Source organism: Balaenoptera musculus, chromosome 5 (assembly GCF_009873245.2).
Source record: "Balaenoptera musculus isolate JJ_BM4_2016_0621 chromosome 5, mBalMus1.pri.v3, whole genome shotgun sequence".
NCBI lineage: Eukaryota > Metazoa > Chordata > Mammalia > Artiodactyla > Balaenopteridae > Balaenoptera > Balaenoptera musculus.
The window spans coordinates 22,822,390-22,944,285 of NC_045789.1; the positions used below are offsets into that span (position 1 = coordinate 22,822,390).

The 121,896-nt window shown below is 43.6% G+C and overlaps 1 protein-coding gene, 3 long non-coding RNA genes and 2 pseudogenes across 7 annotated transcripts; 3 read left to right on the forward strand and 3 right to left on the reverse strand.

The window, feature by feature from the left end:
* Positions 1-3,794: 3,794 nt before the first annotated feature.
* Positions 3,795-52,597, reverse strand: SETD7 (SET domain containing 7, histone lysine methyltransferase). Its single transcript, XM_036852359.1, has 9 exons — positions 52,538-52,597; positions 51,717-51,849; positions 43,253-43,382; positions 31,735-31,936; positions 27,838-28,027; positions 21,389-21,470; positions 19,001-19,118; positions 14,153-14,310; positions 3,795-9,503 (listed from the first exon to the last, which is right to left on the reverse strand). Exons 1-9 carry the CDS (start codon positions 52,565-52,567, stop codon positions 9,323-9,325), a joined length of 1,224 nt encoding a protein of 407 aa, XP_036708254.1. The 5' UTR covers positions 52,568-52,597; the 3' UTR covers positions 3,795-9,322.
* LOC118895834 lies at positions 40,559-42,684 on the forward strand (annotated as a pseudogene).
* A 17,941-nt stretch (positions 52,598-70,538) lies between the features above and the next one.
* LOC118895400 lies at positions 70,539-71,773 on the reverse strand (annotated as a pseudogene).
* Positions 71,774-73,103: 1,330 nt separating this feature from the next.
* On the forward strand, positions 73,104-74,253 carry LOC118895402. The gene is made up of 3 exons (XR_005019935.1): positions 73,104-73,418; positions 74,004-74,123; positions 74,164-74,253. It is a non-coding gene; the product is annotated as an uncharacterized LOC118895402 (long non-coding RNA).
* Positions 74,254-81,449: 7,196 nt separating this feature from the next.
* Positions 81,450-93,943, reverse strand: LOC118895403. Its single transcript, XR_005019936.1, has 3 exons — positions 93,720-93,943; positions 82,283-82,306; positions 81,450-81,633 (listed from the first exon to the last, which is right to left on the reverse strand). It is a non-coding gene; the product is annotated as an uncharacterized LOC118895403 (long non-coding RNA).
* An 80-nt stretch (positions 93,944-94,023) lies between these two features.
* Positions 94,024-121,363, forward strand: LOC118895687. 4 transcript variants are annotated; one of them, XR_005019997.1, is made up of 7 exons: positions 94,024-94,098; positions 94,742-94,801; positions 102,363-102,497; positions 102,931-103,015; positions 114,243-114,636; positions 117,386-117,549; positions 119,519-119,683. It is a non-coding gene; the product is annotated as an uncharacterized LOC118895687 (long non-coding RNA). The 4 variants fall into 4 exon arrangements; XR_005019998.1 differs by lacking the exons at positions 117,386-117,549; positions 119,519-119,683 and adding an exon at positions 121,245-121,363; XR_005019999.1 differs by lacking the exon at positions 117,386-117,549.
* Positions 121,364-121,896: the final 533 nt, after the last annotated feature.

Genomic DNA, 121,896 nt, shown 5'->3' on the forward strand with positions numbered 1-121,896 from the left:
GTGAAACCTCATCACTGAGGGAGCTGCACGAGGCGGGGGTGAGGAATGAGAGATACGACGGGATGGAGAAGCTACGACTGGAATCAAGGCAGAGGGGGTGGAAGTTCTGGATCAGGGCAGAGGGTGATGAGAGCAAAACCGTAGGAAGTTGGTCTGGATATTGACGCCGAAGGCTCAGCTTCTCTGTATACCGGTGCCGAATCAAACCTCAGAAACAGAGTTTTGGGTGAAGCAGAAAAGGATAGCTTTATTGCTTTGCCAGGCAAAGCGGGACACAGCAGGCTGCTGCCTCAGAAAACCGTCTGTCCCAACCTGGGAGGATGTGATGGGGAGTTTTATGGTGGTAGTTCAGGGGCGGGGTTGCTGACAAGATGAGGGTGTGTGCAGGGTCTCAGGTGGTCCATCTCCTAATCTTGATGGGCTTCTCTGGTCCCTGTAATCTGGCCTCAGGTGGTTTCACGGCTGCTCCTCCCTTGATTAGCAACTGTTCAAATCTGCCCTTTGGAACTCAGGGAAGGTCATGGAGGCTGGAGCCTTGCGTACAAGAAACGGGGGACAAAAAGGCCTCCAGGCCCGGGAGCCCCACAGGGCCCCGCTCGGTTTCAGTATCGCATGGATTGGACCGGGGAGGGATGGGGCCTGGGAGATCAGTTGATTAGCTGGCTAAGCAAATGATCAAGGGAAAGGAAGACTCAGACTAAGGATATTAAGAGTTGGTTTTACCCTGTGGAGAGCATGAAGAAGTGAAGGGCTGGAGGAGAGAGGAGCTCCCGTAAGTGTGGTTAGGAGAGCGGCCTGGAGCCCAGCTTCCTGGCTTCATGCTTTGCCTCTGCCACTTCCTTGTTGAGTTCTGTGACCGGGTTACCTAACTGCAAGTCAAGTTACTTAACATGGGTATGCCTCAGTTCTTCCCTCTCTAAAATGGGGTGATAGCAGTACCTATATCACATGGCTGTTTTTGAGATAAATGAATAACCTAAACATTTAAAACTGCCTTTAAACCTGACCTAAATGTACCTTTGTAGAACCTCTCCCACACCAGCCACTGGAGAATTCTCTGAGTTGATTTGATTAATTAGAAAATCCATTTATGTATCTGAAGAGACTATTTCCTTTCTTCTCTGAAGAAAATAAGACAAAACCTGTGATGTAGAAGAGGCAGACACTGTGAGTGGTCAACCTAACTCTCTTTTCTCCTTTCTTCCTTGCTGGGAGAATCCCAGCTTCGTTCAGGCCCTCCACCCTTCCCCACACAGCAGTAACCTTCCCTCAGGTAATCGTGGTGCCCCCATGGCCCTGCAAGGGATTGGTCTAGGTTTCCTCCATGGTAGAGACCATACAAGAGATTTTCCTTTTCACCCACTAGATGTTGCCAAATCTGGCTGTGATGTCTGCAACTGTGACACCCATGTTGTGACTGTGAGGTCACCTGGCCCCTAAGGGCAAACCGGACCTGCTAAGAATTGCAAAGCAGAAAGATAGAAAGTTGGTTAGAATTAACCAACTCCAGGGTCACTCAACACTTCTTGTTATGTGAGATAGTCAATCTTTATTGCTTCAGCTATATTGAGGCAGGTTTTCAGGCTTCTTGAAGCTGGAAGCATTCTGATACTTGCAATATCAGAATGATACTGATACTTGCAAAATCTGATACTTGCCAATAAAAATTTGGTAGCAATCTAGATGGAGCCATTCACATTTTTCTATGTACATTATAAGAAGTGAAGCTCTACATGCAAAACCATGGCTTTTGGTTTTCACAAAGAAACAAAACTTTAAGAGAAACACACACCAGTGTGTTGCATCATCTTTTTATATAAAAGGCAACAGCCGTTTTCTAAAATACTTTTGGGGCAAAACTTTCTAGTGGAACAACCCCAAACCAGTCAGATGCAGAAAATCCTTCTGAATGATTGTTATCTAATTCTAATTCTAGAAATGAATAATTTCTGAAATAATTTTAAGGCTAGTGTGAATTAGCAGGCTAAATGGTCTGGAACATTAAAACCCAAAGGCAGATATTTAGTAAGAAGTATATGTGGGACAAGTATTGAGACTAAAACAATTTGGTTTCAGTCTTCCTCACAATCCCTTAATGCTACAACGCTTGAGCCTACATCCATCTTAATCCACAAAAAGTTTCCTGTTCGAGAACAAACGTATGGACACCAAGAGGGGAAAGGGAGGGTAGGATGAACTGGGAGATTGGGATTGACATATATACAATCTTGATACTATGTATAAAATAGATAATTAATGCGAACCTACTGTATAGCACAGGGAACTCTACTCAGTGCTCTGTGGTGACCTAAATGGGAAGGAAACCCAAAAAAGAGGGGATATATGTATACATATAGCTGATTCACTTCTCTGTACAGCAGAAACTAACACAACATTGTAAAGCAACTGTACTCCAGTAAAAACAAACAAAAAATGTTGCCTGATCTTTCACTTTTGAGAGTTGAGCTTCTTAGACCTGCCCCAGTTTTATTCAATTTTTAGTCTCACACCCCTCTCCCACACAAGGAGGAAGAATATTAATATTGTGGGTTAGTGGGTGAAACGCTGCCTTAAAGCTCCAGTGTATGGATGTGTCTTCATCCAAGTGGGGAAACTGATCTAGCCCGGTTTGGATTGAGTCATCTCACTTGCTTCAATGGAAGGAAGTGTGATTAAGATCAAAGAATGGGCAACAGAGGGAGGTAAGCTAAAGCAGGCGGGCTCATGGGCTGCTTCAGTTTGACACCCAGCTTACTGGAATTCACTTCTTTGGGACCATGGGTAGATGGCCCAGCTGATAGCAAAGTACTATTTTTTTACCCCCTTTGTCACTGGCCTCTGTGCTTTGGGAATGTTGTAGGGGAGAGTTTGGGAACATTGACAATGATTGGGCAGAAATAAGGGGTTTCTGGCTTCCTTGGCTCTAAGCTGTCCTAAGATCACCAAGATCTACCACAACATCTAACAACGTTCCTGTATCTTCAACCACAAGTTGAAGTTTCCCATTCTTCAGATATTTTCCCTGATCTTCTGATGTACAGTCAATATCCTTAACATTTATGGAGTCCATCAGATACGTTTGGCTGATGTTGCTAATTTTTCTGGATTCATGGGTGTACAGGGTGCCATGCCAAATACACAACAGGGTCCTCACCTTTCCATACCCCTCCCTCAGGTCTTACTATGATGCTTTGAAAATGGCAAAAGGTTAATACAGTAAGTCCCCCACATACGAACCTTCAAGTTGCGAACTTTCAAAGATGCGAACGTGCGTTTCATCAGCGTCAGGCATGAGTGAAATTGCAGCTTGCCTTCCATCTCCTATTGCTGACGATCCTTCAGCTCTACCATCTCTCACCTCCTCTCCCTCCTCCAGTCAGTAACTCTTCTTGCCTGTTCACTCGATGCCAGCCCCTGTATGCCAGCTGTTGTACTGTACTACTGTTCTTTTCAAGGTACTGTAAGATTAAAAATGTTTTCTTTGTTGTTTGCATTTGTTTTTTATGTATTATTTGTGTGAAAGTATTATAAACCTATTACCCTATTACAGTAAAGTACTATGTAGCCGATTGTGTTAGCTGGGTACCTAGGCTAACTTTGTTGGACTTACGAACAAAGTGGACTTACGAACGCACTCTCAGAATGGAACTCGTTCGTATGTAGGGGACTTACTGTAACATTTTTAAACAACTTCAGATGTAAAGTTTTCTTAGTAATTTAAATATACAGGAAGACATGGCAGAGAAATACGTTACTGCCTTCCTGCCCCAGGCAACCAAAGGAAGACAAAGACAGGCGATTGTATATTTTGTTTAATACTTGCATTGTTTCTATAGCGCGATTATAGCAATCTTTAAATTTACTTTTCATTACAAATATTTGTCAAGTTTTGTTTCAGAAACATTTTTCCTACTCTCTTGCACATGCACCCAGACACACTACAAAAAACTCATTCATAACACAGTAAGGGCAAACATTATTCATGTAAACATCTTTCATTAATTTCCCATAATTTAAAAAAATCATAGAATTATAGATATTGAATAAGGCTCATAGATTTAGTTCAAATTCCACAAAAGACCAATCAAAGATGCTCGTTAACTGTGATGAGGTTAACTTTTGGTTGCAATAAATGCCGAAAGCATTCCCCTGGCTTCCAATCCTTAAACATACCTCACAACCTAATCAATGCATTTCAGGATAAAAAGAGAACACAGAAAACCCAGGAGGAAAAACTTTTGAAGTAGGGAGCTCAGAACCATGAACCCGACTTTCCTCTATGATAAGCAGACATCACATAGTCCCTGTAGTTTCCCAGTACATGACTTGAGATGAATGACAGTCATCCAAAATGTAACCAAGTTGTATGTTAAGATACATTGGTGTGTGTGTACATATTGCTAGTATACACAGTGAAAATTTGTCATCATATTTATCATTTCATTATATCCAGGACTAAAGCGGAAAAAAAAAACCCCACTCAAGTTGAATATCATTATAAAGGAGTGTTCTAGTAAGAGTCAGGGGAGTTGGGAGGTATGTCCTATAGGGAGGTGATTGGTCTTGATGTTAACACGACTTCTAACAACGGTGTGTAAAGTCACAGACAGAGGAAGCAAGGATCTGCGTTATCCGAGGATGTCTCTCTCTGGTTGGAAGTTTGGTGCTTGGGTGCATAGTTTCCCAGAGCTGAGACGGGAAGTGTACTGTGCTAAGAAATGGGCCCCTTGCCAGCAGGACCCTCCTCTGTCCTCTCTCGAGGTGGAGGCCCAGAGGCAGGGACTGCTGGCAAAACCGTGAGGTCCCACCCGGGGGTCTGAACCCCAGCTCCACTGAGGGCAGCCTCCCTGACGTGTGTGACTAGGCAGTAAGGGAAGCGGTGGATGGCGGCCAGAAAACCTGGTTCCGAGGTTCCCATGGCCACGTCTGGCTTCTGATTCTGCTGCCCTGCAAAGAAATTGTGCTCCGGATAACTGCACCGGTGTCTCTAATGCCTCTGAGTCACTCACGGGCCCCCAAAGGCCCGGAGTGATGTCACTAAGGGTGGACATACCTCCACGAGCACCTAACTTCCACCAGGAAGCGGCTGAGGCACTGGGGAAGCCTACGAGCTCTCTCCACATCAGGTGCAACAACGCGGGGAAGTTGCCATGAGTCAGAGTTTTTTGTAGGCTTTTTGATTTTGTAAAAATCAAAACTGATCTGCATTATATCTCAATAGACTCAGAGAATTCTCACCAAAAATGTTTGCAATTTGTTTAAATAGCACTGGAATAATTCAACTTCACTTAAATATATTCATTCTACCATGAAAATAGTTCATACAAACATCTATTTACATACAAACACGTTAAAATTTGTGAAAAGGGTTTCCATCCCTGTGGTTGTATGGCTTGAAATAGTTTTCATTGCTTTGAGTATGTCTGCACCCATTTGGCAAAATAAAACGATTACAATTTAGTATTTCAAAAATCAAAATGGATACTGAGGCTCCAAATTCCTGAAGGGAAAGATCAAAGACAAAAAAAAACAGTCTATCAAGGTACCTCAAGTAGATGTAAATTCAATATATTTTGTGAACCTTTGATCTGCGGCAAATAAACATTACGACTATCAGTCTTGCAACATGGTTTTGCTTGTTTTTCTAAAACGAAAGATGTCTGGATTCTAAATCACTACTCTTAAGACAGAAACTTGAGGCAACTGTTTTAAAACAAAGCACAACAGAAAACAATACCTTCCTGGAAGATCTTAAATGCATTTTGCAGTGAGTGATTTAAAATTTCATATAGTAAAGGAAATTTACTAAAGTGCCACATACGACTCACTGAGAAGACAACCCTTGAACTCACTGTTCACAGTTACTGCAATTTTACCGTTACAATTAAATGTTGTCAATGGTTACACTTGGCCTTTGCTTTGGCCTTTTCAGGTTGTTGGTGATAAGGAAATTGTTTTTCAAGTGTGAAGAACCCCCAGAAGGCAAATAAGTTTAATGACAGCCCCAGACAGGTTCAAAGGGGTCTTGAACAACAAATTTCCTTCTCAGTTTCTCAGGCAGACCAGGGATGAAGCAGGTTAAAATAAGAATAGGTACTGCAAAACTCAAGTCTTCCTTGCCGGTAGCTTTTAAATCTCATCATTCCTTTGTGTCAGAAATTCAGTCCTTACGGTGGTTTTTTGTGAGTCCATTCAAATGCCCATTTGGGGACATACTCCTACAGATTAGTTCCTATTCCTAACTCTAACACAAGATAATATTTTGTCATAGAAAAGCTGCTAAGGAAAGATCTAGTCATGCAGGAGGTGGACTGAGACGGCTCTGAGTGAATCTGATGGGGACCATGGCATCAGGCACCCTCCTCGGCACTGACCCTTTTGGAGGAGAGCAGAAAGTTACTCCTTTATCCCCACCACCTGGACTCTTCCACATTTCTGTTACGATGCTGATGAAACTACCTGCTTCCTGACGTATTTCCTTCCACAGCGGACGTCAAGATTCAGTAGAAAAATACATCCCAAGGCTTCCCCCTCAGCTTTGGCTCAAACAGGGAACAAACCCTATTCCCTCACCAGTTAATTCCTCATGGGACCCCAACCCCCTTGACTATTTTATCTACCTACAGAACACAGTGAATCTCAAGGCCCCCTCTGACCCCACCCTGTGACAAAGCCTTACATTTGGCGGGGGGTGGGTGGGGCGGGGGTGTGTGTCAGGGGGACAACAGGAGTAGCAGAAGCAGATGTGGACACAGAGTGATGGAGAGAGGTACTCGCAGAGGGAAAGACAGACAGACAGGGTCCAATGGGCCAGAGAGACTGGCGGGAGAGGAGGGAGAGAGGGAGCGGCCGGAGGGATAAGCTGGCACGTTGTTACGTACAAACACCAGCCATTCTCACAGACAACAGAGAGAGAGAGAGGGGAAAGGGTAGGGCAGGAGAAAGAAGAGACAGAGAACAAGGGAGACAGGAGAGAGGACGTGGAGAGGCTCAGCTTGGATGTACTGCTTCCTCTGATTTGTCTGAACGTCACAGACAGACACACTGCCGGGCTCGAAACTCAGAGAGTTATTCACTATTTTATTTGAAAAATGGATTTGCTGGTTAGTCACTATTTCCAACTCTTCAGCCACTTTCGTCAAAAGAAAAGAAAAATTCCATTTGAATGGGGTAGCCCATTGGGACAGACATTACACCCCATGGCAGCTGGCAGCCTGAAGTCCTTGCTTTGGAGTCCTGGCGCCATCCTCCCCCCCGACCGCACTCCCTGATCTGGCTCCACAACCCAACTCACTGGGGTTGATTAAAGCCATCTTTCTCCTGAAGACAGTCACTTACTTTGGGACGCGTTTGAATGAAAGCACCTATCAGAATACAAGTCCCAAGACTCTGCGCATCTGCCAGTTTATGGAACGGTCTGGTCTCTTTCTACAGAATAGAAGCGATCCTATCCTGGTGCCTTTTAATCTAAAAACTCTATTCAGTTCACTTCGTGGAAGATCTTCCTGGCAGCCTCAGAACTTCTCACGAGTGAACCAGCAGCTGAGCTCCCTGAAACCGTGGCCACCTAGCTGCACTGCTGGGGACAGGGGAGCTCTGGGAAGCCTGGACTTACCAAGGGAAAGGGCCACTTCTGTCACTGTCTTGAAGGCTGAATCCTGTGCCCAGGAGCTGCCAGAACTGAAAGCTGTGAGCAGCCCTGATGAAGCACTTTTGTTAAATTCTTCCCAAGAGCAATGTGTAACTGACATGAAATAGCAAACTTCCTCCTGCCTGTTTCTTTTCTCTTTTCCTGCTCCCAGCAAGCCTTCCCTACTAGCCAGAGCTACAGTGTGGAAGGCTTCAGCTTTCAAGACCAAACTGACTTGGCGACAGGTGCCCCAGCTGACAGTTGCAACTTGTAGCAACTGCTGCTTTCCAGACCTCCCAGCTCCTCAGCTGGGCATCTGAAGAGGACACAGCTATGGCATGTGGTGAGGGCACTTACAAAAACCCCAAACTCCCAGAATTCCCCCAGAGTAATCCCAGTCAGGTTACATACCTAATTAGCTAAACTAAAAAACAGGGGCTTTTCTCCTTATTTCTGCAGTTGTGATTACACATGGCTAGCAAAAATGGCTGAAATGCTATTGATACCGTTGCTTCTAAGCTATACAGGTGTTAGTCTTAATTCACAAGGCTGTGAAGCAGGTAAGTGCTTTGAAATTACAATGATGAAGAGTTTTAGCATTAAGGTTTGATTTGTACCTAGTGATCAGTACGTCTCTCTTAACAGTAGCGATTTAAAAAAAAAAAACAAACCAAAAAAACCTTTTGAATTCTGTGTTATAATTCAAGTTTGCTATTTGACTTTTGAATTCAATGCACTGTGCCACAAGCCAGACTGCTCTGTTATGTACATTTAATGTGTACCCAAGGAGAAAAAAAATTACTAGCACTATTGAAGATATTGCAAAATTGCCACGTCTACTGCTTAGAAATACTAATTTCCCCCTCTTCTTTCTTAAAGTATATGTTACAACTCTTCCATAACTTAATGCAAACAAAGTAAATTCATTTCTTCTCACATCTTAAAGCAAAGATATCTTTGTTTACATGCGAGAATAATAATTCTATAATAATAGCCCGGCCCTAGGAGCCAGGTCTTTATATTAGGACATAGTAATGAAACAGTGATATAGAGAGAGCCAGAGAGACCTACACACTGGCACTGAAACGAAATCCATTTGGAAGTTTTCTCTTGTGAAAGATACCTAAGATAGAGAAGAGGACTAAGGGGTGAAGTGACTCAAAAAGTAGGGTTCTGTTCGCTAGGGGAAAAACAAAGCCATTCTATTGCAAGAACAGATCAAAGGTTAAAAGGCAAATGATACTACATTTAGAGAATAAAAATGTAGTAATTCTCTGTCCTCCATATGGCGCATATGCAAGTGTGATAACGCAATTTGCACCGGCCATAGAAATAAACCTCATGGAAAAGCCACTGACTAAAAATGACTGAAAAACCCCCTTTTTTCAGTCTAATCGTTTGGCATCTCTGAATGTGGTACAGATTTAGTCTTGAACCACCCAAGAACATCACGCTGTCTTCTGTCAAGTGCTCAACAGTACCTCTCAGGAGGGCGTTGTTGCTAGCTAATTTTAAACCTGGTATGAGTAATACAGTCAGACCTAGTTAGTATTCGAGAAAGTTGTAGCGAACGCAGAGTGAGAGGATGTGATGTCACAGCATGAGCAGTCCCTGGTTGTCCCGTTGTCGGATAAACGTAGTGCATAGATCCAAGTTTCTATTCCAGGTCTCTGAAGCCCGGAGCCAGGCCTTTCACTTCTGCTGGGTGGCCTGGAAGGCCTTCAGCTCCACCTGGTACCACTCGGGGGCTTCAGGCCCACTCTTCCCCGGGGGGCTGTGGTCGTAGCCATAGGCAACAGTGAGTTCCTCGTCGGCCTCCACGGCTCGGAGCGTGCGAATGCATTTGATGGGTCCAAAACGGGGGTGGACAAACCTAGACATCAAGATGCACATGGTCATTCCCGGGCCGGACCGGGAGGTCAGATGCAAAGGCTAGAAGGGCTGAGGCAGGAATCACCCGTGTGCTTGCTGTGCCCTGGACACCACCGGCAGGTCCTCAGTGTGTGGGCCACAGAGGAGCCGGCATGAGCTTCCCCTGGGAGGCTGGTGCTCACGGGGATACTCCGGGCTTCCCCACCCAGACCTGGTGGTGGGATCTGCGTTCTAACACCCCGCCCCCCTCCCCCTCCCCGGTGATCCCTATGTACATTAAGGTTTAAAAAGCACGGCCCTATCTTCCTTTCTGAGCCTATTTGCCACTCTGTATTTGTAAATCAACAATCAGGATCTTCAACAAAAATCTGTCTTTAATGAGAAATCAGATCCAATGCGGCCTGTCAGCATTTCAGCTCCTCTGGCCCGTCGCCTCACATTACCTGCCTGTACCTCGGGGAAAGGCTTTGCCAGGGCGCTTCTGGAGTTGTAAGAAAGAGCCCTGTGGATTTGCAAAAGCATAAAAACTCTGTTTTCCATCCTGTACCTATAGAGGAAGAGTTATTTTCTAGCATAAAAGTAAATGAAGATATTTTTCCCAAGAGGGAAGCCCAGACCGCTCTGCCATCCTGCTTCTTTCAGATTTCCCTCTGATGCCCCCTGTGATGGGAGAGGCCGGGCTAAAGCTAGGATTATGCTCCTCTGCCAGAGGCTCCCGGCCTGGCTCACCTGCACGGCTCCCTTCAGGGGAACGGGAGCTAAATAAGTATTAAGAGACTCATCTCCTCTAACAGCTGCTGAAACCCAACAGGGACACCTAGGAGGCAGGCCAGAAAGAAAGTAACTTTGTTTTCCTATGCATCTGGTCAAATCCATTCATTTATAGTTACATTTTGAACAAAGGGCTTTGAAACACCAAAGGCGGAGGTTCCAGGCCTGAAGTCAGAGGTACAGGGCGCACGATGGCAAGCGCTTGGTGGGAGACGAGCGTGTCTGCAGTGTATGGACATATTGTGTGGGGGGTAAAAAGGAACCACCACACTCTCACTCCAAGGGGGCCTCTATGCCCACCCCCTTTGGCTGTCCTGTTTCTTGGAAAGCACACTTGATTTGGGCCCGAAGACTTTGGTGTGAGTCCTGGCGCCACACATTATGACTGCCTCCTTCTGGAAAGCTCACCTCTGTGTCTCTGAATCTCACTTTCCTCACCTACCAAATCATGATAACACCAGTAATCCTTATCCTCCAAGAGTCATTGTGGTGACAAAATAGGGTCACGTAAATAAAGCACCACACACAGTGCCTGGCACAGCTGAAGACTCGTATCAGTTGTGACGTGTAAGCAAGCATGTGGGTGTATGAGAGCACGCACGTGCACAGAAGTGTCAGACTGTGCTCCAGCACAGAGGACATCCCTGGATCAGGGATTTGGGAATTCCTTATTAAAATCACTCTTTGTCTCTAAATTAAAATATTTCATTAAAAAATAATACTCCTTACAATGGAATATTACTTGGCCATAAAAAAGAATGAAATAATGCCATTTGCAGCAACATGGATGGACCTAGAGATTGTCATACTGAGAGAAGTCAGTCAGACAAAGACAAATATCATATGATATCACTTACATGTGGAATCTTAAAAAAATGATACAAATGAATTTATTTACAAAACAGAAACAGACTCGCAGACATAGAAAACAAACTTATGGTTACCAAAGGGGAAAGGCGGGGAGAGGGGGAGGGATAAATTAGGAGTATGGGGTTAACAGATACACAATACTATATATAAAATAGATAAACAACAAGGACCTACTGCATAGCACAGGGAACTATATTCAATATCTTGTAATAACCTATAACGGAAAAGCATCTGAAAATGAATATATGTATATCCAAATCACTTTGCTGTACACCTGAAACTAACACAGTATTGTAAATCAGTGATACTTCAATAAAAAAAATACTCCTGAAATGGAGCTCTAGTTAACCTTCTGGTACACTGAAAAAAATCGCACAAGAAGCCTAAGATTTCTCTTATCGTCCTCTTGTATTTTCATTTTCTTGCTCATTATCGTTATTCTCAGGGAGTAGAAAATGGACAGACTGAAAAGACAGAACTCAATCTCAGGTGCTGATTCTTCAAAGCAGCCCTAAGGCACAATGGTTAAGAGCACTTCTCCACTTTGACAAGAGCCCTGCGTTTCTTGTCGCTGATCTGGAATCAGCAGTAATACTAGGGGCCCCACGAAGTTACTGGGAGGATTGAATGACAATGTGCACAGAAGGCTTTAGCACAGCACTGACCTAGAGGAAGTGCTCAGGAAACACTGGCTGCACGATTAGCCCTCAGACCAAACCTCTGGGCCACACTCTTCGGTCCCTTGTCGACAAGTAACCTATATTTACAATGAGAAAAGTAGTTCCTGCCTATCTGTCCATTTGGCACGCTGTACCAGACTACAGTTAAAACAGCTTATAGAAGTGCTGTTCTGTTTAAGTTACAGTGTGCATAACAGTACCAATGATTTTAGAAACAAATGAATGCCATGGATTGGTATCTGAATGTTCTATTTGATGATTATTCAGCTAGTCTCCCCATGACCCCAAATAACTAATCGTTCACATTGGGCTTGGGGAAAAAAAAAAACTCTGAGGAGGGACTTGATTTTGCACAAATGGTTCCTTCTCTTGTCTCCTGTGCTGTCTCCTTTTTGATGAGAAAAATCATGTTCTTGCCATGAAATCACAGGACTCATTTGTTTTAAGGGGCAGCCTCAGTAGCATTTGTTATCCTTAGGTACCACTGCTTTAAAGGGTTGTTGTTCCGCTGTGTGCAGCCTGCAACGATGCTTTGGCCTAATTCACACTGGCCGTGAAAGCCTTGGAGTTAATAACAGTGTCAGTTTCATTTCACATGACACATGTCCTTTGCCATTTCTACCCGCCCTTTAAACAGAAGTTGTAGCTTCAGTACTTGGTACTGGCTGCCAAAGAGAGCAAGTCAGTGCCAGAACAATTTTAAAGCCATCTCAGGGATGCAAGAAGGGACATTCCAATCCTGGCAATTTTCCTACAGATTAAATGCATATGATCAGATCCTGCTTATGTTAACAAGCTAGAGGACTAAGTGACAGCAAACTACAGCTGAGCAGAAAAGGCTGCACACAGCTGCCTAACTCCTAGACTCCTAGCCTGTCCTCAGGCTGAGTTAAGAACAGCAACAACATGGAATCTCAGCTGTATCCCTTAAGGCAGAGTCGGATATGCTTGCCTTTTGGAAGAGAGGGTTCAGGGGGCACATGAAGACTACTAAGATATTTTGTAGGACTACTATGTGGAAGAGAGATTGACACTGTACACAAGAAAAAAAGGGAGGTAATTAGGGCCAAGGGCTGGATATTACAGGGAAACCCATCTGGGCTCAACAGAAGGAACTTTCTAATTCTCAGAGCCCAACAGCTAATTCCATGATATGTATTTGTCCAGACAGCCGCCTGTGTGGATAATGGTAAGGTTCTCATCAATGGAGGTTTCCAAGAGGTTCAATGCAGCGCTGGAAGGGGAGGTAGGATTATTTGATTTTTTTAAATAATGGTTTTGTTGAGATATAATTCACGTCTCATAAAATTCATCCATTTAAAGTGTACAATTCAGTGGTTTTCAGTTGTGCAACCATCGCCACTAATTTTGGAAGCTTTCATCAGCCTCAAAAGGAACCTCCACGCTCATTCGCCATCAACTTCTACTCCGCCCACCCCCGCCCCCAGCTCTAGGCAACCACTGATCTGCATTCTGTCTCTGCGGCTACAGTGGACTGTTCATATACATGGAAATCATACACTACATGCTCTTGTGACTGGCTTCTTTTTTAATATTTATTTATTTATTTTGGCTACACTGGGTCTTCGTTGCAGCACGCGGGATCTTCGTGGCGGCATGTGGGATCTTTAGTTGCGGCATGTGGGATCTTTAGTTGTGGCATGTGGGATCTTTAGTTGCGCCATGCAGGCTCTTAGTTGCGACATGCATGCGGGATCTAGTTCCCCCACCAGGGATCGAACCCAGGCCCCCTGCATTGGGAGCGTGGAGTCTTACCCACTGGACCACCAGGGAAGTCCCCATGACTGGCTTCTTGCACTTAGCATGTCTTCAAGGCTCATCCATGTTGTAGCATGTGTTCAGTATTTCATTCCTCTTGATTGTTAAATGATAGGGACTCTGATTTTACACATTTTTTTCCAATACTGAGAGCTCACGTCCTAGGCTTAGGATCTTTTGGTTCTCCTTCCTCTCACATAATAAAAGGATTCCCTAATCTCCACTGTGCAGAGTCATTTCAATTTGTACTATTACTTCAAGTGACACTACCCTTAATTTGCCAGAATGAGACAACTAAAGGACAAAAAAGCCACAAATAAAACAGCAACCACTAAGTACAGCCTTTCCACAGCATTTCTACTCTTTGAAGCACTTTTCCATTTCTGAGTTTCAAGTTATAACCATGAGGCCCCTGGCCAGAGGACCCTCGAATATTCTGAGGAAGCCACCTTCCTCGAGGCAGGATGACACCTTTGAGGTGCCCTCCTCATTCTCGGGGCCCCGAGGCACAGAGCTGCCCCAGCCACTGGCCGCGTGGTCTCCTACTCACATGTCGTAGATGCAGTTCGGAGTGAAGGAGTGATTTGCCTTGTGTCCCAAGGAGGCACAGTACTTGGATACACGGTTGTAGGGCTCAGGCACATCAATGACCGTCTCTTCATCGAGGGAGAGGGTGTTCCCATTAAGAGCCCAGTCCCTGCTGTCGACCTGCAGAAAACAAGAAAGCGAACATCAGAAAGGCCCTTCCTCCCAGGAGCTCAGAGGACGCCGGAGATATTAACTCATTTATCCTTAAACTTCACGGTTTGAGTGCCACATACAGGGAAAGAGCCTAAGGCATCCCTTGCACCGCGATGGTGCAAACCCCGCACACTGACGGTGCAAAAGGCGTATGTGGGCAGCGCCGGCAGCTCAACTTAGCATTTATTGATTTTCCCCTATCTTATATGAAAAAAAGGATTTAAAGTCCCTTTACAGAAACACAAAAAAATAACCTGATGTCTTTTTTTTTTTTTAACATCTTTATTGGAGTATAATTGCTTTACAATGGTGTGTTAGTTTCTGCTGTATAACAAAGTGAATCAGCTATACGTATACATATATCCCCATATCTCTTCCCTCTTGCATCTCCCTCCCACCCTCCCTATCCCACCCCTCTAGGTGGTGACAAAGCACCGAGCTGATCTCCCTATCCTATGAGGCTGTTTCCCACTAGCTATCTATTTTACATTTAGTAGTGTATATATGTCAATGTCACTCTCTCACTTCGTCCCGGCTTACCCTTCCCCATCCCCGTGTCCTCAAGTCCATTCTCTGCGTCTGCATCTTTACTCCTGTCCTGCCCCTAGGTTCTTCAGAACCTTTTTTTTTTTTTTTTTTTAGATTCCATATATATGTGTTAGCATACGGTATTTGTTTTTCTCTTTTTGACTTACTTCACTCTGTATGACAGACTCTAGGTCCATCCACCTCACTGCAAATAACTCAATTTCGTTTCTTTTCATGGCTGAGTAATATCCCATTGTATATATGTGCCACATCTTCTTTATCCATTCATCTGTCGATGGACACTTAGGTTGCCTCCATGTCCTGGCTATTGTAAATAGAGCTCCAATGAACGTTGTGGTACATGACCCTTTCTGAATTATGGTTTTCTCAGGGTATATGCCCAGTAGTGGGATTGCTGGTCATATGGTAGTTCTATGTTTAGTTTTTTAAGGAACTTCCATACTGTTCTCCATAGTGGCTGTATCAATTTACCTTCGCACCAAGAGTGCAAGAGGGTTCCCTTTTCTCCACACCCTCTCCAGCATTTATTGTTTGTAGATTTTTTGATGATGGCCATTCTGACCAGTGTGAAGTGATACCTCATTGTAGTTTTGATTTGCATTTCTCTAATGATTAGTGATGTTGCATCCTTTCACGTGTTTGTTGGTGATCTGTATATCTTCTTTGGAGAAATGTCTATTTAGGTCTTCTGCCCACTTTTGGATTGGGTTGTTTGTTTGTTTTTTGAATAAATTTATTTATTTATTTATTCATTTATTTATTTTTGGCTGTGTTGGGTCTTCGTTGCTGCACGCAGGCTTTCTCTAGTTGCGGCGTGAGTGGGGGCTACTCCTCATTGCGGTGTGCAGGTTTCTCGTTGCGGTGGCTTCTCTTGTTGCAGAGCATGAGCTCTAGGCACGGAGGCTTCAGTAGTTGTGGCGCATGGGCTTAGTTGCTCCGCGGCATGTGGGATCCTCCCAGACCAGGGCTCGAACTCGTGTCCCCTGCATTGGCAGCGGATTCTCAACCACTGTGCCACCAGGTAAGTCCCGGGTTGTTTGTTTTTTTGATATTGAGTTGCATGAGCTGCTTGTAAACTTTGGAGATTAATTCTTTGTCAGCTGCTTCATTTGCAAATATTTTCTCCCATTCTAAGGGTTGTCTTTTCGTCTTGTTTATGGTTTCCTTTGCTGTGCAAAAGCTTTTAAGTTTCATTAGGTCCCATTTGTTTATTTTTGTTTTTATTTCCATTTCTCTAGGAGGTGGGTCAAAAAGGATCTTGCTGTGATTGACGTCATAAGGTGTTCTGCCTATGTTTTCCTCTAAGAGTTTGATAGTGTCGGGCCTTACATTTATAAACAGATGTCTTGAATTAAAAGCAGGTGAGTGTTATGTCAACGAGTCAAAGACGGCCTCTGTGTATGGGCCCCTAGGTTGTTTATTTCTTCACTGCTGGCTGAGACCTGTTACCTTAAAAGCCCATCACCACCAACCTTAAATTTTTACATACCCCACCGTTCTTTTAAATAGCCCAAACAGAGCAGAGTTTTAACCATTCAGAGTTTGCTTCATCCACAAAACCTCACCCCACATCTGCTAGGAGCAGATAGATAAACCCAGGACCATAAAGACGCCAGACTGTAGCTGTCCTTTGGAGTTCTTTGGCCCAGAGACCCCTCCCAGGCTACACATCACCTAGACATGTCAACCCCCTCTCCGGTCCCTCTCTTTCCCAGGAGTTCCCTTGCCCTGCTCCCCTCTGGACCTTGGCCCCTGCGCCATAAGCCTCTGAATGGCCTCATGCTGGGAGGACACCCCCCTCTCATGCAGCCCCGCCCAATCACCACCCAATATCTATAAAGCATGTGTGCTGCTGCCTCTTATGGTCTTTTTCTTTAATCAGCCCTCAAATCCCTTGAACCTCTACAGAGAAAAGGATGAAGCCAAAGAAAAATGAAAGTAAGAACATCAAACGGAACCAGAAACCTAAGGAATGCAAAACTGAGCGCCAGGAAAGTCCTACACCTTTGCTGCAGGTGGGCAATCGGTGTGACCAGCAGAGTCACGGACAACCAGCGCGCTCTCTCACCCACAGCAGGACTCACTATCCTCTGTGCAAGCAGCAGGCATCCCTTCTCCCAACCAGTCCTGACCAGCATGCCCCAGCATCTGTGCATGCCAGCAAGGACAGCGTTTTGGAACCAAAAAGGATCACACTTTCATTCAAAAACTGTTGACACTCAGAGATATACCATCTCTCCCGTCTGGAAGCTACAATTATGCTTTTATTTGTATCTGATATTCATTCAGCAGATATCGACTGAGCACCTACCATATGCTAGGCACTGTTCTAGGTGCAGGGGATACAGCAGTGATGAAAGTGAGAAAATCTTCATCGATCTGAATAGTCCAGACCTGTTATGTGATTTGATATATGACACTCAGTACCATCTTCCTTATGTTGCCACTAGCTGTGTATTTTTCTCATCTAAACTTCATGAAGGCAAGGAGGCACCCTCATTCATTTATATAGTGAGTTTCAGCACAGAGACAGATTCTGCTGTTAGAAACCTTGCTTGAATTCTGCCAGTTACTATAGTTGTGACCTTAGGCAAATTGCTTAACCTCTCTTGGCTTCAGTTTCCTTAGATGTAAAACGTTTGAATAAATTATGGATCAATATCCCGAGCCACCATCCATAGGCTGAATTTCTTGGACTTTCTGGATTGACCATCACAAGGGGACACTGCGAGGCATATCACAGCTCGGTTTGTGCACTGACATCTTTGTCTGGGCAGCTGCTTTGAATGTACAGTGACTTGATTATTTCTCGGCCTTTCGCTTTTTATCATTCCATAGGAACAAATGAAAAATGAAGACGTGAAGGTGGGATGTGAGTGATCGGCTTAAGTCCCACCCAACTTCACACAAGTGAGACCGGGATGGACAGAGCCCTACCTGTGCTCAAAGCATCAAGCTTTCGCCCTTAAGCAGACACTTAAGGAAGCGAGTTGTGCAGTGAAGAAACAAAAACAAAAAAACATATATGAAATCTGAGAAGTGTATCAAAGATTGTGTCTTAAAGGCAAGAGGTGACTCAACTCTTTAACTTTTAATTTAAAATTTTTTTTGGCAATAGAACCCTTCCAGGTAAGATGTAGGCTATTGTATGGCTTTTGCACAAACAGAAGTAGGGGCCCTTCCTGTAAAGCACCCCACCCAAGGTCATAAATTAATTATTGACAGAGTCCGATTGGATCTCAGTTTTTCAGATACTGGGTGTAGTCCAATACAAAGCAATTACTGTCTCCCTGATGGCACCAGCCCACTTTCTATAAAATAGCTGTGGAACGTAAAAAAAACAAAACAAAACAAAACATACTAAGGCTCAAAATAAAGAGGAAAATTGGGACTTCCCTGGCGGTCCAGTGGTTAAGACTCCACATTTCCACTGCAGGGGGCGCGGGTTCAATCCCTGGTCGGGGAACTAAGATCCCACATGCCGTGCAGTGTGGCCAAATAAATAAATAAAAATAAATTTAAAAAAAAAAGGCGAATAGACTTGATTTCACAACAATTAAAAAAAACAAAGAGGAAAATATCTGCTATAGACTGAATGTTAATGTCCCCCCTCCAAACATATGTTGAAATCTCATCCCCAATGTCAGGGTATCCGGAGTTGGGGTCTTTGGGAGGTGTTTAGGTCATGACAGCAGGCAGAGCCCTCATGAATGGGATTAGTGTCTTATAAAAGAGGCCCCAGAGAGCTCCCTCATCCCTCCTGCCATGTGAAGTTACAGCAAAAAGAGTGACATCTATGAACCAAGAAGCAGGCTCTCACCAGACACTGAATCTGCTGGCACCTTGATCTTGGACTTCCCAGCCTCCAGAACTGTGAGAAATCAAATTCTGTTGTTCATAAGCTACATAATCTACAGTGTCTTCGCTAAAGCAGTCTGAGGCTGGCTATAAGACAATATCCAAGCATTTTACAAAAAACCCTAGCTTTTTGTTCCTTTATATTCCTAGTGAATATTAAAGTAAAAGGACTAATGAGAAAATTAATAAGCGTGTTTGAAACAAAACACTTTAACCAATCACGCTGATTTTCCACTTCTACCCCGCTCACCTCTTGGTGTGTAATTCGGACTCCATTATAAAAAGACATAACAGTATTGGGTCCCACTGCTACCTTTGAAAACAGTCCTTCTCCAGCACTGGAAATGAGAGATTCCGCAACATAAACCCTAAACAGAAAAAAGGGGCAAATAATGATTTTTTTTTTAGTTTGATATGTCGTCCCTTACATCAACCACCAAAATATCCTTAGAGCTACGGAATCCAAAATGTCAGTTCATAATAATCCAATGAGGAAGCAAGAAACAGTGAAACCACATATTTTGGCATTAGAAACTGGAGAACTGTTACGTATTTCTCTCACTGCTCTCTAATAAAGGGATTATTAGTATATATTCACAAGGTAACTCAGTGCTTGATATAAGGTTTTTAAAAATTTGTCTGTTTTAATTAATGACAATTTCCACTGTCTTCCTTGACAAGGCAAACATTTCCCAAAGCTAATTAAAGCTATACCTAAGTTTCTCAGTGCCATATAGGAGGGAAAGACTGTTTTAATGGAGCCCCAAGATGAATCTTTTACATGAAAGAGTGATAAATAGTTCATAAAATATATCCAATAATCACTTCCCAACAAAGGAGTTTATAGCAGATCAGCTCAAGGACCAAATCTGGCTGTGTCCATTTTTGTAAATAAAGTTTTATTGGGACACAGCCACAGCTATTTGTTCAATATTATCTATGACTGCTTTTGCGTTACAAAGGCAGACGTAATAAGTAGTTGCCGTAGAGACCCACAAAGCCTAAAATACTGACCACATGGCCCTTTATAGGACAAGTTTGCCAACCACTGGTTTATAAGAAAACAGCACTCATGATTACGGAACTGGATTTAGTAAGTAAGTACATGCCCCATCCACAGGACTTCAGTTCTTCTGGCCCCTGTGATGTAATGACTCTGGTGGAACTGGTCATCTGGGATTTTTGTTACGTAGATCTTCTGCTTATTTGATGGGCTGGAAGGCTGAATTATTGCTTTCACCTCTTGACTCTCTCCCTGGGACAGAATTATACGTCCTGCTGCTTGGCCGCGTGACTGCCCTTCAGCTTGGGCTGAGGATACATCCCTGCCTGACTGACTTTGGTCTTGGCCATGTGATCTGCTTTGCGACTAGGCAGAAGTGACTGCAAAGCTAGGTCTTGGGTATTAAGAAGCATGGCAAGTTTCTGCCAGCTTCCTTGAGTTTCCATTCATCTCCACAAGAAGAAGGTGCCCCGGGGGGCTGTTGCTCCCTTAGCCTGAGTCTTGGAATGAAGGCACGTGAGACAGACTGGAACCCAACTTGAAACCTGGAGTGTAGCCTAGGCCCGTTGAGCCGAGTTGAGCCCAGTCAGAAGCGGCTGAACGTCAGCCGATCTACACAAGCAGGAGCGTAAAAGAAAATGTTTGCTTTCATAAATCACTGATAGTCTGAGGGTATTGTGATGTGGCATCATCACAATGACAGTAACAAAAAAATGACTGATGCGTACGGTTACGGTACTGTTGTGTTCTGGGGGCTACCAAGAGACCAAACCTTTCTCCCTGCAAACAGGCCAGAGCCTCGCGTCAAGAAAGAGGCCATTCATTCATGGTGACATGGTGGTGTCAGCCCCGTCAGTTAAACCAGGGAAGAGGCCTTTTCTCAGATGGGGACGGAACAGAAGCTGAATAGAAGCCACGCTTACAGAGTGAGGCCAAGAGAAAGCCAACTGCAGATGGCACTCTTACCCACAGACAGGCCAGTCGCTGGGGAATAAGAACCCCAGGCAGGGGACCAGGGAAAACCATACCGGGAATCAAGAGCTTAGAGTTTAGATAGGGTATGAAATGGAACAGGGCTTGACACTCTGGGAGGGAGCTTATAGAATCAGCAACTTGTAATTTATAAGCTGGAATGTTTTTATGCTTCTTGTGTTTTCTTTGTTTCACTCCTGTCTTCCCTTAGTGAATGAAGAAATTATCTCACATTCCAGACCCCCTCAGCTGGGCTAAGTAGAAAAGGAGGCATTAGGTCCCTGCCTCGGCTAGAGCTTTCAAGAGTGTGAAATGCTCCCTAGGGGCCAGCAGGGGCTAAGGCACAAACTGTGGCACCAGAGCCCCAAGAAAGGGGACACTTGAGCAGGGCATAGCTGGCTGCCAGGCCCAACTGCTGTCTTTGTAGAAGCTTCATTCTGGGACTGACACACAAGCTGTTCTGTGCTTTATGGGTGGAAAAACTTCCTTACAGGGACAGATTCTATATGACAATAAAAACACTCTTCCTCAGAATATATGAATATCTTTTTCTGCTCAAGAACTTGGCCTGAGCAGAGGGTCACCGAGGAGCAATAATTCCTACCACGAGGGTTATTTAATCTCACATAAACGGTGCTGTTTAAACCACATGGAAAAAATTACCTCTCTGATTCATATGGATCTGGAAGAAGAGCACTGGTAGAAATGCAAGATGAAGTTGACTTATCAAAGTGGTACACCGAACCTAAAAAGCAAACAAAAATCTCAGTACAAGGCCCAGAGTTAGGGAAGAGCATTCTCTCTATCCACAGGACCAGAAAGAGTTAAATAATGAAAAATGTTATTCAAGTTAGACCAACTAGAATGAAATTCTTCAATATAAATGGATAGTTTTTTTTAATGATAATAGGTTTTTATGATAAAGTTTACTAGAGCGGGTTAGGGAAAAAAAAAAAGTTTACTTATGCTGAGTAAATGTGCAAACAGAATCAATTTCTTAGCTTCATTCTCCATCATATTCATCATGAATCTCTTGGTGATTAAAATAACATTCATTATATTTAAGAGAATTTACGATTGTGAATAGATAAACCCCAACTCCTCATTTTGTTACCTAGTAAAAGATACACATATGGGTTTTATTTCTTTTCCTGAATATCTAAGTGGAAAAAATACGTACAGATAATCAGGAAAAAGTTAATCTAAAGAAATAATTTTTATATTACTCCTGAAATGCTTTCACTTTATTCAAGAATATAATAATGAAGATGGATACCATGTTATACAGCATAATGTACTTTCTCTCTTTCATTCTACAAATATCTGGAATTGCCTGGGTGGTCTACATCTAAGCATCAGCCACACCATTTGGTACAACTGATGTTATACCTCTAAGATCACTTATGATTGGAGAATCATAAGTATAACAAATATTGCCATAACATCAAACATTCTTATACGAGGGGATTAAAATCTGCTGTTTTGTTTGTTGAACTTTGTGATGTTGAATTGAGTTGCTAAAAGATATTTTTAGGTTATTATTGAATACAGCAATTGGATGCTTAGTAGATGGGAACGGTAACATGTGGTAATATTAGTTCTAATTAAAATATGTGATAGAGGGACTTCCTTGGTGGCGCAGTGGTTAAGAATCCGCCTGCCAATGCAGGGGACACGGGTTTGATCCCTGGTCCGGGAAGATCCCACATGCCGCGGAGCAACGAAGCCCATGCACCACAACTGCTGAGCCTGCGTGCTGCAACTACTGAAGCCCGTGCGCCTAGAGCCCGTGCTCTGCAACAAGAGAAGCCACTGCAATGAGAAGCCTGAGCACCGCAACGAAGAGTAGCCCCCGCTCGCTGCAACTAGAGAAAGCTCACGCACAGCAACGAAGACCCAACGCAGCCACAAATAAAAAAATAAAATAAAATTTAAAAAAGTTCAATGCCAAGAGAATATTGTGTAAAAAAAAAATATGTGATAGAATAAAATAGTCGCTGACTGGCTAGATAACATGCTTCCTATAGGCAGGTTTACACCAGTAATTACAGATTGCTGTGCAAGATATAAATGGAAAGTTTTTAGATTTGTTCTGGAGTTTCGTTCTCAGGTCTTAATAAACAGCCATCAGAAGTATCTCTTAAAATCCCATTTTTGCTTTTGAATTTTCTTTATTCATATGGTTTAAAAGCTGCTTGTGTAATTACAATTTTTAATCAAGAAAAAGCTTTGTCATGAAAATTTGAGATCTCTCTGGTCAGATCAGATTGGATAATAGTTTCAAATTTTTCTTGTGGTTTTCTTCATACTAGACACAGTCTATAGAATCCAACCACCCACCCTTGGCAATTGTCTCCTTCACTAAAAATAAATTCAGCCTCACCAGAATTGAGGAGAACAGACTGCTTTTGATAAAGCATTAACAAAGTCATCTTATTTCTATTAAAGTGGTTCAGAAGCCAATTAGTAATTTATTCCAGAAACGAAGTACACAACCGTCCTAGAATTAACGTTCGTTCTCTGCAAAGAATTAGCTTCAGAGAATCCTCCCAGAGCACAAGGAAGACATACGGTGTTCCACAGGCTAATAAGTAAAGAAACAAGTTTTGGAACTGGAGGGCTTAATCCAGCAAAGTCAATTATTTTAGGTACTAAAGCATCACAAATTATTCCATTAAGCAATTCCTAAGTGGTTACCAATGGCTACCAGGTCCTCTTTCTGTTTCCTTTTTTTATACAATCAAAACCCAAATTAAGGGGCTTCCATGGTGGCACAGTGGTTAAGAATCCACCTGTCAATGCAAGGGACACGGGTTCGAGCCCTGGTCCGGGAAGATCCCACATGCCACGGAGCAACTAAGCCCATGTGCCACAACTACTGAGCCTGCGCTCTAGGGCCCGCGAGCCACAACTACTGAGCCTGAGTGCCACAACTACTGAAGCCCACGCGCCTGGAGCCCCTCCTCCGCAACAAGAGAAGCCACCGCGATGAGAAGCCCCCGCACCGCAACAAAGAGTAGCCCCCGCTCACCGCAACTAGAGAAAGCCCATGTGCAGCAACGAAGACCCAACGCAGCCAAAACTAAAATAAATAAGTAAAATAAAACCCAAATTAATGTCTCAAACTAAAAGTCAGAAAACAATCCAGATCAGTCGGTGTCTAACCAGGAAACAGACCATTTGAGTATTTCAGAGAGAGAGAATTTAATACAGGGAATTGGTTACACAGAGGATGGAAGAGATGGGAAGCCAAACAGGGCAGTGAAGAGCCCAGAAACTGGCAAGAGCAGGAGGCCAAGACCCTGAGCCACAAGGACAGAGGCAGAGGCATTCCTGGAGCTCTAGCGCTGCGGGAGTCCAGGGAAGCTGGACCCGTGGGGGACCGTCCTGCTGGGAAGTGGAATCAGGAGACAGGCCACTGCTGGGGACTCTGCTGGACACAGAGAGGGCTTCTCCCTGCTCCTGTCCCTCTCCGTGTCCCCAGCCTGTGGCCAAACCCAGACAGAAGCCAGAGGCACAAGAGCCTGGGAAATGCAGCCTGCAAGGGGCAGAAGGCCCCTGCAGTAAAGCAGGGCAGGGAAAGGTTGAGGAATGCATCTGGACCAGCACACAACCCATTAAAGGAAGTTAGTTCAAAAAAAGAAGAAAAAAACCACTTTCAAACCAAACGTTTCTGTGGAATACACATTCTATTGTGCAGAAATTCTCCTGTGAATTCCCATCTCCCTTCCTTAGACTCATACTTTCCTCACAAATGTACTAAGTGCCAACCACACGTAAAGCACTGTGTTAGGGGCTGTGCAGATACAAGTGGGAGTCACATCTCCTCCTGCCCTCAAGGAGCTGATGCATCTTCTTCAACGCATACCGTCCCTCCCTCTACTCCCTTAGACAGGCCTGTGCTCCAGGCAAACGGAAGGCACCCTTTCCTTTTCCTCCTTTCCCCTATCGTTGGTACTATGACCTGTGACTAGAATTCATCCATTCACTTGACAAACGTTACTTCTAAGAGGTAAGCCAAGCTGTAAAGATGGAATAGGCAGGGACTTCCCTGGCGGTCTAGCGGCTGGGACTCCTCACTTTCACTGCTAGGGCCCAGGTTCAATCCCTGGTCGGGGAACTAAGATCCCACAAGCTACGCAGCCAAAAAAATAAAAACTAATAAGGACCTACTGTATAGCACAGGGAACTCTACTCAGTCCTCTGTAATGGCCTATATGGGAAAAGAATCTAAAAAAGAGTAGATATATGTATATGTATAACTGATTCACTTTGCTGTACACCTGAAACTAACACATTGTAAATCAACTGTACTCCAATAAAAATTTTTTTAAAAATCAAATTTAAAAAAATGGGAATTCTGATTTAATAGTCCCAAAGTGGGCCTGACAGCCTGCATTTCTAAGAAACATCCAGGTGATGCTGATAATTGCATTAAAAAAAAAAAAAGAAGGACTAGACATTAGCCAGGGAATGGAATTCCTACGTAATGAGACAAAGAGATGAGAAGAAAAGAAATTCCAGGCAGAGGCACAAGGAGAAACTCAGCAAGAAGTAAGTGGAGACACAGAAGCAGTTTGTGGATCCAAAAGCACAGAGAAAAAGGAGGAGAAGGCAGTTGTAGGAGGATTTTAGGTGAGATACTCGATTTCTGTTTCCCTCTTCCCCTCCCTCAACCACTGGACCAGAGGCCACATGACCCGAAAGCCCTCATCTGGCAGCCAGTCAGTGGTTCAATCGCTGCAACTGGAAGAGGAAGGAGAGAGAAACAAAAGCAGAACGCAGAGTAAAGACTGTGCCTGGTTCCTCCCAGTCACCCAGAGCAGCTATGGTTCCTGACCCTTTTGAGACCCAAATTGTTCAACCTACCCTTAAAAGAACTGAGGCCTGCTGGAATCTCGCCAATAAATCCACCCCCCTCCTTTTTTTGGCCTTAAGTTACTTTGAAGAGGGTGTTTGTTATTTGCAACCAGGAGTTCTAAGAAAAATCATCATTCCCCTGAGAAGGATCACTCTCACTTCCCAAAATGTGTTTCCTACTTATACTAAGAAGAATGTAATAACCACAGTAACTTTCTTGATGGGGGCTTTATGGTAGGTGCCACTATCTGTATTTTATAATGAAAAAACGGGTTCTGAAAGGATAACTAACCTGCCCAAAACCATACTACAGTAAATGCTGGCACTGAGACTCAAACGAGGTGACTCTTAAATCCAAGACTCTTGCCACTAAAAATGCTGCCACTTCCAAATGCTGCCACTTTTAAAATCTGCATCACCAAGTCCAAGCTGGAGTCTCCTCACTTCTAAACATTATAACACTGGAGTCTCCTAGCTGGAGACTGGAGTCTCCTAGCTGGAGTCTCCTCACTTCTAAACATTATAACACTGTCTCCTTTTGGAAGGGATGTGAAGAGTGCAGATATTAGAGTTTGAAGTTCAAAGATTACTGTTACACTTAAAAAAACCCTTCATTTTGGAATGATTTTAAATTTACAGAAAAGTTGCAAACATAGTACAGAGAGTTCCCAATGCCCCTCACTGCTTCTCCTAATGTTAATTTCTTGTGTTACATGGTACATTTGTCCAAATTAAGAAACCAACATAGCTGCGTTAGTATTGACTGAACTCCAGACTTTATTCAGATTTCACGAGTTTTTCCACGAATGTCCTTTTTCTGTTCCAGGATCCAATCCAGAATCCCATATTGCATTTAAAATGCCTCAATTTTTAACTTAAAAAAACAAAACCAGAGACATTTATAACAACCCAAGTTGGACCTAAATGTAAAGTGCTAGGCTTCCTATTTTTGGACCACCACCCTTTGGAGAATCTCCTTCCAATCCAAACAGCTAAATATTATTTAGACCTATCAATGCCTAGACATATTATCTTTTCTTTTTTAAAAAAAATATTTATTTATTTATTTGGCTGCGCCAGGTCTTAGTTGCAGCATGCAGGATCTTTAGTTGAGGCACTCAGGATCTTTAGCTGCGGCATGTGGGATCTAGTTCCCGGACCAGGGATTGAACCCAGGCCCCCTGCATTGACAGTGTGGAGTCTTAACCACTAGACCACCGGGGAAGTTCCTGTATTATCTTTTCTACTTTATTCTCCTTATACCTTAACTTGGATTGGAAATACATATACGCATATTTCAAGGAATCAGACCGATTTAGCTTTCTTAATATTGTGCCACTGAAAATACAAAATCTTGATCTTTTTCTTTGTATATGTTCCAGATTTTCTACAAGAAATAACTTTATACTCAGAAAAAAAGTTTGGTGTGCCATCCTGTACTTCTAAAAGGAAATAGGATTTTCTCTATCATTGATTCCAATAGGCTCATTCATGTATGGAATATGTCCTCCAAGAAGATGCTAGACTTTGAAGAGGGCCCGGGTGCCAATGTGCATTTATTGTTCCAAGTCAGAGCTCAGGCTGAATCAGCATTACAATCTGTACCAACTTGGAGATCTACCTCATTTGATTCTTTATCAGTTAAATCATTAAACTGTAAGTTTTTTTCCCTGAGATATAATATTTAAAACTGATTAAATTACTGCTGTCATTTCTTCACTCCTTCTGTGCGTTAGAATTATACAGCTATGCCCTCGTCAGATGACTTTTTAGCATCTGCCACTACAGTGCCCGGTGTATCTTACCCTGTCTCACTGATGTCCGCCTTGGCCATGTGACTTGCTTTGACCAATGAAAAGTGGGTGAAAGGGACTTCGTGTCAGTTCCAAGCTGAGGCTTTAAGAGGCATCGTAGGTGTCTGCTCATGCTCTGGCTTCCTGTGACCACCTGAGAAAACTGGCCCAGGCCACCACCACTGTCCCTTTAGATTGGGCCCAGAATTAAGACATAGAACAGACTCAGAGCTGACTAGAAGCCTCAGGTCCAGCCTGGTCTGGCCACGCCCCCCCTGGACCAGTTGAGTACAGCTGCTTAGCAGACCTGTGTTTGCTGTTGTGAACCACTGAGCTGCTGAGGTACCTGTTATGCGGCCAAGCTAATACACCAGGACTAGACAAAGAAATTAACGTCTCTTAAGCCGCAACAACCCGTTTTGGAATTAGAGCAACCCGTCTGAAGCAGATTCAACTTACTTCCAGGCATCAGTTCAAAGTGAGGCCTTCCTTCTTCGGTGGACAGAAGAGTAGCCAGTTTCCCTTCTATCATCTCTCCATCAATGAATTTTCCATACAGGGCAGTCCTCTCATCAGGGTACACATACGCTATCTTCTCTCCAGTCATCTCCCCATCTTCATTTACTTCTCCTACAAGGCTGCCTCCATCCTGATGGGAGAAACCCAAAACCAGAAAATATTATATATAGTATTTATCTATATGACATGAGTTCAAGACATTTCTCTTGTGCACGGCCATTGTTAACAGCACTAATACGGTCATAACAGTTTCAGAACTCAGAGCTTTTCACCTGAGCATGAAAAGCAGGATGCATCTCCCCCCTCCCCATCCAGTCCCCTATAAGTTATATGCACAGGGGGCATATAGCCTGATTTAGAGAGTCAAAGACGGAGTTGTACTTTATAATCCTTGGACAAGCTACTGATACTCTAACTTGGTTTGTTATCTAAGAAACAAACATGTTGTACTTGTGATGTAAGTTACAATCATCCAAAGGAAATGTAACTAAGGATTACTTTGGGCCAATATCAAATGTGATGAGGATCTGTAGCAGAACAGTCTTACTATTCCTATGATGTCACTTCTCAAATATTGAATTCTGGATTTCTGGTCTATTAAGAAAATCTTTAGTTCAAAGGTACTTAAGAATTAGTTCAGTATACATGAGTAATGAGAGTTATCTGCACTTTCTAAGGGATAAACAAAAGGACTTCTGGACACTGCCTTTCTGAGAATTCTATACCATCATTTTTTTTTTGGAGTTAGAAGGGAAAGTGAAAAAAGATCAACTAAATTCTACTCCCTTCCCCATCACTTCTTTCCTCCCACTCGTATTTACTTCTCCCTTCTCCCTCCTTCCAGGAGAGGAGTCAGCTGTGCTTCTTCTTTAACTGTCATTTGCTTCATTCCAAAGGGTCATTAAATGCTTTAGGGCAGAGGCTATCGGAGAATTCTGTACCCTGGTACCAGCGCTAGGGATACAGTAGGTGATATAAATATTTTTAAAACTGAATTGGGATACTAAAACCAATAAATAATTTTTAAAAATCTAATCTAGGGTGCAAGAGATGTTTCCCTTTTTTTTTTTTTCCCCATCCAGAAGGTCCTTATGGTATAACTGAAAATCTAAGACCTTTGTGGGTTTGACACAAGACTAGTAAGCCCATGACATCTTCTAAAAGCTTGGCTATTCCCCCAACTGAAAGGTTCTAGAAGCAGCTACTCAAAGTCAGTGACATGGGACGACTTTTAAGTGATTCCAAATGCTGTTTACAGAGAGACAGCAGGAAGAAATACCACCAGGTACAGGATTTCTACAGTTCATCGTACTCCAATTGCTCTTTGGAGAAAAAAGGTTATCAATTAAAAAACGAATCACAGCACTTCCATAGAAAGAAAAATACTTGGAAGCATTTTTCACGGATAGAAAGTGCATTAGGGACGTATTATTGCCCTTTCTCCTCCCCGAGTTAATTCTTAATAACCCAGCCTGAACGGGGATGATACTTTTTGCAAGATCTGCCTTCAGGCTTTCAGTGACTGAGCTGAATGGTGTTAGAGTATTTATGCTTCTTATATGCCGTAACTAATGTAAGCCATCAACATGACCATTTCTTCAGAACAGGATTCTGTCCTTCTAGGATCTCACGTTTTTCTTCCCCCTTATGTGCTTTTAAACTTCCAGTTCTGGGGGCAAATGATTTTATTTGTCTAGAATGATAAAGCAGAGATTCTTCTTTTTTTTCCAAAAGGAGTTATGAGTTTTTAATTAAAAACTTTCCATCACTGTTTCAAGGTCAAATTTTGAAAGAAATAAACTGTCCTTAGAGTGAGCTTACAAATCCTGTAGGAAGGATCATTATTTTTGCCTCCCCTTGTTCCTGCTTTGACTTCATGTCACAAACACTTCCTTGTTGGCTGTGTCAGGGGTGCTGGGGAAGAAACTGCTCCTTTTTCTCCTCTGCTCAGTGGCTCCCCCTCATGGGAGGAGAAATCGTTCACTTGATTAGTGAGAAGGCAGGATCTGACACCCACTGACACCCAACTCTACTGGGTAGGGGTTAACAGCATAAAGCCGCTGCTCTCATGTGCTCTGCATTTTCGCTCACCTGTCCTGGGAACTGGCGGTGCCCACAGGCTGCACCTTCTCCCCTCTCATTCCTCTCCTCTCCTTGGGGAAGCTCCCCCAGGCAGCCCTACTCCCCAAGGGAAACCTGCAGCTTTCTAGCTGCTCTGTGGGCAGCTGGCCCATCCGTTTAGTTCAGAGGGGCAAGAGTAGAAGCCCACGCCACGTCTCCAGTCCAACTCCGCCATAATGAAACCAACATCCTGATCCCTGACACCTATGTCTATTTCTTAATTGATTCCCAATCCAGAGAGCAGAGCAGTGGGGTGTGATTACCAGCCTCCCCCAGCCCCGACCCCAAATGCCAACAGATACTATATACAAAGTGCTATCAACCAAGTTGATTTTTAAAGCTTGTAACTCCCTAGTGCTTCTTCCTTCCTAAGGCAGAGTCTTCTCTTGGTGCTTTAAAAGACAGTGATTAAGGCTGAAGGCTAAAATGCAGCTGCACATTTTAGGTTTCAAAATGCAGCTAAACGGAGCCAATAGGATCCATTCACCTTAGTTCATCGTTGATCCCTAGGGACTTAAATTGATCATAACAAGTAAAATGACAGGTAGTGTGAGAATCTGGTAATCCATTACGTCTTTCCTAGACCCACCCTCATGAGGAATTCCACTTTCCCAGACTTCAAGATTCACTGTCATATCGGCAGCTCCCCAGCACTGGGCAGCAGGAAGCTTATCCTGCCTACTGATGAAGCAACAAAAGTTTCAGGCTTCCTAACTGCTAAGTACCTCCATCTCTTCTCCCTCTGTAACTGAAAGGACTTGTGAGCTATTGCAGATCCCACCAAGAGAATGTGTAAATGCTTTAGTAATTATTTTTAAAAATGTTTTACAATATTTTTTCTTATGCCTAGAGTATAACTTATTTTTTAGGAACAATAACGTGTAAATAGATTTAGCTGGGACTACTTTTCTTGTTATACATGTTTTTATTAATACTTTTAAATCATAAGAGGATATGGTTAAGAATAAGGAAAAAAAACATATTTTGACTTAAGCTCTGGACAAAATAAAATATTAGGTAAAATATTTCCTCAGGTTTATTTTCTGAAACATTTTCTGGAAATTCACTACAAACAGATGGGGTATTTGAAATGCAAACAAAAATTACAGCATTAATTTCCAGCCATGGGTTTTGCCACATTTTTTTGCTCTAGTCAGCTCCAGAAAGATCATAAAATGTTATCAAATACTCAAAGGCAAGTTAATTTTAATCACCTTGATTTAAGCGAGATAAACCAGAAAGCAGGGAGTAGGATTGTAAAATCAAGTAACAATAGTGTAGTAAGTCCAAAAAGATGGGAAATTGCTGGATTAGTTCTTACATATGAGAAAGAATAACATTAATTGCAACAATGAGGCATTCCACCATCTCTTTCTATATCCCAAAGGGATATTTTTAAAAAGCAATATATTTTTGTCTTTATTAGTGGTACAATCAAACCAGTCTGTCCCAGTTTGCTTTCATCATGACTAATCATTCCTTTCCAAAGCCACCCTGAGGAGGAATTCATAGTAGATCAGAGGACAACAATCTAAGTCAATAGTGAAACAGTGAGAGGATATCCCCCTAAGCTGTTGGCTTCAGCTACTGACTCTCAAGTTTCACAGCCTCACATTTTCTAAGATAGAGAATACATTTTGTCATTCATTGGGAAGACTCGAAGCATTGTCTTAAAACTTGTTACTTTCCAGCAAAACGAACAGTCGTGAGGCTTACTGGGTAATATATCCAGCACACTCCATGACGAATGTTATCTTTATATTGTCCCTTGAAGATCAGTCTTCCGTCTGTGTCGTACTCCTGGGCGGGTCCATTCAGCTCTCCGTCTACATATGTGCCCTGGAGAACTCCTCCATCCTCATAAGTGTAAACTCCCTGGCCCTGTAGGGCGTCATCCACATAATATCCCTCCAGGGTGCTGTGAGAGAAGGGAGAACAAAAGAGAAGAGTGACTCAACTCTCTTAAAAGAAAGGATCACATCACGCCCAGCTCTGTTCCAATGCTGGCCTGTATTCAGTGCATCCTCCTGAATTCTCCGAGACTGCTAGGAAAAATACTCCCAAGATATGGGTAGGATTAGAAACAGAGAGGGAGATTTAATTCCTAATCTCCTGGTTCCTATTAATCCAATTTCTCTACTGGAGGAAATACAGAAGAAAGAAGCCACAGGTGGAAAAGAACAAGCCTCATCTAAGTATGTTTCCAAGGCTAGATGCCACCCAACACCGGGCAATAGAAATTCTGGTGTTACCCTTTCCACACATAAACCACTCATGTTTAATTTCCCTCAAGAGTGGTCCAGAATTCACTGGGAGTTCTCAAGGGTCTTTCAGATGGCTTGTATACAGTGGTCTCTAATAATACAAATGTGGTTTGGAACGTGTAGATGTCTGCCTATCTGTCTTAAGCCATTAATGCATTATTTATCAGTGACAACCGTAACTGGTATCCAATCAAAAGTATCCCCATCCATCTCTTTGGAAGATATATGGGGATTTACTTGTGTGTGCGTGTGATCATGGGAAATAGGGGCAAGTAAGGAAGATGGCCCGCTAAACCTTGCTGATATCGTTAGCAGCCTGATAAAGTTTGAGACCCATCGTCCTAGAACAGAAGAAAGCTCACAAGGGTGCTCATGGTGATTTTACAAGAACCTTTTTCTCTCCTCATAAAACACTTTTGGAATTTCAATACATGTTTTCAGTGTCAGCCTCGCAAAGGCCGTTATGCAATGAAACTAACTTTATCCAAAAATTCCCTTCATGAACTGAAATCTGGAATGAAGGGAAAGACTAGCTCAAATTATTTTTTACAATTAAAAAGTAAGATGTTTAGCAACAAAGACAGTTTGATTATTTTAACATGTGCAGAATAACACTCATTCATTAATTCAACTAACAGACATTTACAGGGTGCCTTCAAGTAGTGGCGTCGTGTGAGGCTCTAGAAAGCACGATGAACAAGACAAACACAAAACCAGGAGACAGGTACTGGGGACAGGTGGGACCCAAAGGGGTCCATGGGGACAGAGATGGCTGCACCTGAGTCTGCCTGGAAAAGTGTTGTCTTACTCTAATGAATGACAGAATGATCTGTAATTATTAAATGAAAAGCACAGTCTAAATAACGATAGCCTCTGATTACATTGTAATTATACTATTTGTAGTCTCCCAAGGAGATAAATCGTTCTCTTTCAGTTTTGTTTGTACTATCAATGATAAACAGGCCTAGTAAATTCATGAAGAGAAAAAGGTGCACTTTAGCACAGCCCTTGCATCAATAATCAAAATTCTGTGTCAGTGAGGTCGGAATTAAGGGGATTCGACTGTCATTAGACTCCTGCCATGAAAAAAAAGAACCTTGGTGAAGGATTACGAATCAACTGACACAATGATGCAACAGACAGGGCAAAAAACTATTTAATCATCTATCTTCAGTTTGGGGATTGCCAGATAAAACAGAATATGCTCAGTTAAGTTTGAATTTCAGATAAACAACATATAATTTTTGAGCATAAGTATGTCCCAAATATTGAACTGGATACAGTTTTTTACTAAAATATTTTTCGTTGCTTATCTGAGCCATTTTAACTGGGTGCCCTGGATTTTTATTTGCTAAACCTGGTGACCCTATTGACTTTGAATTCTCAGCAGCATTCAAAATGTTACTGTGTATGTTTGGGCAGAATTATCCCCTGACAGACTAGTCTGCCAATGTTTTTTAGGTTTATGATGAAATCTACAAGGCATGGGTCTCACTCGGTTAACTAGTCATGTGGGTTTGCACATATTTCCCCCGGGTCATGTCCAGTAGCTTGTCCCACCCCTCCCTCACAGCAGAACCTACCCTTATTAGTATCATAATCCTAAGAACAAACTGCTCTTTCCCTTAGCTCAAGGAACATAAGATTCCCAAATGCAAATTCTTAGGTATTGGAGAGCAAAACTTAACTGCATTGTTTTCCAGCCCCTGCCTGAGGAAACAGCTTAGCTTCCTTGGTACATTTTTTTGGTAGCTTGGTTGGAATCTGATAACAAAAAGGGGGCATGTTATCACATGAACTGGGGTCTCCAGGGCAATAAAAAATGATAAGGCTTTGAAATCCTTTTATTTCAAAGGAAATAAAAGCTTCTTAGTCTGGTGTTAAAGGCACCACCTTTCTTTCTAACTTTTTCCTCCAGAGGAGGTTGGCAAACCATGGCCGGCTGCCTGCTTTTGTAAATACAGTTTTACTGGAACACAGCCATGAACATTCCTTTCCGTATCCTCTGTGGCTGCTTTCATATGACAACAGCAGAGTTGAATAGTTGCAACAGAGGCCGAATGTGGCCCAAGAAGCCTAAACTATTTACTACCTCACCCCAGGCAGAAAAAGTTTGCCGACTCCCGCTCTAGAATCCTCTGCTCACGTTAGTTTATTCACTGGCCCCAAGCACACATCTATGTATCTTAGCTCCTATACTACGTTTTCCCTGCCACTTCCCTTAAAACATATGTAACCAAACTTTTACAATCCCTGAGGACACATTCAGGAAAAAAAAGTTACGGGTCACATTTCCCGTTTTTGAAATTCAAAACAAAAATGACTTTGGGAAAAGAATGAATATTCTCCAACCCCTGGTCTTTTTCTATTTCAGAAAGAAATCGACTATGAGAAAATGGTGCTATTTTGTAGCAACTCCATCATTAATATCTGGTCATATCTGGGAAGTAGCTCTGGAGGAGTAACTTTCTAATCTTTCTTGCTGAAGCTGGATTGGGAGCTATGCTGTGGAGGAAGGTGTGCTCGTCACTCACCTCCCCAGAGCCTGCCCATCCCCCACATGGAGCCCTACTTCCCACAGAGTCTACCTTGACCTCTGCAACCACAGTCACTGAAGCCTAGTCATGGACTAGTACAGGCTTTGCCGCGTCTTTATCCATGATCAGCTTACGGGTCCTATTTCTCTAAATAGATTGTAAGCCCTTTACAGGAACAAATTAGGCATTATGTATTCCTCCCTAACATATAAACACAGCCTATCTTCCAGTGATATTTCCTAAATGAAACAGTGGAACTGGGATAATCTTGCTTTGAGAAGAGAAAATTGAGAAGGAACATAAGGATGTTAAGAGTATTTCTTAACATCCTCAAGTGCAGGGAGGATTCTTTATATGAAGTGTGTGTGCATACAGTCTGCAAGTTAGGAAAGTTTCTTAAACGCTATGCTTTATTTCTCCATTTGTAAACTGCAGCTACTAATAGGGTTATTAGAAAGTACATGGGTTAATACATATGAAGTGCTTAGATGATGATCTGGGACATAATGATTGCTCGAATAAATAACGGCTATTATTATTAAGCATGCACTGTCATGTACATGATGGTGAGCTTTCTACTGAGAAGCTTGGCTTAAAACAGCAGCATCAGGGACACAGTTACAAGACACTGGAATAGACAGTCAAAGAAACTGACAACACTGCTCTAAATCTACTTTAAAAAAAAAAAACAAGTAAGGCCTTCCGTGGTGGCGCAGTTGTTAAGAATCCGCCTGCCAATGCAGGGGACACGGGTTCGAGCCCTGGCCCGGGAAGATCCCACATGCCGCAGAGCAACTAAGCCCGTGCACCACGACTACTGAGCCTGCACGCTAGAGCCCACGAGCCACAACTACTGAGCCCTTGTGCCACAACTACTGAAGCCCACGCGCCAAAGCCCGTGCTCCACAACAAGAGAAGCTATGCCAATGAGAAGCCCACGCACCGCAATGAACAGTAGCCCCTGCTCGCCGCAACTAGAGAAAGCCTGCACGCAGCAACAAAGACCCAATGTAGCCAAAAATAAATAAATTATATATATATATATATTACTTTAAAAAAAAAACACACAAGTAAGAAAGATCCCTCTCTGTCTGAGGGAAGGATGGAATAAATGCTTCTTTAAGTGAAAAAAGTAATATGTATTCATTGTAAAATGAACAAACAAACAAATCAAACACTACAAAGATGTAGAAACTCCCCCAGTACTCTTACCCAATTTGGCATTTACCATTTAAGACTTTTTTCCATTTATATATTAAGCATTTTCCCACCTGTGTGGTGGTTTTTTTTTTTTAACAAAAATGGGATCATACCATACACAATGTTCTTGACTTGTATTTTCTTAAAATTTCTTTCAACATCTTGGCAGATTTTTTAGTATGTTAAGAAGCTGCAAAAATGGTTTGATTTTTCTGGTACCAGCATCTGAATCAAATAACTCGAAAACATGGAGAAAATTTAAAAATCAATTTTAATTAGATTTCTTTCTTTCCATATACACAGACCATTTTCATCTGTTTTATCAAAGCTCTTGTACTTAAATTTCCAGTATTAAATTAAATGAGAAAATCTAACTTACAAAGAAATGAAAATTTTTTATAATTGTTTACCTAGACTGATACAGCTGCAATCTATTCAACTATTTTCATTTTAAAATTCTCTTTAATATCTGAATACACAAAAGTGTTCTTAGGAGACTAAACAGCTTTGGCTTTTCCTTCATATTTTGGACTCTAGAAGGTTTGGGGCTTTCCAGCTCCTGAGGCATAAACTCTGTTCCCTCCCCCACTGTGTTCCCTTTCTTTTGTCTGGTATAGAATCAAGAGGGAAATTTTAAATGAATGATAATTTTACTTTAAATTCCTGTCTCTAACCAAATTAAATTGTGACCCTTAGTATTAAAACATTGTCTTGAGAACTAGTTATATGACAATATATATTATCTGTTTTTTAAATTGAGACATTACTGACATATAACATTATACTACATATTATCTCTTAAAATCTTGAAAACTAAGTAAAGAAGAACATCAATAACAAACCCAAATCATCTGCTGGGGCTATATGCAACGAGAAACTTCAACTTCTTCCAAGATGTGACAAGCAAACTGAATGGAGCTCTGTAATGCTTCCATGTAATCCAGTGCACTACCTTCAAAGTTTCTTATCCTTTAATAGAAGATCTATGAGTCGGTAGGTTCTGATTGTTATAAAGGCTCAAGATAACAGTAAAATATTTGAAGAGCAATTAGTGAAATTTAGTTTTGTTCTCTAAAAATAAACCCTGAGAAAACCCTGCTGGCCATTGTTATCAACGGATAATAACAGTAACAGCAGTAATAAAATATAATAGTAATAATGATAACAGTAATAATCCATCCTTGATCTTGAGGACATTATGCTAAGTGAAATGTCAGACAAAGACAAATACTGTATGTCCCCACTAATATGTGGAATCTAAAAAAGCCTAACTCATAGAAAGAGAGTAGATCAGTGGTTGCCAGGGGCTGGAGGATGGGGAAATGGGGAGATGTTGGTCAAAGGGTACAAACTTCCAGTTCAACTTGGCTTGAATCTCAGCTCCAGCTCTTACCAACGAGGTCACCTGGGACAAGTTATTTCATCTCTCTATGCCTTAGTTTCTTCATAAGTACAACAAAAAAGGATTATAAAATCTACCTCACAGATTGTTGTGAAGGCTACATGTCCAGTGTTTGAGCAGATGGTAGGTGTTCAAAGTTATCCATCTCATTCCCTCTCCCTTTCTAATACATCACAAAAATCTTTGCCTCGATCAGAACTGTTCCTTAGAATACAGATGAATGTATTTGTTGAGCCTGGTTCCAACAAAAGCGATACAGAAGGGACTTTTGCCTTGTGTGGGAGGTTGGGATACATGAGTTCCAGCTCCAATTTCTCTAAATGTGACCAAGCACTTTCTAAAAACCAAACAAAAGAACTCCTGCATGGACCTGTCACCTGGAAAACATCAGCCTTCTCAGTGGCTCATCAGATGGGCAGCTTCTCTTAGGTTACCTGGTCAACGATCAACTACAAGGAGCCCACTTAGCTGGATTCATTAGTGGAGCAAATCAACATCAGAAGATGACTTGGGCAGAGAAGGATGAAGTCATGGAGTAGCAAATAATATCTTGAAATCTAATTGGCATGTCAGGAGGAAGCAATAATGTAAAAAAAAAAAAAACCTGAATGAATTCACTTATCTCTATCTCATAATCAGGCTAAAAACCACGTGATGCCCTAATATCTCACAGCCCAAAGCCAATCTGCATTGAAATACCTCTTTCTTGTTACCATTCTAAGATTTCGAGAAGTCCTGCTAAATTGTCTTTACATCCACAAATCTTGTCTGAGATGAGAACAATTCAGGAAGAAAATACATTAACATGAACATCCAGAATCTGGGATTAGTATAAAAAGTAGAGATGTGTAAATCAAAGTATTCTGCATACTAAACATTTTGTAATACCCCACAGGACTCCAGCAAATCACTGGTGCCACAGGACTCCAGGAACCACACCGACAAAGCCTCAAGATTCCTTTCTCCTCGCTGCATAAATGCCTTTATCTCAGGACCAGAGCAGATGTTAGGAAGTCCCATTACCTAACCTTAGGACAATCTTCTTCTTTCCTTTAAAAAGGGGGGGGGGGGGCTTCCCGGGTGGCGCAGCGGTTAAGAATCCACCTGCCAATGCAGGGGACACGGGTTCGAGCCCTAGTCCAGGAAGATCCCACATGTCGCGGAGCAACTAAGCCCGTGAGCCACAACTACTGAAGCCCGTGCTCCGCAGCAAGAGGAGCCACCGCAATGAGAAGCCCGTGCACCGCAACAAAGAGTAGCCCCCGCTCGCCACAACTAGTGTAAGCCTGCGCGCAGCAACGCAGCCAAAAATAAATAAATAAATAAATAAATTTATAAAAAACAAACAAAAAATAGATCTCAAAACTAGCGAACATTCTGAAGCTTCTGAAGCTGACACAGTAGTAAAAAGGTAAAAATGTACATTTTGGCTATTTAAACTGGTTTAGAAATAGATAGCTAGTTCCTTATTTTACCTCGAGTATTCTCTGCCAACAGTGGGGGCAGAGAATAAGATGCTTAAATTCTCTGCCAACAGTGGTTTACCTCTGTGATCTGAGGATGGGGGTAAAAAAAAAAGGGGGGAGCATGTTCACTTTTTACATTTCTGTATTTTCTTGAAGTTCTTTTTTCTACCAAGCATTTGCTACCTGTGTAATTTAAAAAAAAAAAAATATTCTGCTTCTGTTTTTCCAGGCCATCTTTCCTGGTGATCTGAATATTTTAATTCTTATTCAGCTTTATCATATTCTATGTAAAGGGGAAAATTGATTCCAGAACTTTCTTTTTTTTTAAGTTTTTTTTTTTAAATTAATTAATTTATTTGTTTATTTATGGCTGTGTTGGATCTTCGTTCCTGTGCGAGGGCTTTCTCTAGTTGTGGCAAGCGGGGGCCACTCTTCATCGCGGTGCGCGGGCCTCTCACTATCGCGGCCTCTCTTGTTGCGGAGCACAAGCTCCAAACGCGCAGGCTCAGTAGTTGTGGCTCACGGGCCCATTTGCTCCGCGGCATGTGGGATCTTCCCAGACCAGGGCTCGAACCCGTGTCTCCTGCATTGGCAGGCAGATTCTCAACCACTGCGCCACCAGGGAAGCCCACCAGAACTTTCTTGATATAAATTTTTATTTGTTTGAAACCTTCTCATAAACCACACACCCAGTCTATGGCATGGATTGTGGTGATAGTTTCATGAACGTACACTTAACTCCAAATTCATGAAGTTGTATATGTTAAAAATGTACAGCTTTTTGTATATGAATCATGTCTCTAGTTAAAAAAAAAAAAATCACAATCAGGTTTTATATAAGATTAGAATGCATCAGGCCAAATCTTCTGTCACTACACTAGAATTTTCCAAACACAGCCTCCTGTAACTGCAAATAAAGCCTTCAATGGGAACATAAGCGAGTACTACAGGTTTGAACAACTTCTAAAAACTCTACCATAAACCTTTTGTTTCCTCAATTGTTATTTCAAAACCTTGATGTCACCCTTTTGGGAGGAATTTTTCCAGACTAAAGCCTCCTGACTGGCAGTAAAAGCACTGAGTGCCCACTTTGTTTTACCCAATACATCAGACCCTAAAAATTGAGAGCAGTAATAGGGAGAAAAATTAATAGAGCAGTGTAAACTGAGGTGCTGCTTCATTAGAGGTGACTGACTTCTCCATGACCACTTCCTGCATCCCCCTTAGAAAGATCTAGTAGATTCCACAGCCTTTATTTCAGTCATAAGACTCACTCACTAACTTTTCCGCCAATCCTTTTAGCAGATGTCTCATAACATGATCATCATTGGGCTTACGAATGAAGGTGACAGGACCTTTTGAGAAACTGTCACCACACTGCTTCATCCCATGTCATAAAAGCAGTGATACTGACCTTCTCCCCTCAAGGTATCACCCCCATCTATCCGCAGAAGGCTAACAAGGGTAAACTTTTCGGGTCCTTGCTAATGCCACCACTCTTTGAGTCTACCATTGGACCCAAGTCTCTCCAGGTGTTTGAGTGGTAGGTATAAAAACCAGTGAATTCGTGCCTCTAAAAGAAAAAAGAAAGGCAATGAATTTCTTTCTCTTCCATAGATAGATACTGGCCTAGTGCTTCAGCCTCAGCCAGGGTTCCAGCTTTCCCCGGTCATGACTCCCATGCAGATCACTGCATCTGTACGGCACGCTGGGGGAACTGGATGAAGCTGGTCAGAGCCAGACGTGACTGGCTTGACACAGGGAGGGAGGGAGGCAGGTGCTTGGGAAGTCTCAGGCCCCACTCAGCCCCGCAGGGCTCATTCCTGACACACTGGTTGGGAAGCCCAGCCTAGCCCTTCAGCTCGCTGAGTCTCAGGTCTGTGAAGCAAGCCCGTAACCAATACTAAATTCAACGAAGCCTGCTGGACTGTTTTCCCAGAGTCAGTCAATTACTGGGTATGACCTTCAAACTACGAGATTTAAAACATCAGCGCGCGCACGTGCGTGTGCGTGTGCACGTGTGTGTGAATTCTACCCTCTTTTTCGTCTCCCATCCTCATTCAGCAAGAAATTTTTTTTTAATACCAAATTAACAGAAAGTGCTATGAAACATAGAAGATGGAACAGATACAGATCATGCCCTCAAGGAAACCTCTCTCCTGTAGGGGAAATAAGACATTTATATAAATATATATTTGCTGAATGAATAAAAGAATAATTGCATGAGGTAAACAGTGACACTTTCCAGGAAAGAGTTATAAATAAACTTCTATGGAAGTGAGGCAGGAAAAGTTTCTTTCTGGACAGGTTAAAGGAATCGTGAGAGAAGAAAGCACTGATACCAAATCGAGTAAGAGGCTGCTACGGGACTCAGTTACCCACCAGGGCAGAAGAAAGGAAGCAGGATATTCGACCATTTAACATGAATAGTTTGGAAACGAATTTCTGCTAAAAAGAGGTGGGGTGTGGGGTTGAGGACAATGGGAAAGAGAAGGTTGGAATTAAAATAAAAATTTACAAAAGTTCTCTGATAGGTTTTTATTGCTTTCCTCACCCCTCCTTATATCAGATAATTGAGAGCCTGAGGACCTGTTAATATTTTTTAAAAGCGGCTCACTCCACCTACAGAAAAGGGATTCTGGGTTACAAGCCAGTCCCTGCGATCACCCTTCAACTATCAGCTTAGACGTTTTCTTTCCTGAAGGAATTCCAAGGTATAAGGAAGCTTCAGCTTATCACCAATGTCAAGAGTTTACAGTAAGCGGTGCTGTGTCCCACAGAATCCTATAACCTGCTTTAGCTAAATCCATTTCTGAATTACCCAGTCAAGTGGTATGAAAAGAGCTAGTCCTTCCGTGGCTCTGAATTCCTCTAAATGCTGGAGAAATTCACACGACCACTTTTCATTTCTGAAGCTGACACGGCTTAAAGGTCACTGTTGGAAAGCTGAGCCCATGCAACCGTATCTCTTCTTGAAAGAGAAAAGTCCTAGTTATTTCCACCTATCTCAAGAGGGTGAGGCGCTTCTGCCTCACAGCGTTCTCACACAGGGGGTGAAAGCAAGGTAAAAGAACCCTGCTGTGAAAAATATTTTAACTAGTGGTAGAACATAGGAAATACTAGTTACGACATCAGCATTAAGGTATCACACACAATGTCCAGTCATCCCAAAGACAAGCATTTAGAACACTGTGAGTCTGGAGCTGTACCCCCCTCCTATATCTACCCATCTTACTGTTTGGACCGCGATGACGTGGCTTTGAAGAACTTTGCTAAATAGTCTCTTGACTAATCTCAGGAGGAAGGAGAATATGCTGAGAAAATTATGAAGCTGCAGAACCAATGAGGTGGCTGAATCTTCTTTCAAAAGGAGATCAAGAAACTGGACCATGATGTCTGAGAGTGTGCTGAACACACAGTGAGTGTGCGTTACACTTGGAAAAGAGCGTGAATCAGTCACTACTGGAACTACACACAGTGGTCCCTGACAAAAACGATCCCCACTTGTGTGACTTTATGGAGACTCATTATCTGAACGAGGAGGTGAAATCCATCAAAGACCTGGGTGACCACCTAACCAACCTCTGCAAGATGGGGGTCCCTGAATGTGGCACGGCAGAGGCTCTCTTTGACAAGCACACCCTTAGAGGCAATGATGGCAGAGCTGGGTCTTAGGCCATAGCCATGGGGGTGTAACTAAGCAGGACACTATGGGACCTTCCCGGGACAGACCCCTCCCCCATATCCTCTGCTGGAGCTCCTCTCTGAAGTACCCAGATAACAGGAGCTGATGCACATTTCCGGAGTTGTTTTGCAGATGCTAAAACCACCACCAAATGGAAGAAATTAACTACTTGAGGTCATACATGGTCATGACTATGTAGCCCACAGACCTACTGGTAATGTTAACCCCTGTGACACCGCCCTGTTCCCTCACCATCAACCAAGCAGAGAAATGGGTGCACGCTGATCACATACTCTGGGACTCCCCTCCCTCACCTGGTGTTTAAAAATGCTTTCCCGAAACCCATCTGGGAGTTCGGGTGTCTTGAGCACTAATTGCCCTGGGTTCATTGCTTGGCGCCTGCACTAAACGCTGCACTTTCCTTCACCACAGCCAGATGTCAGACTGGCTTTACTGCACACGGGTGAGCAGACCCAAGTTTGGTTCAGTAACAGGGGGTGACTGACTTCCCTGGTCCCCAAAGCAGTACATGCATGTTGGGGTTACTCTGACCTTTTCTATAAATTGTACTAAAATATTCACTTAAATTCTCTCATTCATATCATTCCTCCAAATAAAGTGATTTGGTACCTACTCCCCACCCCCCAAAAAACAAAATAAAACAAAACCGTGAGTGCTACCTGCCATCAAAGAAGAAGAACTTCCCCCGTCCGTTCTTTTCTCCGTGAATGAAGTTGCCCTCAAACCTGTCTGTGGAGGAGTAGGTGACCGTGCAGAAGCCGTGCGGTAATCCATCATCATCCAGGTGCCCTGGAGAAAGGGAACCACAAGGCAAACCTTAACATCTTCCACGCTCACCCACCGTCATCCGTGCCCAGACGCGTGCAGCTCAAGGGTCCCTTCCCTGCCTGAGGGGAGAGCGAACACCAAGCTTTCTCTGCCAGCATCAGCACCAACAACTCCGCTCTTCGGTACACTTTAGAAAGGACGGGTCCACCACAGAGGGCCTTAGACACGTGTAAGGTTATGAACCAAAACCACGCTCAGATTTCACTGGGGACTGAGAGTTATTCTCAGTAATAACACCTGCAGTGTGAGTTTCAGTTGACCCAGTACTTCCCCACACGGTACTGCTCACGTTTGGAATTAACGCCCTCGAACGCTCACGCTTAACCGAAACATGGTTGAGATGGCACACTGTCTTGGCAATAAGTTATCTGGTTCTAGAACTAAGTATACAATACGACGTCACACATCATGATACAGTATGACGTGGAGCAGTGCTGGCCAGGTGCCTTCTGAAAAGGATACAGCCACGTCTTCAAGACTGCCCTAAAATCTACACCTCACTGTACGAACACATGAACTGCGAGTCCCTCTAAGCTTAAACTTAGGCTTAACGTTGAACTTACTGCTTTACTTTCCAAAATCTTTCAGCTTTGAATGTTCAGTAATCACCTTGTCATACACCCTCGACCCACTGTGTTCAGAGGGTTTGTGCTTTAAATGTAGCTAGAAGTATCCACGTGGCCATTTAAGCAGTGGCTTTGAACACCAGCAGCAATTATTACACTGTGATCTTTAAACTGCTGGTTCTTCTTGGGTCACCGATGGGTGTACTGTTATATTTACGTTTACAGTCAATGTTTAGGTTTTTTATTATTATCTACATATTTCACAAAACCCAGGAGTCACCTCACTGGTGTCTCCCCAGTCATTCTGGTGAACTAATTTTGCAGAGGTGGGTGAAAATGAAGGCAGCAGTTAATCTACTGGCTTTCTCCTGGGTTAATGACCTGAGTCATGGATGACAAAGGTATAAAAGCATTAAATACTGTGTGCAATGCAGGGACATTAAACACTTAAATGTGGCTTCCAGATGGCTCACAGACATAAAAGAAAGCACAAACCATATCACCACAATGAATGCTTTACTCTCCTAAAAGAATTTCTTCTAAAGTGATAAAAGAATATCGTCCCTTAGAAGATAGTTAAGTAAGCTCTCTTACAAAGAACGAAAAAGTTCTTTATTTGTATTATTGATTACATAAACATAAAATAAAAATGAACAAATGCACTGTTTTATTGCTACATCTGATTCTGCATAGAATGAATTACCTAGAATATATTGCATTAAAACATGGCTACTTAAATAAATCACAATCAATAAGGTTCCTTTCCTCTTAACCCAAATTTTTTTCTAACAAGGGCCAGGAAATTAATGGTTAGGAGGGAAGTAGGCCACAATTGCTTCCTTCCTGCTCAAAAACCAAAAACTGTACCTGACATAATTCAATGACACTTGAGTCATATGAAGTAATTTGGACAATTATTTTCTAAATATCTACTGATGGCGTTTCTCTCATTGAAATAAATTATATCTACTTTTTCTCCTTTCATTAAAAAAAACCACTCAGTGTATAGTTAAAAGCTTCCTTTTATGAAATGTTGCTCAGATCAAATTAAATTTAGCTATTTGCATTCCTACAAATTTAGTATTCCACTTCTGATTTAGGTATAACTATCAGAATAATCATTTTAACCTTATATTGAGGTACTTACTAATTTATTGAAAACGCTTTCCCCATAGAAAACAGTTCACATATTTCAGAGTTTATAAAGTTAATGTTTGATAAAATTAGTTATTCTACTTTAGATCAAGAGAAATATTATGATAAACATGAACACTAAGGGGAAAAAAAATCCAATGTTAATTCATTTCCACCTTTGCTCAGTTGCAATAGTCCTATCCTATTTCTGAATAAAACACTGCAGGTGCACCCTCAGCAATGGCATTTAGATATTAGAGAAACTTGGAAGCATCATAGAACACACTAAAAGCACCTGAGGGACAGTACTGAACCCCACTGAGATGAAAGCAAAAAAATCAACCCTGCTCCACGAAGGATGCTTACGCCCATGCCTCCTTCCACAGGCCAGTGAACAGAAGTCCCATCACCTTGTTAGGCTCTAGGGAGGGAGAACAGAGAAGCTGCTGAATGATGGCTGTTTCTCTGGTGACACCGTGTGTTTAGAAAGAAGGCTCAGACTTGTGACGATTCCCAGCCTTTCTAAAGGTGTTTAGGCTGCTTGCTGTGAGAAATCTCCCTCTATCAGATCACAGCAGAATCCTCTGGTTGGCTCATTTGTTTTGTTTTCTTCTCATCCTTCCAAAAGGAGGACGATGTGATCAATGACCAGGATGTGATCAATGACCGGGATCAATGAAAAGGAGCTCAAAGTTAAGGCTTGTGATCATTCAAGACTTCCACCCTGAATATGTAACAGCCGGGGGTGGTGTTCCTAGCAGTAGAACTTTATGTTTAAAACAACAGCCACAACCAAAACAATAACAACAACTAAGGGACCGTCCAAGGAAAGAAACGTCAGGAAGAAAAGACATTAGGCTGGGGCTTCCCTAGTGGCGCAGTGGTTAAGAATCCGCCTGCCAGTGCAGGGGACACGGGTTTGAGCCCTGGTCTGGGAAGATCCCACATGCCGCGGAACAACTAAGCCCGTTCACCACAACTACTGAGCCTGTGCTCTAGAGCCCGTGAGCCACAACTACTGAAGCCCGCGCGCCTAGAACCCGTGCTCCGCAACAAGCCACCGCAATATGAAGCCCGCGCACCGCAACGGAGAGCAGCCCCTGCTCGCTGCAGCTAGAGAAAGCCCACGTGCAGCAACGAAGAACCAATGCAGCCAAAAATAAATAAATTAATTTAAAACAGAAAAATAAAGAAAAAAAAGAGAAGAGATTAGGTTGCTGAGACCTCATATCTCCTATCAATGTTAGTGCTAGAGGAGCTTCTGGTACAACTCTTGTTCCACTGCCATTTGGACAATCAGATCATGTAATATTTGTCTTGCCAGCAATAGTCAATTTAATGGAGAAGGAGACTGATATACAGAGAAGAAAAAAATCTGTATACCTACTATGCATCAGGCACTGGGTTATGTAATTTCCTGTTATTTAAATTAAACCTCACAACCATCCCTCAAATTCCAATCTTATAGATGAGGAAGCCACCGCTATGTGCCCAAGAAACACATTAACTGCTACCCTGAATGCGCTCATGGATGCTGAAGGCCCCTTCCCCCAATCCTCCAATCCCTTTTCTCTCTGGTCAAGGGCAAACTGGCTGAACACCCTTTCTTCCCTGCCGATGGTGGAAGAAGCGACCTCTAAAGAGGGAGGTGTTCTCAGGTCCCAGGCAGAGAAATGGAAGACGCCTTCGTAGTTACGATAGTTCTCACAGAACCACCAGGATCTTCACCAGCATATCCTGGTGGCAAATGCCTGTCTCTTCCAAGTGTTACCCGATGCAAAGAGCAACGCTAGTCCAGCTTGCTCTGATTGAGATCAATCTGTGCAATGCGCCAAGTCAGCCAGCAGCCTTCCGGGCCAATTCCCACTCAACAGAGGTTGAACGCCAACCCAAACAACAAGGAAAACCCACTTGAATGACTGCTCTGTGTTGGGAATGCGGTCCCAGCTCGTGTGCCATATATCTGTCTGCAGCACGGTTTTAAATATTGACTGAAGTTAGAGGAAGAGGGAATAAAACATAACCGTCTCACAAGTCTAGTTTTTCACTTTGTTCTGAAGATCATTATCTACTGAACAGAGAGAAAGTTCAATTTTTTCCCCTCGGGTTCCCTCGGAGCTTCTTCCTGAACCTGATGAGAGCCAGGCCTGTATTCTATGCAGTGACGGTACCTCTCAGCACAGGAAATTCCCTCTGGATCGGACACCTGGTTGCTTACTGCCTCAGGCTTATTCACAGGAGATCTGAGTGTGTGTGTATATATGTGTGTGTTTCCCTCAGAACCAGAGGCCCTTACGTGCATTGTTGGTTTTGTATAATAGAACTACTTTAAAAAAAAAAAAGTAATAATAATAAAAAGGCAAACTTATTCTGTTTAGTGCAAAGAATGTGCCCTCATGATGATACACTTACACTGGTGGTTAAAAACATAATTTGAGTTTTGAGAGTAATCCCTTGCAAGAGCTCAATTATTAGTTGTGAGGGTCTTAATTTTAATGTGAGGCCTACACATAGAGGGTGCTACCAGGACACCTAGCCTGTATTTTTCCTAAGTACAGTCTTATTAGAGACAGGCAGGATGAGATATTAGGGGGACTGTTAGAAATGCTCTTAATATTTGAGGGGTTTGGACAGTGAAACACGGAGATGCTTGTTTTCATTCTGGCTCCTTAGTTCTGGAGACTCTGCTATTTCCAATTTTTGAGGATTCTTCCTCGATGTCTCCTTTATGTTTCGAGGCCTTTCTGTTTTTTCCAACCCTCATAACCGCTACTGCAAAGAGCCTTTTAGGCGATCGCCTCACCCGCTCCCCACTGCCTGTTCATCCCATCCTCCCGCCCTCCCAGAGCAGGGCCTTCATCCTCTATTCCCAGCTCTAAAGAGCCCTCACATGGCCCACGGCCTCCAGGATGGAGTCCACGATCTCGGCCTGTGACGAGCCTCCTTTCCCTGTCTCACCCTCCACTTTTCTCCTCCCAGGCCCTCTGTTACAGCAGAACCCAGGGATTCGTCTCCGAATGTGCCTGCGTAATTGCACTCCTCTCTCTTTTTTTTTTTTTCCCTTTCTTTTTAATGTCTTTGTGCTCCTGGGTTAGTATTCAATTAGCTGAAATTCCTTGATGAGATTAATGAACCACACATAAGGGTATCCCTTTCCTTGTAGGATGATACCAGTCTCCCTGAATTTTGCCAATCTAATTAGAGAAAACTTTTATCTCAACATTTTCATTTGTATTTATTTAATGAAGTTGTGTCTTTTCAAATGCTTATTGGTCATCTGCGTTTTTCTTGTGAATTATTGTTTCATTCCACACCTCTCTTTACTCCCAAAGTTCCCCTCTGGACTGGACTCAACTCCATGCCACCTCTTCCAGGAAATCCTCCCCCATCTATTTCCTCAAGCGAGATGCAATTTTTACTTCCTCTCAACCACCATCATTCATCGGTTTAGATGTGATATATTTATTTCAAATTATATTAGGGACCACACTGTATTCATCTTTGTGTCTATGGGTAGACAAAGAAATAGACGTAATGACGATTTCTATTCCCAAAGCTAAACAGCACTCCCTGAAGAAGCAATGAGCCTCAAAGAGTTTTTTAAAAACCACAGCAGGAGCTCAGGTGATGTTTGCAGGCCTGCTGAGGCCCAGGGCTACCTTCCCAAGGCAGCACAGCCAGCAATGTACACAGACACTCCCTCCACCCACCTGCCCTCGGGGATTCATCCATCCTGAGCTTAGAATGCCACCCAAGCTACAGTTCCACCCGACAGAGAATCAAAATGTACATGAGGTGACAAAAGACTCAAGTCCTGAAGAGACCAATTTCTTCCCCAGAGTATGTTTCTAAGGAGGAAGAAAAAGAAGAAAAAGGGTATCTGTTGCAGAGGCTGTAAGTTAAATTCTCTTTCCCCAAACACATTTTTCTGAAAGTCACCAAACTCTTTCAGAACCAACCTCTAAAGAGTGACATTGATAAAGAACGACACTGACGCAACATTTAACTGTTGCTTCCAAACTCAGTTGCCAACTATTTCATATATTTGACTGACTCATTAAAAAAAAAGAAAGATGTAGAGAGACAGTTTGGTATGGCACAGTGGGGTTCTGGAGGTCCAAGCCTGTCTCCTACCCGGCTGAGTGTCCTCAGATTAGTTCTTAACTTCTCTAAGCCTCAGTTCCCTCCTTTGTAAAATTAGGATAATATTAGTACGCACGTGATAAGACTGAATGGATAATGTGTGTGTGAAACACTTAGCACAGAGCCTGCACATAGTAAGGACTAAACAATTACAGCAATGATAATTTCAGCTAAGACAAATAAACTACCGAGAGCACAGGCTCTGTATGTGGAGAGAGGTAGGTTAGTTGGTAGTTCAACACCAAGATATTCAGACGGGCCTTTTACCAGTCCCCCATGCATGTGTTAGATGTTAAGTAAAGACTATTACAGACAGCACTTAAAAGTCCAAGAATGGCTAAAGAAAAGCCTACTTTTACACATGCATGCTCTAGACACTGTGTGAGTTTGAGCCTTGGGTGCGTCTAAGGATTTTTAAAATTTCTGTGTTACTCTAATTGTTTACTGTTAGGTACAACTGAGTCACCATGTGTCCCGAATTGCCCCAGACATTCAAGGTTTAAGCCAGTTGTCCCAGCATAAGTATTAAACAGTGACCCTTCTCAAGTATGTTCTGATTTTGGACAATAATGCATATGGTCACCCTATATAACAGAACCTTCCTTGCTTATATGAAGAAATTTCTCTGCTTTCACCCATTGAGCAATCTCAAAAACAACATTGATGCATTTCTAAAGCTGCTTGTTCACATTCTGCAAGGAGCCTGGGACCGTGGACAACTGGGCCTTGTGTTTCCAAACAGCTTCAAAGGGGAAGATGGGTTAACCTCGGGAGCACTGCCTGTGATCAAGGGTTTGCATTAAATTTTTATGAGTAAAAGTAAACTTTGAAGAATGAGAGCCAGTCCTAACAATTTGAGAAGAGCATTTTTCAATTATCTTTCATAATATGAAGGCACACGTAGTCAATAATTTACATTTAAAGAAGGCTTCCAACTAACATCTTTGGGCCCCAGTTAAGTCCCAGCATTGGCTTTACTCATTGGAGATAAACAGTTCAGGACACTGTGAAATTAAAACACCACCATGAACACTCCTTGAAGCTGGATAAAGAAATAAGAAGTTTCACTAGTTACATTAAGACAGTTAGCTTTTATAGAATTCAGAAATATTATTCTACTTAATCTCTCCTTAAGACCTCGGGAGCACTACAAAAGGAGTCAATTATGTTGACATAAAAACTGATTTTTTTTTCTCCCAAAGTAGCAATAAGTATGCATCCTCATGCATCTGTAAGGGTCCCCACTTTGTCTTTCTTTACCATTTCTGAGAGCTTGTTTATACAAATTAGATAGAAACCATATTCAACCAAAAGCTTAAAAAATATTTACCTAGATATCTGGTTAAAATATTCCGGAATAATATCACGCAACACTGCAAAACATCACGACGTACTGTGTACGGTAGAATCAAATAAATAAATACGCTAAAGAGTATTTTCCAGTATTCACTGTTACAAAATCATAACATCTCCTGATACAAACAACTAGATTGTATAACGTCCCCACCTCGCTTTTTAGAACCAGCAAAAAAAAAAAAAAAAAAAAAAAAAAAGGTGGAGAAACTCAGCAAAACAAAGTGGCGAGAAAAGTCGGGGGAGGGGCGCTGGAAGCGAAGGGGCGGAGAAACACGACACCAAGGCGGTGATATCACCCACAGCCAACTGCATGGAATTCAGAAAGTTAAGTGTCACCCAGCAATTTCAGTCCGGGCTTGCGGCGCGCCTGCACAGCGTGGCGGCGGCGGCACCCGCCTGGGAAGCAGGAAGGGGGAAGGGCGGTTTGACTGAGTTCGCTCGGGGGCAGCAGAGGCCAGGGCCACCCGCCTCCCCGCCGGCGTGCGTTCAAGCCCCGGGTCGGGAGCGTTGTCCATGGCTCTGCAATGATTTCATCGTTTCGGAGAAGCGACCGCCCGGACCGCGGCTGCCACGTGCCTGGTCCGACCCCGTGCGCTGCGCCGGGGGACGGACCCGGACGCGGCCGCGGTCACCGCGGGTCGCAGCGGCGAGCGGAAGGAAAGGGCTGGCGTCCGGAGAGGGGCTCGGGCTTGCCAAAACCGGGCGGGGGGATTGCTCCACGGAGACGGCCGGCCGCGGGGGGCTGAACTCCTGCGCACCGCCACCTCCCATCCCCGAAAGGGGGAAGGCCGGAGTGCCCGGCAGGTTTCGCAACTCCGAAGGCGGATGCAGGCGGTGACCGGGCGGGATGGAGCAGCAGCGCTCTCCCGGAGACCCCGGCCCAGCCGAGCCCCGTTCCCGGCCTGCGCCCCGCCGCGCAGTGCGCGCTCCCAGCGGCGTGGCCGTGGCGGTCCGGCCCCTACCCAAGCAGCGGGCCACCCGCCTAGGGGGCAGTGGCGGCCGCGGGGCCCGGCGCCGCGCCGGTCGCAGCCCGCCACTCCTTCCGCGTTCCGTGCCCTCGGCGCCTCCTCCCCGGGCCCCAGAGAAATGCCTGTACCTTCCACAGCCTCCTCCACCATCTCGTCGTCGCTATCCATGGCGGCTGGGGACCCTGCCCAGCTCGGGGCCGCGCGGCTGCCTCCCGTCCCTCCGGGTGCTCCCGGCGGCTGAGCGAGCGCTGGGGCTGAACCCTGCGAGTTTGGAGGAGGAGGAAGAGGAGGAGCAGTCGGGGCTGGCTCGCACTGCCTCCCCCTAGAGCCCTTTCAATTCCTTGGCCTTAAGCTGCTCCCGCAGCAGCCGTCCCTCCTCCTTCGCCCACTTGCCCCTCGCTTCCGAGGCTCCGGGGTGCCGCCGTGGCCGCCGCCGCCGCTGCAACTTTCTCCTGTAATACCCCCTCTTTGTTATCGAGCAGCTGATCCGCTGACATCACCCAGCGCCGGTGCGCTCCCTCCCTCGCTGATTGACAGTTCCCCGTCCCTTCCCAGAAGTGAGGCTCCTTAAAACGAAAGACGCTCAGGGTCCGCGCTGACGCTACGCCCCAGCCCACCAGCCCCCGGGCCCATCAGGGTTTATCTTTTGCTTCTGCGAGGCTTGGTGCGCTCCGAGCGCCAAGCCTGGTCCTGGGCGCCGCGGGCTCCTCGCGGGCACTTGGGACCTCGGGGTATCCGCCCTCTGGGGCTCAGAACTCCGACCTCCAACTGTGCCGGGGACCACTTGGAAGTCCGCGTGCAATGCCCGCCAGTCCCCCCTCGGGACAGCCTCCAAAGAGCAAGGCGAGCTAAGGCAGCGTTCCTAAAGCTCCAGCGCCTCAACTTCCTCTCGCCCTCGCCCCCACTTCACCCCGTTTGCCACCCGGAGCTGCACGAGTGCGGCACGCACTGGAGAGCAGGTGTCTCCGCGTTGCCGCATCACATCCGCGAGCAGGTTTCCCAAACTCAAGGGGGTGACATCCAGCCCAGATGCGGGTCTGCGGCTCCCACCCGTGCGCGCTGCGTCCCCACCCTCCTCGGGACCGTCAGGCGTCTCGGGTGATTCAGAAATTCAGCAGATCCAAATGGCAGCGGGCTCTTTATCAGGCAGGAAACAAGCGGCGCGGAAGGCCTGGCAGTTCCCTCCTCGCGCTTGTGGTAACAGAAAAGGAGCCACCGAGCGGAGCTACTGAGGAGGGACCCTCCGTCTGGCGCGCCTCCCCCCCTGTACGTGTGATGTCCCCAGCTGTCTCCCTGTTTCTCCAAGTGCCAGCCTTCCACAGATTCGGGCTCTTTAAGTGGAGAACATCACGGGGCACCCGCTTCCCAGCCCCGCCACTTAGCGTCATTATGGCGTTGCCTCTTACAGGTGGCGGCAAAGGGCGGCTGTAAATAGCTGGTTAAATGTATGCAAATGTACACAATGTGCCGTGGAATTACCGGGTGCCGCTTTGGGTGTCTGCCAAGAACAGCTACCGCACGGAGGGGGCGGGGGGGGAGGATAGGAGGGAGCCGAGAAAGTTGTTCCATTTTGTTTTCTGAACCACGAATGAGACTTTGTGGATTTCAAAGTACTTCCAGTACCCGGGAGACCACGCCTTGCTTTTGGCTTTGTGCTTAAATGCCAGGTATTTTTATCGAGTATTGTGAGTTTCTTATTAAATTCAGTTTTTCCTCTGCGAAAAAAGAGAACAATGCTAGGGACATTTGTCCCATACACTGCCAGAAATTCCAACCCCTTCTGACTGTTTCAGAAAGAGAGGGAAGGGGCCTGGACCAGGAGTTAGGAAACTTGGGTCCTGGTGCTGCTCACCTGCCTAAGGGCCCTGGGAAGCCACTCCTCCCAGCCTGGATTCCTCCCCTAGGAGATCACAGGCTTCGGCTACACCGGTATCAGGTGCCCCAGCTTAGGCTAAATTGATCAGAGGTCCTTCTGGCTTAGTCGATACCTTTCTGAAGTCTTCTGGCTTAAATTTAACCTCCTTAAAGTCCTCCAGAGCAGATACCTGGGCTCCGAAGCTGCAAAGAGAAGGGGTTCCTGCAGTGGAAGATGAAAGCTCCACTTTGGATTACATCATTTTCAAACATGACCCACAGAAACAGGATTTTATTTCTGATTTAAAAAAAAAAAAAAAACAGCCATCATGTACTGAGCTTGGTCACTCACTGGTTTTGAGTTATATGATATTTTTTCTCATTTTCCTCTTTTAAACATATCTCCTCTCTTACATATTACACTGATGCACAAAAACCCGCCAGATAATCATCTCCTCCAGTTCCCAGTTTATTTTCCAGGGCAAAAAAAAGATGCCGAGGGACTTCCCTGCTGACGCAGTAGTTAAGAATCTGCCTGCCAATGCAGGGGACACTGGTTCGAGCCCTGGTCTGGGAAGATCCACCATGCCGCAGAGCAACTAAGCCTGTGCACCACAACTGCGGTCTAGAGCCTGTGAGCCACAACTACTGAGCCCACGTGCCACAACTACTGAAGCCCCCGCGCCTGGAGCCCGTGCTCCGCAACAAGAGAAGCCACCGCAATGAGAAGCCCGCGCACCACAACGAAGAGTAGCCCCCGCTCGCCGCAACTAGAGAAAGCCCACGCACAGCAACGAAGACCCAACACAGCCAAAAATAAATAAATAAATAAATAAATAAATTAATTAAAAAAAAAAAGATGCTGAAAGCTAAAGAAAACACAAATAATTTATTTCTTTACTCAAAGGGGGCTGAGGCAGAGGCAGGGTAGATTGGAAGAAATCTCCCCTCAAAACACACAGGTGGAGTCACAGAGACACGAGTTCACGGTGGGTGGGTAAGTGCGGGGAGGGGAGATAATCATGTTACAAGTGTCCTGCCCTAACTTTAGGCTTAGAGGACGATGTCCAACTCTCCCCTTGGTGCTGTGAGGTTTTCCCAGTCTGAACACCTGGAACCCTGCACACAGCCCCCATCACTTCAGCAGACTTCCTCTGGACATAAGGGTTGGGGTGGGAAGCGACCAGGGTCTTCCTGCCAGAACCTTCCTCAGATTTGCACATAAGGGGGCTTCCCTGGTGGTGCAGTGGTTGAGAATTCGCCTGCCAATGCAGGGGACACGGGTTCGAGGCCTGGTCCGGGAAGATCCCACAGGCCGCGGAGCAATTAAACCTGTGCGCCACAACTACTGAGCCCGCGTGCTGCAATTCCTGAAGCCCATGCACCTAGAGCCCATGCTCTGCAACAAGGGAAGCCACCGCAGTGAGAAGCCCGCGCACCACAACGAAGAGTAGCCCCCACTCGCCGCAACTAGAGAAAGCCCGCTCGCAGCAACGAAGACCCAACGCAGCCAAAAATAAATAAAATAAATAAATTTTTTTAAAAAAGGTTTGCACATGAGGCAGGCAGCACCCGGGACACAGTCCCAGCCCCCTCCCCCCACCACTCGTGCCTGCTGGCTCTGGGCCCAAAGTTTAGGCAAAATGTTTTGATGACTCCCTTAAGAGCCATCTGCATTTTTGCACATCATTTTGTGTGTTTTCAATCCCCTTCTCTAGACTGACTGACTGATTCTTCTTTATAGCCCCAGAACCCAGCACAGTGCCTGGTACAGAAGGAAGGTGAAGCTTTGTCAGTGATGATTGTGCAGAGAGGAATATTCTGTTTTATATAAACAGTGCTGAGTCTTTCTCACACACTGGATCCTCTTCCTGTGTTTGACAAAATGCTTTGTTTCAGTTCGAGTCTGAAGAGCGTTTTTGAGTTCTATTTTCCCACATCTACTGGCCCCAAATCTGCTTCCATTGCATTCTTTCCCACAGTTTGCTTCATTGAGAGCTCATTTCATAAACCCTCTTTCCACTTGGCTTCCCGCCAGTCTCCTCTGTCGTACTCTGTCCCCACCAGTGTGGTCATGGGCTAGAAAATCAATCATTGAGCTCTTAATCACAGTGTGGGGTGGCGGCAGCAGAGCTCAGCTCCTAACTCAGCAGATCCCAATGCACAAGAACAAGCCCTACCAGGGAGGAAAGGGGTGGCTCAGGACATCCGACAGCCAGGCTCTGGGGTGGGACTTGCTTCCATGCTCACACCAAGGAGTGGCTCTTCTAAGCTGCCCTGCCTTACTTCCTCTGCATCCAAGGATAAATCCCTCTCTTCCCACTCAGCTTGGGAAACAGAAGTCCCTCTTCCACTGCAGGAAGCAGTCAAAATACTGAGTTATTTTATTCATTTTACCACCCATGTCTTTCCCCAGAGAGGGCTGGTGCTTACTTACAAGACTGATAAAACTTTTGCAATAAATATATTTTCATAGGCATCATGTATTTTATGCATCTTTTTACACTGAGGGGGAAAAAATTCTGTCAATTCACCACTATGTGTGCTGGCAAATAGTGAAAAGCCTAGTGGATGTGGGACTCGTGTGGAATTCATTAGTCTGGCTGTCACTGAGCCCTCATCCTGTCCTGCTGGTAGGGGCTGGAGGGGCCCAGGCGGTCTTCAGGGTCTTCATGCTCCTACGAGGCAGAGCCTCGCCAGGTGTCCTGGTGGATCTATGACTGGTGTGCCCGCTCTGCTTTGATCTTCTGCTTATACTGCTGGCAGGGAGATGAGGGCAGAATGAGTGAAGGAACTCTTAAATAATCATCAATACTCATTTTGGCACTGCTCACCCCTTAACAAGACTTTTTCCCACCAAATCTGCCACCGTGATTGAGTTTTCACCCCATTTGTTTTGGTTCCTCCAAGGGCTAGCCATGCAACTGGTCAGTTAAGCTCTCTGGACCTTCATTTTCCCATCTGTAAATGAGGAGGTTGGGCTACCAAAATGCTAAGCTCAAACCTTCTCTGTCCACCTTTCCTGGGGAAAAGCTGAATAGAGCGTGAAGAGCTCCAGGGACAGGCACAGAAAAAGAAAGGGGAAGAAACAGGGGCAACCCTGGCAAATGGAATATTCAAGCCCCCGTGTCATCTCAACTTAAGGGCACTGAGATCTGGGGGTGAGGGAGAAACTTTTATCTTGCTCTAGGAAGAGAAGCATGGGCCTTTCAGAAGAACCAAGATTCTTGGCTTCTGAATCACTGAGTTGCTAATCAAGTGGCTCTAACTGTGTTAGTGACAACTGCAGAAGCTGGAGGGAGGGGCGGGGAGGGCAGCACTGAGGAGAAGGGTGTGGGGGAAGAGATGTGGATGAAAGGGAAGCATTTACAGCATGTGGAGCACTGCGAAGAGCAACTGGCAACATCAAGGGCACCAAATAAAGGTCCGGGAGCAAAGGAAGAGATGGAGAAAATTCATTCTGCTGGAAATAGACAGGACTGCAGTCATGAAGAGGACTCACGAATCCAGGGTGACCTGATTTGATTACAGCAACAGGAAGTGCAGGGGAGAGAGGGCAGGATGACCTGACCCGAGGAAGTGAATTAAATAATAGAGAAGACATCATAGTTGCCATGGCATTTAAATATCTTGCACCACATTAAGCTTATTTTTCTATCTTTGGCTTGATTCTTGTTCTTGCAACATGTTAATGTCATGGCAGTATAGCCTGTAAACTAAATTTAGCCCTTTGGGGGCATGGAGGAAGGGAAGACACAGCCCAGGTCTCCCTGTTTGGGTCCAATCTGGACAAATATTCTTCCTCCGCAGTGTGCCTGCTTCTTTTGGTCTTTCCATTATGGGATACGAAAACCCTTGTCAGGCTTGGGTCTGGTGAAGCTGCTGAATGACATGATTTGAAAAAAAAAAAAAAAAAGAAGAAAGAAAAATTGGAAACGATTTCAAAGAGGTGATTGCTTTAGAAAGTACTTCAGAAAAATCACTAGGATGCAGGAACTTGAAAAATACAATGACCATCAAAACCAAATGTGTTTTCTTAAGTATCAGTTTATTTTATTGCTTTTTTAAAAAATTATTTTACTGGGCTATAATTAAAGTTATTGGGTCCTGTAATCAGTCATGGGCAAATGCTAATATTGCAGGGGTGGGTACATTGTGTATCTTTTAACATTACTGTCCACAGAGTGAATGGAAGGGCATTTCCAGCTGTCTTGTTTATCACAAATGTCACAACATTCATGACGGCCGAGATCCTGGCCTTCCTCAAATAAACTCGCATTAACCAGACCCCAGAGACTGATGGACATACCCAAATTATGACCAACAGACCAGAATACTCACGTTGCCACGCAAGATCAGTCTCTATAGATAAATGTACTTGAGAAGACAAATTCCATCCAGATGTTTGCTTAGCCTGGAGTTAGAATAAATGAAATTTGTTGTATGGTCCACAGAGGAATGCCCCTGACACAATGCCCTGAAAGCATGAGGCACCCACCCCCACCATCCATCCTTGCTTAGATGGCCCTGCCAGCTTCTGAGAGTTTGGGCTTCCTTTCTGTAGACACTAGTCTCTTCAAACCAGTTTCTCCACACAGCATCCTATACACCTAACTAGGCAGATTTACACTTTTAAAGTCATAATCGCATTCCATATCTACCTTCCTGATATTGCAGTCAAGTCACTTTGATGGGAATTTGGGGTATTTCCAAATTCTTCGGTCACAAATTCTGTCACTGTCTTGGTCTACTCCCGCTGAATTCTAGTCCAATCCATCATACGTGCAGATTTTAGTCTAACTTTCTGAGGGTGACCTGGTTTCCAAATTCTTGGAGGAGCAGCTCATTTTGCTTCATGGGCTACTAACAGTGACCTAACCTTCCTTTGGCCACCATGCACTTTGAATAAAGAGATCAGGCTTATTAAGGTCCATAGGTCCTGTGATGTGATAGAGTTGCCCATCTTTTCCTGGGCACCCAACTCAAGGATATTTTTCCTCTTCTCTGCATGAGAAGAGAGGCTGGCCGTTTGCTATGATGACTTAGGTTGTGAAATTTCACCTTGAGGATGCAGGTACTATCTACTCCAACATAGATGGAGAGCAGACAGGACTCTGATTCTGAACTCAATCCAGAAATGAAAATATTCACATGGCCTTGTTAACTCAAGTTACCAACAAGGACAGATTGACAGAGTGTTTCTGGAACCCCTGACATTGAAATGACGTCCTTGACACATAGGTAGCCCCCACCCAGAGGGGCTTGTTGCTAAGCCACTCCTTCCCCAGATGGACTTTGTTGGGGACCTGCAGTCTTTTTAAATGTAGAGGGTCCTTTCAGGTCATTTAAGGTCCAATTGATCCTCCTTGCTGAGTTCATAGATCAGCTCCCAGGAAAAAATGCTGTGGCCAACTTTGGAAATCTTTCAGCCCAATTTACAGAACCCAGCTCAGATGTTCCTGTGCTCAAGATAGAGGAACACAAAGAAGCAGCCCCGTGGCAGGACAGTGCAGGGCCTTGGAGAACAATGCTAGTTGAGCAGCCGTGTTATGCGGGCAGGTCTTCTACAAGCCCTGAGCATCTTTTCCCAACCTGGCATCTGGGCAGTTCCTCAAGCATGGGCTGAGCATGGGTTTCCTATGGGTGTGGGCAGCCTAGTTATTGCTCAGCTGGGAAGACAGGGCATGTTCTCCATGCTGCCTATGCTTCCCCTCTCTGGACTGGCCTCCCCTGGGATTCCCTACCCATTCAGGTGTGGCAAAAGATTGTGATTTGAAGCAGGCTAGGTTCATTCTAAGTTGTATATAAGAAAGAGGGGCAAGTCAATTTTCTCTTACCTCCCACCAATCCTGTATAAGATTTGGGTATTTTGCAATTAACTTTCCTATTTCAGAATAGTCCTTCTGAAAATGCTTATTGAAAAATTTTGGGTTATACAGTGGATGTGTCTCATTTATAGATTCATTTTTTTCCAAGGGCCTATTTCTCTTGTTACCATACTCTTCTAGTATTTGGAGAGCTCTATCTTGAATAGAAAGCGATTTGGTATCTATTATCTCATTAGTATCTCAGAGTAATCCTCAAGACCATGATGGTTTAAAGACTTGCCCAGGATCCCACATCAAAAACATGGCTGAATGGAGCTCAAATCAAGGCCCATTGGGCCTTCACATACCACACATCTCATGCAGAGTGATGAGATCCTTTAGATGGTGGGCATAGGAGGGCAGGAGACAAGTGAGAAGAAAATGGTGCTTAGAGACAGTCTGCTGTATCCCAGGACCTTGATCCATGTGATTTCATTTAATCCTGAAAATGACCTTATAGGGTATTATCTCCATTTATAGATGAGGAAACCTGAGACTATAAATTTAAATAACTCATCTGCAGTCATATCAGTAGTGGTATTGGGATTGGAGCCATAGCTGTCCAAACCATGAAAAGCCACATACAGAGGAAAGGGAAATGACAGGACAGTGGTGGAGAAACAATTCTAGAAGCTGGCTGGGTAAAGGAAAAGTACTTGAGGAAGCCCTACATCAATTTCCATGGTGTCATGCAAAATGGAATTATGGGGGATGAAACCACAAGAACATATATATACATGGCTGGCCTCAGATTGCAGAGGAAACTTTGACTTTATCTCTGAAGGTATGCTCACCCCTCCCCCTCCCAGTTTTATTGAGATATAATTGACATACATCACTCTATAAGTTTAAGGTGTACAGGATAGTGGTTTGACTGAGATATATTGTGAAATGATTACCACAATATGGTTAGTTGGCATACATCATCTCATATAGACACAATAAAAAGAAAAAGCAAAAACAATTTTTTGTTCTTGTGATGAGAACTCAGGATTTACTCTCTTAATTATATTCCTATAGATCATACAGCAGTGTTAACTGTAGTCACCACGGTGTACATGACATCCTTAGTACTTATTTACATGGTAACTGGAAGTTTGTACCTTTTGACCACCACTGAAGGTATGCTTTTATGGGGGTGTCCCAGGTGACCTTCTCTTGTTTGAGATGACATACTACTTGGCCGCACGTTGTTCGGCTTGTTTTTCTGGTGATGGTGGCTGAGGTAGCAGGCAGAAGTTACGTTTGCTGCTGCACTAGGCACTCGGGGTGCCTAGTACAGTCTGGACACGTAGGTGTCTAGGAGCTGTGTGGGAGCTTGTTGCCAGGAGGTGTTCTCTGCCATTGAGGGACCAATCCAAACAAGCCCACGAGGAGCAGGTTGCTGAGAACAGCCATCTTGGGAGCAATTTATGTCTGACAGATGACTTTTGAGCTATGGACATGGAATAGGACAGAAAAAATATTTTTTGAACAACTTCATTAAATTAAAAACAATCCAGTCTTTTCCTCGGGGGACCGGTGGGGGCGGGCAGTGCCGCACGGCTTGCGGGATCTTAATTCCCTGACCAGGGACGGAACCTGGGGCCCTGGAAGTGAAAGCACCGAGTCCTAACCACTGGACTGCCAGGGAATGCCCCAAAACAATCCAGTCTTTTTTTTTTTTTAATTTATTTATTTTTGGCTGCATTGGGTCTTCATTGCTGTGTGTGGGCTTTCTCTAGTTATGGCAAGCGGGGGTTGCTCAGCAGTTGTGGCTCACGGGCTCTAGAGCACAGGCTCAGTAGTTGTGGCTCACGGGCTTAGCTGCTCCGCGGCATGTGGGATCTTCCCGGACCAGGGCTCGAACCCGCGTCCCCTGCATTGGCAGGTGGATTCTTACCCACTGCGCCACCAGGGAAGTCCCAACAATCCACTCTTAATCTATAATTTTAAATCCCCATTTACTTAATTACTTTTAGAAGAAAAACACTACTTGTAGAGATATTAGAAAAGTAGAATATCAAAAAGAAGAAAGTAAAACTCGAAACCCTAACAACCAATAGTAACCTCTATCAACAGTGTTGTATGGGGTTTCCCTGGTGGCACAGTGGTTAAGAATCCTCCGGCCAATGCAGGGGACACGGGTTTGAGCCCTGGTCCAGGAAGATCCCACATGCCATGGAGCAACTAAGCCCATGTGCCACAACTACTGAGCCTGCGCTCTAGAGCCCGTGAGCCACAACTACTGAGCCCGCGTGCCACAACTACTGAAGCCCATGTGCCTAGAGCCCGTGCTCTGCAACAAGAGAAGCCACCACAATAAGAAGCCTGCATACCCCAACGAAGAGTATCCCCTGCTCACCGCAACTAGAGAAAGCCCGTGCGCAGCAACGAAGACCCAACGCAGCCAAAAATAAATAAATTAATTAAAAAATTTTTTTTCATATTAGTTAACTATCCAATAGTATACTTGATTCTGTGTATTACGATTTAACATTTTTTTCATACTGTCATTCAAAATGGATTTGTGGGCAGTATTCTTAAAAGTAATAATAAAAATGTAAACAAAAATCTGTAATCTAGGAATTATGTCATGTATAGAAGTAAGTGGTCCTATGCTTTTGAAAACAGTAGATAATGTATTTGCATAGCACAACGACTGGAAAAACATAAGCTAAAATGTTAACGTTGTCTCAGGACAATGTGATCTCAAGTGCTTTAGTTTTTTTCTTTTTGTTCATTTAAAACAGTTTTCTTGGGACTTCCCTGGTGGTCCAGTGGTTAAGACTCCGCGCTGTCAGTGCAGGGATCCTGGGCTCAGTCTCTGGTTGGAGAACTAAGATCCCACATGCCACACAGCGCAGCCAAAAGATTTTTTAAAGAACCAAAAAACAGTTTTCTTATAATGACTATTATTAACTTATATAATTATAAAAGGATATTAAAAAAAAAAACCTACTAGCTGGAGACACGTTTCTCTACTTTTTAGGCTTTATTTTCTTTATGTGTAATATGGAAATTCTAATAATTTCTACTCCATAGATCGGTCATGAGGATTCATCAAAGTAATGCAGGTAAAGCACTTTAAAGAATCCCAGGCACATGGTACGTACACAGTACCTGTTGGCCACAATCGTCCCTGCTGTCGTTAATTAAAACTTCGGCTTCTACTCTTGCCTTCTCGTGGCGTAGGAGAGAGGCCTTTCAAGTCAGTTCACTGAAGACATTGCCCTGCTTAAAACCTCCCAGCGTTGCCCATGTACTTAGGATCAAATCTAAACAGTTTACCCTGGTTGCAAGGCCCTGTAGGATGTGGTCCCTGACCAGCTCTGCAAGCAACTCTCACATTACCCTCCTTCCTTCTCAGTTGCTACACTCCAGCCACAATGACCCTTCTGTTCTTGGGATAAAATCAAGTTCTCTCCTGCCTCAGGGCCTTTGCACTCCCTGTTCCCTTTACCCGGAATTCTTTTCCCTATAGCTTCTCATAGCTGGGTTTTGGTGTTAGTGTAAAAGTCCCTCCTCAGGGAGGCCTTCCTGGCCACCCAATCAAAAGGAGCTACCTGGGCACACCTCTCCGGTTTAATTCTTCCTCTGTTTCATTTTCATCATAGCGTTTGCGACAACATGTTGTTGTTTATGTGTATTATTCTGTTACCTCGTGTCAGTCACCCCACAGACCTTGTTTGTTCAGTCAGAATTTCCGCTGGAACACCTAGAACAGTGACCAGCTGGTTGTAACACTCAGTATATAGTTGCTGGATGATTTAATTAATTAAGGAAATTATCTTTGTCAAGTGAATGAACAGTTCAATCACTTCCCACCACCTTCTCCTCAGAGAGCTGGTGTTTTCCTAAAGAGCAAGAAGGCAGTCATATCACTTTATTTCTAACCCTCTCTGCCAGTTAGAAAACGGATGATACAAACATCAAAACCGTTTATTTCTTAGGATTCTCCCACATGTGGCCAGATGCATAGCTTTCCAACCCAGATTGAGACATTAAAAAAAAAAAAGGGGCTGACTAGATTTCAAAAGAGAACCCTTGGAGGCTTTCACTCAGATACATGAGGCTGGGCAGGCAGTCCCCACTCTACAAAGAGGTGGTGTTCACCATGTTTCTCTGTGTATGCTGTTTGTTTCCAACACAGAATGCATTTTTTACTGGAAACAATGTTCCCAGACTAGCCCACAAAAGCCTATTTAACCTACCATGCTCAGCAGGAAAAAAAAAAATACCTTGAAAATCTAGGAAACAAAACAGGGAAAATGAATAAGAAATACAATTGAAATGTTTATCTTGAATACTAGTGCTTGAGGAAAAGCAGCTTCCAACAAAGGAGGATGGGGCAGTAGGGTGAAGGGTGTGGAAGATTCAGAGAGCAGGGGGGTGCCCAGCTGTCACGGCCATGCCTCACTCCTGCATCTGATGGACCGAGGCCGTTGACAAAAGCCACATCTCCTAGGCGCGGGCATGTCTGAGCCCGTCTGAGAGAGCATTCCTGCAGATCTGTGTGCCAACAGAGGGCAGGCAGGGCTGACACCAACTCTTCCACACGCTTAATTCTAGAGGCTAGAATCAACATGTGAGAATTCTTCCATAAGATCAAGCTCCACGTATGCCATACTGGTGACCCATGAGCTTTCTCAGGAAATTTCTGCTTGAGTTATCTACGTATAAACATGACAACACAGCTTAAAAAAGAATAGGTTCAGTTTTGGTTTCATCCTTGAAAATACCACAAGGTAATGTCAGTCATGTTTTCCCTGTATCTGATCTTTGTGCTGCCACTTTGAGGCCAAAGCTTTTATTGCCTAAAAGTTAAGCTTCAGAAAGCAGGGGAGCTCCTTTGATGGGAGCTTCTAAAATTTCTTGTATTATATTGCATAAGAAAGTGTTCCGTTTGGGAAAGACCCATTATCCTGAAACAACTCCAATCAACCCTAACTCTGGAAGTTTGTACAGAGCATCTCTAAGATAAAAACTTCACTCTCTGAAGTGGCTCAGTTTCATCAACTGTAAAATAAAAACAGTCACACTTCTTATATCACTGTTTTTGTCACCTCTATTATAAATACATAGACTCAGTCATTGATTAGCTTATATTAATAGAAGCAGGGTCTTATCCCTGCTTATTTGATTTAAATCTCAGATGACTTAACTTAAAACCATTTTACATTTTACTTAATGTGCTTTGGTATTTACCTAATCATAGGTATCTGGCCTGCAATTTTACTTTAAACAAAATAATGACACTAGGCCATAAATATTGGCATCAGTAGTTGAGGAATTGCTTAGGTTTACTTTTCTAGGTTAAGTTCTTCCACGGAGGCTACTCTAGGGTCAGCAGCAGTAAGGCTTTGGGGTGAGATAGCCCAAGATCAAGTTCAAGTCCCATTCCTTTTTAGAGCTGTCTAATCTTTAGCAAATTTCTTAATCTTACTTGGTCACACCTGCCTTTTTTAAAAAAATGGAGATGACAATAAAATAAAGCTAGGGATGATAAACCCATTTTATGGTTATCGAGAGGATTAAATGAGACCATGCATGTAAAACCAAGCAATAGATGGTGGCCATTATTGTTGTTGTTATTATTATTTTAAAGTCTAGGTTGGTAATTGTATTCGTTTCCTAGGGTTTCTGTAACAAAGTACCATAAACTGAGTGGCTTAAAACAACAGAAATGTATTGTCTCACAATTCTAGAGGCTAAGTCCAAAATCAGGGTGTCAGCAGGGCCCACGCTCCCTCTGAAACCAGTAGGGGAATCCTTTGTCTTTTCCCAGCTTCTCGTGCTTGCCAGCAATCCTTGGCTTATAGGTGTATCACTCCAGGCACATGGCATTTTCTACATGTGTGTCTTTACATGGTCTTCCCGGAGTGCATGTCTATCTCTGTGTATTATTTTCCTCCTTTTATAAGGACCCAGCCACACTGGATTACAGCCCACACTCATGACCTCATTTTAACTTGACTTCTGCAAAGATCCTGTTTCCAAATGATGTCACATTCTAAGGTCCTGGAATTCAGACTTCAGCATATCTTTTTTTTTTTTTTTGGTGGGGCGGGCGGTTGGAGACACAATTCAACTCATAACAGTAATAGAAGTTTTAAAAAAAAGCCTCCAGGGACTTCCGTGGTGGCACAGCGGTTAAGACTCTGTGCTTCCAATGCAGGGGGCCTGGGTTTGATTCCTGGTCAGGGAACTAGATCCCGCATGCCACAACTAAGACCCTGCGCAGCCAAATACATTAAAAAAAAAAAAAAATTCTCCAAAGTAAGAACTAGCGTTTCACGTTTTGCTGTCTAAAATCTCTTCCCCACCACATGTTATTATCACTGAAATTTTGCTCATCAAGGATATTTAGATACAAAACATAAACTCTTAAGTTGGCTGTGTTTGTCAATAAACTTGAAAGCAAGGAATTTGCTTTGTTTAAAGGAGTCACTCTTTCCAGCAGGATTCTGTCAAGTACCTGTTACCAGTGCCCTATCCACTCCCTTCTATCCAGACAGGCAAGAGCCAAACCCCATTCTCTCCTGGGTGGCAGCCAAGCCCCTCCCTGGGTCTTGATTTCAAATGGTCATTCAAATCCATCCTCACGGTCTCTGTTCTGCAACAGAAACCAGTGTCCCTGTTTTATGTGACATTTGGGATGTACTTGGCAATACCAGCTATGTGGCGATGCTATCAAGTTGCCCTTAGTGGGGTAAGGTAAGGGAAACTGTCATAAGTTCTTAGAGTTGGAAGGTATCTTAGATATCATCTCATTCAGTGGTTCCCAAATCTGGCCGTGGGTAGGGATCACTCAGGGAAATTTTAAAATATAGCAATTCCTAGGCTTCATCTGAGAGCTATTCAAACAGAGTGGCAGGGGGGAGCTGGACCTTAAGAACGTTCTCCAAAAAAACCAAAACAAACAAACAAACAAACAAAAAGCTCTCCAGATGAGGCCCAGAGAGGCTGACTGACTCCTCATGCTTGCTCAGTGTTTAGTAGTTGACTGACTCCTAGTTAAGGGCTGGTTCCATGCCCCAACTTTCTTCTCTGATGGTGCCAGGGCTTTAGCCCTGGTGAGGTTTGCAAGGTAAGCACAAAGACTCTCACTGCTGCTTGTTCCAGAGAGCCTTTCCAGGGCACAGCAGCTGTTGGAGGCGTTTGTGATTTATTCGTCGTGTAGCTTTGCAACGGGCTGTGCAGGCTGATATGTCTCCTTCTAAGGGTTCTGTCTTTTATGTTCTTTGTTCTGACATAATTTTTTTTTACATCACTGAGCCATGCTTCCACGTTTTAAAATATGAATGTAGTTTTTTTTTTTTTTTTTTTTTTTTTTAAGGAGAACTAAAAGGATAGTTATAAAGAGCTGTCAACACCTTTCCATCAGAAACCACCCATGAGAGGTAGAGAGGTTGAAGAGAGCGGGGGCAGGGCAGAAAGAAAAACCACACGAAATCAGGTTCCCACAGAGGTGAGAGTTTGGGATACAGAAGAGGAGGGCAAGGAGAATGATCCAGCTCCGCGTGTTAGGACACCGCCTGGCTCTCGGTGCAGCTTGCAATGAGTCAGCCGTCTCAGAGGTAAGCTGAATGTAGAAGAAAGTTAGGAGCCCGGGTGTTGGAGTCAAGCAGACCTGGGTTCACATTCAAGCTCATACTAATGTCTCTGAGCCTCAGTTTTGTCATCTGTAACATGGGGGTAGTAGCACCTCATAGGATGGGGGTGAGACTTGGGGCGTCTGATACCTGGTAGACAGTATACAAATGGCGGTGCTATGATCATGGAAGAGTTATGTTTGGGGGACTTGTGGGGACCTTTTTCTGTCTTGCTTGAGGCCTTCTGCGTATATCCTTGAAACAGAGAACATACCACTTTAGCAAATCACGTGGTATGAATTGAACATGGCCCTACTTTGTTATCAGAGGGAGGAGGCCGTCTCTGGCCACCTGTCCCCCTTTCTGGTCTCTTGTTGCTGGATCTGAACTAGCAACCTTTTACATTGCAAAAATGTGTCAATGCAGGAGAAGCAAGTTATGTTGGGAGGGGAGATCAAGGGGGAGGCCTCGAGTAGAAAAGTGTAGTTGGCTTTCGAGAGGACCTGAGGTGAGACCAGAGAGGGTAAGCCCCAGACACTAGGGTGCTGGGCAGACATGAGGTTGAGGAGGCAACATCTACAAAGAAAGTAAGACAACAAGTAGGAGCAGAGAAAGCGGAGACGACAAAGACAGGACAGGCTTCTGAATCTTAGAACTCCACCCAGGCCTACCTTGCTGGGTGGACTTCATTTTAAGCTTCGAATTCCTTTCTGGATGATGACTCGTCCACCTCAGCAGGATGCTCCTCCCCAGGTCCCAAGATTTTCATCTCTAAGATGGACAAAACCCAAGGCCTCCCTCGTGCATTGATTAGAACAAGTGAGGAGAGCTCAGAACAGCTGTAAAATTCTTGATTGTATTCCTTGAGGGATACATCAAGAGACCCTCCTATACTGTTGGTGGGAATGTAAATTGGTGCAGCCACTATGGAAAACAGTGTGGAGTTTCCTTAAAAAACTAAAAATAGGGCTTCCCTGGTGGCACAGTGGTTCAGAATCCACCTGCCAATGCAGGGGACACGGGTTCGATCCCTGGTCCAGGAAAATCCCACATGCCACGGAGTAACTAAGCCCATGCACCACAACTACTGAGCCTGCACTCTAGAGCCCGAGAGCCACAACTACTGAGCCCTCATGCTACAACTACTGAAGCCCGTGTGCCTAGAGCCCATGCTCCACAACAAGAGAAGCTACTGCAAAGAGAAGCCCGCGCACTGCAACGAAGAGTAGCCCCCACTTGCTGCAAATAGAGAAAGCCTGCACAGAGCAATGAAAACCCAACGTAGCCAAAAATAAATAAAATAAATAAATTTATTTTTTTAAAAAAACTAAAAATAGAATTGCCATATGATCCAGCAACCCCACTCTTGGGCATATATCCAGAGAAAACTCTAATGTGAAAAGATACATGCACCCCAATGTTCATAGCAGTACTATTTACAATAGCCAAGACACGGAAGCAACCTTGAGTGTCCATCGACAGATGAATGGATAAAGAAGATACGGTGTATATATAATGGAATACTACTCAGCCATAAAAAAGAATGAAAAAATGCCATTCGCAGCAACATGGATGGACCTAGAGATTATCATACTAAGTGAAGCAAGTCAGACAGAGACAAACACCATATCATATCACTTATATGTGGAATCTAAAATATGACACAAATGAACTTATTTATAAAACAGAAACAGATTCAGAGACATAGAGAACAAACTTATGGTTACCAAAGGGGAAAGGGGGTGGAGGAGTGATACATTAGGAGTTTGGGGTTAGCAGATACAAACTATTATATATAAAATGGATAAACAACAAGGACCTACTGTATAGCACAGGGAATTACATTCAGTATCTTATAATAAACCATAATGGAAAAGAATATGAAAAAGAATATATATATATAATATATCTGAATCACTTTGCTGTACTTCCGAAACTAACACAACACTACATCAACTGTACTTCAATTTAAAAAAAAGAGACCCTTGAGGGCACATTCCCTCTCCCCTAGGGCTTTGGAAGGGGCAGTCTCTAACCCTTGAAAGGACTCAGGCAGGTCTGTGGGAGCCAAAATGCATCAACCCTATTTCTAAACTTTCGCTCTCTTTGACTGTGGCTGAATTAGTTGAGTTGTATTAACACAGGGGTAAATGCTGAATTCTGTGTGAGTCCTCTCTTCATGCCTCAAAGACAATGCCCAGATGTTATTTTTATCCCAGATCTATCCTTGGCTTCTGAAGGTTTCTAAGCCCTTTGATATAGTGATTATCACTCAATCACTTAATACCTTAACAACAAAGTTTCTAGACAAAACAGCTATCCAGGTCATATCTTCTCTCTGAGCCTCAGTTTAATATGTAAAAGAAGGTCGTCTGAACAACAACTAAGGCTCCTTATTGTGATAAAATCCTACATCTCAAGAAGCAATGGCCCCAGGCAGTCCTCGGTGGGGATAATGCAGGGCACGTGGTTGGCTGTAACAAGCAGGCGAAAGTAGGATAAAATGTGTGTCGAGCGTTCTCTCAAAGGGGAAGAATTAAGCCATTCACTCTTCTTTTACCTTTCGTTTAACACACATGTATCGAGCAGTCAGAATGTATAAAGGGGGACTTTCCTGGTGGTGCAGTGGTTAAGAATCCGCCTGCCAATGCAGGGGACATGGGTTTGAGCCCTGGTCCAGGAAGATCCCACATGCCGCGGAGCAACTAACCCCGGGCGCCACAACTACTGAGCCTGCGCTCTAGAGCCTGTGAGCCACAACTACTGAGCCCACGTGCCACAACTACTGAAGCCCCCGCGCCTGGAGCCCGTGCTCCGCAACAAGAGAAGCCACCGCAATGAGAAGCCCGCGCACCACAACGATGAGTAGCCCCCGCTCGCCGCAACTAGAGAAAGTCCGCGTGCAGCAACGAAGACACAACACAGACAACAATAAATAAATAAATAAATAAAAATTTATTTAAAAAAAAAAAAAGAATGCATAAAGAAAGAGTGCAGAAAAGACAGGTTCTGAGGAAGCTCCCGATGGAAGGATGTGGGGCAGAGCACAGACCTCTTAGAAGGGCTTGTGCTGGGGGAGAGATTGTCCAGGCGGTGACATGGGATGTAATCTTTACCCTCTGATTTAGAAAAACCCACCTAGTTTCTCTATAGGTACCTTTCATTTGTGAGGCAGTTAACCCTATTTTGGGCTCAAAACATTTGATCAGGGGAGCCATGGGATAAGAGAGAATCCTGAAAAAGCACCCTCCACAAACATCATCTGATATCACTTATATGTGGGATCTAAAATAATGATACAAATGAACTTACAAAACAGAAATAGACTCACAGACATAGAAAAGAAACTTATGGTTACCAAAAGGGAAAGGATGGGGAGGGATAAATTAGGAGTTTGGGTTTAGGAGATACAAATGACTATATGCATAAAATCGATAAACAACAAGGACCTACTGTATAGCACAGTGAACTATATTCAATATCTTGTAATAAACTGTAGTGGAAAAGAATCTGAAAAAGATATATTATAAAAATACAAATATTATAAAGAATATTTTATATATATATATATCTGAATCCCTTTGCTGTACGCCTGAAACTAACACAACATTGTAAATCAACTATACTTCAATTAAGAAATAGGCACCCACGCAACCGGTGCTCAGTCGTCTGCAGGTCAGCACAGCCTCGAACTGGCAGATCCAGGATGAGAAAGCAGGTTCCATGATGTGTTCTAAGTTCCTAAACTGGCCCACCAGGGAAAGGGCTGTCCTCACCGGAGAAGAGACTGGCGGTGAGAATGATGTTCCACACCCAGCACTGGCCTCTGATCTGCCAGTAGAAGCGGCTGGACATGTAGCTAGAGATGCAGCAAGTCAGGTCATACAGGATGGCTGCTGAGTTAATGGCCCCAGGATGGTGCACACTGAACATGCCCAGCAGTGCCATGACCATAATGCCTGCAGGGTGTAGTGGAAAGCCCATGTTAGGTTTCACCCAACCCTCTTCTGGCAATTTCAGAGGAATCAGCCAGCCCGCTTTCTCCCAGACCCAGGGCTTCCATCCAAACAATATCCCCCAGTTCTGTTGTCTAGAAAACCCACAGTAGAATAACAATAGAATATATACATCCTTGCTAGAGCCGTCCACCCCTTAGGTCTGCCCCTCACCTTGGACAGAAGAAAAGATCTGCAGATCTTTTTCTGAACAAACCACCTACTTAGTTCTACCCCTTGAGACAAAACCCTGATTAATTTTTTATCACCTCACCAGTGCCAAGGGCCGGGAACTGGGCACCCCCGCCAAGCACAGCACAGAGCAGACCACGATATGCAGGGAAGTGGGAGATATCTGTGTGGACAATTTTCTAGCCACTGTCACCTTGGTCAAAGTCATCACCAGAACCTCCAGAGGTTGGCTCTTCATCCAAGTTGTACCGAGCCAGGTCCTTTCGAAGCACACGCGTGAGAATGACAGCCACAAAACCCACCAGTAAAAGCACAAGCACCATGGAATTGATGATGGACTACCAATGGATTTCCAGTATTTGGGGAAAGAAACCGCCATCATCACCATGCACCTGTCACTCCAATGCTCACCTGACGTCTCAGACCAGTGCACGCTGCAGGTGTGGGTGAGGCCTAGGAACTCATCAGGTCATAACCCATCTAAACTGTGGGGCTTGACATCCCGCACTGAGACTCTGGCACATATAATCCAGTCTCTGTGGAATTCTAGGTGGAAGTCTAAATGGGTCCAGAGTCCTGCCTTGTGGCTGTGAGGCAGGAAGCCACTCTCCTCCATGTAGCCCACAAAGCCACAGATTGGCAAGTTGTCCACCACAAATTCAAAATAGTATAGTTCCTTTATGGCCTGGCGCAGCTGTTCCATCTACAAAGAGCAAGTCAGGAGTCAAACAAGGCTTCCCCAGGCATTGGATTAGAGCAGGGTTTCACCCTCAGCACTAATGACATTTGGGGCTGGATAATTCCTTGTTGTGAGGCTGTCCTATGCCTTGTAAGATGCGCCATCCCTGGCTTCTTACTAGATATCAGTAGCGTCCCCCCGTAGTGACAATCAAAAATATCTCCAGACATATCTCCAAATGTCTCTGAGAGACAAAAGCCCCCTGTTGAGGGACTTCCCCTGTGGTCCAGTGGCTAAGACTCCTTGCTCCCAATGCATGGGGCCCACGTTCAATCCCTGGTCAGGGAACTAGATCCTGCATGCCACAATTTAAGACCCTGCCAGCCACAACTAAGACCCGGTGCAGCCAAATAAATAAATAAATATTAAAAAAAAAAAAGAAAAAGCCCCCTGTTGAGAACCACTGGTTAGACCCTAGTATGTTGAGATTCTCCGAAATGAGCAAGTATGACTTGACAGGATGAAGGCCTAGAAGAAGAGGGATAAGGTGTAGGAAGGTCTGGAGTAGACTAAGGAAAAGTGCCCTAAGATAGAAATTGCTGAAGAAAAAAGCATGACAGGGAAGATTAGGTAGAGTGTACAGGAACCAGTTAAAAAAGCTGAGAGGTAGGAATGGAAAAAAATGACTACGTAGGAGTGATAGTTGGGACCTTATTACCAACAGAGAAGCTTCAAGTCGGGAGCCCTGGGTTCTGATATCAACTCTGCAATCCACTATCCATGTAATCTTGAAGTTACTTCTGAGCAAGTATGTTTCTTCATCAACCAAATGCAAATACTACTACCTGTCCTGCCTGCCACATGAGGCTGTAGTTAGAATCAAATCAGATCATTTCCCATAAAGGTGCTTTGAAAATCAAAAAAAAAAAAAAGACACCCTACACCTCTCCCCACCCTCCCAATCAGAGGGACAAACCAAGGGCTGAAGTGGCCCAGTCTGCCTTCTTGCGGGTGTCAGTGCTGGGTTAGAAGCTCAGGTTATTCATGTGCATGAGCTAGGGAGTCTTTAAAATCCTAGCTTTTTCCCAATTTCGCCCTGAGTTTGGGAGGAGGTGGGTGAGAGTGGCCTGAGGTACCTTAGGACCCATCTCTGCCTGTGGCTCTTTTCTCTTAAAAACTTCTTTTCTGGAGGTTGAAATGAATCTCCCCATCAGTCTGTGATGGGGGGAGGAGGGGTTATTATCTCTCATATTTCACAGACAGGAATAGTAAAGAATTCAAAGCTTGAGTAATGTTCCCAAGGTCATGTGGTGAATTAGTAACCGAGACAGGGAAAGGATTCAGGTTTCTGGTCCTTTCAGTTTTTTTGCCTCAGCATTAGATCTTGCTGTCTCTTTAAATCTCACATGTAGTTAGGATTAGGGTCTGTAGCTGTGTATTAGTTCCATCTTAACTTTGCTCATTAAAAAAAATAGTGGGGCAACCCTTCCTTTCCTAAACTTCTACTGCAAATCTGCTTTGTGACTTTATTGGGCAAGACCTAAAAGATGGTCTAATTTCCCCCCAGCACAGCTGAATATCCTTGTTCTTTCGGCTATTGGTATTCTGCAGCAGCTGTCTGATGGAGATGGAGAGCTCCAACAAGGATGGGCCGGAACTCCAGCTGCTGGTAAGCAAGTGTTCACTATTTATAGCGAGAGGGGGGCTGCAAAATTTTTTCCTTGAGTCGTTTTGATGCAACCAACAGGAAGTGGGCTCTGATAGATGCTAAACTTGATGACATGAACGAGGTCTATTACAGCACTTCTCAAACTTGTCTGCATCAGAATCACCCAGAGGGGAGGGGCTTGTTGAAACACAGACTCCTGGGTACCACCCCCAGAGTTTGTGAATCAGTAGATCTGGGATGGGGCTTGAGAAAGTGCATTTCTAACAAGTTTTTGGGTAATGCTGACGCTGCGGATTGGAGAACCACTGCTTTATCGTAATGGGTGGAGTGTCCGGGCAAGGGCCATCGTATATGGTAGCAGACTGAACCCAAGAAAGGCACTGACATGCACCAAAAGGCTCTTTCTGGTGATCTCACTGTCCTTGTCCAATCAAAATCAGTCACTTCTGAGCCGGCATTTCCAGGGCAAAGGTATTATTTTATAAATAAAGAAAATGGCATAAGATTTAAAGGATAGCGTTCATAAGAAATATGTGTGTGTATTATTTAATAAAAATTATTCCCTCCCCCCCCCTCTTTCTCCAGTGAAAAAAGTGTGACTTGTTAGGTCATTTTATCACATCGTAATGTTTGGAGTCAAGACTGGCAGATTTCACCTCCACTTTCAACTCCAGCCAGAGACAAACACCGGCCTTGCCGGCTGAGGTATCCACCTTTTTTCTTTTTTTTTTTGTTTTTTTTTGAGGTATCCACCTTTGATCGATGGCCAGGAAAAAGCAAGCAGACAAGTCCTGGGAGAACATGGCTGATCTGCTAAGTAGACCAAGACTTTGGCGTTGGCCTCTCAATTTCTGGTATGAGACGGGCCTGTTTAAGTTTCCTGCTTCTTTTTGAATGAATTTTGGTATTTTATATGTTCCTCAAAAATGATCCATTTCACTCAGACTTTGAAAATAGGAATACATATTTGTACAAATGATTCTTTTACAAGAATTTTAATTTCTTATATACAAATATCAAGTCATTATTATCATTATTTTACACCTGAAACTAATATGATGTTATATGTCAAATACATCTCAATAAATAAAGTTTAAAAAGAAAAGAATTATAGTTTCCTATATATGTGTGTTAATCCAGTTTCTAATTCCTAACTTGATTTGTATTTTTCCCCTTTTTCCTTGATTAGTCTAACTTAGTGGATTATTTATTATTGTAGCTGTTTTTTCTTTGATGAACCAGCTCTGGATTTCTTTATCAATATGAAGACCTGCAAAGGGTCTGAGATTTTATCCTATTTGCAAGCTAACAGCTTAGTTAGTCTGTTGGTAGAGCATGCAAGCCTCCCAGGTCCAAGACAGCTAGAGTATCAGCATTTTTGCCACTTCCCACAGGTCCTTGCCATGGAGGCCGCGTGATGCTTTCTCACGTAGTAGGTTGGAGGAGAGGAATCCGAATCCTAAGCTTAGCAAACTCAACTCTTTCATAAGGAAAGTAAGAATGCCTGCCCTTGGCTCCAGGTAGGGGCACCCTCTCTAGCTTCCCAAGCTGTTTGCTACACAAACCTCCTTGAAAAGATAGTCTAGAACAAAAGTAGTCAGTGTGTCTGCTCCTGAGATGTGCAGAAATGCAAGCCACCCATGGGAGCACTGTCTCCCAACAATCAATTCCACTGACTTTGTTTTCAACAACATCATATTCTGCTTTCATTTTAAATTCTATTTTCCTTAGATTTTAAAAGTTATTCTTTTTTTAGTCTTCTTGAATAGTCACTTCCTTCATATTCATTCTTAAGCTAAAAAGGTTTTAAGATTATGACGTTTCCTCTGAATAAATCTTTGACTACCTCTCATAGATGTTAATAAGTAGTGTTCTCTTGATCATTATTTGCTAAATTATCTAGCTTTTCTTTCTTTTTTCTTTTTTTTTCTTTTTTAATAAATTTATTTATTTATTTATTTTTGGCTGTGTTGGGTCTTCGTTTCTGTGCGAGGGCTTTCTCCAGTTGCGGCGAGCGGGGGCCACTCTTCGTCGCGGTGCGCGGGCCTCTCACTGTCGCGGCCTCTCTTGTTGTGGAGCACAGGCTCCAGACGCGCAGGCTCAGTAGTTGTGGCGCACGGGCTTAGTTGCTCCACGGCATGTGGGATCATCCCAGACCAGGGCTCGAACCCGTGTCCCCTGCATTGGCAGGCAGATTCTTAACCACTGCGCCACCAGGGAAGCCCTAGCTTTTCTTTCTTATTTAGGAGGTTCCAAGGGTTTGAACAAAATGAATCAATCATCTTTGGCTCTGCTACTCTCTCAGTTTACTCTGGAAGCTGTTGTCTTTACCTCAAACTTTGTAGATTAAAGCCATAAAGCCCTTTTTAATAGGATCTATGTGACTTGTGTGCTAAACAAGTTTGCATTGCACTTTATTGCAGTTTAAGAGGAAATGGGATTTGGAAGATGAAGGTTCAAGCCTGACTCTGCCACTTCATATTGGTAACCCAATAAATGCCCATTTTGAGTCTCACTTTTGTCCGCAAATGTCGGATTGAATTATATTATCTCTCATGTCCTTTTCAATTTATGACTCTAAGAGATTTGGAATTAGTTTCAATTACACTCTGAATGATTTCTAGGCTGACTTGTTAGTGGAAGCAACACGGCCAAGTGGAAAGCTCTCTGGCCTTAGAGACTGGAAAAGCTGCGTTCAACCCTTGCCATGGGCAGGAAATGCTTGATTCCTCACATGTTTTCTTGTGTGATGCGTTCAGAGGAAAGAAAATCGCATGGCCCTGGCAGCTCATTTCCTCCCATTTTTGTAGCAAGAAGCCAGCTCAGTTGGTCAGAGTTAACTAAGGAAGAAAGAGCCTGGGACTTCCCTGGTTGTGCGGTGGTTAAGAATCTGCCTGCCAATGCAGGGGATATGGGTTTGAGCCCTGGTCCGGGAAGATCCCACATGCCATGGAGCAGCTAAGCCTGTGCACCACAACTACTGAGCCTGCGCTCTAGAGCCCGCGAGCCGCAACTACTGAGCCCACGAGCCACACTGCTGAGCCTGTGTGCCACAACTACTGAAGCTTGCATGCCTAGAGCCCATGCTCTGTAACAAGAGAAGCCACCGCAGTGAGAAGCCCGCACACTGCAAGGAAGAGTAACCCCTGCTCGCTGCAACTAGAGAAAGTCCATGCACAGCAATGAAGACCCAACACAGACAAAAATAAATAAATAAAATAAATAAATTTTTTTTAAAAAAAGGGAGGAAGAGCCTGATGCTGGAAGCTGAGCCTGGGAGCTTCCCCGTTCTAACAAGGCTGTCTGTTTCACGGCTCAGGAAGCTCCATTACTACAGAATTACCTAGATGTTCCCGTGCTTCTTTCTCTAAATGCGTGTAGAGCACTAAAGGCATGGAGCACCTCTCCTGGGACCTTTCCATGATGTGTCTGCCTCCTATGCTGAGTCCCACACACCTCTCTGGGGCATGATGGGACCTCAGAGACTCACGAACACTCGTTACTTCTATGCTTTTAAGTTTCCCCCTGATAAATCCTATTTTTAATTAACACCATGTGTGCTGTTAATATGTGTGTTCCTGTCCTTTTCGTACAACCCATACTGTTTTTTCTTTTTAATACATTTATTTATTTATTTATTTATTTTTGGCTGCGTTGGGTCTTTGCTGCTGCGTGGGCTTTCTCTAGTTGCAGCGAGCTGGGGCTACTCTTCCTTGCGGCGCGCGGGCTTCTCATTGCGGTGGCTTCTCTTGTTGCAGAGCATGGGCTCTAGGCACGTGGGCTTCAGTAGTTGTGGCACACGGGCTCAGTAGTTGTGGCTCACGGGCTCTAGAGCATAGGGTCAGTAGTTGTGGCACACAGGCTTAGTTGCTCCGCGACATGCGGGATCTTCCCGGACCAGGGCCCAAACCCGTGTCCCCTGCATTGGCAGGCGGATTCTTAACCACTGCGCCACCAGGGAAGTACCCAACCGATACTGTTTGGTGAGTATCATACACTAAGTGCTTTACGCACAGCATTTCATTTAATCCCCATAACGAGCTTGGCTGTCGGGTATATTATCCCCATTTTACAAACAGGGGAAACCTAGTGCTCAGAAAAGTTCAGCAATTTGCTGGAAGAGGCAGAGCTAGAGTTTGAATCAAATTGTTTGGTTTTCGGGCCTGTGCTTTTAACTCTAAAAGGGCTCCATTCACATCCTAGACATCACAGATTATTTTCCTGCAGCTGGCGCAAAAGGGTCTTATTAAAAAAAACAACAGTATGTTAAGACACCTTTTTTAATAGATGAAGATAAAGGGTAAGGGATGCCTTTTCCAATTTGTCTAAAAGCACCACGTGGACAACCAGCAGCTCTGATGTAACGTGACTGTGTCGTAAGAGGCAATTATCACACGGTGATGAAAATGTTTTTAGGGTTTTGTTTTTTTTTTTAAGGAAAGGTTCAATTCAAGACGCATTCAGCACTCTTCAGAATGCAAAGCCCAGTCTCAGAGGGAGGAGGGAAGGAAGGGCAGGGCTGGCGGTGGTGTTTCAGGAAGCCCAATACCTTGACCTCTGAGGTCCTAAGGCCAGAACATTCAAGGTAACCTCAGCTTCTCATTCTTTCCTTGCTGCTCTGTTGACACGATTTCCCAGATCTCATAGGAAAAGTATTGGGAGCTCTAGTGTCTGTGAGAGTTCCACAGCACTGCTGCTTAAAGAAAATAATTTGTTGTCCTACTGGTGACACGGTAGACGGTGACTAGGAACACCCGTTTTACAAAGGCAGATGGGAGAAATCTTCATTTTTAGGAAATTCACTTTATTATGTTTCCTGAGCTAAAAATGATGCTTTGGATCCACAGTGCTACAGACCCACATGGGTCTATGGAGATTCCCTACCTTCCTAACAGCATTTTGTTACAAAATACTCTTTAATTCTTTTCCATAAGGCTCAAATGTCCTACTTCGACATGCTATTTTCAGTTTTTGTGAGCAAAATACTCTTCTGAGACTTGCCAGCACTCACATTAACTCATTCCTTTCTTTTCTCCCGGCTCAGCAAATAACAGATCCTCTGGGGTCCGAGCAGGGCCTAGTCTTCTAGATTCTCCCTTGACTCGCCTGTCATCTGGTTTAAACAGATTCTCACTTCAGGGGAGCCAGCAGTCCTCCAAGTGTCCCCGGAGGACTTGTGATAGCAAATATGTGTATATACTCTCAACACCCAGATACGTATAAGTACGCATCCTCGCTGGGCGATGTGCTAAAACAGTGAGGTGAATGGCCTCACTGGGCTTGGGAAGTAAAGCACAAGACTTTGCTGGTATACCTAAACGCAGATGCAAGGAGAGCCACACAGAAACACATGCACGTCCATACAGAAATAGATACATTACCCAGAGACAGCAGAGGGAGGCACGGAGGACTTCCTATAAGAGGTATATGTCAGGGAGGAAGAAATTTTCCTCTACCCTTCTAGGTTCTTTTGGCTGGTCTAAGAATTAAATTGACATGAGATGGATGAACAGGAGAAAATCAAACAAAAGTTTAATAACATGCATACAAGGGAGAGACCCAGAAGTGAGTAACTCGCCAAAACGGCCGAAACCCTCACCTTAAAGACCATCCTCAGTTAAAGACCAAAGAGGATGTTGGGAGTAGTGGTTTGGGATCTCAAAGGGGGAGGAAGGCAATTGACATGGAGACGGAAAAGCAAATGTTTGGTGAACAAATGTTTGCTGGGCCGTGCAGAGATAACAAGACATGGAGAGGAATTTTAACAAACAGACCTTGCCAGGTTCCTCCCTGTCTGCACACCTAGTTCATACTATAGTTACCTATGGCAAAAGCTCCCTTCCTGGAACCGGTCCTCTTATCTCCGTCCTTTAGGCATTTAGGGGGAAGATCAAAGGTTCTCCCTGAGTCTTTTGGGCCTTGATTGTTTTCAGCTCAAAATAATCCACATGCCAAAGAGATATTTTTGGGGTGGTGAATTTTGCTCCCCTACACCAACAAATACCTTCAATAGACTTTTGATTTCAAAGGATGCCAGGAACTGGGAGGAAGGTAAAATTGGCACAAACTCAAGAAGACAGCTGCCTTGATGAGAATAGGTTCACAGACAGCTCAAAGCAAAAGAATAGGGCCCTGGAATTTCATGTAAGTCTAGTTCCTAGCTTGGAATCTAGCAAAAGGAATAATTCTTTTTTTTTTATTTTTTATTTTTATAAATTTATTTATTTATTTATTGACTGCATTGGGTCTTCATTGCTGTGCGCGGGCTTTCTCTAGTTGCATTGAGCGGGGGCTACTCTTTGTTGCGGTGCGCTGGCTTCTCATTGCAGTGGCTTCTCTTGTTGTGGAGCACAGGCTCTAGGCGTGTGGGCTTCAGTAGTTGTGGCACGTGGGCTCAGTAGTTGTGGCTCACAGGCTCTAGAGCACAGGCTCAGTAGTTGTGGTGCACGGGCTTAGTTGCTCCGCAGCATGTGGGATTTTCCCGGACCAGGGCTTGAACCCGTGTCCCCTGCACTGGCAGACGGATTCTTAACCACTGCGCCACCAGGGAAGTCCCAAAAGGAATAATTCTAACAATGTGACTTGCTGTGATTCTTCAGCACCACCAAGAGAGGGGAGAATTTGATCTACACAGGGGTGTACCTAGTAGGAAAGTGGTTTTATGTAAGTTGTATGGGTGACTTGTGTGAATGTCCTTTAAACCTATGTAGTTTCCTTTTTACTGATTCCAGGTTCTTCTATATTAGCCTTCTGATAACAACTTTGGCTCCCTGAGAGGTCTCTAACTACTGCTCAACTCAGCAGAATTGTAGTAATACCAAAGATAGTTTCCCTTGGAGTTTTTTGGGTGCTTCCTAGAGAAATACTAAATCAGGTATGTCTCCCACTACAAAAATAAAAAGTATATCCTGGTGCATAAATTAGTCTCTTGAGAGTTGGGGTAATACAAATTCATTCAGTAGAATTTGAGCTAAGAAAATGGAGTTTATCTTTAACATCAGCCAAAATAGCACTTCCTAAAAGAATTTACACTAACCCTTCAAGAAGTAATCTCATAGCTTTCATTCATCCATTCATTCATTCACTCACTCATTTGACAAATATTTATTTAACACTTTATATATGCCAGGTCACCTTCTAGGTGGTAGGGATACATCAGAGAACAAAATACTCAAAACTCTCGTGGAGCTTATATTCTGGTGGAGTTAGTGCCTTGGGCTGTCCTTTTATGGAGCTTCACACAGCGTATTGTTACTCATTTGTGTGATCATTTGATTCGGTTTTTTCCTCTTCTGTAAGGTCCATGAGGACTGGGTCAATTTTGCTGAGCATTGCACATTTGGCACTCACACAGTGCCGACTCGTAAAAGACACTCAATAAATATTTGTTGAATGAGTAAATTAGTAAATTCTCAAAGTTTCACAGCTGGACTCTGGGCCTCAAGCAACCGTTCCTAAACCCTTAGAACTTTAAGGAGTATGCATGCTTGGTAATGGCTAATGGGCATTGCTCTCTTGGCAGGAAGTGACAGAGCCAGGATTCAAATCCAGTCTTTCTGACTCAAAAGCCGATGTTTTTATTCACTGTACCAGTGGTCTCAAACTGAGAAACCTATCCCGAAGGTATTCAGAGACATCTCAAAGGGAATGTAGGTGCAGGAGCTTTTAAGGGTATGGTTGATTTTATTTTCCAAAAATAGCTTAAACAATATTTCCACCCACATCCTTTTCTGGAACCTTGCCACACCCCCATCAGAAGGGGGAGTCTGTGTATCTTCCCCTTGAACCTGGGTGGGCCTTTATGAACGTCTCAACTAATAGAACGGGCAGAAGTGATGCTACGTGACTTCTGAGATGAGGTCCACCTGGCTCATTCTCTCGCGATACTTGTTTTTGGGACCCAGCCACCGTGCTGTGAGGAGGCCCAGACCTCATGGAGGGGCCCACATGAAGAGGAACTGTGTCGGGGGTCCCAAGGCCACCCCCAGGTTTGATGATTCACTATGAGGTCTCACAGGACTCAGCATACGGTTGTGCTTGCGACTAAGATTTATTATATGAGAGGATACAGTGCCAAATCAGCAAAGGGAAAAGGTGTGCGGGGCAAAGTTAGGAGAAACAGGCACAAGTCTCTGGAGTCCTCTCCCTGTGGAGTCACGCAGGACGCGCTGAATTCCTCCAGCAACGAGCTGTGACCACACGTGTGAAATGGCATCTACACAGGAGGGCTAAGAGACAATGTGCCCAAGGTTTTTATGGTGGGCTGGTCATGTAGACACCCTCTGCCTAGCATGTCTCAAGATTCTAGACCCCCAGAAGGAGGCTGGTATTTAGCATAAACCACATTGTTTGTATAAACAATTGAAGCACAGAGAGCCACTCTTATCAGTTAGGGCACCCTCCCCAAATCCAAATTCCCAAATACTAGTCAAGGACCAGCCTTGCCAGTAGGCCTTTCTAAGGAGAGCAGTCAGGCCCGCTGCACAGGATATGAAGCCTGCAGCCTCCGCCCCCCGGAGCTCCCAGCTGACAGCCATGGACATCTTGACATCCATGTGTTGTCTTGGAAACCCATCCCCCAGCCCTTAGCTAAGTCACGTGGAGCAGAGGCGAGCTTTCCCCTGGCAGCCCTGCCCAAGTTACAGGTTTGTGAGCAAAGTAAATGACTGTTCTTGGTTTAAGCTACCAAGTTTTGGGTAGTTTGTTATGCAGCAATAGATAGGGAATCATTTGCAGATTCGAAAGCTCCATTTGTCCTTTTCTAAAATTGATCATCTTAAGAATCCAGCATCATGATAGATCCTTTCACAAAGGCCAGTCTTCACTGTACAATTAAGGTGTGTAGTCACCTTCCTGACTCTTACCAGGCTGCTTTGTCCTAGATTTACCTGTAAAGGGCCAGATAGCAGATATTTCAGAATTTGTGGGCCACATACTGTCTCTTTGAATGTTTGTCTGTGTGTGTGTGTGTGTTTTACAATCCTTTAAAAATGTAAAAACCATTCTTAGCTTGAGGGTTGTACAGAAACAAGATGGGCAGAATTTGGTCAGCACCAGCTGGCCTTAGTTTGTCAACCCCTGTCCTAGATAATTAAAAAAGCAAAAAATCACAAACAAATAAAACACAACCTCCAGTGCAGCAAAGAAAGGGACAATTTGAAATAATGGTGTCAATACTGAAAAAGAGAATGGCTCAAATATTTGGTAACAAACACTTTTGCAAGCCAGGTGGTTTCTAATTTTTTGCTTTCAACTGTATTGAAGGAGACCTAATCGCATTTTTAGCTGGTAGATCATAAAAAATAATTCTAGATGTTAGATCACTATGAGATTGTTGGTCCATAACTTGGAAGGCATTCAGAGAATTAAGTAAAATTGCAGTTACATAATTCATTCCATTTTCATGTCAACAATATTCTTCGGTGCTGTGTCTATAAAAAATAAAAATTGGGGCTTCCCTGGTGGTGCAGTGGTTGGGAGTCTGCCTGCCAATGCGGGGGACACGGGTTTGAGCCCTGGTCTGGGAGGATCCCACATGCAACTAGGACCGTGAGCCACAATTACTGAGCCTGCGCGTCTGGAGCCTGTGCTCCGCAACAAGAGAGGCCGCGATAGTGAGAGGCGCGCACACCGCGATGAAGAGTGGCCCCCGCTTGCCGCAACTAGAGAAAGCCCTCGCACAGAAACGAAGACCCAACACAGCCATAAATTAAAAAAAAAAAAAAAAAAAAAATTGAAAAATAAAAATTGGAATAGAATTCATATAGAAGCCTGTGTCATTCTAGCAATAAGAAATGTTAATTAAAAAAAAAAGAACTAATTTTGAAAAGTCCCATCTTATTAAGAGCTACATTTCCAATAAAATTTCACTTTTCATCTTTAATAAATATATATATGTTGTTCAATTGTATACTACTAATAATTGTAATACTAACTTAATCCAAAATAAAAATTTTTTAAACTCAGAGCCTGTTACAGGAAATTTAAATAAATTTCAATTTCAACTTCTGTACATACATTTATGACAGATATGCAAAAGAGTGATCAATAAAATACTTTTAAGAATAAAATATATTACATTAGCATAAAATTCAGTGGAGGAAATAGGATGGAAATAAAAGCTCAAGGAGAAAAAGGAGCAACATAAAATTTCCAATTGTCAAGAAGAGCTTATTCTTGTATTTTTAAGAATTGGATGATGGTGACTCTCAAATTGCTGCCACTTTTAGATTCCACTCGATGTATTTAAAGGCGTGATACGACGGTTTTATTTTAAGATGTCAATATTTACAATACAGCAGAACAGTAGTTCTCCAAGTGTGGTTCCTGAGCCTTAGCACCTGGGATCACCGGGTAACTTTACAGAAATGCAAATTCCCAGGCCCCACCTGAAACTTATTGAATCAGAAACTCTGAGGACGGGCCCCAGCAATCTGTATTTTCACCTGCCCTCCAGGTGATTCTGATGCCTACACAAGTGTGAGAGCCACTGTGCCAACAGTTGCAGCCTTTGCCATTACTTAAACTTATAATAGAAACATTTTAATGTCAATTTAAAATGTGTGAGGTACTTCCCTGGTGGTCCAGTGGGTAAGACTCCACACTCCCAATGCAGGGGGCCCGGGTTTGATCCCTGGTTGGGGAACTAGATCCCACATTCATGCTGCAACTAAGAGTTCACATGCTGCAACTAAGAAGTCAGTGTGCCACAACTAAGAGTCTGCACGCCGCAACTAATGCACTGTGGTATCCTAAATGGGAGAGAAATCCAAAAGGGAGGGGATATATGTATATGTATGGCTGATTCATTTTGCTGTGTAGTAGAAGCTAACACAACATTGTAAAGCAACTATACTCCAATAAAAATTAATTTAAAAAAAAAAGAAGTCTGCGTGCCACAACTAAGAGCCCGCATGCTGCAACTAAAAGATCCCGTGTGCCACAAATATAATCCGGCGCAGCCAAAATAAATAAATAAATAAATATTTTTAAAAATTAAAAGAAATAAAATGTGTGAGGGGACACACCGTCTTATAAAAAATTATTTGACGCATACACAAGCAAAAATGTTTGAGGACTACTACACCAGACCCTGCACCTCTTATATCTTTCAGCTAAAGAAAGGTTTCTCCTGAAGAGGAATTAGTGGCTCAGACAAGTACTGAGGATGGTTTCACATAGAAACTGGATAGGATTTGGACAGGCACAAGAGAGGAGAGCATGGCAGGCAGAGGTATGGAGAAGGCTCAGAGGTGGTCGAGCACAGGTGTGGGTGAGGGAAGAGTTGGACTAGGCTGGAGCATGGGGTGTGGGGAGAGAGCAGTTGGAAATAAACCTGGAAAGACAAGATTGCAGTGATGCCAGGACTTTATTTTGAGCAGGAGAAAGATATGGTCAGAGATGTGCTTTTATGGAATGAATCTTGCATAGATCAGGTGGCAGAGACTGGAGGCAGTGAGATCAGATGCTAGGGCGTCACCTTGGAGCCCATCTGCACCCCAGGAGGGTCACCACCCTCTCTTAGCTGGAACGGTCCTTGTCTGCCATCAATGAAAAGTGCAGGTGATGCCCACTGGGGTATAATAAGTATATCTGGACTTTCTCCCTGGTTCCTGGCACAGAACTCCTCAAACCCTTGGAATTTCCTGAGTGACAGGAGTGTCTTTTGTTCTTCATAAGGAGCCCCCTTTTGAGCACATCTGAGTTTATGCTAATGAGGTGACTTAAGGTGGGACCCCTAGATCCCCTCAGATGGGGCTGGTCACCAGAAAGACCAAGTGATTAGAAGGTTGGAACTTTCATCCCCACTCACAGGCTGGGAAGGGGACCAGGGGAAGTCGCAGATAAGCTCTATTAAAACTCTCAAACAATGAAATTTGATGAGCTTCTGGACTGGTGAATGCATCCATGTGCCAGGAAGGTGGTGCACCCTGGTCCCCAGGGACAGAAGTTTCTGTATTCAAGAACCCTTCTGGACCTCACCCTATGTACCTCTTCATGTGGCTGTTCATCTGTATCCTTTATAAATATCCACTACAATAAACTGACAAATGCAAGTTAATGTTTTCTGAGTTCTGTGAGCTGCACTAGCAAATCACTCAAACCTGAGGAGGGGGTCGGGGGAACTTCCTATTCACAGCGAGTTGGTCAGAAGCACAGGTGACAACCTGGACTTGGGACTGGTGTCTGAAATGGGGACTGTGGGACTTCAGCCCTGAGCCCCGTGGGATACGAGGCCACCTCCAGGTAAGGAGTGTCAGCACTGAGTTCAATTTGTAGGACAGTCAATCAGTGTCCACTGAGAACTGGAGAGTGGCTTGGTGGTGCTGGAAAACACCCCCGACCACCCAGCGCAGGACAATGTTCACCCAAACCAGGGAGACTAGCAAACCCTAGGGACAGAGAGAGTCACGTTGTTCTGAGGCAGCTATGTCCATCTGTTGCTTTGGGCTCATTTGAAGTCTTGGCCGTCCCCTAAGTTGGGAGCCCACCTCCTGAGATCAGTGAGAGGTGTGCAGAATGCCAGGAGTTGTTCAGGCAGAAGGAATTTACAAACTCCTGGAGTACATTATTGTTATCTTTGTTTCCATTTAACCAAGGACTCACCAGGGAGAAAAGATATTACATCATCAAAGCACTCTCTCATTGGCTGCCCATTCCCCAAGGGGCAGGTTCTCTTTCCAGTTGCTTAGTTCTCCTAAGTATTATATGCAGCACAGAGGCATGTCCTGTCACTTCAGTTTCCAGATTCAATGCCTCTGATGTCATTAGGTTATGGCAAGAGAGTGAGATAACACAATGATGGTAAATTTTAGTTGACAGTGAGATGCACCTTAGAGCAAGCTGCTCTGAGCCTCATGTTTTCCCCTTTAAGGTTGCTTTCAACTTCGCATCACTACATTAATTCATAATGCAGTATGCATGAGGGACGGGGATAATGAAATTGTGACACTAGCTCTTCTACTTAGTGTCTTACAAAATGGGAAGTAAATGAATTGGTTCTGTCTGTGCATTTTATCACAAAGCTTTGATCTACAGTTCCTGAAAGGACTGCTGTCCATGTGCTGATGAGTTTCAGGTGCCATCTCAGTTTTCATTATCTGTCTCATTTTTTGCAGATTAATAATTGAACCGATTTTTTTAAAAGTCATATATAATTATGTTGAAGAGAAGGAGGAAATTGTCACAATTTCTTTTCTCCAGACCTGAATTTGATGTTCCTTTTGGATGAGAAGAGTTAAAACGAATACCTCATTTTGGGGGGCAGTTAAAAAGCAACATAATTCTAAAGTGAAATTTCACTTAATCTATCACACAGTCCTAATCAGTTGATGAAAAAAAAAATGTCAAGAATAAAATTTCAAAGGGATTCTATTTAAAAATAGCCACTGGACATGTACTGTAATAAAACTTTTAATGGCCATTTTATTTTTCATTTCTGCGCTCATCTTTAGTGAAATTGATTGGTGGTGAATAGAACCAGAGTGATGGCCTGGGAGACGAAACTCCTTGGTTTCTGAAATAATAACAAGTAGCATCCTCTGGTGACTTAAGACTCTTTCTCAGGAACTTACAGCTCCCTCGAAACAGGCTTGCCCCATCCCAGGCACATTCCATTCATTCCCTCTGGGCTGGAGGGGCTGGCGGGGCTGGAGGTGGAGAATACTACCACACCAGCCACATTTCTCCTGGTCTTCCAGATGTGGCGGTGAGGAAACCCTGGGAGGTGCCATAACTTTTCTGAGGATCCACAGTCCCTGATCAAGTGAAACTGAGGCCTGGGGATTCCTGGGAAGAGCCTGCCCATATACGTATAGCTCTTCCAGAGTTACACGCCCAGCAACTTCATCGTTCCAGAGTTAGGGAGGCTGCAGAGGACCCAGATCTCCTAAAGCCTCTCAGTATCACACAACTCGGGAGGATCTGACCCAGGGTGTGCTTTTTTTTTTTTTTTTCCCCTCTCTTACACTAGTCTTTCTGGAACACAAATCAAATTCACTGCAATGATGCCCAAAGGAAACCTTCAATAAAATTGTGTTTTGTGAAGGGCTTTTCTGATTTCAGAGGGTGTTTGGGGTGATTTTTTACATCTGAATGTTAAGAACCAATAGAGTATTGTGGTTCAAAGCTCAGGCTTTGGAGTTATACTGGGTTGGGCTCCTGGATTCTGTGGCCTTGTTAATGGAAACTTTTTGAGCCTCAATTTACTTCTCTGTAAAATGGGGATACAAAATCTACATCAGAAACTTGGGGTATGGATTAAGTAAGTTTATATGTGTGTGTATACATATAAATAATATTTTATAGTACATATATATAATGCTTAGCACAATGCCTAGCACATAGTAAACACTCAAAGTAATTAGATTTCTTCTTATTACCACTACTATTATAAATCTGATCCTTTGCCCACAAGTTCCAGATTGCTGAATCCTTTTCTCTATGCAAGATAACCCAACAAACTCTGAGCGAACTGGGGTAGAGAAAGAAGTACTTTTTTTTCCTTTTCTTTTTTCAATAAATTTATTTATTTTTGGTTGTGTTGGGTCTTTGTTGCTGCGCGCGGTCTTTCTCTAGTTTCCACAAGCGGGGGCTACTCTTCGTTGCTGTGCGTGGGTTTCTCATTGCGGTTGCAGAGCACAGGCTCTAGGTGTGCAGGCTTCAGTAGTTGCAGCACACGGGCTCAGTAGTTGTGGCTCGCGGGCTTCAGTAGTTGCGGCACGCGGGCTCAGTAGTTGTGGCTCACGGGATCTAGAGCGCAGGCTCAGTAGTTGTGGCGCACGGACTTAGTTGCTCCGCGGCACGTGGGATCTTCCCGGACCAGGGCTCGAACCCGTGTCCCCTGCATTGGCAGGCGGATTCTTAACCACTGCGCCACCAGGGAAGTCCGAAAGAAGTACTTTTGATCTCCTATTAAGGAGTCCCTCTCTTTCCTTGGTTCTGGGAGACTGGGTCCAGGCTAGGACAATTCCCTGGTGTCCCCAGCCCCACCCTGAGCAAGCTGAGGATTTTCTGTCAGGTACAAGGGTACGGAGGTCTGCAGAGTAGCCATGGGATGGATCTCTCTTCCAAAGGGCTCTAACTGTTCTTATTTCCCCCCAAATTTCTGTCTTTTGCTGGAAATGGAAACAGTCTACCAGGCTAATCATTTTAGAGGACAGAACATTTCCAATCCTTAAAAAAAATCTTTCTAAAGAAGTGACTCGGCTGGGGACAGAGTGGAGACTCAGATGGTCCTGGTGAGGACGGTGAGGCAATAGCCTTTTCTCCCATCAGGCTGTTCACAATCTCTGACTCCCCGAGGGCTGAGGAGCCTTCTGGAGAACACACGTCCTTACTGACCTTGAGGACGACTCACTGTAAAGGGCTGCACTGCCTTTCCAGAACTGCTTCCCACCCAGGCAGCACGACTTCATCTCCTGGGGGAGAAAAGGGCTTTGTGCCTGAAGTGAAAGGGCTTGTGACTAAGGCTTATGACATTCTGAGGCTCAAGGACCCTTGTGTTGTCAACCCTGTAACTGAATGTAACCAGGGAATGTTCTGGCTTCACAAGAGAGAGGAGGCTAGTCGTCCGCTCGGAGTTTCAGAGCTGTTGCAGCCCCAGGGATGCCCAGTGCGGCAGTGGCTCTGAGCAGCCACTAGCATGGAGGGGCTCTTCTGGGGTCAGGGTTGAGATCCCCTCTCAGCCAAGCTTACAACTTTAGGGACATTATAAATACACACCCTGGGGATTTCCTAATACACTCAAGGGAGGGGAATTTGGATGTCAAGCTGGTGGAGGCTGTGAGTCATGGAGATTTGGATATTAATATTGATGAAATCCCATTTGCGGTCACAGACCAGTGAAGCCTGAGATATTCTGGCTACAGAGACACAGAAACAATTTCCACAAGATGTACTTTTCAGGATTTAGCACTCGATTCTCTAATTAAACCATTTATTATCATTCACAAAAAAGCCAAAATCTGCTCAAAGTTTAAGCTGTGTCTTTGTTTTTTTTTTTTTTTTTAATAAATTTATTTATTTATTTATTTATTTATGGCTGTGTTGGGTCCTCGTTTCTGTGCGAGGGCCTTCTCCAGTTGTGGCAAGCGGGGGCCACTCTTCATTGCGGTGCGCGGGCCTCTCACTGTCGCGGCCTCTCTTGTTGCGGAGCACAGGCTCCAGACGCGCAGGCTCAGTAGTTGTGGCCCACGGGCCCAGTTGCTCCGTGGCATGTGGGATCTTCCCAGACCAGGGCTCGAACCCGTGTCCCCTGCACCGGCAGGCGGATTCTCAACCACTGCGCCACCAGGGAAGCCCTAAGCTGTGTCTTTGGGACGACCATTTGGTGGAAAATCTAATCCATCGCCTCATGCTACTTCTCCCCTTTCCACTCCCCATGAATGACAAACAACTTGCTTAACTCCACTGATTGATTTGACCAGATGTTTGGCATCGTGTAACAGAAGTCAGTCAAAACGGTGGAATTTTTTCACTTGTCGAATTGCTGTCTTGGTTCCTGAGGTGACTACACTATTCTCTAGCAGTAGTTTAGAACCTTTTAAAACAGTTTCTCCGAGTGATTTCCCATACACTCCTATGAAGGATATAATAAGGCCTTTACCTCAGGAGCTTCAAATGAGGAAAATGGTGTGATTCTAGGCAGCGATAGCTCTTGACGGTTTCTCCTACCTTGTGTGGGGTTGAGACAGACGCCTTTCTTTCCCTTCTGAGTCAAATGCAGTAAACACTGACCCAGTGAGGCTTTGCTGATCAAACTAATAATGCAATGCTTTGAAAACATACTTCATTATAAGGAACTTCAGGGTATCTGTGATGATTTCAATCAGATGCAACTGGCTTTCCCACATCATAAAAGAGGAGTTACATGAAAATTGCACAATTTTGTTATAGGAAACTGCAGAGAAATTTCACCTTTCACCTGAAGCCCTAGGTCTGAGAATTTGCAACTATGATGCCGTGGTCAGAATATGGAGTTGATCACTCCTTCCTCCTTCCAGCAATTTCTCCACTCAGCTTCTAGGACCTTACACGCTTCTGTTTCTCCTCATCCTTCCCGACTTCTCTTCTCAGCTCTTAGCTGCATCCTCTGAACGCTGGTATGGCTTCCCTCGTTTTTCTTTCTTTTTTCTTTGGCCGTGCTATGCAGCATGCAGAATCTTAGTTCCCCATCCCCAGCCAGGGATCGAACCCACACACCCTGCCTTGGAAGTGCAGAGTCTTAACCGCTGGACCGCCAGGGAAGTCCCATGGCTTCCCTCTTCTGTCTCCATCCCTCCCGGGGTTACATCACAGGCCCTGTGTCTTGCCATGCTGCCGCATCTTGGTACCTCCGTACTTATGGCTCAAGTCCTGCACTGCCCTGAGCTCCAGGCTTGTTCATCCAGCTGCCCGCCCAACATCTCCACTGAATATCAAGTAAGCCTCTCAGACCTGATGTGTCCAACACTGAGGTCCTAGACTCCTCTCCCTACTCTGATCAACCCATATCTTCACCATCTCACTTAATGGCGATTACATCCTTACGGTTGCTCGGGTTAAAAGCGTGGAGTCATTGCAACGAATTCAATGGTGTCTCCCAAAAAGATACAGCCACGTTCTAACTCCCAGTACCTGTGAATGTGACCTTATCTGGGGGAAAGGTCTTGGCAGAGGTAGTTAAGGATCTTGAGATGAGGTCATGCTGAATTATCTGGGCGGGTCCTAAATCCAGTGACAAGTGTTCTTATGAGAGACAAAAGAGATGACATAGACAGAGGAGAAGGCCAAGTGAGGGTGGAGGCAGAGACTGGAGTCCTGCAGCCTCCACCTAGGGAGTGCCTGGATCCCCAGAAACTGGGAGAGGCAGGGAGCAGAATAGCCCCAGAGCTTCTGGACTCAGGGCAGCCCTGGCAACTCCTTTGTTTCAGCCGTCTGGCCTTTAGAATTGTGACAGAATAAACGTGTGTCGTTTTAAGCTGCCAGGCTTGTGGTGTTGTGTTCCAGCAGGCACAGGAAACTAGTAGAGTCTTCTTTAACCTTTCACTTCCTTCTTCCTCTTGAGCCAGCCTCCCAGAAAATCCTGTCGGCCCTTTCCTCAAAATACACCCAGAATCTGACCACCTCTTACCACCTCCATTGCTGTCTACCTGGTCTGAGCTCTTAACACCTCTTACCTGGAATATGGCAATCCTACTAGTCTCCCTGGTTCTGCCCTTGACCTCCCCAACCCCAACCTGAGATCTTTTTAACGCAGAAGTCAGATCGCGTAATTCCTCTAGCTGCCATCTCAGAGTAAGAGCCAAAGTCTTACTAACAGTGGGCTACCATGGCCTTCATGATCTGGGATGTCCTCTTTGATGTCTCTAACCTCATCTTAGACTACTTCGCCCTTGCTTACTCTGTTTCAGCCACTATGGCCCCTTTGCTCTTCCCTGTATGTACCAGTCATGCGTCTGCCTCAGGGCCTTTGCACTGACTTTTCCTTTTGTCTGGAACATTCTTCCCCCAGATACCTCCATGGCTAACTTCCTTAATTCAAGTCTTACTCATATATTTCCTCAGTGAAGTCTCCTCTGACAATTCTATTTAAAATAACAACCCTTATACATGTTTTATCCACCCTCTCCATACTCATATTGCCATCTAAATACTGTATATCTTTTTCTTTTATTTAGTTTTTTCTTTGTTTTTTCTTCTTTTTAAATTGAATGAAAGATTCTTTAAATTCTATAGTGCTTTACAACTTTCAAAACTTTCACACATGATTTCATATCATCCCATGATAACCATTCCCCCCACCCCTAAGTTGCCCCGCCCCCTTCCCTCTCCCCACTGATAATCACGTTTGTTCTCTATATCTGTGAGTCTGCTTCTTTTTTGTTTTATTCACTAGTTTGTTGTTAAATACTATGTATCTTACTTGTTTATTTTATTTATGGTTTTTCTCCACCTGCTGGAAGGTAAGATCCCTATGGATAGGAAATTTGGGGGACCTTTTTTGTTTGCTGTCAGCCTCTACATAGTAAATCATCAGTAGCTATTTGTTTAATGAATAATTACATAGTACATAGTAAATCATCAGTAGCTATTTGTTTAATGAATAATTGAAAATCAGACCACCTCGATGCAGTGGTCTACGGGAATAAATGCCACAAGATGGCACATCCTCCTTCTCATCTTCTGGAGACCAAGAAGAGGGAGAGAATTCTATGCCACCAAAAGCTGCACTCTTAAGAAATATATTTACTTAAAAATTTTAATTGTGGGAAAATACACAAGTTACCATCTTAACCATTTTAAGTATACAGTCGAGGGGTTTTAAGTACATACACATTGTTGTACAACCATCTCCGCCATCCGTCTCCAGAACTCTTTTCATCTTGCATTCCAGAGAGAAGTTCACAGTTCCATAACCTCGAGAACCACAGAAGCCAGTCATGGGACTGCCTGAAACCAGCCTTGAAGGTTCTGACATGATCCAGGGATGACAAGAATGCAATCACTGCATGCACCCTGATTCTTTTTTTTTTTTTTTGGAGGGACTGGTTCTTTATTTCAAAAAGACATTAACAGTTTTCAGTATCAAAACAGTTACAGTATTGGTTTTTCTTTCTCCCAATCGGCCCCCGAAGAGACCACACCAAAGGAGAGTATATTCAAGCCAAGTAAGCTGTAGGATGCCCACCTAACAGACCTCACTGAAACCTCACCAAAAAGGGGGGATTGGGTAGGGAAAGAAACTTTAAAAGATCAGCACACTGCCAGCCCACAGCCTGTAGACAGCTCTCACAGCCAGGTGGTACACCCTGATTCTTATCTACAGCCTTGCTTCTTTGACCACTACTGTAAGATTCCGTGCTACCCTCCCCAAGGGAGGACACAGTTTTGGGGCCACTAGCCTGCTGTGTCCCCCTTTGCCTGGCAAAGCAATAAACCTATTCTTTTCTACTTCACCCAACAACTCTGTCTCTGAGATTTACTTTGGTGTCAGTGTAGAGAGGCCATGTTCAGCAAAAATGCCTCCAGTTTTGTTCTTCTTTTTCAAGATTGTTTTGGCTATTTGGGGTTCATAACAACTTATAACAGAGAGTTACTATCTTTACTATCATTTTACAAATAAGGAATATGAGGCACAGGAGATAAAATTACTTTTCCAAGGGCACAGAACTCATAAATGGCAATGCTTGTTTTCAAATACAGGCAGTCTGATTCTAGGATTTATACTCAACTATTATAGTCTACTGCCTCCCAAGTCTTTAAAGCAATCTTCACCTCTCTACCCTATCCATATATATATATATATATATAAAATCTCACCATTTGAAGAATCATCTTGCAAGCAGTTGCATCTTCCAGAAAGCATTTGCATCATAATGCTTGGGTTCTGGCTCTTTTTAAGAAGAACCTTGGGGACATCAGTTTCTCCTCTGGTGGGTTTATACAGATATACAGTGCTTTAAGCAAATAGGAAAGTGAAACTAGGAGTATTCAAAACAAACAAAGTCAGAGGGTGGTTGTTTACATTACCAAAGGACTCTTTAATTTAGAAAGGAAACCAGTGTTGAGTGCCTATAAATAGCAGCTCCCTTGTGCAAATCAGTGCTTGTTTATTTGACCAAACGGTTGAGGTCAGAAACACTTCAAACTCAAATGTTAACAGGTCAGCATGACCCTTGGAAAATCATCAGAAATGATGGTAAGTTATCGTTAAAATGATGATGTAATCGGTGAGAAAAAAAATGTATTTACTTTGTCCTCCCAAATTATCTTCAAATGGCACTTTGGAAAACACATCTTTGACGTGAAGCTAAGCATAGTCATACACGCGGTTGCTATGTGGAACTGTCTGCCATTGCAACTCACACAGAATTTAAAATTGGAAGACTGTGTAGCTGTCAGCATTTTTACAAGATCAGGAGATGAAAAGTAAGTCTGTTTACAGACAGGCAGCCAGACCCCTAACTTCTCGTTTACAAACAGCACACAGGCATCTTTTTATGTATGTGGTCTGTAAAAAAAATAGCAACTTGATTTTCAATCTCAGTAAAGGTTTAAGGGCTGTGGAAAGCACTTAAGTCTTAGTTATCATAACAGCCACTTACAATACGGTGTCAGTTTTCCAAATAACATTAAAGTCGACCATAAACAACATGGCTATTTGAGGAGAAAATGTAAACGCAATCTGAAATTTTGTATTTCACAGGGAAATCTTAATATTCAAAACAAAACTCAAGGTGACACCTGCAAAGGCTTTGGAGGTTATGTGGTTTATGTAACTTTTATCGACTTCATGGTTAAATACATCATTCCAGTTGATTTCTTTTTTTTTTTTTTTCCAGTTGATTTAACGGTAAGGAGAAAATTCAATTTCTTCATGAGAAAATCGCATACAGCAGCAGGTAACTAGATTTGTGTCAATCTTGACAGACTTACAATGAGACAATTCACTTCTGTCACCAGAGGGCACCAAAGCTCAAGTTGCTAAGAAAATTGCAAACCACTGGGTCACAGCTGTCGAGGGGCTAGAAACTCCTGAAAGGTCATTCTGGGGTCTCTAGACAAGACGTTACCTAATTATTTCAGAGGACTGAGAATACCTCCTATAAGGAACCACTTCCCTAGCTTGTTTTCATAGCTCAGTCTATTACTTATCAACTCTCCCAGCCAAGAAATTCTCAATACCAGCTCATTGACTTATCCATCTCATAGATATTTATTGAGCATGTACTATGTACTATGCCCTGGGGAGCAGTGGTGGACAAGAAAGGCCATCTCTGCCCTCTTGAACCTGTAGCCTAGAAGAGAAGACTGACTCTAAACAAACACTTACAATTCAGTGTGATGTGGGTGATGAAAAGGGCAGACAGGAGCTGAGGGAGCAGGGAGCAGGCAATCCCACCTTGTCTCTGAGGTCACCGAAGTGTACTCCTTTCCTGTTGCTTCTGTAACAAATTATCACAAACTGAGTGGCTTAAAACAACGAAAAGTCATTCTCTCGCAGTTCAGGAAGCCAGAAGCAGAAACTAGGTGCTGGTAGGGCCGCCCTCCTTCCCAAGGCTCTTGGGGAGAATCTGCTCCTGTCTGTACCTCTTCTTGGGGCTCCAGGCACCCCTTGGTTTGTGGCTGCATCACCCCAATCTCTGCCTCTTGGGGCACATTAGCGTCTCCTCTTCTCTGTGTATCTTCTCCTCTGTGTGTCTACATTATAAGGATCCATGTAGTTGCATTTAGGGCCTGTTGTGGACTGAATGGTGTGCCCCTCAAATCCACGTGTTGAAGCCCTAACCCCAATGTGACCATATTTCCATACATGGAGATACAGCCTTTAAGGGAACAAGGTTAAATGAGGTCATAATGGTGAGGCCAATTCAATAGGACTGGCAACCTTAAAAGAAGAGAAGGAGACATCAGATCTCCCTCTCTCTCCCCCCCGCCCCCCGAGGAAAGACCATGCGATGACAATGAGAATTCCGCCATCTGCAAGCCAGGTAGAGAGGTCTCACCGGAAACCAACCCTGCCAGAATCTTGATCTTGGACTTCTAGCCTCCAGGACCATGAGAAAATAAATTTCGGTTGTTTAAGCCCCCCAGTCTGTGGACTCTTGTTATGATGCCCCGCCCCATCCCGAATGATCTAGGAAAATCCTGAGATCCTTAGCTTAACCACATCTTTTGCCATATAGGGTAAGAGTTACAGGTTCCAGGAATTAGGATGGGGAATAGCTTTTTGTATGTTTGGAGGGGGGAGGGAAGGCACTATTCAACCCATCACTGAAGGCCTCATCACCTCCTGAGAAAGTGACGTTTAAGCTGAGACTCGAGGCTCAGTAAGAGCTAGACTCGTTGGGGGAAGGAGAGGAGTATTGGAGGGCTGTCTCTGGGGTGAGCTGTGGGGAGCAAGGGAACAGGCAGAGACGTGAGGGCCCTGGGAGCCATGTCTGAGGGTCTGCTTTTTATCTCAGGGGCCGTGGGAAATCTTAGAGGAATTCAGAGGAAGGGGAGCAGGTGCGGGACACAATCTGATGAACATCTTAGGTCAGTCAAAGCTGTTTGCAAGAGTGAAGACAGGAACCTGGGGGACCAGTCAGGAGGGTTTTGCTATACCACCCTAAGTAAGGGCTGGTGCCTGGGCCAGAAATGGCAGTGAGGAAGGAGAGACGGAGCTAGATGGACAGCTTTTTGGAATGGACAACTGGAAGACTTGACTACTGATTGGATGTGAGGAGTCAAGAGAGGGAGACTTCAAGAATAACACCTGAGTTCCTGGCAGGGGAGCAACCTGCCAGAGCCGTGAGTTGGGAGGAAGGAAGGATAATAATGAGTCCAGCTTGGGACATGATGAGCTTGAGGGATTTGTAAGAGATAGATCTGAGGGGAGGTGTCCACTGGTCAGTCGGCTACCCGGAGCTCAGAAGAAAGATCTAGACTAGATGAAAAATCTTGAGCATCTTTAGACTTTAGATAGTAAATGATGTCTTGAGAGTAAACAAGTTCATCCAGGGAGAGCTTGAAGAGTGAAAAGAGCAGAGCGTCTCGGACAGAACGCTAGGAGTAAACACAAAACAAAACACATCATTTGTGGAGGGGTCTTGAAAGGAGACTGGAAAGGAGGGGAGAGAGAGAGGGAAGATAGGAGACCAAGAGAGCACAGGTGTCACAGGAAGTGAGAGAGCAGGGCGTCGTCTGCAGGGGCAGACGTTGCCTGGAGGTCAAGAAAGAACCAAAGTTTACTGCAAAAGAGTTTTATCTGGGTCAGTGGGGGTGAAAGCTGTTTTGGTGCCTTGGGAGCCTGAGGCCAGCTGGGGTGGGGTGAGCAAGGCGTGTGGATACAGAAAGCAGACAGGTCTTTCACGGAGACTAAGGAGACAGATTAGAAGTGCCGACTGAGGGAGAGTTTTGATTTTATTTTTTAAGATGAGAGAAAATGAGTATATTTAAATGCTGATGGGAAGAGTCTGTAGAAAAGGAGAGACTGAATATTGAAAGCGGAGTCAATCTGTTCTTGAGAAGGTGGTAGAGGAGGGATTCAGGGTCCAGGAGGATAGGATGGATGAGGGTAACCTGTCTGCTGTAACAAGAGGAAAGGCGGAAGGTGGAAGAAGGCGGGTGTGACGATTTGGTGGCACACGTTATAGATGCTCTTTTCTGGCGGCATCTACTTTTTTTCTGGAGGAAGCAATGTGTGGTGATCTGCTGAGGGTGCAGTGCAAGAGACAGGATTGCAGGTGGAGGTATGCAGCAGTCACCCTGGAGATCAGGAGAGTTGAGTCAAGAAGGGTGGGGAAAAAAAAAAGAAGATAAACAAGGCGGGGCTGCAGAGGTCAAATAGATGTTACCTGGGCAGTAATTAAGGAAGTTAGTTAGAAGAGTAAGAAATTACTGTTTTAGGTATGATTTCCGAGGAGGCGTGGATCTGATGTTACAAGGTCGAGGGTATAACCATGAAGTGAAGAGTGCTGGTTATCATGGTAGATCTTGAGGTCACCCAAGATGCTGACAGGTTTCAGAGTGGAGAGAGGAGCTTAGATCAAGAGCCAAAATCTTCACTGGAAGACAGGAGCCTGCGTGGAGTAGGGTTTTGAAGGTGAGAAATCCTGGAGCCAGGACTTTAGAAACGGTGCTGCTCTGACTGACAAAGGTCTATGGACCAGTCCAAGGATGGCCTGGGTTTTTTTTTTTGAACTGTGATAAAAGCTAATTAAGATGTCTTAGTGAAAAAAATTGCCAAAAATAATCTGTCAAATGGTCCAGTCAATTGTGCAATAAATGAATGCAGCAGGGGGAAAAGAAATCCGCAAAACAGTCAATGGTTGTCTTCATAAAGACATTCCCTTAATACGTGTCAATGACTTCACTTCATAGACATTTTTTTTCCAGTATAAACTGGTTTGCAGTATCCATTCCTTGATTCCTTTTTCTAAGTAATCCAGAGTTGGGTAAATCTCTACTTTAAATGCCACAGTTAAGCCTCATAATTCATTTCTGTCTTAGTGGCAATGGGACAGAACTGACCACTATACTCATCCTAATAGCTTTTAATATCCTTATTGAAGACAGCTATTAATTTCACACACTCTGCCTTCCTTTTTTCCAAGTTAAATCCTGCCTCTATTATCTCTTTCACAGTGTACATTTCTCTACCTCTTAATAATTTTATATGTAAGCCTGAAAATCCCCCTTTTAAAAAGCAACAGATTTGATAGAACCATGTATTTTTATTAAGAGCATCCGAAGACAGGTTGGTACATGGACATTGGAGAGATTATGTCTAGGAAAATTTCTACCATAACAAGGGATTATTTTTTTGCAGATATAATTTTTGCCATCATGTGGGTAAGCCAGGGTCTCTGTCTGATCTTCAGCAGAATGAAACCAGCCCCAGAGGAGTCTCTTTTTACAAACATCTCTACTGGTTAGGAAGCTGCCATAGGTACAGCTATTGTATGCCATTAAGTGAGAATTTACAGTGTGCCAGGTTCTGGGCTAAATATCTTATATGCACCCCAATTTTTTTTTTGGCCGCCCCATGGGGCTTGTGGGATTTAAGTTCCCTGACCAGGGACTGAACCTGGGCCATGGCAGTGAAAGCCTGGAATCCTAACCACTGGGAACTCCCAGTACACTACATTTTAACGTCACAAAGCCCCTATGAGCCCCTTGTATTATCTCTATTTTATGGACAAGGAAATGGGCTTAGAGTTTAGGTATATGCCTGATGGGCACAAGTCAATAAAAAGCATAACTTGAATTCAAAACAGATCAGTCTAAATCTAAAATCCATGCAGTTAATGTACTGTTTGCTGCTGTGATAAGAATGCAGGATGAATGTGCATGCGTGTGTGTGTGTGCGTGTGTGTGTGTGTGAGAGTTTGGCGTGTGTGTGTGTATGTGTGTGAGAAAGAGAGAGAGAGAGTTTGGCGTGTGTGTGTGGGTGTGTATGTGTGTGAGAAAGAGAGAGAGAGTTTGGCAGTAGTAAAGATGTTGGGGGAGGGACAGGGCATACAGAATAAAGAGTGTGGCAAAAGGTTTGGGAACAAGTGAAGCAGAGAAGCGCCAGAACTGAGAAAAAAATGTAAAGAAGCCCAGATATATATTTAATGGTGAAACTCCAAAATGAGGTGCCTGGGAAACCCTCACCCCTTCAAGAATATCCTTTTTCACTCTTTTACTCCGTGGAAATCAATAGGAACAGCCTAGAATCTAGGGGCAGCCTAGAATAAATTTTCTTAACAGTATTCTGGTCTTCTTATCTGTAATCATCTTTTCTTCTTGGGTGGGAGGATTATAATTGGAAGCCCAGCCTTCCCTTAGCCTGGGAGCAGACAGGTGACTCCAGTTACGAGAGTCACATGTTCGTCTCACTTTGGAACTTGACTCTTAGTTGCACCATCTCATCCCAGTGGTTGGTCCTCATCAGAATTTTCCAACCCTGTGGTTGCTATTTAGACTTTGATTTTAAATCTGAACTCTCAATTCCATTTCCTTGATCTATATGTCTTTCCTTATGCCAGTACCACAGTCTTGATGATTGTTTCTTTGTAATAAGTTTTAAAATTGAGAACTCTGACTCATCCAACTTTGTTCTTATTTTTCAGGATTGCTTTGGTTATTCTGGGTCCCTTGCATTTCCATATGAATTTTAGGACCAGCTTGTCCATTCATTTCTGTACAAGAAGGCAGCTGAGATTTTGATAAAAATTGTATTGAGTCCATAGATCAATTTGGGGAGTGTTTTCATCTTAACGACGTTATCTTCCAATCCATGAACTCAGGAAGTTTTTCCATTTATTTAGGTCTTTTAAAATGTCCTTCAGTGCTGCTTTGTAGCTTGCAGTGCTTACGTTTCTTTTATTAAATTTATTCCTCAATATTGTCTTCTTTTTAAAGCTATTGTAAATGGAATTGTTTTCTTAATTTCACTTTTGGATTGTTCATTGTTAGTATATAGAAATACAATTGATTTTTGTATATTGATATTGTATCCTGACATTTTACTGAATTTGTTTATTAACTCTAATAGCTTTTTTTTTTTTTAAGTTTGTGGTTTTGGTTTTTTTAAAAAATTTATTTATTTTATTTACCTTTGGCTGTGTTGGGTCTTCGTTTCTGTGCGAGGGCTTTCTCTAGTTGCGGCAAGCGGGGGCCACTCTTCATTGCGATGTGTGGGCTTCTCACTATCGCGGCCTCTCTTGTTGCGGAGCACAGGCTCCAGACGCGCAGGCTCAGTAGTTGTGGCTCATGGGCCCAGTTGCTCCGCGGCATGTGGGATCTTCCCGGACCAGGGCTCGAACCCGTGTTCCCTGCATTGGCAGGCAGACTCTCAACCACTGAGCCACCAGGGAAGCCCTCTAATAGTTTTTTTGATGGATTATTTAGGATTTACTACATAAAAGATTATGTCATCTGCAAAGAGGGATAGTTTTACTTCTTTTCCAACTTTTATCTCATTTTCTTGCCTAATTGCCCTGGCTAGAACCTACAGTACAATGTTGAATAGAAGTGGCAAGAACAAACATCCTTGCCTTGTTCCTGATCTTAGAGGGAAAGCATTTAGCTTTTCACCACTAAGTATAATGTTAGCTGTGGGTTTTCCATAGATTCCTTTTATTAGATTGAGGAAGTTCCCTTCTATTTCTAGTTTGAGGTTTTGTGTGTGTGTGTGTGTGTTTTTTTTTTACCATGAAGGGTTGTTAGAATTAACCACATGAAAAAGACCTGTGTTCTATCCATCCTTTTCCCACCCCATATATGGAGTAGATCCACTCTCGTTAGAGCAGAGTGACGGAATAGCACACAGATAGACATCATGTTGCTGGAGCTTTGATATACATCATATCATGTTGTAATTGCTAGGATCATCTTTGCATGTAAAAAAGAATACTGACCACAGTGGCTAAGCCAAAGAGTGGCTCATTTTTCTGATGTAACCATCTGGAGGTGGTCAGTCCGGGGCTTGTGTAGCTGCTCATGGATGTTGCCAAGGACCCAGGACCCTTCCAGCTTCCTATTCTACCATCATCAGACCTGGTGCTCGTCTTCTTCATTGAATGGCTGTTCCACCTCCATGACCACATCTGTGTTCTATGCTGGACATAGAAGAAAACAGTGAAGGGCTATAAGGATGAACTAGGTGAGTCTGTGCTATTTCCTCTTTTCTTTTTTTTTTTTTTTAGTTGTGAAAACAGTAGTATTCCCAAGAAGCTCCATTCAGCAGATTTCTGCTTTTATCTCATTGATCAAAATGAGTCACAGGGTAATCTCTAGTTGCAAGGGAGGCTGGAGCGATGGATATTTTTAACTGGGTACATTGCTGCCTGGTTAAAAATTGAGGTTCCATTGGTAAGAAAGAATGGGAGTCAGGGAGAAAAAATAGGTGTCAAAGTCAAAAAAAGAAAGTACCATATAGCCAGGAAAAGATCCTTCTTTCTTGGAATTTTGGAAAAATAGATTTGGAAATTTAGATTTTCTTCTAATGCTCTGTGTATTTTTCAGGTTTTTCATGGATAATTGCAGTTGTGTTTCTAAAGAGGACTGAATCTGTAGGTCCCTCATCATAGAGCTGGCTTAGAGGGCAGCCCTCTTGCGGTCACGTGGCAGAGAAGTTGCTCCCTCAGGCCACAAGCTGCTGTTCTCATCCTCCAGTCCAATGGTCTAAAGCAGGGGTCAGCAAACTTTTTCCTAAAGGACCAGAGAGTAAATATTGAAGGCTTTGTGGGTTACATGGTGTGGTAGACTGAACACTGAGAGGTCCACATCCTAGTCACCAGAATCTGTGACTATGTTACTTTCTATGGCAAAAGAGATTTAGCAGTTGTGATTAAATTAAGGATCTTGAGATGGTAGATTATCCTGGATTATCTGGGTGGACTCAATGAAGGGCCCTTATAAGAGGGATACAGAAGGGTCAGAGTCAGAGAGAGAGATGATAAAATGCTACCCTGCTTGCTTTGAATATGGCAGAGGGAACCATGAACCAGGGAATACAGATGACCTCTAGAAGCTGGAAAAGTCAAGGAAACAGATTCTCCTCTGAGGCCTCCAGAAGGAACGCTGTCCTGCGACACCTTGATTTTAGGACTTCTGACTTTCAGAACTGTAAGAAAATAAATTTGTATGGTTTAAGCCACTCATTTGTGGTCATTTGTTACAGAAGCAACAGGAAATGAATGCATAACAGTTTCTACCACAACCACTCGACGCTGCTTTTGTAGTAAAAGCAGTCATAGATAATATATAAATGAGTGGGCGTGTCTGTGCTCCAGTAAAACCTTATTTACAAAAACAGGCAGGCTGGATTTGGTCCATGGGCAACAGTTTTCTGACCTCTGGAATAGCCTCAGATATATACCACTATTCTATGTAATCTCTAATTTTGAGACATAGTCTGTCTCCATTTTCAAATTACAATACGTAACGTTCCAGTGAACATTCTTGTGGGCAGTTCATTGCGCCTATCTCAGATTACATGTCTAGAATAAATTCTAGAAATGTGATTCCTGGGTCAAAGTGTGTGTATCCTTTTCCCTAGGCTGACCTTTTGCAAAGCCACAATAATCCACACTCCCGGGGGAACACAGGACGGTCTACCACACGCTCAGAGGAGCCAATTCTTGGTAAGTAGATGTAGGGACTGGAGTAAAACACCAGGATAATGGCTCATGTTCATATTTTATACACAAATTTTAAAGCACTGGGGCAGGTTATTTATCTGGTAACCCTGAATTTAGACTGTTTAATGTGCAATTTTAAATATGGGCAACAGAAAATAAAATATAAATTCTTACTTCTGACACTTAAGCATGCTAATAAATGATTATAATCTTTACATTTTATTTGCCCCTGGAACTCAGTATGTTCTTAGTTGGCAACACTACTTGGATTTGGTACTCTACGTGTTGGCCCATTGGGAATGAAAATAGCTGGGTGCATGTGACTTTCTCATCAATTGTTTAAATAGAGACGTTCAAGGACAGTACTTCTGGAATGTGCTCTTTTTTTTAAAAATATTTATTTATTTATTTATTTATTTATTTATTTATTTATCTGGCTGCGTTGGGTCTTTGTTGCTGCACGTGGGCTTTCTCTATTTGTGGCGACTGGGGGCTACTTTTCCTTACCATGCGTGGGCTTCTCATTGCGGTGGCTTCTCTTGTTGCAGAGCATGGGCTCTAGGCACACGAGCTTCAGTAGTTGTGGCATGCGGGCTCAGTAGTTTTGGCTCGCAGGCTCTGGAGTGCAGGCTCAGTTGTTGTGGCACATGGGCTTAGTTGCTCCACGACATGTGGGATCTTCCTGGACCAGGACTTCAACCCGTGTCCCCTGAATTGGCAGGCAGATTCTTAACTACTGCGCCCCCAGGGAAGTCCTGGAATGTGCTCTTGATCAACTTTTTTTTGTTTTGTTTTAAAGGTGGGTGGTTTTTTGTTTTGTTTTTTTTTAATTAATTAATTTATTTATTTTTGGCTGTGTTGGGTCTTCGTTTCTGTGCGAGGGCTTTCTCCAGTTGCGGCAAGCGGGGGTCACTCTTCATCGCGGTGTGTGGGCCTCTCACTATCACGGCCTCTCTTGTTGCGGAGCACAGGCTCCAGACGCGCAGGCTCAGTAGTTGTGGCTCACAGGCCTAGTTGCTCCGTGGCATGTGGGATCTTCCCAGACCAGGGCTCGAACCCGTGTCCCCTGCATTGGCAGGCAGATTCTCAACCACTGCGCCACCAGGGAAGCCCCAACTTATTTTTATTTTAAGAAAATTTATCCTTGTATTCACAATCTTATTTCTGTCAGTCTCTACAGGAATTTGGAACTCCTGATTTGGGGTGGTAGCATACAGGGAAAATGATTAGTCGATTCATTCATTGCTATTTGGAGGGAAGAAAAATCAATACCTCCTATTTTCCAGCAAAATTCATTGTTTTTTTAAGACTGTTCTTTGTTTGACTCTTTGGGTTTTAGCAAGGATCCTCCAATTGGGGGTTATATTCAGATTGGCCAAGAGTTTTTGTATGATTCTTGGGGGAACTCCACAGGTACAGTGTCAGGATCCTGTATTAGAATGAGATACAGTGTGTGTAGATGCCAGGTGCACACTAATAATAACTAACATTTGTTGAGGATTTAGCACATTCTGGATAGGGAAAATTATCCTGATTAACTCCGACACCATCTTTGGGATCTAGGCATTACTATTATCTTACCAATATTATTGTTGAGGAAACCGGGAGTAATAAGTAACTTGCCCTAGGCTAACAGTTAATAAATAAAGTTGCTGGGAGCGAATTCCCTGGCAGTCCAGTGGTTAGGACTCAGGGCTCTTACTGCCAGGTGCCCAGGTTCGATCCCTGGTAGGGGAACTAAGATCCTGCAAGCTGCACGGTACACCCTAAAAAAAAATAGAGTTGCTGGGGGTTGAACACAGGCAATTTGATTCCAAAGCCCACACTTTGCATTATGGATTATAATAAATAATCAATAGGTGCATTCTTCCTTTAATTTATCCAATCAGTCGATCAGTAGGTGTTTGTTCATTTATTGGGCTTAGTGTATATCAATAAGCAAAACAGATAAACTTTCTGTCTTATTAGAGATTACCTTCCAGTGGGGGCCAAGACATAAAAAATCAACAATTAACATACTAAACATATTAAATAAGTCAATCAATCATAAAGTACGTTGGAAGGTATTAAGTACAATGAAAAAAAAGGAAATAGAGCAAAGGTAATGGGGGCCAGGAGTGGGTGTATGGGCTTCACTGAGAGGGTGGCGTTGAGCACAGATTCAGGGAAATGAGGGATTTCTTTGGATTCCTATCCAACCCTTTTTTCTATACTTGTGAACATTTCTCAGTGAAATTTAAACCAGAATAATATCTGCCACCGCTTATCTAGAGGGTGATATTGTATTTACTATACCATCTATAGGCTCCTTGGAATTTTCATCCAGCAGAGGACTCATACTTAGATTATCAAGTTACTGGAAAGTGTAACTAATAACGTATAGCTCAGCCTCAATTATTTGGACATTAGATGAAAACAGAATCCCCCCCCCAATACCAGTATATCTGATTTATGTATGTATGTTGACTCAATCGCAAGGACATCTATAAAACTCAGGGGCAAGATACACATCACAGGCAACTGACATAGAGAACCAGGAGAGAAGCTACTGAAAAATAAAACCAAACACCTGTTTCCTCTCTGGCTTTGGTTGTCAGGCAAACATTTTCCAGTGAAAACAGCACAATACATGAGAAGTACTGAGGGTTGTTTGTTTTCGTTTTCACTTTAGGTGCCTGGTGTCTTAACATAAAATATTTATTGAACTGCATTTGAGAAATATTTCGGTAGGTCACTTATCACAAAAGAAGAAGGAATTAAACTGCATCCACACACACACGTCTGGGCTGAGTATCCGGTTTGTTTCAATCCTTCATGGGATTGTAAATTCCACGAGGCCGGCGTGTGTGCCTTGTCTTGGTGATGCTCGATACTTGTGTGTTGAATTAAAGGATGAGAAAAGGAAAGAGGAAGGCAAGAAAGGAAAAAGGGAAGGGAGGGAGGGAGGGAGGGAGGAAGGAAGGAAGGGAGGGAGGGAGGGAGGGAGGAAGGGAGGGAGGGAGGGAGGAAGGAAGGAAAGAAACCAAGGGAAGAAAAGAAAGGGTGGATTCTCTTTATTCAGGAGCCTTAGATATATACTGGGCAGTATTCGAATAGAGGATAGTAATGTAAGATTAGGCTGCAGAGACAAATCGTTTAACTTTTGTGCTGTATGTGTGTGCACTAATTGTTTTTTGACTGTAACAATTGTGAAAGAGGCGTTTGTGCTTGCAAAGAGTGACACTAATTCACTCTTTGGCTGCTACGCTGATGCCTGTCTTTGGGAGGTGAAAATCAAGGCAGTGGCAAGAATTTTCATAAAGATTTTTTTTTTTTCTGTACATCCATGTCAATCAATATTTGACCATATATGGATTTGGGCTGAGAAAAGATCCTTTTATTAGTAATTTCCAAATTGCAGAAATCAATCTAATTGTTTGTGTTGAGCACTTTTCAAAAATGGTACAGAACAGAAAAGAATCGAACAGACCAGAGTGCATTGTGTGCTGTGAGGGTGAGTGTTGCATCACATATGTGTGTACTGGATGAAGAGGTAAAATGCATTTCTTGCTCTGAAAAGTGTTTATTTTTTATTTTTTTAATTTTTTACTTTTTGGCCACGCTGTGTAGCATGCAGGATCTTAGTTCCTCCACCAGGGATTGAACCCGTGCCCCCTGCATTGGGAGCATGGAGTCTTAACCACTGGATCTCCAGGGAAGTCCCTGAAAAGTGTTTTAAAGAAAAGTCTGAAGTTCAAACTTTGAATCAATGAAGTGATTGGATTGGTATAACTACAATCTCCAGGTCAGGAGTAAGCCACTGAAATCCTTCTGAAGCTCAAATCATATTGAGTTTAGTAGAGAAGTATTGAGTGAACTTCTATCCTGGTTCAAATCCAACTTCTACCACTTCCTAACAGCCTGACTCTGGGCCTTTGTTTCCTTATGTGTCAGATGGAATAATAGTAGTATCTACTTTAGAAAGTTGTTTTGTGTATTAAAAATGAATTAATATATGTAAAGTGCTTAGAAAAGTGCCTGGCACATGGTAAGGACTATTTGAGTATCAGTGATTGTTATTGTTATTTTCGTTGCTGTTGTTGCTATGTGATGAGCCCTGTGGGAGAAAATACCCAGACAATGTGTTATTTAACCCAAGACCAAGTATTAGTTTCAGCACATGCAATACTTTGTACCTATTTGAAGTCGAGTCTGGCTATCTGGCTTTTAAGCAGAAACATCCGACACCTTAGAAACCAATCATCTCCCTGGATGTTCTTCTACTGATACATAAGATCATATGTAGTAACTAGGGGGCATGTTTTATTTGGATACGCAGTGTTTTTTGTGTGTTTCTCTTTAAAAAAAATTTTTTTTTAATTTTTAAAATTTGAATGCCCTAAATTCTTGTGGTAGAAACCAAATTTCTTTTAATATATTACATACATATGTATACACTCATGTGAAATATATGTACTTTGAGGGGATCTATTTATGTTCCATCGGGAGTCATTCCTTCCTATCAGGAATCTCACCTGCTGTTTTGTGCATTTGGTCAGATTCCTGACATGTTTTGTTTCCTGTTGTTTAGTAAAGGTGCTCTTGCTGGGATGTACTAAACCTGGTGACATTTCTGGAAGATTTTTTTTCCTTTTGATTTAATATACTGAGAAAGAAATGGGAAGGTTAAGATCAATTTTAGGAGTGCTTTGGGTTGTGTATTAAATAGCCCTTCATTCTGGAACACAAGGGTAGGATTGTAATAAAAGGTGATGGAACAGTAAAAAAAAAAAAAAATTTACCCCAGTTCTTATCACTTCCTATTGGCTAGAGCCACTTGACAATTTACGTTATCCGTCTGATCCCTCGATGCATTTGACTTTTAAATCCCTGCTAAAGATTGAAGTGCCTAAAGCTTCCTCACTCTGTACCCAGTTGCTCGTAGCTTCACATCTTTAAACTGAATTAACACATTATTACTTAACTGGGCTGCCCGCTTTCCTCCACGTCTCCTGGCATTTTATCTGGATGCAGAGGACAGCAGTTGCTCTGCTGTAAGCATCTTATCCAGCTATCTTATGGATGTCACTCTAAAATGGAGAGAAAGGCTTCTATGAAGCACATATTTTTCCAGGCACAAAGACACACACATCCATCTAGGGGCCACACCAGACTCCTGGACTGAATTCCAGAACTCTTACGATGGCAGGTAGAGGAGGTGTGGGAATGTTCTGTGTCTATATTGCAGCCTAGAGTACAATAAAATATATGTAAGTTGGTATATTATGGGCTTTAGCTCATTTTTAACAAGGTCTTGAATTTATATGGCACCATTCTCTAAAAAGCTAGCAATGTGCACAAACTGGATCTAATTCATCACCACACCGATTCCTTTAGAGTAGATAGGTGGGAGTAGATAGGTGGGTGGCATAGAGTTGGGAAAGATGTAACCATCAAATGGCTACTCACATTAAAAATATCTAAGGTTAAATAGCTGAAAAAGCCATAGGTTTCAACTATTCCACAAAAAGAGTACAGAGGTCTGACTTTTCTGGTTAATCTGATGGATGTAGGTGGCTCAGAGCTATATCATCTGGCCATCCCTATTGATAACATTTGCCATTTCACATAGGGCTGCATAAAGACTCCCGAGGTCTACAGTTCCCTCAACGGCCACTAGAGTCACTGAGAAGAAAAAAAAATAATTCAGAAAACACAGCATGAATAATGGCAGCAAGAGAAGTTCCTGGTTATAGCCCACTCATATATTTTTGAAATGTAGGTCAGATTTAGAGGAAGTGAAAGAAACTTCCTGTTGAATTTTCGTTTATAGCATGTGTCTGGAAATCTCTAAATGTAATTTCTTGGTGTAAAGTAAACTGCAGAAATCTGGAATGTGTCAGTCTGCTTTATGTTTATTGAAGCCATTCTATTTGAAGCTGAAATGTAAAATTATATAGTGGAGTGAAGAGCTACAATTAGTTTAACAGACATGACCGTATTCCTCAATTGAAAAGCTGTCAAGACCTCAACAATCAGATACAAAAAAGATCCAGGAATGCTATAAATTCTTGTCTCCTAGGAAAGATTACATTTCCCTTTGGCTGCTACACATCGCTTTGAATATTGTACTATCTTCTACCCTCTTTTTTAAATTTTAAATTTTTAAAAAATTGAAATATGGTTGATTTACAATGGCATGTTAGTTTCAAGTGAACAGCAAAGTGATTCAGTTATACATATATATATATCTATTCTTTTTCAGATTCTTTTCCATTATAGGTTATTACGAGATATTGAATATAGTTCCCTGTGCTATACAGTAGGTCCTTGCTGTTCTACCCTCTTTTTTGTGGTTTAAAAAAAAAAAAGCACTTCCCTAAAAGTCACAAATAATGGGTTTCTTTTATTTATTTATTTTTTTTAATTTTTGGCTAGGTCTTTGTTGCTGTGCGCCGGCTTTCTCTAGTTGCGGTGAGCAGGGGCTACTCTTCCTTGTGGTGTGCGGGCTTCTCATTGCCGGGGCTTCTCATTGCGGTGTCTTCTCTTGTTGCAGAGCACGGGCTCGAGGCGTGTGGGCTTCAGTAGTTGCAGCACATGGACTCAGTAGGTGTGGCGCACAGGCTTAGTTGCTCCGTGGCATGTGGGATCTTCCCAGACCAGGGCTCGAAGCCATGTCCCCTGTATTGGCAGGCAGATTCCTAACCACTGCACCACCAGGGAAGTCCACAAATAATGTTTTTATAAATTTGAACTGGTTAGAACAACTTAGATGTTCTCATGACCACAACCAAGCTCTCAAAATATAAAGGGTTTTGGCAAAACTAAAATTCTCATCACTATGGCAGACACCCCCATTTAACTTATCTATAGTCTACAGTGATTTTGGATTTTCCTTCTAAATTGAGATGAGGACTCTATTAGTTGTAAAAGGAATGCTACTTGATGACACTTGGTGTCACTTGTAGCAGACACTGTTGACGGCCTAGGCAAGCAACGGCAGAAGCTGATTCTGTGGCTGTGTTCACCCTAATATGCTCTGTGAAGGTCACCCTATTTCCTATATGGGGGGATAGATCATCATTTTGCTGAGCCAGCCATGGTCATCCTATTCTCCTTGACAGTGAGAGCAGAGAGATGGAGTGAACCTGGGTCCTTCATGATATCACGAAACCATCAAAGCCTGAAGCAACCTACATTGAGGCTTTTAAAAATGTGAGATAATTAATTTTTTTTAATGTGTAAGCCAAATTCAGTCAGGACTTTCTGTTACTTGGTTCCCCAGACACCCTAATATTGCTGCAAAGAAAGTATCTCTGTAATGCTATTGGGGGTAGAGCCTCTGCTTCATGGGCTGAGCTAAGACTTTGCCTCTGAAAGACTAGAAAGACAGCATACTATTGAGCAAAGAGCCCTGGATTTAGGGTCAGAATAACCAGTTCTAAATCACACCTGTCATTTATTATTTGTGTGCACTCAGGCAGGTAATTTAGTCTGCCTGAGTCTCAGATTAACAATACCTACTCATGGGCTGATTATGAAGGTTAAATGAAACAATGTGTTTCACAGGCCATCAGATGGAATACCCTTGAGGGCCAATATTGTGTTGTGTTTATCTTTGTTATTCCTATCGCACACTGGCCAGCATAGAGCAGCAAATACTTATACATCATCCACTCTGTGCCTGTGTTTTTCATGTATTAAGTATTTTTCATGTATTTTAAAGCTCATTTAATTGTATTAACTCATGTAATTGTCACAACAACACTATTCTTTTATTCCACTTTACAGATGAAGAAAGAGGCTCAGAGAGATTAAATAATTTGCCCAGGGTCATCCCGATAGGAAGTAGTAGAGACAGGATTCGAATCCAGGCAGTCTTTAAAGTCTAGGATCTCAACTACACAATATTCTACATAGTGAGGGCTTAGTATTTATTTAATGGCTGAATGGTACCTATGAAGTTCAGTGAATATTTATTGAACAGGTGGGATGTAGCAGTTGAATAACAATTTCTTTTTCTTAAGAAGAAATGTTATACTTCGATTTTTTTTCTCTTGGAGAAAAAAGTAGTTCTTCCAAGTTTAATGAGATTCTGTGATCATGGATTACTTTGGGGGGCATTTTTCCATCCATGTTAATGAATGTGGCCCCCAAGGCAGCCACCAGTAGGATCAGGCCTGAATATAAGGATTATTCAGCACCCTTTTATCACGTGACTCCCATGTATTAAACAACCCCCAAATCACATGACTCCAACTGATTAAATCAGGCCCGTTAAACATCCCAACCCCCATTAAATCAACCATCCTCCTTAAATCTCCTGACACCCATTATTCCAATCAAACTCCTTAGGTTTCCTGACCCCCCAAATCAATCTGCCTTCTTAACTCTCTAGACACTCATTAAGTCATTCTGCCTTCTTAATTCTCCTGAACCCCATTAAATCAATCGCCCTTCTTAATCCCCCAACAGCCCTTAAAACAATAAGCCCCCTTAAATCACGTGATTGCTTTGATTCAATCAGTGCCCTTAAATGGTGGAGCTACCAATGATTCAATCAGGCCCATTGTATCGCGTGACTCCCATTGATTAAATCAGCTCACTTAAATATTGTTAACCCCTTTAAATCAATTGTTCTTCTTAAATCTCCTGACTTTCATTAAACCAACCAAACACCTTAGGTTTCCTGAGTCCCATTAAATCAATCTGCCTTAATAAGTCTCCTGACACCCATTAAAGAGGATGATTACTTTAATTAGGGTCACCATATTTAAGAAGGCAGATTGAATCAATGGGGGCCCAGCCCAGGAGAGGTGCTGTTCCCCGTGGGGGGTGGGGGCAGGGTATCCCCGAGGGGTGGCCCTGGCATCCCCCTGGGGTACTCAGTTGTGTATATGCATTGTGTACACAAAGTTCTTTTGGGGAAACATAGTATGTCCACCGTTGTGTATATGTATTGTGTACCCAAAGTTCCTCTGTGGAAATAGTATGTACACTGTTGTGTATAATCATTGTGTACTCAAATTTTTTGTGGACACATAGTATGTATACAGTTGTGTATATGCATTGTGTACACAAATTCCTTTGCGAACACACATTATATACACAGTTGTGTATATATATTGTGTACACAAAGTTGCTTTGTGTACCCATATTCCATACACAGTTGCATACATAGGTGCTGTCCCCCCTGGGGAGGTGGTGTTTGGGCTGATTCAATCAGCCCCTTGGATAATGTTACTCCTATTGTTAAATCAGTCCCCATAAATCAGGGAGGGGTGCTGTCCCCTCTGGGACAGTCTCTGAAATGCAGAATACACTTAGTTTTGTCTATCATCTCCTCTCCCAAATGGTTAGTTAGAGCACATGCTCGGAAAATTCTGGCCACTAGAACATCCTGGTCACACACCCATGAGTTGCTGTAGCTAAAGTTTGGTTAGGTAGGTAAGTGTCTCATTTCTCTGCTGTGTCCCCATTCCCTGGGGCACTCCCATGCCTCGGTCACATCTTCAGCACCAGTGGTGCTCTGCTCACCACCCCCAAAGCCCCCTTCCCCCATTAAAATCTGTGGTCAACAAACCGTCCAGAAGTAAAGAATTCTAACAATGAAATCAAACACATAAATGACAAAAATCATGAATTGCACACCAAGTTATGTAGTTGACTCGTAGCTTAATGAATATGTTCTTCCTCTGAGGACAGTGGATAGAAAGACATTTCTCAACTCCAAGAGGTCAAGCTGACAGGCCCGCAGGAAAGAGCTGGTTTGGGAAGGAAGCCTTCTCCAAAATGACAAGTGACATCTTAGAAGGAGACCACCTACTTGTATTTCCAACATTTAGTTGTCTCAATGACCCTATCACCTCTGAAGTAGGTGGCCTTCCTCCTTTCCTCTCCAGGCCTCCTTCTATCCTCCCAGGGAAGTCACAATTTCCATTATCTGCCTAAAGTCTAGTATAGAATGTAGAAAGCCAGCTGTAGAACTGGTCTTTGTGGAAATATTGCTTTCAAATTCCTTCTATCCAGACTTCATACACCTTATAAATATAAACAGAACAAGAAATTTAGCAATTTTATAGAAAGAGGACCTAATAAACATTAAACTCTAAACTTAACACTGTCCAGTAGAAATATAATGCAAGCCACAAATGTGAGCCACATACGTAATTTAAAATTTTCTGGTAACCACATTAAGTAGAAAGAAACAAGTGGAATTCATTTTATTTTTTTAATTAATATTATTATTTTAATTTATTTATTTAAATTACTTTTGGCTGTGTTGGGTCTTTGTTGTTGCGCGCGGGCTTTCTCTAGTTGCGGCGAGCGGGGGCTACTCTTCGTTGCGGTGTGCGGGCTTTTCATTGCGGTGGCTTCTCTTGTTGCGGAGCACGGGCTCTAGGTGCGTGGGCTTCAGTAGTTGTGGCTCACGGGCTCTAGAGTGCAGGCTCAGTAGTTGTGGTGCACGGGCTTAGCTGCTCCACGGCATGTGGGATTTTCCCCGACCAGGGCTCGAACCGGTGTCCCCTGCATTAGCAGGCGGATTCTGAAGCGCTGCGCCACCAGGGAAGCCCGGAATTCATTTTAATAATATGTTATTTAACCCAGTGTTTTAAAAATACAACCATTTCAACAGGTAATCAACATAAAATTTTTGATGAGCTATTTTATATATTTTTTCATATTAAGTCTTTGAATCCAGTTCTACACTTATGACACATGTCAGCTCACACTAGCCACTTGTACTACACTAGCCACTAGTACTACATTTCCAGTACTCCACCCCACTAGCTACATGTGGCTATTGGCTACGGAATTGGACTGTGCCTTCATATCTTTTCACATATTCTTCTAATTTTTCTGAAAAGTTACATGTGTTTTTGCATGTATCTAACCAGTTGTTCAAACTCTCTTGGATTCTTTTCCCCTGAATTACTGTGTATATGAACACATCACATATATTTATATGTGGCATGCATTATGCATATTTAAATATGTAATATATATTTATCTCTAAGACTCGTATGACCCATATAAATAGCCTACCATTCATAAAATCAATCTAATAATCTTCTGTTGTGTTACTATACTGACTGTATGGGCATTCATCTATTGGACATCTGGGTAATTTACCACTTTTCTCTGTTACAAGTATTACTGCTATGCATGTCTCTTTTTTTTTTTAGAGTGGAATTTGTTTTTTCTCTTTCTATCTTTGTCCTTTTTTTCCCTATTCTACTGTCTTTTTCAGGATTACAGAAAGTGAGATTGAGAAACCCTCTTTCCTCAGTTGGTCCAGGATCAACCAACTTTCCACTCTACGAGCGCTACCTGGGGGCATCTCTGTCTTCTGTGATAAATTAAAATCAGTTACCAACCCTGGGCCCAAAGCGGTTAATTCATCAATGTGTAAAGAAGAAACAAAGATGATGGGGGCGGGGGCTTGAAGGGTATGGAACAAACAGCTTCTTTCATAAAGGCTTTTGCAGGAGAAAAGCAAAGCCCCTTTCATTCTGAAGTGTAAGGAGAGAGGATGTAGTAGCAATAGATAGGAAACACAGGCATGAACATGGATATAGTTTTCCACACGGCCCCACTGACTTGAAGACAACAATGAAAAGGCTATTATGGCTCCTATTACAAAGGTGATGGGCTGGATATAATTAGGGATTAAATCTGAAATTCCCAGTACCTACTCAGCATCTCGGGAACTTGACAAGCTGCCATCACTCCAAGATCCCTGGGAGGGGCAGTGCGGCTGGCTTAATCAAAGAGGGCATCAGTGGGGCCTGCCCATAGCAAGTCACTTATCACAGCGCTAATGAACAGGGAGGCCTTCGAAGAGGGGAAGCGGAGCAGTGGTGTCACCTTCCCTTTGTTGTGTGCACATCAGCTGGCTTCTCCGCAGGGGCGGTGACTTGTCAGAAAGGAGACAAGTTGCTAGGTAACCAGGGAGTATGAGGGAAGCCCCCTCCCCCATCCCCAGGGAAGCAAAGTGCCAAGGGGGCTCCAAGAAGGATTTGTTGGTTAAAAAACAACCAAAAACAAGTATAGCCTCAAACGTGGAAAGATTAACGGCTATCCTAAGTAGCAGCAGGCTACTTCTTTTTTTTTTTTTCCAGAAGGGGAAGGCTAATTGGAAGAGAATTACTGTGACCTGCGAGTCAAAGGAGAGGGAAGGAAAGGGAGGAGAAAAAGCCAGAGAGCACAGGGGGAACAAGTATTAAAAAGAGAGAGAGGGAGAAGATTGTGGGAAAGAAAGCATCTCCATCAACTCTGGAAATGACCTTATTACAGGACAGTATACTGGGGCCACCATGAACTCCAGGGCCCTTAGAGGGTTAAGATAGTCTGTGCAAAAAACAAGCTAAAAAGTATGGTCTCTGTACCAGCCATGTCTTATCTGGAAACTTGTTGGAACATGTCAAGCCCCGACCCAGGCCTACTGCTTTAGCAACTGTGTCCTTTTTTTAAAAATATTATTTATTTATTTATTTATTTATGGCTGCATTGGGTCTTAGTTGCGGCGGCACTAGGGATCTTTCGTTGTGGTGCACGGGCTCTCTGTTGCAGTGCGTGGGCTTCTCTCTCTAGTTGTGGTGTGTGGGCTCAGTAGTTGCAGTGCACAGGCTCTCTAGTCGTGGCACACAGGCTCCAGAGTGCATGGGCTCTGTAGTTGCAGCGTGCAGGCTCTCTAGTTGTGGTGCGTGGGCTCAGTAGTTGTGGCTCACGTGGCTTAGTTGCCCTGTGGCATGTGGGATGTTAGTTCCCCTACCAGAGATTGAATCTGCATCCCCTGCATTGGAAGGCGGATTCTTAACCACTGGACCACCAGGGAAGTCCCAGCAACTGTACTTCTAACAAGCCCTCCAGGTGATTCAGAAACATACTAGTTTGAGAGCCACTGCTGCAATGGAATGAGAAGCTTTTGGAGGCGTGAGCAGCGGCATGTCAAAGCAAAGATTGCACCCTGCAAAGTTAAACAGGCAAGGAAAACTTCATTCAAGGCTATTGCCATAAGAGAGAGAGGCCAGAACTCAGTCTAAACTTAACTCCCCTGGATCAGAGGGTGGAAGGGTTTTTAAATGCTGGGGTGAGCTAGTGGAAAACTACTGGGCGGTGTTAGGGCGCTGTCAAAGGCCATCTGTGTTTGCTCATAAACCTCTCCTGTCTTTTTTTTTTATATATATAAATTTATTTATTTAATTTATTTATTATTTCTGGCTGCATTGGGTCTTCGTTACTGCACACGGGCTTTCTCTAGTTGCAGCGAGCAGGGGCTACTCTTCATTGTGGTGCGCGGGCTTCTCATTGCGGTGGTTTCTCTTGTTGCAGAGCACAGGCTCTAGGCACGTGGGCTTCAGTAGTTGCAGCACGCAGGCTCAGTAGTTGTGGCTTGTGGGCTCTAGAGCGCAGGCTCAGTAGTTGTGGCACACGGGCTTAGTTGCTCCACGGCATGTGGGATCTTCCCAGACCAGGGCTCGAACCCGTGTCCCCTGCATTGGCAGGCGGATTCTTAACCACTGCACCACCAGGGAAGTCCCTCTCCTGTCTTTATGGCAGAAGTTAGCTTTACAACTGGGAGCAAGGTGTTCTCTAATGTTAGGCTTCTACCCTCCCTCAGAGGCTGAGAGATAGAGAAGTTGTCTCCTCTGATGATTACCTTTCAAAGAGATGGTCCACAGGTCCTAGAGAAGGACATTCCTAGAGCCATATTGAAGGTGACAGGGATGAAAGGCAGTTTATTCCAGAAGGAGACTTCTTCAGGGTGATGCAGCGGGGAGAAGGATGGAGTGGCATGGGATGGAGAAAAGCAGCTCGTGCGGAGTCTTTTCTCTCGATGCTGCTGCTGGTTTCATTTCTTTCACGGGAAACCAGACAAGGGCACACAGAGAGGGAGGGCACACAGAGAGGGAGGGCGGCTTGGGCTTGATTCGCCTGATTCTCTCAAAAGGTTTTCTGAAGAGCTGATAACATTCGCTTGGAACAAAATGTCTGTGGTTAAGATAACAAGCCCACGGCTGTCCTAGTCAGCTTAAGCCAGGTCTTTACTGCTGCACCAACAATTGTAACTTCCCATAGGCCTACCTTTCAGGGACTTGGCCAAGATGAATTGCCTTCCAAGATGGATTTACTGGAAGGCTTCAATGCCTCTAACTGTGGGTTTCCTGCAGGGGGGTATGGCCACTCTTGTCTTTGAGCATTAGAAGTCCTGCCAGAAGGGCTGGCTTTCTTCCCACCTCCATTGTCTGCCATGGCTGTGCTTCTTCCACATAACTGGTGACCGAGCACGCAGCACTGATCAAGGCTGAACTGTTCCAAAGGACGAAGAGGCTTTTGCTAGTGACCTTTTAGATAATCTGCCTCACTCTTCCCTTTTTTTCTTTTTCTCAGAATGGTAAGGAGACAGCTGTTCCTGGAAGCCTAGCCAAGGGCAGGCATGAGAGTGTGGCTAAGGCACCGTGGGAGGCTGTGTAGCTCCTGTATACCCAGTCCTGGTCACCACACATCCTACAGCACCATGGCTCAGCTGACCTGCCTCCTGCTCTGAACAAGGGGTGAGGCCACCAGGACCAAGGGCTCTGGTGCTTAAGGTTGGCTCAGCTGAAAGACACGTGCACCCCAATGTTCACAGCAGCACTATTCACAGTAGCCAAGACATGGAAGCAACCTAAGTGTCCATCAACAGATGACTGGATAAAGAAGATGTGGTACCTATATACAATGCAGTAATTACTCAGCCTCAAAAAAGAATGAAATAATGCCATTTGCAGCAACATGGATACAACTAGAGATTATCATACTAAGTGAAGTAGGTCAGAAAGAGAAAGACAAATACCATATGATCTCACTTATATGTGGAATCTAAAATATGACACAAATGAACTTATTTACAAAACAGAAACAGACTCACAGACATAGAGAACAGACTTGTGGTTGCCAAGGGAGAGGGGTGTGGGAGAAGGATGGAGTGGGAGTTTGGGATTAGCAGATGCAAACTATTATATATAGAATGGATAAACAATAAGGTCCTACTGTACAGCACAAGAAACTATATTCAATATCCTGTAAAAAACCATAATGGAAAAGGGAAAAAAATTGGCTCAGTTGAGTACCAACCAATGTCTGCCACAGCCCATCTCATTTGTAAGATGCTCCTGGGCCAACCAGATGGTGACATTTAATAAATTAAAAAGGTGAGAATTCCCTGGCAGTCCAGTGGTTAGGACTCTGGGTTTTCACTGCCAAGGGCCTGGGTTCAATCCCTGGTTGGGGAACTAAGATCCTATAAGCCTCACAGCATGGCCAAAATAAATAAATAAGCTATGAAAACATCCATCATTATCACTTTACCCTGTAATCACTAGCTCATTTGTATCCCTAGACTGTGGGCTTCTTAAGGCAGGGCTGAATCCCAATAAATGCCTGTGTCGATGTATGAGTAAAAGAACGAAGGGGAGTCCCCAGGACTCCTTTTGTCCACTCTGTGGTTGCCTCTTACCATTCCTTTATTTTTCTGGGGTTTTTTTTAAGAATTATTTTTTACTGAGGTAGAGTTGATTACAACATTATGTAAGTTTTAGGCGTAAAACACAGTGATTCACAATTTTAAAGGTTATGTTCTATTTATAGTTATAAAATATTGGCTATTTCCCCTGTGCTGTACAAAGTATCCTTGTAGCTTGTTTATTTTATACATAGTAGTTTGTGCCTCTTAATCCCTTATCCCTATGTTGCCTCTCCCCTCTCTCTCCCCAGTGGTAACCATTAGTTTGGTCTCTATATCTGTGAGTCTGTTTCTTGTTTGTTATATTCACTAGTTTGTTTTATTTTTTAGATTCCACATAAAAGTGATATATGATATTTGTTTTTCTCTTTCTGACTTACTTCACTTAGTATGATAATCTCTGGGTCCATCCATGTTGTTGCAAATGGCATTATTTCATCCTTTTTTATGGCTGAGTAGTATTCCAATGTGTATATGTACAACATTTTCTTTATCCATTCATCTGTTGATGGACAATTAGGTTCCTTCCATATCTTGGCTACTGTAAATAGGGCTGCTTACCATCTTCCATTTCAACCATAAAAATCTTTTTGAGCTCCAGAGACCAAAAAAAAAAAAACCCAACAACAACAAAGCTGTGCTTTTTTCACCATTCTTTAGAGTTTGAGAATTGTTACCAGAAGAACTATATGTAGACTGGCAATCTTGGTAACATTCATGGATATTAAATTAATAAAAAAACTAAGTTAACCAGAGAAGAACGTCATCTAGCACGTGGTAACACTTTTTGGTTGAACTGCTAATAACCCAATGAATCCAGAGGAAACACCTATTTGTGAAAATGATTTACAAAAATGGCCAAACCAACATTTTAGAGTGTGAATTAGTCTAAGATAAAAGATTAATGCGACCACACCATAAATAATTCACCAAGGAAATTATTTAGTGAGTGCTTACCGTGTGCATGGCAGGCACCTGACCAGACACAGAAATGCTAAGACCACATTTACCTCCTGCAGGTCTCTGCAAGCAAGATACCCTGATGATGAAGAAAGAAGCCCAGGGAGCCTGGAATTGTGCACATAAACATAACATTTCCAAGGCAAATGGTTTTAAGAGACCCATTTAAAAGACACTATTCTAAATAAATTTAAAACAAGAACAACAACATTAAATGGTTCCCGGGAATACCCTGGCAGTCCAGTTAAGACTCCAGGCCCAGAAGCCTCCTCGAGGCCAAAAAAACCCCACCCAACCAACCAAACAAACAAACCGCCCCTCGCCCCAAAATAAATTAAATGGTTCCCATTTTAAACTGTTGGTCCTGAAGAACAAAGTTATTTTCCTTGTGATATAAACTCTCAACACAGCAAAACCAAAGCATGATCTGGAGAAACTAGTTTTAGCCATAAGAGGAAAAGATTGGAAACAAACCAAGCCATATCCCTCCAAAGTGTCTTTATTCCATCTAATTTTAAGGAACGAGCCGGGATGCTCTTGTAAGTATTTGCATGCAAAGTAGGCTTGAAATTGGCCTTGTTTAAACAAGTGCTCCTAGCAAGGCCTCCCTCCGTCGCCCACCCTTGGCATCAGGGACCTGCCGGCCATAAAAGAGGCAGCCACGTGAGCGTTGCAGCTGAAAAGAAGCCTCTGAGTCGCTCAACTGTTTAAGTAATTAATGCAGTTCTCCCACTAAGGTTAGAAATGAAAGGAGGGGGGAACGAATTTGTGAGCGATCCACCACTTTGGGGCCATTATGTGCTTGCAAAGAGAGATGCAACGTCCCCACGCCCGCGTGCGGCTCTTCAAGCCTCTTGCGGAATCCTCCCTAATCCCAGGCATTCCCTGGAGCACAGCGAGGCCTTTGGCTGCAGAGCGGCTCTCAATGGGTCGATAACCACAGGAAAGACTCTATACATTTATTTATTTATTTTTATTTTTGGCTGCGTTGGGTCTTCGTTGCTGCGCGCAGGCTTTCTCTAGTTGCGGCGAGCGGGGGCTGCTCTTTGTTGCAGTGCGCGGGCTTCTCATTGCTGTGGCTTCTCTTGTTGCGGAGCACAGGCTCTAGGTGTGTGGGCTTCATTAGCTGTGGCTCGCGGGCTCAGCAGTTGTGGCTCGTGGGCTCTAGAGCGCAGGCTCAGTAGTTGTGGCGCACGGGCTTAGTTACTCCGCAGCATGTGGGATCTTCCCGGACCAGGGCTCGAACCCGTGTCCCCTGCATTGGCAGGCGGATTCTAAACCACTGCGCCACCAGGGAAGTCCCAGGGAAGCTGCTTTTGATCCTGGCATAAATCAGAAGGAAAAAAACAAAAGAACAAAACCCACACCTCCCACCACGGAACTTTAGTTATCTAAACTGGGATGTTTAGAAATTAAGCAAACCTTTGAGAGGTCTATAAAGTGACCCAAGGTGAAGGCAGAGGGCTCCCAGTTCAAACAATTGCTTTTGCTGGAGGCAGAGTATTTGCCGTAGTCTGACAGCCAGCCCCAGAGATCCAGGGAATGGGGAACAGCAAACGGGGGCTGGGGAGGTGCATGAGCTGGCCAGGTGAGAGCCAGTGTCTTGTTGTGTGACAAATCCGCCACTGTCACGTTCCTCCCCTCTCCCTTTCCCTCTCCCTTTACAACACTAGAGCCAGACCTTTGCAAAATTATGAAGAGAAATCTAGGTTCAGCATCCTAGACAAACCTCCCCCCTTATTATTATTTATATTTATTATTATTAATTTTTTTTCCCTGTGTTAGTCTGCTTGGGCTGCCATAACAACCGTACCACAGGCTGGGTGACTTAAACAACTGAGATGAATTTTCTCATGAACCTGGAGGCCTGAAGTTCAAGATCAAGATGCTGGCAGGGTTGGTTTCTGGTGAGGCCTTTCTTCCTGGCTTGCAGACAGCCACCTGCTCTTGTGTCCTCACATGGCCTCACCTCTGTGCCTGTCAACTCCTCCTGCCTCTTCCTTTTCTTATGAGGACACAAGTCCTATTGGATTAGGGCCCCACCCTTATGACCTCACTTAACCTAGTTGCCTACTTAGAGGGCCTATCTCCAAATTTAGTCACACTGCGTGGTTAGTGCTTCCACATATGGATTTGGGGGACGTACAATTCAGTCCATAGCACATCTCTTTCCTCTTCTTTTCACTTTAGCAGGCCTGTCCTTTTTACTTCTCTCCCCAAGACTCTTATCAAAATATTCACTCAGGAAAGGGCATAGTTGGCACTGCCCTAGGCATACTGGGGGGAGGGGATGTAAAGAACTGGATGCTTGGGAGGTGCCCTTTGTTAGAGTCTCCTCAAGATACCATGAGTGTAAAATAACTAGACTGCAGAGCAGAGTATGGATCCTGAGGAGTGCTGGAACTAAGTGGCTGCTACACTGTCGTTCTCCTTTTCA

Coding starts and splice junctions, on each gene's coding strand:
- SETD7 (XM_036852359.1), bottom strand. CDS start 52,567: ATGCGGCAACGCGGAGACACCTGCTCTCCA. Junction 51,850..52,537: donor GCGGAGACACCTGCTCTCCA/GTGCGTGCCGCA, acceptor CCAAACTCGCAG/GGTTCAGCCCCAGCGCTCGC. Junction 43,383..51,716: donor GGTGGAGGAGGCTGTGGAAG/GTACAGGCATTT, acceptor CCCTTTCTCCAG/GGCACCTGGATGATGATGGA.